This window comes from Tubulanus polymorphus, chromosome 4 (assembly GCF_964204645.1).
Source record: "Tubulanus polymorphus chromosome 4, tnTubPoly1.2, whole genome shotgun sequence".
NCBI classification, from domain to species: domain Eukaryota; kingdom Metazoa; phylum Nemertea; class Palaeonemertea; order Tubulaniformes; family Tubulanidae; genus Tubulanus; species Tubulanus polymorphus.
In genome coordinates, this window is record NC_134028.1 from 745,825 (window position 1) to 876,916 (window position 131,092).

A 131,092-nucleotide genomic window follows, 5' to 3' on the forward strand; every position below is an offset into this window, starting at 1 on the left:
CCAACAGTTTTCTCCTAATATGTTTATTAAATCACTGGGTTTTACATGATTTGACCTTTGTTTGATCCAGTGAAAGCCGTTGATACGCAGAAAAAATTGTTTGTTAGCTACAATTTCGTAATTGGTTTAAAACGATGCCGTTTTTATTTAGGCTTGATTTTTTCTTTCATTTTTTTTCTAATTTCAGACTGAAGACTTTTAAGTTCGCGTCGGGCGCCGTCGTCATCAAAGTCAAGTCTTAATCAGTGTAAATAAAATATCGTGTATGAAGAGTTGAAGTGAGTTGAACGCGTTTGGACTCGACAGAACATGATTTTAAAGGATTCATTTGATAAATTAATTGACGTCATCAGACACGATTATAGTTAAACTCGTTGGAAGTTAGAAGGGCTTCGTGTTTGTACGTCAGGTGAGCGGCATTGATAGAGTCTGCTCAGAAATATCGAGGGTCGATCGAGAGTTGAGTTTATGATGACGAGCGAAAGGCTGCAGGATGAATTGAGATTCAGACTCGTTCTGCTCGGAGCCGGAAACGTCGGTAAAAGTTCAATTCTACATCGGTTCCTGAGCGGTACGTTCTCCGAGAAATACAAACAAACCGTGGAGGATCTTTACTGTAGAGAATATGAATTTAACGGTTTGATGTTGAAAGTTGATTATTTGGATACAGCAGGAAATTTTGCGTTCCCTGCGATGCGTCGTCTGTCAATCTCGCAGGCGCATGCGTTCATACTAGTATTCTCGCTCGACGATCGAGCCTCGTTCTCAGAAGTCCAGCGTCTGCGAGAACAGATCAAAGAACTTAGAACAGACTATCAAGATATACCGCTGGTTGTTGTTGGCAACAAAAGTGACCTTGACCTACAACGTCTGGTCGGATTCGAGGAAGTCGCTGATTGGATAGAAGTTGAAGGACTTCAAACTTCGTACGTGGAAACATCGGCGAAACACGATGACGGGATAGCAGACGGTTTTCAGTTGTTATGGGACAGCGTCAGGTTGAATTTAGAATTAGAAATAGCCAAACATCCGCTGACCCCTACAACACGTAAACGTCGCATTAGCGCGTTCGCCGTTCTCAATCCGTCGTCGAAATCTCCAGTCAGAAATAACGAAAATAAATTGAACAGAAGTCGCAGTTTGATGCGTCGCAGTAGTAAAAATAAACTGAAAGCTGGTAATGGTGAAGCGAAGAAGATCGACTGTATAATCTCATGACATATTCCGTGTGTATCAAAGCTCGTATCAGTTTCTCAATTAATGGCTTTTCCTAAATGATAAATTTTCCAAAGCGAATTGAGCGCCGGTATTTCGAGTTATTCCGAACGATTAATGGCGGAAGTAGGTAGTTTTGACACTGATAACTGCGCGCGCACCCGAGATAATGTCCTCCTATCAATTTAGTTACTTGTATCCAATTCTGTTCACGTATCGCGTATTTGTAGGTTATCAGCTTGTTGGACTGGTGCCCGAATCAAAAGAAAGGAAATATCGATTCGGGACTGCAGATTTGGTGTTACTTGTAGCTGGAACCTGAACCTCTTCACCTCATGTTTAGTGTTATTATTTGGGTTACGTTTAAGAATGTCTTATATCTGGCATTTGTAGTTTATTTCCAATCAAAAATATCTCTGAGGAAGTTCAGAACACACGTGAAGTGTGGACCAACCAAAATTTGTAAGACAGGTATTGAATGTCTGAGATAGTGCAGGATCTTGATTCCAAACTGCAGCAGCTAGATACTGTATTGAATAACTGACGATATACAGATAGGAAATTGATAAACTGTCTAATGCCGAATGTCTGATGTCGAATTATTGTCAGTATTAAGGTGTGATTAACACCTTTGGTTAACGTAAAGGCGTTTAGTATTGCTAGTTGGCGGAGGTTAGATGCTATTACTGAGTAACTTGTGATTTAAACGTCAATCATACGTCATAAAGTTTCCAAGCGACGCCTAGTTTATATCCAGGCACCGAATTATCCCGACAGCTGCTGCTGCTGCTGCTGCTGCTCACACCTTCGCGACCCTGGATACAGTCAACATTTTACAAACAAATCGTCCATAATTTTGTGTCATCCTTAATGAATATAATTCACTACAACAGAATCAGTTAAATATCAGTTTTCATTGTTGCTAATGTTTAAATCCTACATTTCCGCTTCCGCCACCGATGATCTCAAACATTATCAATCATCGATAATGATACCCCGAGTTGACACTAAAACCCGGATAAGGACGTTATCGCGTGTAATCAGTAATCGCTTCCAGGGAGAGTCCTCGGTGATATAATGTTTCATCGATATGTGCGAGGACGGCCGGCAATATGGACGCACCTGGGAGGTGTTCCGCGTCACTGAGAACCGTCTCTTATGTAAATGGAACCGTTCTGATTCAGATGACTAAATTCTGATGTTCAGTATTTCTCGTCCGATTTATGTCGCGTTTAACGCGGCCACAAACTTTATACGTGCGGTACACATGACCCTCTTGAGGGGCGTCATATCATGTGCCATCTACGTACATTTCTGTCATAGATATCTGATCAAAATAATACATGTGGACAAGTAAAACACTGGATCTTATCCGTGGCGTCAACTGTAGATTGGAAATTCCACAATGGAATTTTGTAGACAATAATGTGTACCAGTCCGTACGGCTCTCCTGGGTCCACACCGTAGTGTGCGTGTACCATGCCTTGTATTATCGTGTGCCGTCTGATCTCCCGCGATTCTGACACGAATTGAAACATTTTATGGTAAAATATACGATGGACAATTTTTAATGCAAATTACTCTTTGTTTATTACCGTCGATGATGAAAGTTTGTTTATCGGTCGCGTCATCACCGCAACCAAATCTAATCTAATCTAATCTAATCTAATTCACTGGAGGAAGTGCGTACTGCACCGCACTGCACCGCACTGCACCGCGCAGCACCGCATCCGTGGCTGCGTACAGTCAAATAAAACGACTCCATTTTGAAAATAATTTGTTCTGATTATTTGTTGTTTCTGCGCACGTATTAAACTGAGACTCTACTGAATCAGTGTATAATATAACCAGTTATAAATACGTTCATACTTTATCAAATATCTTTCAAATTTGTGTTCAAATTCTAATAGGGGTCTGACAAGACACCTCTAATGGTCTCTCATTAGTGACCCCTAGTGGTGAGGTCACTCACTAGCGACCGTAGTTTTCCCAAGTGAGAATCATGGCGAATTATTCCTGTTTTTGTGGAAGGAAAAATGTCAAACGCGTTTTATGAAGTTATATATGATAAAAGAAACTATGGTTTCCTGTCTGACCTTTACTGATAGCTACTGATAGTCGTGAAATATCATGACCAACATTTTATAAACGGAAATTTGTATTATTTGTAACTGAAAATCGTCTTTGAAAACAAGTATTCAATAAAAAGGTTGTTATTTAAAAAACGTGTATCAGATATTTCATTCATTAACTGTGGGTTTACTGTGGGAAGTGCCTCTGATATCGAGTGTTGCTGATGAAAGACTGAATAATCATGAAATATTACTCCGAAACACATCTCTAAAAACAGATCTGTGTCGATATGTAGGAGTAGTTGTTATAAGAGATTTAGTGGGCGATTTATTATTCACGTAGGTATGGATGAGCGAGATTTTACACAATCGACCAAACTGCGTCATTGCGAAATAACATTTCACATGTTGCAGCATAGTATTTATGAGGAATCTGATATCATTGTCTCAGTATCTCAATGTTTTAGAATCTCGATATCTCAGTATCTCTAGCAGTATCTCAATATCTCGGTCAGTATCTCAGTATCTCAATGTTTTAGAATCTCGATATCTCAGTATCTCTAGCAGTATCTCAGCATATCGACAAGTATCTTTAGCAGTATCTCGGTATTTCGAGCAGTATCTCATTATCTCGAGCAGTATCTCAGCATATCGACTAGTATCTCTAGCAGTATCTCGGTATTTCGAGCAGTATCTCATTATCTCGAGCAGTATCTCAGTGTTATGCACAGAGCAGGTACTGTTTTACATTCTACGTGTATTTCAGCGATGAATTACTAACAAACCGCGACTACGAAACGAACGCTTTTCATATTCGTCATCAGTGATGGTGGTTGTTTTTTGTCAGTAGACGCCGAGCCCTCGAGAACCATTCATCATGCTACCTGTCTCGACAATTAATAGTTTGTTGCACACACGAATTCCTGTGTAAAACTAGGCATAAATAATTCAATTAGGGCCTAGATTTAAAATGAGGCCATTGAGACAAACTGTAAAACAACTCACAACTGATATCAATAAAACACTTCACAGTTTTTGCGCTAGTTTTTAATTTACTGAAGAAAATCCAAATTTATAATCCTACATCACATTGACATATGTGCACTATTAGGTCACTAGGGGGCGTTTATAGTTGTGAAATGAAATACAAGGGCCGTAGAACTGTGTGTGACAACAATGTTTAGGCAATCGGGTAAGGGCCCTTATGGTTGAATCAAATGTAGCCTCACATTGACCGTATGCCTTCTAGTTAGTGAATGTACTATCGGCGTCGGCTCCGAAATGGTAGGCTCCGTGATGGTTGGCTCCGGTAGACCGTATTAATCCTAAACCTTATATTTAATCCGTTCATGTTACTGACAACTTCAATGTGACGTACCCGCGTGGTATGTGTGGATTTCACGGTGTTTATTGCTGAGGCGGCGGCGCGGATTTCAGTCAATAAGCTTCATACAACTATAATACGTGACTGAACTGATAAAATACCAAATACTGCCCGAACAGCAGCGCAGTAGAGTACCGCGACTCCAGACAGATACTGCCCGAACAGCAGCGCAGTAGAGTACCGCGACTCCAGTCAAATACTGCCCGAACAGCAGCGCAGTAGAGTACCGCGACTCCAGTCAAATTCTGCCCGAACAGCAGCGCAGTAGAGTACCGCGACTCCAGTCAAATTCTGCCCGAATAGCAGCGCAGTAGAGTACCGCGACTCCAGTCAAATACTGCCCGGACAGCAGCGCAGTAGAGTACCGCGACTCCAGTCAAATACTGCCCGGACAGCAGCGCAGTAGAGTACCGCGACTCCAGTCAAATACTGCCCGGACAGCAGCGCAGTAGAGTACCGCGACTCCAGTCAAATACTGCCCGGACAGCGGCACAGTATCGAATATCATGAGTACCCCCCAGTAGCAGATAGTAATGAGATATAATCTAGTCCTCGAGTTGTACAGAAATATAAACTAAGAATCGCCATTTCTTTTTCATTCACAACAAGACCCGCGGTGTGGACAACATAAACATGTAACATTCTGCTGAATCGTGTGGTGACCTTGTGCAAGCACTTTACGATGTTCCACGAGATCGAATCAGAATCAGAATATCTGTCAATTTCTGCCGTTACAAACTGGTATCATCACTATATCATCACTGACTCTTACTCGGCCCCCGACACCAACATCACTGCCATCGCCTGAGTTATTATTCAAAATGTTGTTTGTCGTTTGGTAAAATATCGATAGCTCGAGTTCAACTGGGGGACACGAGTCGTAGTCCTGAGATCGATTATAATCGAGTAGAACTAGGAGTCGACCACCCGGAGGAGACCCGGTGCACTCAACCTCCGACAGTTCGTTATTAATCAAATTTTGTTTGCGTTTTATTTAACCTTGAAACTTTTAATTGAATCGATTTATCATAGGAATGAAAATAAGTTTATATAAATGAAGTGAATGCGGTGATAAAAGGGGTGCTCCATATCTAATCAGCGATGGGGCTCGAACCTGATTGGATTCTATAAAGCGCTCCGCAAGGTGGACGACGTTATCATGACAGAAAAAGGGTAGTAAGAGGTTTGCTCGGGGTTCACCAAGAACCTTAGTTTCTGATGTACCACAGACACTAGGATCGTAGAGTAACGTAGATCATTGTGGAGCCAACCACTGCCAGGGCTGGGTGAAGTTCGCGGAGGGGGCTATAGACGGTTCCACGTGTCCCGACTGGTTCACAATCCCTGTCTCTGATCACTGTTTCTATTGTCCATGTTATTTATGTTATTCTATTTTTCTGTAAGGAAATATTTAATAAACAGCGAAGCTATGAAATCAGCCATATCAACTACGCTAACGATGATCTATAAACTTCAAAAGGAAGAGTTTGTCCCTAATGGACGACTATAACGAGAAATCGTACCCTTCCGCCGGAAGTCACATCATATCCTGGATTCAGATTGTTGATACGCAGCGACCAGCAGCAGCAGCAGCAGCAGCAGCAGCAGCAGTAGTATAGACACAGTGGTCCCTGGGAAGTTTTCCGAGGGTCGGCATTCATTAGAGATGGACTCCGCAGCAATAAGCCGCATTCAAAACGAATCAGTTCAAGATTAAAGCGACGAAAATTCGAATTTTACCTTTTAGGTAATGGACATAAAAGGATGGAACGTTTTTTTATCTCTTGTTAAAGAGATGAATTCTTTTAAATATAACTAGAAATAATCACAGTTCAGAGTCAGAGTTCAGAACTGCGGAAGGTGGAGAGATAGATGAGGAGAATTTGAATATGTTATTAACATTAATTAAAGGAGAGTATTATCAGTTGAATCTAATATAATTGCGGTTGTTTCAGTCATCATTAGGTGCATACAAATCATTTATTTAACGGCAGCAAAATCACGGCAGTTTTTGCTTAAAGACAAGTCCTTAAGGTTTGGAAGTAGCGCGTGGTTATGGGATCGAAGAGATTTAAGCCGTGTCCATGTAAAGAGGGAAGGGTACCTGGTGTTCATGTATCTCTAGTGATTTAAAAATCGACGGTTTCGCTGAAAAAAGTTCAGTTCAGTTCAGTACCTGGAAATGAATTATTTGATGGCCTCTCTCATCATGTCACAGTAAATACTAGATTGGCCGCTTACAAACAGAGTCGGCTTACCTACTTCCCTCGCCGAGAAGATAATTTGTTCTTTGAGTCTTTTTTTCTTTTGTCTTTTAATCTGACTGGCTTCTGATATGTAAATAGGGATAATGATGTTTGTAACCTCAGTGACTATCCGTCTGTCGGTTTCCGGCGCTGATTATCCCATCCGCCATTTCCATTTACCGACAATACTCTCATCATTACATGTATTCATCAGTAGATACCTGTTCCTTTCATTAATCTCACAAATATTCATCTGCCCGAATACTCTCAAATCTCCTTATATCAAAAGAAACGACTGTACTATATCATCAAAAGACCAACGTTAAGTTAATCGAAATTATTCGTAATTTGAGATGGTTAGATTGTATTTTATCTGAGGCCACGGGAGAAGTGAAATTTATGCAGAAAGATCTTGATGAAATATTTGGATGGGTAATCAGAAAATGATAGCGGGCAAAGTAGGGATTGACCCTGTTATTCATTCAATGGATTTCGTATGATTTCATTTAATGGCTGTCCCTTACAAACCCATCAAACCTGCCGGGAATGAAACCGGAAACCGGGGGTTTTTAGTGCATAGTCATCACGCCGGACTGGTCTCAAGGTTCGAGTCCTGCCAGCGCTAGGGTCGATATACGGGGGGCATCTTTTGTTTTATGTTTCTATCATTGAATTTAACTATTTAAACACCACCAAGTTTAAATCTATTTTCATTATACGTGAATTAAAATGTTGTTTAGCAGTTTGGGTTTTGACCACAGCGTGAATCGACTAATGGACAATAATCTGGAGGATGTTTAATCAATCTACCTCAAACACTAGCCGTTCAGCATTTGATTGTTTGTTATGTAGTTACGGGGGTCGTGACAGTAAGTAAATGTTACTGCTAATTGAATGAATGGATTGAAGACCCTGCACACCTGATTTAGAACACTCCCAGTGTGGCGGCTACCACAATGATGCTTATCCATCAAGAAATCCTATGTGGAATTGTCTACTTATTTATCGTGTTGCGCACTGCGAACTGTGAGTTAGGGAGTCTGTACGTGAAGCGCACGGTTCTGAGTTCAGGATTCTCTAAACTCACCCTGCGGAATCCCAGATTGCTTACAGTGGCAAACTGTGCGCTCAGTTGCCTCAGCGGTCATCGTGGATTCACTTGTCTAGGATTTGATTTGAATAGCGATAAAGAAACATGTGATTTAATTGTTGATAATGATGAGGAACTTGTTCCGCTAGAAATTGGTGAGATAATCTTCTTGAGAAGCGATTTAGCAGGTAAGTGATATTTCATTTGAGTAGATCTATTGAAATAGATATATCAATGCATTTAGTGAAATCCGCCATGTTGAATATACATTGGTAGCTGCAACGCATTGAAAATGGCTGACTGGTGGCTATATTTGATTCTGAAAAAACTCTTTTTCCATCATACAGCGGCGTATTCATAGTTTCTAAAATAGCTGCGTCATATGCAGCAGATCAGCATCAACAACAAACTCACTGACGCATTATTAGCTGTAGAATCAAGTTTCGCGAATTGTTTTGTTTTTTGTAAATTACTAGATAATTTATGGACGACAACCTCGACCCAAATCGTCACAACCCGTGCTGCCACCCAGGGGCTGGAAACGACAACCACCCAGCGGGTTACAACGACGACAACGAGCGCACCAGCGCCACCAACAACGACCACACCAGCGCCACCAACAACGACCACACCAGCGCCACCAACAACGACCACACCAGCGCCACCAACAACAACTTCACCAATGAAACCCACAGAACTAGAATGTCAGTTAAACTATGTGAGGATATCAGACGATCCGATTTGTTATTTCGTACAGTTAGCTTCCGGTGCTGCTAATTTCGCTGATGCACAGACGACATGTCAGAGTCACGCTGCAAGGAATACGGGTACTGTTACTAGACTAGCAGAACCGCGTACACAAACACAGAACTCAATACTGAAATTCTACCTCAATACATATTTCAGTCAGATATCAGGTGCGTGCGGGCAGGTGCGTGTCACGTGAAATAAGCGGAAAGAACATGTTAAGAAGGAATATCGGTTTTCTATTTTCAGGTTCTATATATTTCGGAGGTTTGAATCCTGGTGGTAAAGTCGTCCACTGGGCTAGTGATCAACAGTCAATGCCTTATAGTGCGCCCTGGGAGTTCGGACAACCAGACAGCGCTACTGAGAAGTGTATAGCCTATACGAGTCCCAGACAGCAATGGCACGATGTTCGGTGCACTGACGTACTGCCGTATGTGTGCGAGGAGAGAATTGCAGAATAACCGAGCTATTCCTGTGAGATCAGGAAAACTCCGCCAGTGTCGCTCTACAGACTTGTGATTGGCGCCATAATGTTAGCCAAATACGTTCAGTGATTCACGTATTATCTTTTTTAACGAAACCCCTGCCCTAAGGTCCAGATGACGTCACCTCCTGTTTGACCGTAATACCCGAGCTTTGGTCTCGTCAAATTCGAGTCATCATCTACCTTTACCAACACCACAAAGATCATACCTAGGCCAGGTCACACCTAGGCCAGCCAGCTAACTTAGCTGGTGTAACAAGCTCAGAGAGTATTTGCCTATGTGCAAGTAGCCCTGGACCCAGGTTTCACATGAGAACAAGACAAACAATAATTCATTTATTTGAAACAGGATATTTTATTGATTGTACTCTGAGTGATTAGTTTTTTGCTTGAACCCAAAAATAAAGAGATAATTTATTTATTTATCACAGTTAGGCATCAGATATAATATACAGAAAATATACATTTTAACAAATAATGTTTAACAACTGAAAGTATTTTTCATCTATTCCTACTGATTAATCAATTATTGAGATACTTCTACTTTTGACGTCATTAATTCTACACTTTTAACCCTTAACTTAAACAAAGGGGCGACTCCCTCCCTCCCTCCCTCCTTCCTTCCCTCCCTCCCTCCCCAAACCCCCCGGAGTCTTAACATGTTATCATTAGTACCTTCATAATTACCATAGCTACAGAAATGGGCAACTTTTCGACACATTTTAATCGCCGTAATTGATACAAATACTGTTTTTATTTCCGTTGATATCAGAGAAACCGGTTTTGTGAAACAGTTGAAACCTTAAAACAATCTGTTGATCTGAGTCTAAATATATCAAAACGTTTTCAGATTCTGAGAAATAAACAACGTCAATGTGAAGGTCACTGTCACTTGTCTACGTGGAAATAGTATCTCTGCTGGCTGATCGAGCTCACTGTAGTTCTATGGCTGGGCGACAGGGGGCGGTGCTCTAGGACCCCCTTTTGACGCGTCACTGACGATGCTACGAAGAGATTTCTTTTTGGAAGTTTGTTTATCACCGAGTGAGTTCAGCCTCGCTACCATAAACTGTTTATCCTTGCCTTCCTACAATATCACAACAATACATCATGTATTACCGTAATTATCACAATGGAACAATGAGGAGTTTAAGAATGGTGACCTAGGTACAAAAGTAGTGAGGCCAGGAGGACTGTAAGTGGAGTGAGGCCAGGAGGACTGTAAGTGGAGTGAGGCCAGGAGGACTGTAAGTGGAGTGAGGCTAAAACTTACTAAAATCAGTTGCTCTTTGAGAATATCATTTCGGGCGCGGAAAGCTCTTCCTAATGTAGCATAGTAATAAATCATCAATCTAGAAATAATACAAATCATAATTCATTTCATTCTGGTGTCTAAGAAACCTCAATCAATCGCGGTTCATCCTCCTAAATCAGCTACATCTACTCACATTAACAACAGAATTAACGGTACAATGAATCCAGCAGATCCGAGGAAGTTTAGGATATCGTCGACGACTGCGGGCCAACTACTGATTAATGTCGTCACAGATTCATACATCGTGTTATAAACACGGAATGGTCCGCATCCTTTCGACGGCCCAATCCTACATGAGAAAGAGATAGAATTCTATAAAATACTGCTGTTCGTTCTAGCATGCTCATAAATCTCTGTTTAAATACCTCGCTATCACGAAACCAATCGGCAATGCGCACAGGAAGTACGCCAGAAGTAGTACGATCAAGAAGAATGTATTACTACGCGATGCTACAAATGGTTGCTCGGAAGGTTTCATATTCACTAACGCTGAACCCTGAAATATGATATATAAGATGTTCACATTGATTTCTCATACAACCCGGCCGGCTCGGTCGTTTCCACCGACAATCAGTTTACCTTTTTGAGGTAAAACACGATGAAGTATTTCACAACAGTCATTCCCGGTATCAGCGGACAAAAGAAAAAACCAATCCTGAAATATATATGATTTACATGTATATTTATATAACGATGGACCAGGAATAACCTACCTATCTAGGCCAGGTTCGAGCGGGATCTAAGGGTCTCATTACTTACCAGCAGAGTGTCTGACCATAAATAAGATCTAATACGTTTTTCGGAATGTCAAATTCTTGGTATCCAGCAATTTGTACGATCTTACACTGGCATTTGTCAACTATCAGTCTGTAAAAGAAATTTTGATAACTCGTTAAATGGTTTAAAGATGCGTGGACTTTATTTATCTTACTAGGATGGCGGCGGTGGACTATGACAATACTTTAGGGAACTTGACTCGGCCCTTGTACACTTACTTCCTCGGAAATTCTACGATTAATGTAACGCAGAATACAGTCAGAAAATCCATGATGACCAATTTATAGAAATTCTGTCCAACGTACGTTTCCCAGCACTGGAAATTCATAAGATAATCGAAATTCAATTTTGATATACGACGAAAGAATTAAAGAACCTTCATTCGAGCAGAAAAAAAGATTTCTGATGACTGGATGCATACCCTTAATGGAGTACATTCATTAATGCCAACACTACATGTAGCATCTTTAGTTGAACAGGTCACTTGGACGTAAAGAGTAGCTATTAGAAATCCCAAAGAGGCCAAACGCAACAAAACAGCCCTGAAAATAATATGAGCAAAACAATAGAAACAATGCGTGGTACTAGGGGAGAACTACAATACAGTGATCCAGAGAGATTCAATAACTTATTATATGCGGGATACGATTCGTTTAATATTTACAAACAGGTCCAGCGAAACACTGCATTTCATAATTATCATTAACCTATGTACATGTGTACTGGCCGGGGACTAATGCATTGATTTCAGTAAATTGTGTAGAATCTGCGACCAGCACCATCACACAGATGTGTCACAGAATGACAGGTGCTGCTGTGGACAGATTCAACAATATGTCACATAATAACAGATGCTACTGTGGACAGATTCAACAATTATAGCATCTTTCAGTGTGCGGTATTGGCGCTCTAGTGTCAGATGTTGACGACCGTTAAGTGCTGCCCCTATACATATCAATAGCGGTGAACAAGAGAACTAACTCGACTGAACGATATTCTTACTGCGGCAAGCGCGTACTTGATCAGTTCCCAAATTCGCCGATAAGTATATAGGGGCAGCACATGACGGTTGAGAATTCAAACACTTCATTTTATCGCTCGATATGAAACAAACTTTAGCGTAGGACAAAGAAAGACACGCAACAAATTACACAGAACAAATGCTAATACAGAATACGGACTTGGTCTGGTTAATTACTTACCGAACTATTGTCATCTGTACTGCGAACATAGGACGGTATTCCTCAGGTTTAACCATTATTTTGAATAAAGTCGGAAGCACAGCGTTTAATGCAGTGATTGTCAGCGACGGTAAAAACTCGATGAGCAATTTCAGAAAGTCGTGATAACCGCTGTAAGCTGCACTTTTAGTCAACTGAAAAAAACAACAGGACATTAACAGGACATTATTCCTAGGTCCATGAAAATAAAGTTCGAGATGGTTCCTTGAGCGACGTTTCGACTAATAGAATATAAGATGACTATGAGATAACTATTAGAATATAGCCGAAACGTTGAATACAGACTGCTAGCTCAAGGAAACATTTTCGGGCTCCTTATTTTTTCTGTGGATTTGTCTACATTACGAAGACATTAACAACGTCTAACACGTGAATCACGTTTAGCAATTTGGGATCGGGTGTCTCAGGGTTCCAGATTCTGAAATGGCTGACAGTGTTTCGTACCTCTAATGTTAGAGTAGTGACGACGTATATACAGTAACCTCCAGCAGCAAGTAAAGCTATTACTATCAGATTGATGACAAGTCGTATTGAATACAGGTTACATTTCTGCTGAGTGGTGCGAGCTATTCTCTTCAACTCCCTCCTTTCCTCGTCCAATTCAGCCTGAAATCATACAAATTAATTGATCAAATTTATATCGAGTGAAAAGAACTTTATGGCCGATAGTTCTATAGCCTGGTATTAACTGTTAACCCGTGGGCTAACTCGAATCATTGTCAATTGAGTTAACCCACGGGTTTAAGTTGATACCTGTCTAAAGAACCAGTTATACTGGGCCCAGTTACTGTGACAAGAATCCTGAGATCAGAAGACTGGTCACTTAGATTTCATCAGATCGGTTATTTTAACTAAATAAGGCTTTAACTGATCTCAAATCTAAGTCTGGTGACGGACTGTATCAACTTACAGAGAACTGTTGGTAAAGACTTTTAGCTTTGATAAGCGCGCTATCCTCTAAAGTCAGAGTATAATCCCAGCTGGAGAATATCATAGAACTGTATTTCATGTTAACCTGATCGGCGCTATCAACTATATTCCGTTTCAATGTATTTGTCATGCTAGAAAATAAAGACAGAATACATCACTGAATCTTGGCTCGTGTTGTTTAACAAGGTTCCATATACCAGTGGTACCAAGGTACGAGTAGAATATGTGTGTAGCGGTGACTCTTGGGAAAACCAAAAGTCACTGTTTGCGAAATGCTTCCTCAGTTTTTACAGGTTTTCCGAAGGCCGTCTCGGTCAGAATACGACTTACCTACAAACCATCAGAATCAGACTAAACAATAATGCAACACCGGCGACACAAAGATAGGCTAGTGGCATGTTGTATGAGAACGTCGACGATAAACTAAACTGTTGATTGTCGTAATATCCATAAAATAAAATGGTTCGTTCCATCCAACCCTATATCAAATACAAATCAAAATAAAATTAGTATTTAGACTTTCCAGAAATTTCTTTTGTTCACGGATTTAAAATTCAATCAATTCGTGTTACGTCCCTCACAGCTATGGTAGGGTAGGGTACACCCTCACAGCTATGGTAAGATAGGGTGCATCCCTCACAGCTTATTAGGATGAGGGGAGTGAAGGGAGTCACACGAAGGGCCACATGGGTTCTTGATGAACCAGAATTCTTACAGCTCTATGTAACTGGGTCTGCTGCAAAAAATCTACTCACCGTTCCTTGTAAGAAATCTTGAATGAGTTTATCAGCTTGTTGAGTTGTCGTATTGGTGACGTATTCATCATAGAGCGCCGAACATTGTATGGAAGTGTTCATAGCAATATCCCCGCTGACTAGAGAACTAGTCGACTGAGTGGGGAATGTAATCTGTGGAATCACAGCGAATAGAAATACAACCAGAAAGATGAATAGATTCAGGAAGAACAGCCATCTCAAAAATACAAAATACGACAATACACCCGAACCAAAATGACCTGAAAATAAAAGAGTTTTTATGAAGTCATCTAAACCGCCCTACTTGTGAAAACATCTTAAGTGCAAGAACTTCATAAAGCCTACCTTCAATTGATTTGAATGATCCACCCCAAACTGATATCGATGGCGCATTTCTGACTTTCTTCGTCGCTGTAAGGAAACGCTGTGAACGAACAGAAGAAATTCTACGTTTAAGCCCGTATTCGACCGAAGCGCTTGACGGTCTGAACCGAGACCGAAGCTCAATTCCATCTTGCACTGTCGGCATTCCACAATTTCCACTACCGTTTTGCTGACGTTTTGAAAATCTGTTCTTTCGATCAAGGAATGAAATCCATGAACGGAAGACCATTGTTGCAACATTTATTCAAATTAGTTTTAAAGATGACATTAGCCGAGATGAGTTATAGGAAAGTTATCAACAACACTATAAGGGTAAGCCTAAGCGTACCTTTTTACCGCGTCCAACCAAAGATGAATCTTCTGCACTGATTTTTTCCAGTAATTTATATCTGAAAGAAAATACACAATCGTCACTTAGGCCTATACTAATCATTAAAACGTGGACATTATGTTTTTGAAAGAAGGATTAAAAGTTTTGACATCAATAATAATGGTAACGCGCTCGGTTACCTAGCCGATGCCCAATTTGTTCTTTGTACATTGACACGTTTTTGTAGTTTCTTATATTTATGTTTCCCTTTCCACAATAAGAATGTTTTCTCTGATAATTTATCATCCCTCGCTTTCTTTTTGCCTTTCAGTCGCTCTTCGGGCGTCGCTCCATAAACCGGTATTTTCACTGCCTCCATTTAGAAATATATGTTCCAACGTAGTTCTTGGTAGAATCCTGGTATCTATGGGAAACTGTTATTCCAATGATTCAAAACTTTTACGTAATATATTCCAAAATATATATAATCCTGGATGTAGTGGTGAAGTTGAACTGGACATTCGGAGCTGTGGTCGTTTACTGTCAACTGAACTAGTATATACATAATATTCCATATAATGACGACTGCTTCAGGCCACCTGCTTCCAAAGGGTTTTTACGGTAAATTAATTCGACAGGCCTGTATAGCCATGATTTACACAAAGAATGTACTGTCCCGTAACTAAATCGACGTTCATAGAGCTGAAATTGCTGAGAAAGAACCTACTACTAGTTTTAATCGTTTTTATCTGAATTTCTCATCGTTTGTCGTAGTTTGACTTTCAATTTCACTGACCCCTATAGCTCTGCATGATCCAGTCAGAACTGCGAGGCGTCTAGTCAGAACTGCGAGGTGTCTAGTCAAAACTGCGAGGGGTCTAGTCAAAACTGCGAGGTGTCTAGTCGAAACTGCGAGGTGTCTCAGTCGGACTGTTAGGGGTCTTGTCAGTTATTGCGTGGTGAATGATGAACATCTGTATGGATGAAGTTGCGATGATTGTACCAGGCCTAATTCAGTGAATTTATAATTGTCAACTGATCCAGTACACGCCACAGCTGCAGCCCTGATGACAATAAGTCGATGTATGAGACAGTATTACTCAATAAATCAGTATCTTGCATCCTCTCGATTAAAGCAATGAGATTAAAATCGTTTTTATCAACGATTTGAAGTAGACTCTGATGGTGGATCATGCATTACTGAGGTCATGGTTTTAGAGTAGCTTATGCAGTAGCACGCGTGTAGTATGGGTAGATGGCGCCCACCCGTCGTAATTAGTGATCTAGTCACCGGATAGAAAATATCAAATATATATAAAGCTAAACTGAATAGATTTCTGGCAATGACAATCAGTATATCTGTAAAACTGAAGCAGATGGATCGTCTCAAATATCAACCCGCTTTTATAACGATTTTTAAAATACGGTCTTTATATATTGTAAGCCTATAATTACTGGTGGCCCCTGATGAAATGAGATTCGATATTTTTTCTCCGCGACGTCTTATTTCATCTCAAATATGTTGAGATGTTATTAGGGTGAGGGGCGGCGGTGCTTTTAGAATACGCCGCAATACGTATATACATATTGAATGTGTAGAATGTAGTATGATTGAATCAGCTTCACTCAAACTAAAGCCACTGATATTTTTCATCGCATACATGTATATCGTGTGTATGTTAAACGTGAAATGGAAAGAAAATAAAAATGATGATTCAATAAATTGTTAGCGAGAGTAAAAAGAAGTCAATTGTATTAAGTTAAAACAGCTGCCAGACCATAAAACCAGTCACGAGTTTGAATAATAATCTATAAATCGACAATAATTCGTTATGTCTCAAGTGGTCGGTGAGGTATAGCCGCAAGTATATCAGTAAATCACTAAAAAGCTTCGTGGTTTCTAGAATTCGTGGTTTAACGACTGTAAACCGAGAATCATTTATTGTTCATTTTTTACCAGATGTTTTTGTCGAATCGGTATCAATAATATTTACGAGAGGGCGCAGTGCAAATTAGATATCAAATTAAGTAGACAATTTAATGGTTTATAGATTAAAGTAGTAATATATGGTTTAAAATCCCATAAAACCGTCTACTCTATTGGCTAAAGAAATAGCTAAAAAATTGACCAGAAACCTGAAACTGTGGAACTGAGTCCTGCATCTCATTTCTGATGCAGTTTGAAACGAGTGTTGGGTCTCGATCGAGTAACACAGCTAGCAGTGATAATACAGTGGGAGGTGGGACCTGAGTTTAGTCGGGAAGGTCACGTGCCTCCCTCGTTTGGCTGCAAACTACTGGGAAGTTAATCGAACTCGTCATTAGCAAGCAACAATGCGCCATCTATCGGAATACGTCTACTTCAACGGAATCAATCATGAATCAATCGTTTACGATGAAACATTCGGAGAAAATGATTTTTAACAAGAGCTTTAGCCAATAATGTCAGGTTAACCGTTCTGTATATTGTACTGTGTATTGTGTCCGCCCTGATATTACCTGCTTAGTTCAAAAATCCTTTTCATCCTTCCGGTTCTCCGTTCTGATGCCAGTTCGTGATGAATTGAAAATAGAAGCATTTTACTATCGGCGGTAGGCCGTCGAAGCCTGGGTCGGATCCGCCGATCCTCGGGTCTCGGGAACGTTCCGTAGCCTTCATCCTGTGGAATTTCAGCGCCGTCTATTTGAATTTTATCCAGCGGAACATCGGTTATAGTTTGTACGGTACAATCACGCGCCGAGTTTGGGCAACTTTGAGGACGAATTATCGATTGTCGTTGTCTATGAGGTGATAGCTGGTATAGGCTTATATCGTCCAGTGAGTCTAACACCAAACCCGGCAGAGACGGTGCATCCTCCATAATCAATCTATAAATCACTGTCCTAGATGTGTCTGTGTAGGTTTATGTATGTACGGTACTGAATTCGGACCGCTGTAAGACCATGTGTTTATATTTACATGAAACGTACGCACAATCGATGTTGTCCTATCAATTGATTTCAATCAGATCCACGGTCAATCGATGCTTTCATAAAGAAGAGTCTAATTAGAATCGAGCTCCTACTGACCACCATCAGGTCAGTCCTGTTTGTATAGCTTGTATATCGCTACTGTAATTACGTCCTAGACGGAGACACTAAGTGTAAGAAACAATAGGCCTAGTATCGTGTGACAGGCAGTGATGCGATAAACATTACTCTACTAAAACAAGACTGATATATCTGAACACAGACTGCACGTGTATTAAATCTAAAACAAACACATCCTCTCTCCCCCGGAGACTCCGTTCTATTTACTTTGCTAAATTGATGTATATTTTAATCTCAATGTTTCATTCATTTTATCCTTTTATCCTATTAAGTTTTAGATAAAACTCGCGATGAGATTTTGTTGTGAACACGACAGAAAACAGTGTTTACCCTGAACTTAATATTCTGTAAAATTGTCGTCATCTTGATTAAAGATTGGATCTATTTCTGATACCCGTGGTCAGTGGTGGAGTTACCGGTTAATGGCTTATACTTCCGGGCAATGACTGGCGTGCTGCCGGTCAATACTGCCGACCACATATACTGTTTATTACACCTCAGTCCCATAAAGCTTAAAAGTACATTATTTGAATAATGTTTCGGAGAGATATATTTGTTGTTTGTCTTAGAAACGTAATGAATTCCTAGTACGTACATATAAGTAGTGTATTAAACTAGACTCTCTGCGTTGGAAGTAGTTCATAAATGACTTCGTTGAAACGTCACTACTCCTCTTATCTGTTATAAATGGCTCATAGAATTGAATCTAAACATCACTACAGTTTTTATTTTTTGAAAATGACTCGTAGAATTGAGCCGGAAATGTCACTATCCTAGTTGTTTAAATGTGCATTTTTCTTCAATTGATTTAATAGACTGTCGCTCGTCTTTAGAAACCAATCTGGATTGCGGGGTTTGCAATCAGTGACCATAGTAATTACCATAAATAACATACATTATTCAAACACATACATTACCCGCAAACAATGAACTGTGCAGTGTGTAGGTAAAGAGACAATGACTGACTGTCTGACTGCGGTTTCATTGATACATCCATCGTACGATAAAAATCTGTCTAGAATTAATTTGTATTTGTTTGCGATGACGCACACGAATTGTTTGTAAAAACTGTTTTATCCGTTGTATTTTTCAATAGATATTTATTTATTTGTCAATCGATATATGAAAATATGAAATGACTGATGGGAAGTCGAATAGCGGGTGCAAACAGCCAGTAATGATTGGTCAATATTGAATGGTAGATTTCTAAATGGATTTTGGATTGTGTAAAATGTCTGTAAACAAATCGACAATAGTCGCGAAAACTCAAATAAATACCAATTACCTTAGCAAGCGTTTGGCTTCTATTGGAATCGCTGCATCTCTGATTTTAGTTAAAGTCGCGATTAGTTTTTCTTTATTCCAAGTTTGCGTTAGGTTCATATCACGTGCTATCGTTTCCACGATGTAGATTCCATTTTTACTGAGATGCAGATCATCCAAATCGGATATATCGATCAACATGATCGTATCGTTAGATTCGGGACGCACCTAAAAAAAAAAAAGAATTCCAGATGAGAAAATATACACGTGAAGCTTATATGGAAAAAAACCCGACACAAAAACCATATTTCAAAATTTCCAAAAATTCAAGCACCTTCATAAACAACAATTGAAAAATCCATTCAATATTTCAATGATAAGATGTATCTCTGAGTTTGAAGATACAGTTTGTTAAATGAACTTAGAAGAGCCACAACCGGTTTCAACCAGAATACATGTTTATCAACCTATCATGAATATCAATATGACTGCATGTGTTTCCGTTTCGGTTCCACAGCTACGGAGATATAGTGTGTGGTTTGTCTTTAGTTTGATTCGTAGCAACCGCAATTAACGGTTACCTTTTAGTTATATACATTGATTACACGACGACAAGTTCAGTAAATATCCGATGATGCAACAACGGACTATGAATACTAACAGCAAGGGCAGCAGTGTCTATGAAATTAGTTGTAAATTGATACGAGGTATCAAAATTACGTACCGGACCTATTCCTCTGGAAATCGCTCTCCACTATTGTTCAAGGCTCTGGAAAATATCATCAGCACAGAAAGTCCGTGGATCTTACCAACCAACTGAATAAACTCATTGATTCCAGCCCTTGGACTAGATTTAGCAACACCGAAAACATAGTAAATTTGTCTTCAACCACGTTATCTTCTACTCAGTGTCAACTTCTCGGCTACGGTTTGAATTTTTCTCTTCCTCATCAAGATAAACATGTTTTAGACTTTGTCACCCAATTGGAATATCGCAAATCATCTCCGAACAGTTTGGACTATAACTTTATATTCATGAATCTACAGGCTATATGCGATCAACTCAACAGGAACCTTTTTGAATATCTACCTCGTCGATTTCGGCTCGCCCTCCAAGAACTACGGAAGTTAAAGACTATTAAAATATCTAAGGCTGATAAAGGTGGCAAGATTGTGATTTTAGATCTGGATAATTATAATGTTAAAATGCAATCTCTCTTGGATAATCCTGGTGTTTATAAGAAACTTAAATCGAATCCTCTTCCTCGTATGCAAGCTAATTTCAACAGAAGTCTTTCGGATATTATTAAACGTTTCCCCTCCGCTAAAGAAACTCTGAATAAGTTCCATTCACGTCTTCCCTCTTTACCATATATCTATGGTTTGCCTAAAATTCATAAAGATAATGTTCCACTGCGCCCTATAGTCTCCAATTGTAATTCTCCTACATACCGGTTATCTAAATTTCTCGCGAAACAGTTATCTCCGGTGCTCGGTTCGTTCTCTCCGTCGCACCTTCGCCATAATCAACACTTACTTGAACGTATTAAGAATATTATCCCTGGCAACGACAAATTTATATCATTTGATGTTACTTCCCTTTTTACCAATGTTCCTCTTGGACCTACTCTTGATTTCTTAAAACGCAGATTACCATCACTTAACATTAACTTCGGCATTCCTACGGATTGTATCATCGACCTTATCTCTATTTGTACGACGGACTCCTTTTTTGAATTCAACAATTGTTTTTACGAGCAGACATTCGGTATCGCTATGGGAAATCCTCTAAGTCCTATTCTAGCTAATTTATTCCTAGAACATGTTGAATCTGAAATATTGCCTCTTTACATTGATATTCACCCTAAAATCTGGCTCAGATATGTTGACGATGTTCTGGCTTTGGTTCCCTTTGACTTCAATGTAGATAACTTTCTTATATATTTAAACTCCCTTTACCCGTCTCTGGCTTTTACGTATGAATGGGAATCTAATAGTAAAATATATACTGAACTCTTTAGCGAAAGGTAAAAAGTTCACGTATATATTTGTAAATCTCAATGAAAACAACCCGCGAGCAGAATGTACGTACATTATAGCATGAAAGATGAGAGATAGCATTAATACGAGTATCTAATTAAATCGTATTAATGATTAACTAGTTTTTATTGCCTCTGTTATGTGAAGGCATGAAAGCCGACTGTATTAATTCATATCGTCCTATAGCCGTGTACTGACCAACGAGTACTAGGCATAATTAGAATTAGTTTTAAATTGCTGACAGTCGCCGAGGCATGCAGAGTCGAGTTCAACTCGTCAACAACAAACAAACATTCACGCGGGCCTCGCAACTATCATTTATCAGGGGAAAAAACCGTCGCCACTTTCAGACGAGTGAAATATATGTATTCAATGAGTCACTCCTCGAGTTAATAGTTCTTTTTGAAATTCGCGGTTTATAGGAAACCTACCAACGCTGAATCCTACCTCCATTACTTCTCTTTTACTTCTCCGGATATTAAACTCGGTTTAGCTCAAGGATTATTTCTTCGCGCTTTGAGAATTTGCGACCCCTCATTTCTACCCGATGAAATTCACCATATTAACCAATCTCTCAAAAAACTTGCCTACCCCGATTTCCTATTGAAAAAAGCTCTACTTAAAGCTCGTACTACGCATTTTAGAAATAACAACCTTAGAACTCCTACGTTGGCTACCGATAAACAGCCTATCATTGTACCGTATGTACCTTTCCTCGAGAATTCTAAAGTTTCTCTTCGGTCACTAAATAAACAACTCATCTTTAAATACAATAATAAACTTAGTAACATATTGATTAACAACAAACCGAAAACCGAATCCCTAAACTGTGGAATTTATAAAATACCTTGTAAAGTTTGCGACAAAGTATATATAGGAGAAACAGGTCGGAATCTTAATCAACGCATAAAAGAGCATAAATTAGATGTAAAAAACTTTAAACCTGAAAGCGGAGTTGCTAGTCATGTTTTTCAGACTTCACACAATTTTGATTTTGCTAATGCTGAATTAGTTTACCCTTGCAGCGATAAAACTAGAAGACATATTTTGGAATCTGCATTAATTATTGAAAATTCGAACAACGTTGTAAACCTTAACAATGGTTTTTCACCCCATAATAAACTTATATCAAAATTCCTCTGTAAACTGGTTAAACTCAACACTTGATTTCCCCTTTGATTATTTGTTATTTGTTCTCTCATCAATTTCGTCTCTGACTTAACTTGTATTCACCTTTGTTTTAAGTGCCCCCTAGTTTGTCTTTCTTTTTACTACTGACTTTAAGTTTCATTTATATTTATACTCACTATTGTTGTTTATAATCACCCCTTAGTTTGCTTCCCTTTAATCTATTTTAGCGTGTAACTGTTTCTACGTTAATTTTCCTTTAGTTTGTATCATCTCTGATTACTTGAATTAGTCTCTTTGTCCCTGGATTGTATATATATCTCATAATTTCTGTAGTATCTCATTATTCCTGAAGATGACTATTAGGATATAGTCGAAACGTTGAATAAACTACTATCTCGAAGTTTCATTTTCGGACTTTTTATTATCATTGTGGGATTCTCTCCTCATCGCGTCAACACGGATATTGTGTTTTACCTATCGTGATCTATTTAGGGTCATTCGAACGTTAAAAGCCTTCGGTTAATTTGAATTGGTTCGTTGTTAATAGATAATAAATCATTGAAATATCTAAACACTACTGTCGGTATGGTCGGTATGGTTATAAGCTTTTCGAAACATATCGAATTTAATATAATAAATAAAGTAACTTTGCTTCCTACATTTTGAATTCCTGAAATTATTGAATGAACTATTCAGTATGAACATAACGCATTTGTGAATTCAACTTACTTTAGACATTTTGTGGCTTTATTCCCTGTTACAGGTGTGAACCAATAGTCGACGGTCGATCCGTTTTTAATCGTACAATCCTAGAATAATAGGTTTCATCCGGTGACGTTTTAAAACAGCAAAAACAAACTATTAACTCGAGGAGTGACTCATTGAATACATATATTTCACTCGTCTGAAAGTGGCGACGGTTTTTTCCCCTGATAAATGATAGTTGCGAGGCCCGCGTGAATGTTTGTTTGTTGTTGACGAGTTGAACTCGACTCTGCATGCCTCGGCGACTGTCAGCAATTTAAAACTAATTCTAATTATGCCTAGTACTCGTTGGTCAGTACACGGCTATAGGACGATATGAATTAATACAGTCGGCTTTCATGCCTTCACATAACAGAGGCAATAAAAACTAGTTAATCATTAATACGATTTAATTAGATACTCGTATTAATGCTATCTCTCATCTTTCATGCTATAATGTACGTACATTCTGCTCGCGGGTTGTTTTCATTGAGATTTACAAATATATACGTGAACTTTTTACCTTTCGCTAAAGAGTTCAGTATATAATTCCACTATGAGAAATTTAAGAAAATAAGAAGTGAAACACCAAGGCAGTCCAATTCTTCAATGACTACGAAAACGATACGATCGAAAGAAAACAGAGTCGGAGAATTGTTCCCTTGAGTTAGTAATTTATTTCGGCTTTATCCTAATGCTGTAAACCTCACCTAACCCGGACTAACCGGGACCTGGGAAGTGTCTCGGACTAACTGGGACCTGCAAAGTTGGTCCGAGGTTTAAGCGAAATCCAGTTAAGGATAGAAAAACACGTTAGCAAGTCAGAAAAATCATTTTCTTTTTTGTCCAAATTAGTCGAAAGTCCGAGTCAGACGATGTTTACATTCAGGAATACTGAACACTGAACTTGTTTTCAAATGATTGATGATACATTTTCGTGAATATTCTTTTTTAGAATAATCAAACCAGTGATAACCCAAGAGTAGGTTATCAGTAAGAACTTACTTTAAATCTTTGATTTACGTGTGAAGAATTGTATTCTCATTCCTCGCGTGTGGAGTGTAGGATCCTAGAATCTCATTCCTCTTGTGTTGGATCCTAGACAAAATCCTGCACTTTAAGAATCAAACCTCGAAGCCAGGAATGAGGAACCTGTTTAAATTCATATGGACAGACAACATTGCGAGTTTGTGTATATTTATAATGACTATAGTTTAAACAAACAAATGATTTCTAATTCAATATGAATTCATTCGCCTCAGATTGAACTGCGCGTGAATGACGTCATGTCTCGGGGTTCTCCCAGTGAACAGTCCTAGTCTTTATTTAGCCAGCGACAACTCGACCACCGAAAATACGCGTCAGTAAGTTTTATTTTCGCTCTCTCAATATCAATATCTGATTAAAAGTAGAATAGCTCCCTGCCACTCAGACTGGCAGAATAGATTAAAACCGGCGAGTTGTTTACATCACGTGACCCACTCTAAACCAATCACAGAGGCTAGATAGAGTTAGCCATTGCAACGCTAGGAGTTTTTTGGCTGGTGTAGGAGATGTTTACTTTCCAGCGGCTCCTGCGGCTGAAGCACAAACACCGCCGCACATAATTAGAAACTGCCTTCGAATTTCTCGTCCGAAATAAATATACAGATAAAAATTCATCGAGTAATTCAGTGACTGTATGAGCGCGCTTAACTGATAGGGGAAAGCTAAAGTCTGATCTAAACCCGGTATTAGATAAATCAGGACCAGTATGACACATAGCGGGACTGAAGTCACGATAAAAAACACGCAAACCGATACCACCATTATCGTCGCTTGATTCGCGCTCGAGTTCGATTTACTGTTCTCAACTTTCTTCTTCATCTGATTCATATTATAGAAAATACAAGCCGTGATGAAAATAAGGCTTAAAGTCGGGTTGAAACCTTGTATAGAGACTGTGAATAGATAGGTTACTGTCATCAGGGTTTGATCGCTGAGGTAACAACCGTGTTTATCATCATAACTAACAGCCAGGAAAAACAGACTATATATACCAGCGCAGACGACGAATGTTAGAAACGCCGTTAATGATGTCTTAGTCGGTGTCCAAAAACTGGGACCCGAAAACGGAAAGCGAATGATACAAAGACGCTCGACTCCGACCAGAATCAGGAGACTGGGTCCGTAGCAAGCGGAGGTGTTGTTATAGAACTGTTGACTCGCGCAGAGGAACCAGGAATTCACGGGGATACAAACGGAACCGTTGATATGACAACATAACGTGTTCACTAACGTCCACATGTGAGTAGTTAGAAATGTAAAATCGGAAAAAGCGAGCGCAATGAAAAAACGACTGTAGGATAAACGGCGTAATTTAGGCGTAGACATTACTAACACTATCAACACGTTACCGACTGAGCCCAGAGATAAAACTATAAACTGATAGGTGTAATAAACCCATCTATAGATCGGGTATTGAGACACGATAGCCGGATGTAGAATCGTCTTCGTGTAACCAATAGGATTCGGATAAACAGACACATTCATTCCGCGACCGGGATTTTAGAGAAACCTGCTGCTGCTGCTGATGGCTGCGGCTGGATGAGAGAGAACTGTTCTCGATATTTAATGTGTCATTCAGTAAATTAATATCTAAAATTTGAGGTTCCAATTTTCTCAGCAGTTTCGTATCGGTAAACTCATTATAAGCTTAGATAATCGGCCAATTTGTGATCGATATTTATATCGATTTCCAATATAAACGGACTTCACGTTGAATTTGTATCGATAGGAATTTGACACTGACACAGTCATCAGATTGTACCTATTCACCTTATTGATACTTCGACTCATAATTGACTTAAATTCATAAGATAAAAACTCGGGGTTCGCACGACTCTGTGTCTTAGATTAAACTATGTTTTATTTTGTTTTTGAATGTTACAGAAAATACATTAATTAACGCGTCTAATGTAAGACATTTATATTTTTCATTCATTTGTGACAGAAAATATTGGAGTTGAAATTTCTATATATGAAATATATATCTTGAACATTAAAACTTCCACCTTGAATTTAGATGAATGTAACATAGATGCATAAATTAGCATATATTATAGTTTATGAATAATAAAATTACAAATTCAACTGTTTACAGTTCCATTCAAACCCTCGAGTTCAGTTGCAGTAGCGGGTGCTTCATCGTCGCTTCGGGTTTTAGTTTTCTTCGAACTTTTCCTAGTTGGTAAACTTTCCGGTAGAGGTCGCCCGGTAGTTTCCGGAAGTATGGTATAAAGTAAGATCGAACTAATCAGAGTGAAACCGGCATAGACTCCAAAAGGCGCAGCTTTATTGAACGTAGCCTGAAACAGGAGGAATCATTATAGCGAGGTTACAGTTAGTTTATCAGAATGTTTAGATCTGACTGACTGACCAGTAAGGCAATTTGAGGAGCCAATACTCCTGCCAGTCGAGCGGCCACGTTTCCGGCTCCGGTTGAAACATTCCTGTACAAAACATAAATCAAACTTGAATTTAATGACAGAATAGTAAATGATACAATAGTATGAACCATAATGATGAGAGAAAATGATTTAGTGAACACCTGACGATCTGGTCTATAGAGCCGGCACCTTAGAGAAACAGGGTTCCATTGTGATTCCATCTTCATTTCATATAATCAATGAACTACTTCTATATAAATCAACTTCTTTGACAAATTTGCTTAAAAACAAGTCCACCACATTTTACTGTGATTACCTCATTAGAGTTGGATACAGTTCAGTAGAAAACAGCAGCACTACAGACCAGGAACCAGTAATGATCATCTTGGACGTTAGAATTAAAGCTGTCTGTGGCAAGCGACTTTCGTTAGGTCGTACGATGTCCAATACAACAACTATAATCATCAGAATACAGACAATACCAGTAAACAGCGGGTATCCTTTCCTTCTTCCGATACTAGAAATTAGTATGCAAAATATCAAATATCAAGATACGATATGTTTATGATTAGATATCGATTCATATATCTCAAATATGTTTCTTACATGTTTATGAGAAAAACTAGAACCCAACGAACTGCGGCCATTAAACCGTATATGATTAACATATTCAGGTAAATATCACCCGTGAATCCGGAGAATTGTGATTCAATTCCATAAGAGACAGTCGAACATGTAAACCTTTAAATACGAGATTAATAGAACATGTAAACCTTTAAATATGAGATAGTATTTCAGGGAATTTTTCATCATATACATTTAACCAGGAAAGTGATCTCTGGTTACTTAGATACAGCTCAATTTAGTAAAGAATTATTATCGATATTATCATTAGATAGATATATCTATATAACATACCATCCGAACATGATAGTCAGACTCATGATTGTAATTTTCCTAGTTGAGAATAGATGCAGATAGCTATATTTCTGTCTTTGTTGTCGTAGTTTTTCATCATGGTCGGCAATAACCTTCAGCACACTTAGATCGGGCACCGGTTGGCGATTCACTCGGGCCATCAGTTTTAACCATCTCTCCGCTTCTTTAAATCGTTTTTTCTGCAGCAACCAACGGGAACTTTCCGGTAAAAACCTATAGAAACCTACACACATATTTATCAATTCATCTAATTTGGTATTTTAACCAAGGTATGAATGAAAATTGTTTGTAATTCCAGTATTACATTTTACATCCGTTTCATTTAGTTAATACTACTAGACGGTAAGCTTTCTGAGAACATGAGGAAATAATTCGTTGAGGTGAACTCGGGATGGCTGCAGCTTTCTATATAATTTGGAATATATTCATGATTAAAAGAATGATTTAGATTTTCTCGTCGGAAAATGCGAAGAAATAATCGCTAAATCTACTACGAGCTACATGTATATCACATAATAGAAAATACCTGAATAATAGAAAATACCTGAATTTCTTAGAATTCGTAAATCAGATGGTTCTGATGTTCCCAGGACGCTTTTTTGTACAATAAGATGAATTCGTTAATGTGGCAAATGTAAAAGGACATATTCACTTCACTTACGCAATAGCAAACGGGAAAATTGGTAACGACCACAGCCCGATAGCGAGACATTGTTTTCTATAGTCTCGGAGAGTGTATCCGGCTACAGTTAGAATGAGGGGTCCGAGGTTCCAACCTACGCGATATGACAGCAATGTTCTCCACTTAGGTGCTAGATACTCGGAGAGTAGAACAGTCGTTACCGAAACAATTCCACCTAAAATGATAAAATGACACTGCAATAAAGAATCGGAATTCAAACTCGTTGAACTTTCTCGTCGATATGAAGTGGATACTTAGAAATCTTTCCCTGATTAAAACCATTAATGGAACACTCCGAGATAATATAAAATACCAATCTAAGAATTGAGAATAAAGTTCAACATGTTTCATTGAGCTACGGGTTTATTCAACGCTATCTAATCGAATTATTCAGTTTCCCTAAAGATGACTTGCGGGACATAGTAAAAAATATTCCTATCAACAAAATTCGAAGAAAAGAAATGTTTTTACCTGCAGATAATCCGGTGATGAATCTCAAAGCCGTATAGACGGTCCACGAGGGAGCTAACATCGCTAACGTCTGAACTATAATACCCAGACCCCAGGATGACAGTAAGGCTGGTTTCCGTCCAAATAGATCACTGACTTGACTGGCAACTAATGCACCGATTAGTACACCGGCGAAAAATACACTACTCATCAATTTGGGGATGTAAGCTCGATCGCATATCAATTCCCACTGGATAATAATATACAGATACAAATCAAAAATGAAGCGATAAAACGAGGAAATTACATTAAACTGCAGTAGATTCAGACTCCTAACTCGGTACAGGGCTATATCAGAGTGAATTTCTATAATGAAATTAGTTTTTCGAAAATTTCTCTGATTGTCAACTCCGTTGAAACATTGACAGCAGTCCCAACGCCACCGAATAGGGAAAAGTTTGTAAAATTCAGGACCCGGTTCCACAGCCGGTTGCTTAGTTAGAGTCAACTCTGAGTTTAGATGAATTTGTTTTCAAAAACCAAATATAACCCGGAACTGTGAAACTGGTTCCGGTACACTGAACTAACTAACCTCTGTAACTGTACTGATGTATTTAGTGTTGAATGTAAAGTTGACGCACGGTTTTCCGTTAACGCAATATCCTTCAACAAACTCCTCACCGGACATATTACCGGTAATATTATACTCGAGATTCGGGCAATACCAACCAGGATTCGCCACATCGAGTACAAAAAACTTTATAAACGCAGCACCAGCAGCTTCCATAATCACGAAACTTGTGAAGAGACATGCTACAAAACAGCTTCCACCAATTATATCAAATAAGTCATCAAACTTTGGCGCTTCATGATCTTCACCGATATCGCCTTCTTCTTCCGCCATGATTATATCCAAACTTTTTGTTTTGTTTCGATTGATCTTTCTTTATGTTTGACAGTGATATTTACAGTGAGTTTATAAACTATAGATTGAAATTCCTGCTATCAATGAAGTATTGGTTTTGTCTTATCTGTTTGACCACTAAACCTTTGCTCTGCAGACTCGTATCAAAATCTAGTTTTGTGATAAGTATGTTTTACTGATAAAGTTTTTTTGTCAAAGGAGTTTAACTATATTTCAATGAAACTCTACGCGTAGTTAGACTGAATTCGAACAGTTTCGATGAGGTATTTGTTTTTTCATGATGTCAAGTTTGTTTACCGATGATAATTTTACAGATAAGATTACATTTTAACTTTTAATACTACAGGTGGTTATCTCAATAAGGTGTTCGACGAGTACTGAAAATAAGATAATTTGTTCACGTTTTAGAAAATTTCAAAATAATCCACAAAAGAAGTTTTTATACTGCGTATTGTATATAAAATCATGTTCATGTATCTATGAATGGCACAATGGTAAAAAATATTTGAAATTTGATTTAACTTAACGTATGTAAAAGCAAATGAATGGCGTCAATATGCATTTTATTGTGTTGAAACATGAAATATCAATACTCATAATTCTTCAGTTCATTTTGAGAGATTCCATGAGTATCAAAAGTATAATTGAAATATCAATATGAAGCGTGTCTGGTCATTGATTCTTATTGTTGAATCATGTGTCAGTTTTTCAATAGATTTAGTCGACAAAAACATTTATATTTTATTGTCAGAGTTTGGAACGGTGAACGCGATGCAGACCGCTGTTTGGAGAGCATGTTAGGCTAGGATCGTTCACACAATGTCTATCAGTAAAAACAACAGTACTGTAGTTATTAATGATCTGGCTTACTGGATCGCTGAAATTGAGAATGTTTTCACGCCTAAAGTTGAAGACATGAGACCTTCACGATACTGGTTAACATTACTCATTCTGCCGTGCATTATATTCACCGGTCTTATCGGAAACATAATGACATTACTGATTATGCAAATTAAGCTGCGCAGACGAACTTATTCCGTGTATTTTTCTGTTCTCGCTGTGACCGATTCGTTTGTGCTTGTTGGTCGACTTTTATTCTGGATGAATTTCGTGTTTAAATGTATGGGTTTGAATATAATTGTTAAATTTCGTTCGACCGCTGCTTGTTTATCGATAAACTATACGATGCACGTTTTCCAAAACATGTCTTCGTGGTTTATTGCAGTCGTGTCCATTGAACGTCTCGCTTGTGTTTCTTATCCATTTCTGACGAGACGTTTGAACAAAGTTAAAACAGCCAGAATTATAGCGTTATTAGCGACTGTAGGATGTATGCCATCAGGGTTTATACAGTTTTTTAGTGTGCGGTTTTCTCCGTCTCAGAATCGATGTGTTGTGATGAACTATCGTAATTTGAGTAGTATTTTAACACTTGTCTATTCATTCACAGTGTTTTACATCCCGGCAACTTTCATCCTAATAGTAAACGTGCTCTTAATGGTTGTCCTTCGCTATAGAACATTCACAGGACGCAGAAGTCAACAGGCCGAAGAGAAAGGCGCCAAAACCAATAGAGTCATCATTCTAATGACTTTAGTCGTGACATTCTCATTTTTGATTCTATGCGCGCCACATTGGATAATGCAAAGTACAGAAGTTTACAAATCAAATATACCGTATATAAAAGTACTCAGTGATTTGTTTGTGTTGGTTTATGTCGCTAATTACGGCGTCAATTTTTTTCTCTATGTTGCAACGGGAGCTGAAATCAGAAGCGCACTTCGCAAAGCTTTATGTTGCCTCTGTATTTGAACCCCAATACTGACCTTTGAGAAAAGTAAACTTAAATTTACAATCTGAATTATAGATATTCGTGCTGTCTATCCTATCAGAAAAGTTGTAGAGGGGCCGCATCACTAGTCTAGCATGAAATTACAAGAAATCGCTGTGTCAATGAAATGAAGCGTGAAATGAAACTGATAAAACATTAGAAGCGATAGCGTGTATTTTCTTACAGTGACCATCTACACACAGTACGTGTGGATACTCCTAATTCTTCCCTATCAATTTGACCCGTTTGTACCAGGATTTTACCACGACCAAACCATGGAAATACGAAGGACACTGAATTCACATAAATAATGGACCCAAGACAGCAGCTTTCAGACACTAGATAAAAACTACTGTATTTCCACATTCTCGTGATGAGAGCTTACAAAAATAACTGATTGATTTTACATGCATATATGACTTAATTCTAAATACAATTCATTCATGATAACAGAATCAGTGATATCATGGACGAAGGATTAACACGATCGAATAATCCACTTGTTAACGTCAAAACTTCAGCAGAATCAATTCCTTCAGCTCGGTTTGTTTGAGTTAAACTACACTTAACAGTTTATTTTATGGTACTGCAGGTTTGTCTGTTTCAGCATTATGTCGCGGAGAATGGATAATCCGGATTCGGACTGAGGCAGAGGACATCCTTGGCTCGCGTCCGTTATCTCTGGCTATTATCGACAGCATATATTCGTCTTTAGGTTCTTCAAGGTCGAGACGTGATCGAGTCGTTATGGCGCCCAGTTTAGAAACAGCGAATAAACGCGTAATTTTATCACCAGTATATAATAAACTATAAGTTATTTCGCTGTTAGGACCTCTATCTCGATCCGAAGCCTGAACTTGACCAACTGTAGTGTTGATCATAACATCAGATCTGATACTGAATTCATAGTGATTATTCATAAAAACGGGTGAATTATCATTGACATCGATTACAGCAATCCTGATCGTAGCTGTCGATGTGCGCCGAGGTTCACCAGAATCTGTAGCGAGAACTTTAAACCTATAGGTGGACTTCACTTCGCGATCTAGACGACTGTGAATAGATATAGCCTCGGTTCGAGCATTGATCGAAATCAATCCAGAATCGTCTAATATTCTGTAGCTCACACGACCGTTCGGACCCGAATCAGCGTCGACCGCTTGAACGTGAAGTAACGGGTAATTATACAATCGATTCTCGTAAATAGCTATTGGATATAAAGGTCTAGAGAATCTCGGCATATTGTCGTTTACATCCAACACGCGGATCTTAAGCGTTTCCTGTGACGTCAAATAGGGATCACCTCGATCCCTGCAAACCAATGTAACCAGATATACTGACCTCATTTCTCGATCTAGGCGCATGCGCGTGATCAGTGTATATGCGTTACGATTCATTCTGATTAAATCGAAGGATTCCGCATCCAAACTGCAATCGAATTGACCGTTCTTACCGCTATCAGCATCAGTCACCAGTAGCTGTGCAATAAACGTACCAACAGGTGCATTTTCCGCTACCTCGATCAGTCCATTCGGTGTTAGAGTGTTTGTAGTAATAACAGGCGCATTATCATTGACATCGTGAACATTTACCTCAACAAGAATTGTCTTCACTTTGTTGTCGTTAAGTCGCTGTATTTGAGTCGTTGAGTTCTCAGAACGAGTCGCATCGACTGGAATTGTATATGATTTCTGCCTCTCGTAATCAAGCGGTTTTATCAATACAACATCACCCGAATCAGAGTCCACAGAAAATGTCTGTTTTACTTGTTCCGATGCGTTGGAGTTGATCCTATACGAGAAATCGCCTCTCATTCGGCTTCGTAGAATAGTTGAACCTATCGGTAAATCCTCGTTTACAGATGTTGTATACTCTCTCGTAGAACGAACATCATCTTGATGTACAGACCGTGACGTGGCGCCCCCTGGTATGAAAATCATCACAGCAAGAAATAAGGCTGTGGAATATTTTAGTGCAAACTTCATCTTGTCGCTGTTGTGTAAAATACAGCAATGTAATCCCACTGCCTCACACACTGTATTCATTTTATATGCAATTGTCAATTACTAATTCTCTGTTGATTACTTGTGTAATTTTCGAAACGTTCACTGCAATTATCTGAGTCTGCTGGTTAATTGATCAATAACTGTAGTCTAACCTTGAGATATTTATGCGCTGTTTGTCAGGCTGGTTAATTGATCAATATGTTGTTAACAGTGGTAATCGTGTGTATCAATTGTATAATTTCCATTTGTGTAAATATTAATTTCTTTTTTGTTTCGTTTTTGTTCGTTGTTAACGTTGTGTGAATTGTATACACGAAATAAGTTCGATCTTGTGAATATCTGCCTTATACCCCTTCCTAGACCAGATAGATTTCAGAAAACTTGCTAATACCACCTTAGGTTCAATGCAATACAGAATATAATTGATAAAAAGAGGAAGGATTAACACTATAGAATCTATTGGTAACTTTAAAGTTCAGCAGAATCAATTCCTTCAGCTCGGTTTGTTTGAGTTGAACTACACTTAACAGTTTATTTTATGGTACGGCAGGTTTGTCTGTTTCAGCAGTATTTCGCGGAGAATGGATGATCTTTATTCGGACTGTAGTGTAGGTTCGTAGTTTTTGGTCTCCATCACCTGTCGCATATATAGTGAACTTGTATTCCTCTTTTGGTTCAAGGTCGAGTCGTGATCGAGTTGTAATAGCGCCCAGTTTAGGAGAAACAGCGAATAAGTGTCCAACTCTATTAGCGTATAGACTAGATATACTATACGTGAATTCACCGTTTATGCCTTCGTCCGGATCCGTAGCCCGGATATGACCGATTGTAGTGTTAATCGCAGCATCAGATCTGATACTGAATTCGTAGTCATCATTATCGAAACGAGGGGAATGATCGTCAATATCGACGACAGTAACGATCACAGTAGCTGTTGAAGTTCGTCGAGGTTCCCCGGAATCTGTAGCCGTAACTAGAAACTTCAACATAGGCGACTTATCGCGGTGAGCAACACCGATCGATATCGACCCTGTGCGGCTATTGATGCGGGTACGAACTTCCTCGGGGATAGATGCGTTAGCTATTATTCTATACGTGATCGCGTCCATATCTGCATCGAACGCTTCAACGCGAACCATTTCATCTCGATAAAACGCGTTCTCATACATATCCGCATAAAATATATCTTTCACAAATATCGGCGCGTTGTCATTTACATCCAACACGTGCACGACTATCAGTACCTGTGACGTCATAGGGGGATCGCTCCGATCACCGCAAACAATTTGAACTCGATATTGCAACCTTCCTTCTCGATCTAGTTTAGCGGCTGTGACCATTTTGTATTCGTTAATACTTGTTCTTATCAAATTAAAAGGTTGGAATCGATCCAAAAAGGTGCATCTAAATTGGCCGTTCTTATCGCTATCAGCATCAGTCACCAGTAGCTGTGCAATAAACGTACCAACAGCTGCATCTTCCGCTACCTCGATCAGTCCATTCGGTGTTAGAGTATTTGTAGTGATAACGGGTGCATTATCATTGATGTCCTTTACATAAAATCGTATCGTCACTAAATAGGTCGGTTCGGTTGATTTGTCATTAGAGGAGCTACTTGCATCTATTAGAATATAGTACACTTTGTGTGTCTCATAATCAAGCGGTTTTATCAATACAACATCACCCGAATCAGAGTCCACAGAAAATGTCTGTTTTACTTGTTCCGACGCGTTGGAGTTGATCCTATACGAGAAACCGCCTTCTAATCGCGCGAAAGTCGAACCTGTCGCCAGATCTTCATTTTCGTGTATGATTCCAATTTCATCGCTTACCGCTATACGTTGAATATATTCAGAATGCGACGTGGCGCCCCCTGGTGTGGTAATCATCACAACCAGAAATAAGACCATAGAATATCGTAGTAAACCCTTCATCTCTTCACTGTTGTGTAGAATACAGAAATGGCCCTCCCTCTCACTGTATTCACACTATATACTAGCAGATTAACTGTTCATAATCAAGGTTATGTTGTTTACTTTTGTAATTTTCGAAAACATTCACCGTTTGACTTTTTACCACGCAATTATCCGAGTCTGGTCGATTGAGACTCTGTTCAAATTGGTTAATTGGTATATAACATGGAGTATATGTTAATTCGTGAGCTGGGGAGGCTTTCAGCTCCCGTTGCTGCAACGTTCTTAGCTTTCGCTTCAATATTATCGACTCCGTCTGAATTCCAGTCAGACGGTTTTCTATCTAATTCCCACGTTATCCAAGATGTCCACCACACTGTATTTGCTGTCGGTTTGGATTCACCTTAATCTGAAAAAGATAATCAACGGGAACCTGCTTATAATGCCCTTAGGAGCACTAAGCGGTCGAGGGGAACCGTAAGTGGTGTTCTTTGGGCTGAGAGATAGATACACTTACATTCTATGCATCTTCAACATTAAGACATTTTTCTATTGTAAATATTTATTCTTATTTTCAAGACATATTTTACTCAAGTTCATCAACAACTGTGAATACATCAAAACAGTAACACACACAATTGACTATGATTAACTCACAAAAAACCTGTAGAATTGTGGAATTGTGGAACTAACCCCGGTCCCATCACACTCGTTGGTATCGATTCGCTTTACGTATTCCACTTCCGGCGAAACACGCAAAAATAATGGCGGTTACAATAATAAACAAATTAAATAATAAATTCGAAGAATATAAGACAATCATTAACAGAGCTTCCGGTTGAACGCCATCAGAAAGGAGATATACAGCTAGAAACACGATTAGATACAAAACTGTGAATCCGAACAAAGCGAGACTTAGTGAGATACTCAATAAACTGAATATCAATGCGCTGATATAGACATCTCGTGCGGCAGTAGAATTAGCTGAAATACCAATAGCAGCAGTAACTGTAAATATAACCCCGGTCCATAACGGCATGTAATATAGATTGTATTCAGTGATAGTGTGTCCGGCTAAACCGATATGAATACATCCGATCAGTATCATCAGAGTTGACGGAACCATCAAAGCTATTCCTGTTTTCTGTAAAGAGTTCAACTCGTTGTTACACGGTCGTTTTCGTTCCATTTTCAGTTTCAGTTGGAAATTCCTTCTCAAACGATCGATCAGATATTAATAATCTGTACAGTCCCTGTTTGTATTTGATAAAATGTTTCACGGAATCCCTCGTTGTAATTCACAATGTTGCAGGTTACGATTAAAGGTGTTTAATCTCGTGTTCAGTTCATCTGAATCCGTTCTCAATGTTTAAACTTTCAAACTGAATACCAGTCAGTGTATAATCTATTGATTAAAGTAATATTTTAGTTGATGCAGTTTTGAGAACACAACGACAATGTATTCCATAATAATGTACAAACCATCGAATGATAACCAGTTATATATTAGCTGGATGTATTTAGTTCTCTTATCAAACGCTGATTTCACACATAATGTTTAATTTGAAATGTGTGAGTAAATTTACAGATGTTTGAAATATTTACTCTTATGCATAGAAATACCGACATATGATATATTTGTAAACTGATCGTAGGGTGTAATGGTTTTTCTAACGGAGTGGAAATATTCGATTGCGAAAAGTAAAGTCGATCTTTCCACTGGAGAAAATCCGCTAGAACTTCGGTGCGATAGAGCCTCGCCTCCTCACTAGGCGGTATATGCGGGCGAGGGTTTGGTTCACACCAATGAAAGACGTCCGTATTTTCAATCTAAATGATAAGATATACCTCTCACTTGCCCCAGACAGGTGGTCAGCACACTTACCGGACAAACAGGCGAACTATATTAGGCACTATAGCTGGTGTAGGTTGGTGTTGTGGGGTTGCACGTCAGAGGTCCCTGGTTCGAAGCCGAGCTAAAGATTATTGATGACTGGGACATAACGTAATTCTTATTTACTGGAATCGCTGTATATGGGTCCTTTTTGTCGTTAATATTCTTTTTTTATGAAATGAACTCCCCGTGTAATGATGAGGGATTCATACATGACCACGTGACGTGCAAATTATCTAATTCATCTGAAGATAAAACGACGGGTTGCAACCACCCACGCCACACCGCGCATTACAAACACAGTTTGTAATTGTTCAGAACAGGCAGGAAATTATCATAATTAGGCTGCAGACACTGGTGCTGCTGCTGCTACTGGAAATCATGGTAGCAATAAAAACCAATTCAATAATGAATTGTTATAATGAGTTAGGAATAATCTTTGCGTTGAGTATTCACTTGTACAATGGACGCGCTAGGCTTTGCAACAGTTTTAGTTCTGTCAACATTATTACATTTATCTGCGTCAGAATTGACGAAAGAACAACAAGAAAATCTTTTAAATCAGGTACAAACTCAGTAACGGTCGTTCAGTTCCAGGTGAAACAGTGACATTTTTATTTCGGTGATGTCGATGATATGATTAATATTGCATGCACAGATTCGCCTAGATACGAATGAAGATGTGGTGAATGTCGATGGCTACAAAGCCGAAATAGCGAACTCGATGAGATACTGGCACAATGGCAGTGAAACATTCGTCGAGGTAATCACACATTACTTAAAGTTAACCATCAGATTTATCACACAGTTACAATGCAGCAACTGCAGCCCCTAGAAACATTTCATTCGTTTAGGAGATTCATCATTGAACTTTTAGCGATCGTTTATTATGTCCTTGTGTTGTTTTTGGGGTAATACAGTTCATTCTAGGTTATTAGGCACTCTTTCGACATAATGAATCCTTGCTACGGTTGGTATATAATTGTGTTTGATTATGTGACTACCACCAGGTCAACGAGCCAGGAAAATATTACATCGAACAAGTAGATCATGGTCGTAATGATATCATCGTCGATGCAGAGAATTCCACGAGTAAAATTGAGCAGTTAAATGAAGAAATATCGAAGCGTAAATTTACGGTAGAAAAAAACCGACTTTGGAAATCCGGCTACATTCGTTTTTGTTTCCGTCCAGGTATGAGAATACAATAGAAACCTTTTAGAATTATTCTTAAAGATATTAACACGGAGAAAAAAAACAGTTTTTTAATATCAAGAAGCCCTGGGGCCAACCAAAGTCCAAATCGATTCAAATCAAATATTATTTCGAATTCCTATGTTTTCTTAAGTTGAAAGTCTTTAAAAGTCGGTTTAGATTAATAAAGCAAAGATGAATTTTGAGATGAGAGTAAATCACAAATTCTTCTGTCATTATTCAGGACAATTCACAAACGATCAAAAGAACAAAGTAAGAAAAGCTACACGGACATTAATGCAACACACGTGTCTCCGCTTCCAGGAACACGGTAACTGTGATTCAAACTTCGACATGATTACATTCGTACGAGATAGCTCAGGGTAGGTTCTCTAAAGTACCACAAACGGCTCCGATGCATTGTGTTTGGGGGTAGAAGCTGAGTGGTTATGTCGAACGCTAGGTCGAATCAAACAGGCCAGAACAAACGAGGTCGAATCTGACCCCTGTTTAGGTTTTCTTTGAACATAACTCAATCTTTTATTTCAATAACTTCAATTCGTATCACGCTATGATCATTCCTCGTAAAGTATGTGCGATAAACATTGTCTATACTCACTCTGTATTCGTTTGTTAGATGTTTTTCCGGTATCGGAAATGCGTACAAAGGTGTGAAGACGAATTTAGGAAGGAGCGGAAACACTTGTCTCGATGTAAGTATGCAAATAATTCAGGGCTGCAGTTGCTCAGAAGTTGGTTAAACTTCACCAGCCCTAACTCTAATCCTAACCCTAACATTCGACCACCAGTTCACTTTGACCATATTTTCAGCCCCTGTTGTTTTATTTTAAAATTTTGAAGCCGTTTCGACGTACTGAACTACACCATTATCAATTTGAGACAGGTCGGAACAGCAATGCACGAGATCATCCACGCTACTGGGTCGTGGCACGAACAATCGAGAAGCGACAGATCTGCCTGGGTGATTGTATCTAAAGATGAATACATCGATCCGTCGCAATTCGACCTGGAAAAAACAGACGATTCTGTTCCATTCGATTATAGGTCAATCATGGCTTATGGCGGAGCGGTACAGTGCTCATCAGAATATGCTGCTTTATAGACCAGTAACTGTTATATTCGTATAATAAATTATCTTGAATTGAATTTAAAGGGATCCAGAGGACGACCAGCCATGTACTCCTTAGACCCGGAAATGAATTTCGCTACCGGAAATGGTCATACCGCGTTGACATTTTACGATCAAAAACAGATCAATCATAAATATCAATGCGCGGGTAAAAAAGAACCTGAAATTTCGTGAAATAATTAACATTTTACTTATTCTCTATTAACCACAATCATTAAGATATTAAAGTATCATGATATATTTCTATTTAAATATACCGGTATCTAAATACACAGCTAGATGTGGAGGGAATAACTGCCAAAATGAAGGTTTCTTCAACAAATATTGTAAATGTGTGTGTCCAGACTTTGTAGCGGGTTTACGTTGTGAACGAGTATCAACAGGTAAAAATGACTCGACCTGGCAAAGGAGAGTGAAATTCAAGTCAAACATGAATTATCATGCAGAAAATATGTACTAAAAGCCCCGAGCCATGTATGTATGGTTCTGGAGCCACTTGCACACCAGTCATACTAGGCGGAACTGGATCTAGTATAAACGATTAGTTTCACTTAAACCTTGATAAAGTTTATAAATGAGAATTAAAGATCTTTTTGTTGCTTATTACAGGATGTGGTCGTGTGATAACTATAAACAGCGGATATCAAGTTATCAAATCTCCAAATTACCCGAGCAATTATGGCAATGGTGTCACGTGTGCTTGGATCATTAAGGTAAACATGGATTTACACACGGTAAATACGTGAACCTTTTAAACACGAATGTCTTAATTTTGTTTCCGATCTCAAATTTCTACCGCAGACACCTAAGAACACCATCATGACAATTAGATTCTTGGATTTAGAAATCGATGGTGCACCGACAGGTTGTAAAGATAGTTTAGAAATTCGTTATCAAGGACTCGGAAATGTTGGACCAAGGTGGGTACATTCAACTTCCGTCATATACTTCTTGATCCAGTGGCATTGTTCATCAAATTTGCTAGTGATTCTAAAATGTTATCATGATGTCATGTGGAATGCGTACAGGAGCGGCGATCTTTTCTGAAAAGGAACACATGAAGTGTTAGCATACTTCACACAGCATGCTACTGACTATAAGGCATCATCCGAACACTGTTAGTTAAGATATATTTATTCGTGAAATATCTCTGTATGATTCAGATATTGCGGTAGTGGAATTAAAAAGACGCTCGAATCGACGTTCAATCGAGTAATGTTTGTTTTACGATCAGATCAACACAGAAGTCAACGAAGAGGATTTAAAATACAGGTCACCGTTAAAAAGGACTATTGTAAGGATAAATGTTTACCTTCTTTATGCTTCTCTTTAAAACCCTAATCAAATATAACTGTGTCCTGATGGCTAACGGCATTCTATCAATGATCAATGATCAATCGCAACCTGTTTTCAGCGTGTCACCCGAATCCGTGTTTGAATGGTGGTAAATGCAGTAAAACACCGTACGGACTGGCTATGTGCACCTGTCCCTACTTGAATATGGTTGGACGATGGTGCGATCATGGTAAGCAACACAATATCTGTTATACATGATTGTCAGAGTCAGTTCTACACCTGTGCTACTGTATCCAGATCCACCTTGCCTTCTCTTCTCACCATTCTGAGGATTGGTATCAGAAACTATCATCGTGGAATTTGGAAATTGTTTGGAAAAACATGCAAATCCCAAGATGCATAGAAAACTTGTTTGGGATCCTAGGAGCAATTTTCTTCACTTTTAACAGCTATTGGTGATTGGTCTTCTTGGGGAAGTTGGACATCGTGTTCAGGACGATGCGGAGTACAAACACGTCAAAGACAATGTAACAACCCGCTACCAAAAGGACGCGGTTTGAAATGTATTGGTAACAACATCGAAGCGAAGCCGTGCGGTTCATGGCCGTGTCAAGGTAAATGTAACAATAATCAGCATCTAGTTGCGCAGTCATGGTTTATATAAGAGACCATGGAGATCGAAGACCACTTTCAAACTAATGTCACGACTGTTTCCGATTTAGCCTGAGTCCTGACAACACTTATCAATAAACTGTTGTCCACTGGGATAATCCATGATGATCCGATATTTACTTTGTTATATTAGGATATTTTATTTGTGACTTTGACAAGTACAGTCTGGGATCTACGTATTGTCCTGTTCGCCAAGTACGAAACACGCAAGAAGACAAATTCGACGGAGTTGTAGCAGATTTCATCTCGGCTTTGAAAATATTAAATTATCAAGCGACAGCTCATTACCCGGATTCCGACGTCACAACTGGTAAAATGAAGGGCCGTTACCTGTGGAGTGGTCCTAATTATAAACACTACAAGAATAAATACCAAGCCTGGTTCATGTCTCCGACCATTACAACATCAGAACCGAGATGTCTTAGATTTTTTTACCAATCCAAATACACAGGTAAGAATATATATATAAATATATATATATATATATATATTCAAATTGTTATGTCAATCAAAATCATAGAGCCTTAAACTTCATTTTATATGATATACGACTGATAGGCTATTCACTGGATAGCGGTGTTGTGCTCGGTTATAAAGTCATCGACGCCTATACGAATAAACAACTGAAAGGATGGTTCATACATCGGAAGTTCGACTCATTCGATCCGTGGACAATGTGGCATAATGATATCATCACTGCCAAAGTGAAACCACCTTATAAGGTAATCCGGTTACCGTACAACACTGATTCCGTGATGTAAAGTTATTTCAAGATCCCAAGAATTCGAAATGTTTCCTTCAGCCTATAGTTCGACTTCATCATGATAGTTATCTTCATAGTAATACTGATCATCTTCCCAATGCTCCGGCACCAGTTACTTTCCTCTTTTCAATGTTAATGTTTGACACGTGTACAACATTATCTTTCTCCAGATTGTGGTCTATTTCTGGTGGTCAGCACCAACTGGTGGAGCAGCTATTGATGATCTTATGTTATTACCTGGTCCGTGTAAACAATATCAGCAAATCAGATTCCCTAAAGGTATGGCAAATATTATCATCCAATCACTTCAAATCTGGCACTAGATACTTTTTCTGACCATAGACTTTCCATGTTTTCTTACTATAGATAATTGTAAGGATACCGATGCAAATTGTAAAAAATGGTCTAAAAGTAATGAATGCAAAAAGAATCCGGGCTGGATGAAGAAGAATTGTCCAGTATCATGTAAAGAGTGTGTTCCTTGTGAGGATAAACATAGTAAATGCGCCTATTGGTCTGAACAGGGAGAGTGCGCAAAAAATAAACAATGGATGTTAACGAACTGTCCGCGTTCCTGTTTACTCTGTATCCATGGCTGTTTCGATCACGACACTAAATGTGCAGGTTGGGCGAAAGTTGGAGAATGCACTAAAAACTATGATTGGATGTCGACGTATTGTCCTCGATCGTGCAAAAGATGTACAACCGGTTCTTTACAACCTTTAGGTGATGATCGTATAGTTCATATTTTTAATGGGGTTTAATTCCATTGCGATATTTGATTTGAAGCTTGAGTGTAACTTCCAGCTGATAGCTGGGTTTAGTGTGAATGCATTGATGATATCAAAATCAGAGTTCTCATTCACTGATTGTTTTCGTTCATCTTTGATTACAGAATGTATTGATGGAGATGTTTTAAAGGAGGACAAAACTGTCGAATATTCGGCGTCTAGTACGTACAGCGGCTGTAGGGCTAACATGCTCGGAGTGAACTACGCATCGGGTACAGGTATCAGCTCCAATACATGTAACTGCTGGTGTTCGGGCTCAAACCAGGCGCGCGGTTCGTGGATTCAGATGAAATTCAAATCTGTCAAAAAGATATTCTATCTGAGAATAAAGCGTCCATATTACCAAAGTCGTTACACGATTGAAGCGACTTTCAAGTATAGTTTAGACGGTGAAGTTTGGCATGATGTGATAAATCGCAGAAATAGCAAGGTAAGTAAAATGGACCGCTTTTTCTGGATTTCAAAATTAGAAATCAACAGAACAGGGTTTAAAAATTCGTATGTCTACGTTTCAGATATTTCGAGAAGGTTCGGCATCGTATGCAGAGCCCTCGTTTAAGGCTGTTTATTTGAGAATGTACCCAATAAAGTGGACTCCACACGAGACAGCATGTACCCGGTTAGAGGTGTACGGTTGTAGCCAGATCGACAAAGAACTCGTTTAAGAATCTTGATTATATCTCATTTGATTGGTTATTCTTTGATCTACAAAGCATATAGGCATTAAATAAATTTTTGAAAATCAAGTCGTCACATTCTTTTTCTTATGCCAGAAATGTGGAATATGAAACAAAATCGCAGTGGAGAATCCGGAGTCGACTGAGGCACAAAGGCCTCACTGTAGATTCCTTCTAGACGGAACTGTGCTCGACATGATGGATGAAACTGAATGAAACTGGATGAAACTGAACCTTAAACTAAAATCGAAAATCGTAAAACGAATTGAGAATCATTTCTCATTTAAGAAATAAATGGCTTTAAATGTTTGAGAGATTCGCCCGCGACCTTAGTAAAAATAGCGATATTGACCGTCTAGTGCTGCCCCTATATATAACGATAGCGGCGAAAACGTAAACTAACATAATACTCGATTGCCAAAATCATTGAAAGGCCGTAAACATCCGTCCGAACTATAATGATCCGTCGAATGATTCGGAATCAAACGCTATTTAAGTTCAGGAGCGATACTGGACACCTGGCAAGTGAGGATACTCTAAATCAGTATCAGTAATCACTGGGTTCGAACCCGGGAAGCCCGCTTTCAATTCAATTCAATTCAAGGTCGTGTGGATACGCGGAAGTATTTAAATTGTCAGGATTTTTTTACTTTTAAGGACTGTCTGGTAGATATTTAAGAGGTATCCATTCAATATAACCCAGTTGTTTATACGATCTTTGTAGTGTTAGTTACGTTATCGTTAGACTTGATGATCGGATCTGGGTTTTGGGGACGGTAGGGTATTTGACAGGTTGACACCCCCTGCCCAGTAGTGGCATCTCCTCTCTCTCCTCCTTGACTTGAGTCTCAAGTCAATCAGCACTCCTCCTCTTCTCTCAAGTAGAGGGAAGTGGAGTGCTGATTGATTGTTGTTATTTAGATCTGATATTGGACACCTGCTGGCCATGCATCATGTATGATCTTTGTATTAACCTTTATCTGTTTCAGCTACACACCGGCAGAATCTGATCACTCCTCCGTGCCCTCCACGCTCGGTGGACAGACAGACAGTAAGATGGCTGCAGCTGCTGAGGCTGAGTTTGATGAAGTTATCAGTATCGTTAATGAATTAGAAGTTTTATTGAACGCTTGCACTGAACAGGATTCAATAAATACAATCATTGAATATAAAACTAAACTGAAGCAACTCAGAGAAAAACAGAATGAACAAATTAAAACTACTATCACTGGTAAGTGAGGATTTCTGGACTTTCAACTAGGTGGCGCTAGTGTTCTGAATAGTTAGGGTTAGAGGGGTTAAGAATGTCGTTTGGGAGTAAGGGTTAGAACAACCCGTAGTCAAACTCAAGTCTATAGTCTAAGTACCCCGATTTTGTTTTTAATAAATTTGTAGAAATTCTCGATGAGAAAAATCAGAATGAAGAGAAATGCGAAGAAAGGATTTCAGCAGAAATAGAACAGATTAAACAAAATATGGAATTGTTGGAGAAATGTAAGAAAGAAGTGACAGAACAGCAGGAAACGGTGTCTACAGATGTGAATAGATTCACGAAACAAATCAATAAAACTAGGATGGATTCGGAGCAATTAGAAAACCTGAAAACAACAGCTAAACACAAAACAGAAATAGAACTTCCAACTTTACGGTAAAAACCACTATCTCTAATCTAAACTTGCGCAGAATTTCACATGAATTCTACTGGCTTAGACTGAAGGAAATATATTTTCAGGAATTTGATAAAATTGTATCAATCAGTGACCGATATCAAATGGCAGTTTGAAACGGAACCAGATGAAATTAAAGGCAGTATCTTTTTATAGAACAACTTTCAGTATCCAGTTGCACAGTTAATGGGATGATATTTAACTACAGTTTCCAATGTCGTGAAACTGGATGCTGAACTGATAGAAGTTTATCTAATGCTGTTCATTCTATTTTTGCCTTGACTTTATTTACAGCTGTATTGAATTCTAAAGCTATAAAACCATTTAAGCTGAACAAGAACGAACGATCATCATTCTACATAGCTAATTATCTGTGGCAACAAATAGATGCGGATTGGAATTAAAACATTACTCATTCATTTCATGGTTTAAATATAACATTATTTATTAACATATACTTTCTACATAGAGGATTCTTAGAAAATATCTAAACGTTTCATATTTCAGTAAATAAATAAAATTGACACAGATTTCCTATAATGATGACTATTATCAGTTTAAGAGACTTTTAGAAGCTGTGAGTATTTGAATAGTTTAATATTGTACATCTATTTCACTAATAACAGTAAACCTCGCCTACATGGACAAAACTGGGACTGGAAAAATTGGTCAGAGAGAGCGAAGGACAATATATAAAGATGTGAGAAAAATGATTTTGTTTTTGTCCGAGTTAGTTGAAAGTCCGAGTTGTCTTGAGTTAGACGAGGTTTTACTGTTTTAGCTTTGATTATAAAATCATTCAGTTTGGAAGTAAATACAATAACATGTCGACATCAACCGTTGTATTTGGTTGACGGTTAATCAGATGCAGTTGCAGTTTCTACAGTTGGAGATTCTACAGCTGGTACATCAGGTGCCGTTTGAAGCATATCAAACAACTGTTGTTCAGTTTCTAGTGACGGTTGATAAACTAGTATATTTTTGACCATCGCTAATTTGTGTAATCGTTTACCAACATTCGTCAAAACATCCACAAACTCAACTCGCTGAAAATAATACATGTAAATACCAGTCATAGGGGGATTTAGGGCTTTACGTGAGAATTGAATGGGATTTATTGACCCCAGGTTTCCTGTTTTGTGCATAGTACGATATATTGTTGATGTGCGAAATAAAACTTATGTATTTAATATCAAATTAATTGTTTTCTTATGGCTGCCTGGTGGCTGTTTTAATCGGCCCAGTCACAATAGTGAAGCTGTGTAACTAGGAGACAGAGGATTTACTTACTTCATAGTTGAGTTTAGGAACGCCTTTAAAACCATAAAGAGCACCAAACCAAGCAGCAGCAATAACACCAGTACTATCACTATCACCACCGTGAAACATTCCTCTACAAAAACATAATAACCAGTTCAAACTCTACGGTAACCGGTAGTGAGGATCTCACTGGAGGTAGAGGGAGCAGGGTTGGGTCAAGCCAGGCAGGCAATAATCCGAGGTAAGTTACTACATAGAGGAAGACTGAAGTAATTTACCTATTGCACAGTTCTATCCATGAGTCTCCAGCACCGAGTAATGCATCATATCTGAATGAATGAAATAAGAGTTTTATATTACATGATTCACGCAGCAACCCCGACAACTAGATACTGAACTTACGCGATCATCACCGAATCATGACCACTTGCTCCTGCCCAACCAGAAAAACTCCATTTCTTATAACAAACATCTCTCTCAGCGACATTGTAACGTTTCGGGAAAACCGGCGCAGATTTACCATCACTGATCTTTCTCTCTAGTAAATACGCAGCCCACTTCTCCATGAAATAATCCCTAAAACAATCCAGTAAAATTATTAATATTCATTTATTTGTCATGTTTATTGGGTGAAATTGTTTCTAGTGAACACCGACACTGACCAGTGTTTCTCGTTCTCTTTCACATCTCTGCCGTCTGTTTTAACGTATTCTAATGCTTTCGGTAAAACAGTCATTAATGCAGCTCCCCATTCTATAACAGGTTTACCTGTCAACACGCATTACAAATAAAACATGGTAAAACAGTCATTAATGCAGCTCCCCATTCTATAACAGGTTTACCTGTCAACACACATTACAAATAAATCATATCAATATTAATAATAACATTAATACACACTATATTACAATCATACAGTAGACTCAGTAGTGGTCGGCAAACAACGTTATTTTCAATGCATCATTTAGTAAAAACTTTCCCCGAGTCTAGCTGGTACTTGAAGTTGGATAACTTTTAGTGAAATATAGACACACCGAGGAGATCAGACTGTTTGTATATATACCTTGTATAGCGTAAGAAGTGAATAACGCCGCACAAAGAGAACCTAAAAATCCAGTTGGATGATTGTGAGTCATTCGTCCACTTTCTATACTAACAGTGATTAAATCCAGTAAATTATCAGCTCTGAAAATCACAAACTTCACTTCATCAATACAGCGAGCATTAAAAATATCGACCTAATTGTGCGAGAGATAATCTACCTGGGGAATCTGAGACCGATACACATAGCTCTCATCGCAGCTCCACAACCACCACCCCTAGAAATAGAAATATCAATAGTTTATCAGCTGTTGTAGTTTATACAGTGAGAGTAGATGAATGTATAAATCACCTCGGATTGAAGGGAATGTGATGTCCATTTTTTAGATTAGGTTTCAACATGTGAGCTCCATTCATACATGTAGCACCTGAAATCAATAAAACAATTATCATATCCACTACTGAATGTTAGTTTCTGGTAAATGTTCCTCACCTGGGGCTCTTCCACTCATATTTTTCATACAGTCTTTATATTTTGAAGATAGTTGTTTGTAAAGTAACACGTAATCTATTTCATATCCGAGCGCTACAAGTGCTGAAAATCAGATCAGATCGTGTTATTATATATCATTACAATCAGGTCTATCACGTGTAAACAGTGGTTTTGTTGTTACCTTCTGCTGTAGCTATATGCATTACAGTATCATCACTAACCATCCATCGAGGTTCTGTAAACAATATCATCACTAATTCAGATACAACTTAAAAATACTCAATAATTCCCTATTCCAAAATTACTCAATAATTCCCCGAGTATTAACGAAGTTTAGTATTACATTAGGCTGTCTATCACATACACGATACACTGATAATTTCTAGGCTGTCTGTCGTATACTTACGCGATACAGTGATTTTTTCTAGGCCTCCTAGTTGATGAAGTTCTTCATGTATTGATTTACCGCTGTGATTGAATTCCCAGCTACCATTTTTATAACCGAGTGCGTCTCCTACACCACTCAACACCATCGCAGCTATATATCTCTCTTCCATCATCGTCTCTATCTGAACCTCCTGCGCAATTCGCAGTAGTAATCACTATCGGCAAGGATGAAAAAAACAAATCGAATCCTTAAATTAAATAAAATTAGATTTTTTAGTTTAAGCCAAAGCCTGTGTAACAAGCCAAGGCACCACAAAGCACCACATCACTTCTTCAAAAAAATCTACATTCAAATAGACGAAGAAGCTGAAGGGGTCTAACTTACACTTACAGAAACCGAGACTATTGATTGTGAAATGTCAAATTAGATTTCGTCGAACACTTGCGGTAAATAGTTCGTCGATTCCTGGATTATTCACCGTCAGGTGCTGCCATCTGTAATAATTCGGTTACAGTTATTGGCTAGGCCCATATTTTCTTGTCTTTGCGACCAGAGGAGTCGTTTGTTCAAGGTCGTAGCGCAGAACTCCCACACTTGCCACAGCTGGAATTAATTCAAATTTACTTTTTTTGCGTATTAAAGTAATTTCAATGGATAAGAATAACATTTGAAAATGACACCGAGTCCCTTAATTCAGATTTATAAATGAGGCCTTTGAATCTTACGGGTTTCTGTTATAGAGAGCGACATACACTGAATTCTGAAGGTCGTTGCGCCCAAGCTGTCACATTTAACAATGACACATTACACATGTCCATACTTGAATGTATTAGCGTTTGGCCTTCAATTTGCAGATTTAGTGAAACACCAGGGTAGTAATTATTGCAAGGATGATGTAATAACCAACCAGTCGTGTAGTTGTGAGTCATGAATCCCGGGAGTTCTGTTGTTAGTGCTGATTAACCCGCCCAGGTTCTTCCATTCCAGCAAACCTTCCTTCAATCGGCTTCAGTTCAATCCCCTTCCAAGGGCAAAAAGCTTAACGATAACATATTCAGGGTAGTAAGTACAAACTACTGGTACCAGGTGCTTGGCTTCCGATATTCCTCAAATAATATCAATGCCTGGTTTAGAACTAGCGCTCGGCTGTGTGTTCAGTCACTCACACAATCACACGACAGGGCGAGTGCGAGTGCCTTCTCAACTGTGACATCCATAATAACAAGACAGGTCACATAACTGACAGACAAAAAGGTGAGTCTAAACAGGTGCATATTTCTAGTAAGAGAAGCTTTATTGTTATTGTTATATTAGAAGAGATATCAGTAATTGTTTTATTTTCTCTCCCTCGACAGTTCCCTGTGAGTTCCAGGTGGCTAATTGTGGTAATGGATCTTTCAACATATTTCATAGATGAAGAATATGGTTTTTTACTTTCTAATCCGCTGGTAAGCCTCCCTTTCTAATCCACTGTGGTAAGCCTTTCTTTCTAATCCACTGTGGTAAGCCTTTCTTTCTAATCCACTGTGGTAAGCCTCCCTTTCTAATCCACTGTGATAAGCCTCATTCATTCAATGGATTCTCTCATTGTAGACAGTTCTTCCCAAACCGTATCAAATCTGGGTGGAATTCGCTAGAAATATTGTTCAACAACTTGAAAATCATGAATTACGACGTTCTATTAGACAGGTGAGAGTAATTGAATCAATAGATCACATGAAAAATCCCATAATAGTTGAAAGACTAAAAAGTTAATTTAAATATTAGAAATATTTGGGGTGGTCTCAGCCATCAAATGGTTCCTGCTATCAGGAGGTTCCTGCCATCGAGTGGTTCCTGCCATCAGGTGTTTCCTGCCATTGAGTGCTTCCTGCCATCTAGTGGTTCCTGCCATCAGGTGGTTCCTGCCAACGAATGGTTCCTGCCATCAGGTGGTTCCTGCCATCGAGTGGTTCCTGCCATCGAGTGGTTCCTGCCATCAGGTGGTTCCTGCCATCGAGTGGTTACGGCCATCGAGTGGTTCCTGCCATTGAGTGGTTCCTGCCATCAGGTGGTTCCTGCCATCGAGTGGTTCCTGCCATTGAGTGGTTCCTGCCATCAGGTGGTTCCTGCCATCAGGTGGTTCCTGCCATCAGGTGGTTCCTGCCATTGAGTGGTTCCTGCCATTGAGTGGTTCCTGCCATCAGGTGGTTCCTGCCATCGAGTGGTTCCTGCCATCGAGTGGTTCCTGCCATCGAGTGGTTCCTGCCATCAGGTGGTTCCATACTGTTTTAGACTGAGGAATGGTGGTAGCAACCACTCAAAATACTTCTAGTATTTTCAAAAAAACTTTTCAGTCATTAAAAACCATTTACATTTATTCTTAGTGTGAGTAGCGATGATGTCATTGGGGGTTTAATGGAGGCCGACATGTTGTTTATATAAAGTTCTCTCTATTTGAATAGTTACCTCTGATATCAGAAGATGCTGGGCTTCAATCTTATAAACAGCTAAGACTAGGTCGAATGTGTCTGATATTTATTGTATCAGCCTATATGTGGCAGGAAGGTGATGAACATGCTATAGAGGTTAGTGATCAATCACCGGGAATTAATTCATCCCGATTTATTTACAAACTGTCAGTTTGTGTAATTTGTATTTCAGGTAATTCCGATGAATTTAGCGATTCCTCTCTACAACATTTCTAAACGCCTCGGTTTAAAACCTATAATTTCTCACGCCGATTGCGTGTTGGCAAACTGGCAGAAAATTGATCCTACCGGGTAAATTTAATACCGAAACAAGTATATCTATCTTACTTAATGTTCTCTTTAATACTATACAACTGTTATTTGTTTCAGACCTTTTGAATTCAGGTCAGTTTCTTAACTATAGCATACTTCGTAATAATCATTTGTGAAAATACATTAGACTCCTCTTAACTGGAATAGTTTCAAGTTGAATAATCATCATTTAACTCAAACATAAATCTTAAATACACTGCACAACAGAATTCCAGTTTCTGTAACTCGAATTATCACTGAAATTAGGAGGAGTCTGTGCTTTGAGAAGGTTTAATAATTCATCAGTATTTTTGTAGTAATCTAAAGACAATTTTACAATTTCCCGGTGGAAGAAGTTTTGATAGTTTTGTCTTGTTGACCGCAGAAATAGAAATGGGTTTTTGTCCTGGTATTAAGGTTTGTATTTATCATTATAACACTTTAACAGTGGATTTACAGTCAATATGATTGTCTGGTATCTGATTGTTTGGTATCTGATTGTAGGCGATTGTGAAAGCTTTAGAAAATGTGGAAAATGAAAACATTGATGAATTGATCGGTAATCTGAATATAATGAGAGAAGTTATTCAGGTTACTGCAGATTGTATATTTAGATTACACGGTAAGAATTTGACCGCTGTAGAACTGATTAATCGGACCATGTAGCCCTTAAAAAATTCTCTTCAATTGTAGATGAATGCGACCCTCACGTATTCTACAATGAAATCAGACCATTTCTAGGAGGGTATGGTGGAGATAATTCGCCTTTTCCTGATGGTGTTGTATTTGAAGGTGTTTCTGATGAGAAGTTTAAGGTACCGGTATTTGTTATTCTCTCCTCTCCTTTCTTTCTCTCTCTGTGGAACTGGGTCTTGTATTTTATAGTTTGTAAAAAAAAATAAACTGAATTTGTGTCTGTCTGTTGAGTGTATTGTATGAATGTTTCAGTTATCTGGAGGTAGTGCAGCTCAAAGTAGTTCAATGCAGTGTTTTGATGAAGCTTTAGGGATTCATATTCAACCAGGTAAACACTTTACACGTCTGAACATCCATTTTATCCACTATAATATGATTGTATTTAACTCGTTCATTTTATTCATAGAGAAGAAGAATTTCCTTATAGAAATGCGTAACTACATGCCACCCGCGCATAAATCATTTATAGAAGCGTTAGCCAGAGCGCCATCTATTAGACAGTTTGGTAAGTAATCCTAGAGGCTGTTTGTAGAGTCTGTTCGGTAGTTTGAACTGGTTTTATATTTTGTTTCTCTTATTTTTCAAACAGTTGAAAGAGCTGAGAATGAAAGATTAATCAACGCTTACAACGGAACAGTAGCAGAACTGAAACAATTCAGAGATTCTCATATTAAACTCGTCGCTAGGTAATTCTTTAACAATCAACACTGTTTCATTTTAAAAGTGCTCGGATCAAGTTCCACAGTTGTGAGTTGATAACTCTTTGAGTTTTAAAATGAGTTTAACTTGATGAGTCAAATCTACAGTTCAGCGACTGTAGAACTGGATCATGGGAGAATTGACTGTGATATTCTATAGTGTGGATCTGTGTAACCTAAAAGCTGAACTTATATTATAGATATATATCTCCTATTTATTGCAGATATATAGTGTGTATGTCGAATAAAGCCAAACGTTCAGCTGGGGTTAGATATCAAGCGATTGAAAAAACAGGAACTGGTGGTCAAAGTAAGTCGTATGATTATATAGATCAATATTCATTCCACTATCATACAACTTTATTTCGTATTTGTTTGTGTATTTTGCAGGTCCGATGCAGTTTCTGAAAAGTATTCGGAATTCTACTTCATCTAGTCAATTATCAAACACCTGAAAACTACTACAGATCTAAACTATCGATATCAGTGTAAGAGAATGCCCTGTATCAGTGATAGACTCTGTTATAGACTCATGCTGTATTTATAAGCTGGTATGTGGTGTTCATCTACGGTTACCTCAATTTCAAGGTCGTCTAGTTCAACAAATATATTTTCCAGGCAACTGTTTACAACTGTCTGTTGTATTTAAACGCAGTGATCAGTGAATATTTCAATGTGCCAATTAAATAACCATATTCATGATCAAATGGAAATCAGTTTCACAGTCGAGTGAAGATTAATTCATTTTCAATGTTTTGACTGTGAAATCAAATTTTCACTCACAACTGTCGAACTGGGTCTTGTATTCTATAGTTTCTAAATAAGATAAACTGAATTTGGCTGAGACGAACTCGACTGGAGTTTTATATTATTATATGACAAAAATCCTCCAGCAGTTTATTTTGTGATCTCGTTATTTTCTGTTTGTTTGTATTTTAGAAATGTCAATTTACACATTGTCAAATTTTATAGGATTTAATAAATGTATAGCACACATATATATGTCTCTCTCGTTATTTATTGTCTGAGGCAGAATGATTGGAAATATATTCTAAAAGAGTAAAAATTGTTCTAAACAAAAATGGATCTTGGACAAAGAAATATTCAATCAAATACAACGTCAAGAGAATTGGATACACTGCTACCACGCAACCCTAACCCTAACCACCCTGTAACCCTAACCCTAGCTCCCGCATAACCCTAACCCTAGCCATGACGGGATTTGAACCTGGGTCTCTCACCTATCAGTCTGCTCTCCTAACCGCTAGACCACTGAGCTCTAGTGCCTACCAGTGTTTGTCAGTTTGTCTGTTCAATGTGGTGACTGGTAACCAGTCAGGTGTAATGACTACACACTAATGCCATCATTCTTATAAACTGTATGTAGCTGGGATGTTAATTCGGGTTTTTGTCAACTGTTCCAAATCCTTGAAGCAGAAAAGAAGAAAGAGCGTTGAAGATTCTTATTTATAAACAATCACGAGTTAAACATGTACATGCATCTAATAATTCTGTATAAAAACATTTATTTCAACAAATCCTTACTCAAAACAAAGACAATATATGAGTCAATATACAACATAGAAAGGTGTGTAAATATTCACTCTTTAACAGTTTTAAACCATGATCCTGATTGGCTGAAAACACTAGTCACATGCACCGGTTACGTGTCGGTACGGCGTGATACCCTTCCAGATATCTACGTATTACTGTAATATCCGCAGTAGATATTTACTGTAATACCATAACATGTAATAAGTGTAATACTAGTGGAATGTACATCCCATACAGTGGTGCAGAATTGCCAGAATTCATTCTATTTGTGACCTCATTATAATAAATGGTTTTATAGACTGTAATAAAGCTGCCATAGTTTAAACAAGAGAACTTCTAAAGAGAAAAGGTAGATCCAGTAGTTACATATATGTAGGGAATATAGTGAACCTTCAGTCAACTGAGCCCTGGGAAGTGAGGATGCTTACCATAAAAAATAACTTAATCCTTCTAAGCTCAAGCTATTGTGAATTTAGTGTCAGTTAATATTCCAGTAAAAGGATTAGTAAATTTACATAAATATTCATGTAAATACAATGAATATTTATGTAAATTTAATGAATATTTATGTACATTTACTGAATATTTATGTAAATTTACTGAATATTTATGTTAATTCACTGAGATTCAACTATTGAATAAAACAGATCTAATTGAATGCAATGAGTAATAATAGAGTCGTAGTTAAAAAAGAACAGCTGAATGTGATGTAGGAATGTAAATTCATGGAATATACAGTTTGTGATGAACTGATCAAATTACAAGTTAATTCTAATCTCTTCATATTCAAACATTGAGTATTCCTCAGTGATTGAACAGTAAGACCGGCTGCTGCTGACTGTCGCTGTTTAGAGCAGATATTCTCATCCATTTCAAATGAACCCGGTTTTTGAACGCTGAAAAAAAAAAGATTTAAAGAGGTTGAAATTGAAATAAACGATAGCGAATATTTCTCTTTAGATTAGATTAAAAAAAGAAATCGTTGAATGAAACTCAGATTGAAATGAAATCAAGTTTTAGTTTTTGAATTAGTTTGTAATTTTGAATTGCTTAGAAGGCAATTTCAAGTCCTCACCTATTCATGATTTGACAGTTAAAGTTGAAAAATGTTTCTTTCCGTTTATAATTCTCCAAAACGATTAAATATAGATTAGTATCGGGTATGGCAGTGATATGATAATCACTGGTACCGCACGGGTCTGCATCCAATACTCCCGATAATCTGCCCCCGATAACTTCTAAACGAGTTCTATTCACGGTGTAGTAGATAACCTTCTTCATACAGCTGCGTAGAGAACGATATCGAGGGATCGGTCCAATCTGTTCATCATCCTGTGAGTATTTAACTTCTTTATCAGCGAGTGTTACCTGAAACCAGCGGTAAAAAAACACTGAATTGTAATTACCACAACCAGTTACAGCAAGTCCTTGACTCAACAGTTCCACAGTTCTGCACTCAGTTCCACAGTTCTGCACTCAGTTCCACAGTTCTGCACTCAGTTTTGCAGCTTTGGACTCAACTATTCCACAGTCCTTGACTCAGCAGTTCCACAAATCATGATTTAATTCCACAGTCCTTGGTTAAAAACTTTAGAGTTGAAATATTTGAAAGGAACTAATCCAATTCTCAAGTCAAACTTTACCAATAACTGTGGAACTTGAAGTGAAAATCATCTAGAGTCAAATTAAACTCAAACAAGTGTGGATCCAGGTGCAATAACAAGGAAGCTGGTCCAGGAATGTGGAGTCAGGTCCAGTAACAAGGAACTGGGTCCAGGAATATGGAATCAGGTCCAGTAACAAGGAACTGGGTCCAGGAATATGGAATCAGGTCCAGTAACAAGGTACTGGGTCCAGGAATATGGAATCAGGTCCAGTAACAAGGAACCAGGTCCAGGAATGTGGAATCAGGTCCAGTAACAAGGAACTGGGTCCAGGAATATGGAATCAGGTTCAGGAATCGTTCAAACAATTATCTTTGAGTACTCAGTACATTGCAGAGAAGGAATCAGAAAATAAACCAATGAACTCACATCATCAGTGTCAGTATTGGTATGTATCTGTACCGGTCGCTGATTGTTGGCTATAGTTGAACATACAGCTTGATAATCAATAGTTTCATGTTGAATAATTAAACCAATAGACAGCAAGATCCTAAACAGACGGCCTTGTTTACCAGCCAATGAGAATCTCTCATATTTATCCGTCGATGTATCGGAAATTCCATCGAAATCAGGATCGATGACGAGATTCGTAACACCATCCATTATATAACACCTATTAATACAACAAACAAACATCTCTGAATTACTGGTATTTCTAGAATTCGAGAAATTCTATTGTACCTATTGAGAAAGCTAGGGCCATCAACATTCTTATATTCTATATTCTATAGTCAACCTCACGATTATTGAATCCCAAAACTACTAGGATTATTCAATAAAGACGACTATTAGAATAGAATGCCGATACGTTGAATAAAACTACTCTCAAGGTAACATTTCAGACCTTATCTTATCATTCTTTGAGCGAGATTTTTCTACATCGCCATAAAGATTATCATCAATTCATCTTTAGAGGAGGCTGGCACCATCAAAAGGAAACCTCAGAATAATTATGTTTGATAGATATTTCACTTACTTGGTTTGACAGTGATTAGCCGTGTTGCACTTATAAACCGCGTCACAGTAATGAGATTTGCTGATTGTTTTCGATAAATTGATAATTCTACGATAAAGATCTCGATAGTGAACGTCGAATGCAACTACAGCGCTGACTGGAGCAGAACAACGATTACTTGATCGGTCACAATTCTGGGATTCACATTGATCATCAGTATCACACTTACAGCCACTTACTAATAAACTATTACCTATAAACAATAGATAGAGATTACTGTTTCTAATAGTTATGATGGTGGATGATTGACATAGTGACATTCCAGTATCATTATAATGGTATCCAGACACAGTTCAGGATCCAGTTCTACAGTTCTGGATCCAGTTAAATAGTTCTGGACCCAGTTCTACAGTTCAGGATCCAGTTAAATAGTTCTGGATCCAGTTCTACAGTTCTGGATCCAATTCTACAGTTCAGGATCCAGTTCCACAGTTCTGGATCCAGTTCTACAGTTCAGGATCCAGTTCCACAGTTCTGGATCCAGTTCTACAGTTCAGGATCCAGTTCCACAATTCTGGATCCAGTTACATAATTCTGGATCCAGTTCTACAGTTCAGGATCCAGTTCCACAGTTCAGGATTCAGTTCCACAAAATCTGATAAGTTGATGATGTAATTGTTAGTTACGAGAATAAGATAATTTACCTGTACAGTGTTGTGGTTGAGGGTTGAACAGTGCCATTGATTTGTGAATACTTTTAGATAGTGTCACTATTTTACCGGAACCAGTTTCATCTCTGTAAACAGCAGTAACAGCGAGACGTCCGGGTGAAACTAAAGCCTGTCGATACCACGGCCGTCTAGAATACACATAAAACATAATATAAATATATACCATGGCTGTCACATACACAAACAATTAATCAGTGAACTAAATCGTTTTATTCTAAATGGGTTGTCTACCATTTCCAATACTGTTGAAACTTCAGAATTGAGCCGAGTCAACATCCCCTAATCTAGCAGTAACAAACCTGGTTGGATTGTAGTCACCCCTCCCACCCATACTCAAGCACAGTAACAAACCTGGTTGGATTGTAGTCACCCCCTCCCACCCCTAATTTAGCACAGTAACAAACCTGGTTGGATTGTAGTCACCCCCTCCCACCCCTAATTTAGCACAGTAACAAACCTGGTTGGATTGTAGTCACCCCCTCCCACCCCTAATTTAGCACAGTAACGGACCTGGTTGGATTGAAGTCATCTTTCAGTTTGACACCCGGATAAATCCTCATCATGCCGTTCTCTGTTCCGATATAAGTCCACAGTGTTCTATTCTGTATCACCGCTGGACGATTTATCCACCATGAATCGACAGTGGAAGTCAATTTAATATCGGCTCTGACTTCAGGGTGTAGTTTACTATGAGGACACTGCTTTATGTTCGATGTTGAAGGTTTATTTATATAAGCGTGAAGATCAGCGATATTATCAGTTCTATTCTCAGGTGTACAGAATGATTGATATGATAATTTCACTACTGATGATTTCATTGTGGTTTTTACTCCTGAAAACAGACGAAGAAATCAACATCAAATCTCAAATTACTTACTAAAAAACAAAGTTACAATTCTACATCTCAAATATCTCTCTGATTAATCCGACCCAAATGAAAAGATTATGACTGCTGAAATTCACCTACAGCTTCTCCACCAAACACTTGCTTAAAAGGAGAAAACCATGGGCTGCAGTTGCTCAAAATTTGGTTAGAGTTAACAAGCGGATAGCAGACAATTAAAACATCATTGCTTTTAACCTCCTCTGCACTTATATTAACATTTTGAACGTCAAACCACCCTCTCTCTCTTCTTCCAAGTATCTGAAACCCAGATTCAGTTTCTTTCAGCACTGATGAAACCTACCTGGAAATCCTGGCTGATTATACTGTATTTCTAATTTAGTGACGTTTTCTACGAGTTTAAACGGTTCTGTTAAACTCAGGTAACCGTCTAAATCATCGAGGTAAGAATGAGAGAATGATACCGGCTGTTTGGGCTGTATGTACGTTTTATCACTTTCAGTCAACACTAAAGCTATAGAATATCCACCAGAACCTACAATAAAACCAGAGACATTGAACGCCAGCTCGAGACAGAAATCATAATCAGCCTTATCCATATCAACAGGTCTTAGGAAAATAGTTTACATTTATGAAGTAGCCTAGACAATTCATACATGAAACAAAGAGCGGAAAAAAAGGGTTTAATAATAAGTAGAAATTCTGACAATAAATACAGAATAGAGATGGAATAATCATCATAAGATATATAGATTTATTGTGGGATTTTCTACTTATATCAGAGTGAAATATATTACCTGCAATAGGCTGATAGTAGTATTCAGTATATCGAACAGGTCTCCAGTAAAGCGACTGATGAACGAGGACAGGTTGATGAGCATCTTCAGTGATCTTATATGTACCAGATTTACCATTCGTTAATTGTTCTACGACGTATTGGAAATCATCGGGTTTTCCATCGACTGTTTCTAATGACATGATATTCACACGTACTGGATCATCCAATAGCTGTTAATATATAGAACTATATACATTAACCCTCCTAGAAACATGGCGACCTCCCTAAATCCCCCTATTACCTACCACTGATCTATACTACACTCTTTCAGAAAAGATGGCTGCCTCCATAGATCCCCCTATGACATCATCAAATCGTCTTCTAGTGATCTGATATCTATAGACATATCTAGAAAAGATGTCTGCCCACATAATCCCCGAATGACATCATTAAATTACCTCCTAGCGATTTCATCCACCCTTCTAAAAAAGCTGTCTGCCTCATTGATTTCACTAACCTGAGCTGATGATTTAACCAATGGATGTACAATAACCTCCGCATGTTCATCCACCATAAAAGCGTAAGCATTTCCCCAAACATAATTCAAAATGATTGTCTCCAATGTATTTAAAGTAGCATCCACTCCGACAACACCGAGGAGTCTAAAAACAATACCATAGAATACAGCATGAATATAGCATGAATATAGCATGAATACAGTATGGACACAGGATGGATTACAGCATGGATATAGCATGGATACAGTATGGATACAGGATGGATACAGCTTGGATACAGGATGGATACAGTATGGATTACAGCATGGATACAGCTTGGATACAGCTTGGATACAGGATGGATACAGCTTGGATACAGCATGGATACAGCTTGGATACAGCATGAATACAGCATAATACAGGATGGATACAGGATGGATTACAGCATGGATATAGCATGGATACAGTATGGATACAGTATGGATACAGGATGGATACAGTATGGATTACAGCATGAATAAAACTATGAATCTAGAAATATGAATCTAAAATCATCAGTAATTGTATGTCACTTACTGGCTTGAGTCAGAGTAGACAGCTTTAAACGCGGTTACAATAAGACCGAGACCTGATTTATCCAGATACGGCGAAGTCCACATCGTTTCATTCAGAATTCCTGAACTATCGACTAAATATTCAAAATAGTTTGACATCTGTTTAATGACGTCATTATCATGTTTAGTGACCGGTATAAATAAACCACCTCCGGAACAAGCCAGTTCACTGAGTAGAGCAATGTTTTGAGCATTAGTCAGGAAGGTGAATACTTTTATCTGAAACACATAATAAAGATGCATGATTAGATGAGTGCAATGTGTGAAACAGTAGCCGTATAGTTTATTAGATACTTACATCATCTTTAATCACTCGATGATTTTCATGAACAAGTTTTAGAAGTTGTTTATATCTATAACGACAAACTTCACCCGGGACGTATCTACGTCTGCTGTGACCGTCGTAACGATGGTAACCTAGACAATGACAACAATACCACAATAAAACGTACGGGTATGTCACTAAAGCAGTCAATAGCACTGGAATTTGTGACGGTGTATAGTTTTTAAGTAGCTCATTTAGAGAACTTGGTAGCCCAGCCCGGTAGTCTGACCCGGCAGCCCAGCCCGGTAGTCTGACCCGGCAGCCCAGCCCAGACTCCTGGCCCTAAGCGGTACCATACCTGGATCACATCTCTGTAAACCATCAGAATCATCACCATCTCCAACAAATAATATCAACATCAACTGTTGCTGCTGACAACCAGATTTCTGTTGTTTGTGTAACAGTTTATAAGCCATTTTAAACGCAGCCCTTGAGTAAAAATAAAGAAAAACATTCAATTAATTTCTGTACAACACGTACTCATGTCCCTACGGAAGTTAACTTAACCATCCGGACCCATAGTCCCACAGTTGTGAGTTAAGATTTGACTCAGAGTTAACTCTAACTCATCTATCAACTGGCTTACTTAAACCGACTTTATATCAACTGACCCCTGATGGAGTGTACACGGTACTCACAGATGATCAGATCCACCCTTAGCTTCAATTGAATTAATTCTTGAAAGTAAATCTCTCCGATGACTCGACGTCGCGGACAGCATTCGATGACCTTGACAACTGAGCACTTCCGGGTCATGGTCAACTTTTCCCCCACTCGTCTTGTAATAAAATGACCTTGACACGATGACGCTGACTAAATCTGACTTCGTTAAAGTTTCAATGAGCGCACTGGCAATTTTCTTCATACGAGAAAGTCTGAAATTAATCATATAACAATTCAACTCCGTGGTGGTAGACAGGGATCCACTGTGGTGGTTGATACTATATTCATTCACTATCAATTGTGACAAGTGATAGATCCAGTCCTGTGATACCGGTAGATAGACCCAGTCCAGTTGATTCAGTCTAGTCCAGTGTTAAGGGTAGCGGTAGTCTGATCAGACAACCTTTTATGGGCTATTATAACCCAATAATATCAGACAGGTTAACAGTTGTTGTTTTAGGGACAACAGCTTTAGTTCCTGGTGATCAAGTCCCCTTCTAATAGTGAGGGGATGATACCTAGTAAGATAAGGGATAATAATAGATGGTTTTAGATACTAGTTGCGCATTGCTTACCCATTGTTATATGACATAGAAAAACTTCCATCTAAAATGATGACTAAATTCTTTGGTCCCGAAGTGGCGGACACATACCACGGTCTTGTACGGGGGTCGAAATCTTCTTTAAAACCGATGAAATTATTCTGCCATTCTCTACCGGGGTATTGTCTACTAACACCAGTTACTGAACCAAAATACTGCCATCTAACAACAAGAATCAGAGATCAGCTGATAAGTTACAAAAGACAAGTTACAAAAGTTCAGTTGAAATACTATTTATTGGAATGGGGATATTTGTGTTCAGTGCTTGAATCATCAGTATCTGCTCTTCTGATTACATCATTTTATGGAAAAATTGAAAGCTTAATTATTTTTTCTGGAATCAAATTATGGTAATAAGGAGAGGTATGGAAGAGGCTGTAGTGGATGAGGTGATAAAGTGGATGCAGTGCAGACTGCTCACTTGACTGAGAATAAATCAATTCAATTACTTTATGAGCATAGAATGGATCAATACATTTACATAATCAATAACTACTGATGATTGAATCAATAAATAGATGTTTATACAGTGAGATATAGTATCTAACTGACTGATTGTGAGTGTGCAGTGTATCAATCAGCTTCATACACTATATAGGCCGAGCAGTTGCAGTGTGTGTGGAGGGAGGGGGGTATCTGTTAAAATCCTATAAGTGCCTACATTTCTGGTCGCCTAAGATGTGATTCATCATTAGGAAAAAAGGCAACAACAATCAGTTGATTTGGGTACTCAAAATCAATATTTTTCTATAAATCTATCGTTAGTGAAATACTATCTTATTGTTCTGAGTTTAAGTGTAAGTTTGTTTGATCATGTTATTGTCTTCACTATGATACAATATAAGGTTGATAGGGTATGATTTGACAGTCACCTCGCCCGACTGGTGACTAATTAGCTGTAGCCTATTGACTGAGTAACTGTAGTCACCACACCTGAGTGGTCACCAAGGCACACAGGTCAACCCTAAGCAGACAAACTTCCCGAGTCAGTCACCAGAGCTCAGTGGTCTAGGGGTTTGGACAGTGGACTGGCAAGTAAGGGACCCAGGTTCAAATCCCAGAGGGGCTGAAGGGTTAGCATTAGCGATGACCTAGGGTTAGGGTTAGCAATGACCTGGGGTTATTTTGACTGATCCTTTGGTCCAGATGACACCAGTTTGGCATAAAATTTTGAATTTTTTGATTTTGTAAATTCCTAGCAATGGACTGCTGATATTTGACCGAGATAGCACATGGACTCTTCAACTGGTTCAAAGTGTATTTATGATCTGATCCCAGTGATCGAGAGACGTCTGTCTGTATCCATCCAATCCAATAGCAGACCAGAAAATATAATCTCACAGGAAAAACAGAATATTGATATCTTACACAAACACGACGAGATTTATTCATTTATCTCAATACAACGTAGAATATCAGAGAGCCTAGTATAGTGTACATACATAGAAACACACTCTACACACTTAGAACTCGGATTTTCAATAAGTCTGTTTATGATTAATGGTAGCGTTTAAATGAGTTATAAATGAACTCTTAAATGTGCAGAGATAAAAACCATTTCATCAACACTCAGTCAAACAGAGTTATCAATATCAATTATAGTTCTTATATTAATTATAGTTATAATATTTAATGTATTTAATAAAAGATGATATTATTATAGTAAAAACATTAGCCGCAGTAAACTGTACCGACTACAGGTACCGGTATATCAGACTCACATGAGAGTAATGGACTATGTTATAGCAGGTACTGGTATATCAGACTCACATGAGAGTTATGGACTACTGGTATATCTAACACAAAACCCTCACAAAAACATTCTATGATTTATAATGAATTAAATGCAAAAAGCTAAAACTCCTCAAATGCTGTAACTCAAAATCTCCATCAGTCACTCATTCAACAGCTAAAAGCTTTCTATAGCTGTTTTTATAAGTAGGGGTCATTCATTTATTACGTACGCATTAGGGGAGGGGGAGGGGGTCAGTGCAATTGCGTACTGTAATGCTTAATGTATATGAAAAAATGTCCGATTTTGCGTACAGAGGGGGAGGGGAGTTGAAAAATTCAAATTTTATGCACACGTAACAAATGAATGATCCCGTAATCGATATAAATGCTGTAAGCCACAACAAAACAATCAGATGTTAGTTGAATGTAAGTTATGATCTGTGAATGAATTCAATGAGTTTTAAACTCACTGTAACAGTGTTAAGCCGATGGATTCAATGAGTTTTAAGCTCACCTGATGTCGTTGTTTATTTGTATATTTGATTGGAAAGTTTTATCTAATTTTGACGTCCAGTTGACAGTGTTTATCACATAAGGGTCCGAGCGACTAACATCATCAGGAATCTTAACAGAGCTTGAATTCCACATAACAGGCCAACGAAACTTACTGAAAATACAACATGTCAATGAAAAATAACTAATCATTTAATAAAGAGTTGTTCAAAATAAAGTTACAGTTTAACTTGTGTTGAATTATCATTTCAATAAGTTGTCACACTGACACTGAAGGTTATTTTGAGTCTCGATCTGTATTTCTAATTCAATTTACTTAATGTAAGTCATTTTGAGGTCCTCACCTCAATGACTGTCACAACTATACGACTTAAGCACTTGTTTGATTGTGGTACAAGCCCCCAGCCTGTAAGGAGTAATGTATTACTCATTACAGGCTGGGACTCAAAATGGGTACTCCAGACCAGCTGGGTTCTTAGAGGTCACTTACTCGTTTGATTGAAGCCATCCTCGAGGAAATGCTAAAGAATCATCGGCATCAATGAATACATGTTGAGGTAAATTTTTTAATGACGATTGTTGATGATCAGTAAGTTCTGTAGAATGTATACGTTTTACTGCTTCACTCAATTCATCTACAGCTTTTAACTGACCCTTAAAAAAATTCTCTGAAACAAACAACAAACAAACAGTGATTAGAATACAATCGATTAAACAAGTTTTATCGAATTCAATTTAGTCTTAAATTACATATAGATATATAGCATGGATAGAGTTAAAAGACTTAAAATCAAGTCTTGAAATAACTTCTTTAGAATAAGCTACAACTATCAGATATTCTAAGATACGAACCTAGTTTAGTTTGAATATCGTGAATGACTCGTGAAGCGTTTTTAAAACGACTGAAATATTTCGCCTCAGAATAAACCGACTGAATCTGATCGTCGAACATCGTCGATTCAGAGACAGACGTCAGGTCACGTGATATCTCTTTTGACCAATCAGAGACGTTTATACTCGACGCATGAACCGGTGAAAATAGAGACAGTAAAATGATCACAAAGAATACGAGCTCCGCGACACTTCCTCGTACGCCCCATCCTCGTCCACTGCTGCTTGATCGACCATTTTCATTATTGCGTTTCGTGAATTGTTTTAAAGTCATTGTTGGCGTTGTATCCACGGAGATGAGAGCGATACAGATTGATATAACGATGATTTCGATGGATAAGTTGTACCCGCTACGAGCCGAACCGTTATAAACATCCTCCATCTGATGATTAAAACATCTCTTATCATTACCGACCTCGAAACGTCGACTCTCGCAGAATTTACGTCCGTTGTCGTAGAGATCGCGGATTACCGAACCTTTCAAGATGGCCGACTTACAGACGTTATAGAACGCGTCGCAGAACGGTTCACAGACCGTCAGACGCTCGCGACGATAGAATTTATTCTGATCCGGAGCGCAGATATAACACATGAGATAGTTTAAATACCTCAGACACGCGGGAGACGCACCTTGTAGAGGTTTCACTTTCACAAACGTCGAGTCTATTTCACGTTGTAAACAGCAGCTATTCGCGCGGAACCACGTACAGTTTTTTAACTCCGGTTGAGGAGTCGGAGCTCGATTGTTAAAGAATGAACACCACTGGTCGGATTTAGATTTTTTGGCGGCTGAAGCCGGAATAACGGAATATTGAGTGATTTTGTCTCCTCTCATCGGAGTCAAACTGATGAGGATTGCTATGAGTAATACAGGACACCAGGATAACATCACTACAGACCCGGACCAACCCATCATCTCTCTCTCTCTCTTCTCTCTCTCTCTCTACGTCTCTCACTAATCTCTTCTTATCCGTAACTTAGAATATTCCTACTACCTGTAAAAACATAAAAAACTCTAGAGACTACAGTCCGCGCCTAAGTGTAAAAACCCTTTATTTCTTTATCTTGACCTGTTATAGTGTTTCTATTGCTTATCACTAGTTTTATTTTGGGATTGGCAATAACATTAGTCATAATCACATAAACAATGAACACTAAATACCGGGTTGGGCTAGGGTTGTTAATAAACAAGTGTGATGAGGCTCCCCAACCCACAGTCACCAATCAATAAATAATAATGCTGGATGGAATGGATGATAAGGTGTCAGGTGATGCTGGCTCTGGCTGCTGCTGCTGCTGGGGCCGGGGGTTTTATTTGGTCTCCTTACCTAAATTGTCTTGCGCTGAAAACCTGTCCATCATTTAGATATCAGTCTCAACCCGTGTAGAATATCGGATACATTCAAATAAATACTGGAGAATTCTCTGTATCATCAGCTGTCAAAATCACAATACACTGACCGACGACTTCATCACTTCCGGGTTTGCGTAATACGCATGCGCAATACGCGCCGGAAGTAAACAGACAGCGAGGGGAACCCGGAAGTAAAAATGACAGGTCGGTTAACAGTGTGATTATCAGCAGGGGTTTTATTGAAACGGAGTCGAGGAATGAGTTAGCGAACACAGTAGTGTGTACAGCTAGCTTTATCAGTCAGTGATACAGGGGGAGGAGAGGGGAGGGAGGGGGAGAGGGGGCTAGCAGTGTCAGTGACGACAAGTCAGTTTGACAATTCAATTCAATTATCAATCTAGCAAAAAGTAAAGGCTTGAAGGAGGCTATGGTGTAGGGATGTTGTCAGGTTTATACCCACCAATCAGCAGCCAGTTTACCCTCACACAGGCTCAGACTGTCCCACTGATGGGTGGCAAGTTTAAATCCACTGTCACGTTATCGGGTTATTTTGGGGGCCAACCGGCAGCATGAAATTGAAGGGTTAATATGAATTATAATTGCAGATACCGCGAGAACGACTCCGAGTCAGGAATATTCATATTACCCATTATCAACATCGGAGAATGATCCACATTCCGGTTCCACCGTTCCACGTGTGGATGACAGCAAATGGAAATGGATTTGGAGAGCTACTAATTTATTGATGTCGATATTTTTTGTACTGGCGGCTTACGTTCAGATCAACGATCCTGATCCATATATCTGGATTCCTGTCTATCTGATACCGGCTTTATTTACATTATCAATTACAATCACACCTAAAATAACAGGTACGGCTATAACAGAGAAACATTATCATTGTTGTGAGAATTCCATCAATAATTGAGGGAATTATTATCTCATGTGGGATTTCTCTTGTATATTCATGTTGACTGAAATTCATATTTAGCCTAACAGATAGTCTATTGACAGGAAACCAGGGTCCTCACAGATCAGGGAAAATTGGGAAATTCGGATTCTTTTCATCAAACTTGTTCTTACTGGTGACAGAAATAGCTCCCTCTCTGAGGATATCTCGTAATCTAATCAGGGAATTTCTGATCCCTGCTATACCATACATTCATACACCTTCAAGTACAGTAAAACAGGACATTATTTGATTATTTTGTAGATAATAAAGTTTGGAAGGTTGCTATAATAATTCATATAGCTATCAGTATTGCGGGAGCGATGTATTTATTAGCTGTAGTCATCGAAATGTTGAGTTTAAATCTATCGAATCCACTTCAACACGAAGAAGGAAGGTAAACTAATTATATTCAACATTTTTGCACAAATGATTTTAGATGATTTTAAATGTTTGATTATGATGCAGATTTTGAGCCTGGTTGGCTGTATGTTAGTTTCTTAACTATGCAGAGTTTTGAATTGTTTCTTCATCTTATTTCAGAGAATTATCAGGACTTGTGATTGTAATTATCTGGCTGACGCTCTGTCGATTTTCTCCACTTGGAAGGTAACTTTTCAGGCACTGTTTCATAAACATAGATAATAAGTAGCTCTGCCACTTTGAACCCAATTCTGAAGTTGTGAGTTAAGATTTGACTCATGTTTTAAACTCTATAATCAAACTTACTTCAAAGACATTTATGGGTCCTGATATACAATGTTTAATGAAGATACTTTGGTTAGATTTACCAGAGAGCCATGCATGGTTCTATGATTGTATTTGTTTTGTATTTCAGTAATGAACCAGGTCATGGTTCTATGATTGTATTTGTTTTGTATTTCAGTAATGAACCAGGTCATGGTTTTATGATTGTATTTGTTTTGTATTTCAGTAATGAACCAGGTCATGGTTCCATGATTGTATTTGTTTTGTATTTCAGTAATGAACCAGCTCGTGGTTCTATGATTGTATTTGTTTTGTATTTCAGTAATGAACCAGGTCGTGGTTCTATGATTGTATTTGTTTTGTATTTCAGTAATGAACCAGGTCATGGTTCCATGATTGTATTTGTTTTGTATTTCAGTAATGAACCAGGTCGTGGTTCTATGAATGCGTTGATTTTACTCACCGGCACGCTCGGTACTATCCCGCTGATTTTCTGGTCGCTATGTTTTATCAGTGATTGGCATAAGAGAATTGGACATTGTAAAGACATGTTTCCTGATTGGAAATGAAGGCTGTAATCATTGGTTGAACGTTTGCTGCGAATGTTTGAATGCTTTCTCAATTCAGATATTTGAACGTTAGGAACTCATTTAAAGAAATCCATGTCATCAACAGATTTAACTAATATTATCAATAGATATTCTTTAAAAAAACATTGATATTCATTTATTTTTTTATATCGATTGAAACGTGTTATTAATGATAGTATCTAGTAGTAAAACCGTAGTCAGTATTCGTGTATTTCCAAGTAAAATAGAATTCATTCAAATCATAAATATTTTTACCCAGTTGTCAAAATACTAGAAGATACCGCTTTAAAAGAGTCTATCACTGTACGTCTTAATACAGCTTTAAGTAGCGCTTCATTTAAAACCAAATCAAAATCTAACCCTCCTGATCTGTTAAAATCATATGAACGTTCAGAAAGCCAAAAAAAACTTTGCATTTAGTATAGATATTGGTGTGTGGAGGGAGCGAAGCACTTAAATATCACATGCATATTGATAGAATTGATGATAAGAAGAAACGTTTAGATTTATGTAGAAGTTACACCCGTGATCATGAATAGAACAAACTGATTTATGATTGTGAGTTTGATTCCTACGTAGATCAACCGTAGTCTAATACAATCTCGATAATATATATATATATATATTTATATTTGATTAAAGATCTAATTGTATTCCTCCTCTCTGGTTCCAACTAGGTCCATTTTTTTAGCTTCCCTTATACCGGTATATGATATGCATTAAATATGAATTAGAAATCTTAGAAAATCTTTATCGTTTTCCTGCAGCGAACTCTTCATATTAAACGGTTGTCTGGTTATTAGAAATTACTAACGTTTTAGATGTAACTCTGAAGTCAATTTCATGATTTTCTTTGTGGTGTTTTGCTAAAAATCAAAGCGTTCTAATTAACTTTCTTACTTCGAATCAATCAAATGTAAAGATTTTTGATCAAAAAGCTTCCATAAAATTCCTAAATTTGTACAACTATTACAGTAATTGTAGTCGGCCATTATCTGATGTTTTGTTATGTTTATATATAGGTTTATGTGATTATGTGCCATTTGTAAAGTTCTAACTCTGTATATTTATGTAATATAATAACTGTATGTACCAAAAATCTGCTCAACATGAATTGTGACATAATGCACTGGCGGCAAGTCCACATAGCCTCACATACCTGTGGTTGACGATGGACTAACCCCAGCTGTTAACCCTAACCCTAGGGTTAGTGTGAACTGACCCTAGGTACCTAACCCTAGGATTAGAATCAACTAACCCTAGCTGTCAACCCTAGAGGTAGAATGGAATAGCCCTAAGGTCAGCAGACCAAACACAAAAATGTTGGTCATATTAACAGTTTGAGTAATTATAAACCCAGAGGAGACACAAATGTTGAGCAGACTTTTTGGCATGATATGAACATGTCTATCGATTATTGAAGTCTTATTGAAAAACTTGCATCCAATATGTAGAAATACAGGACAAATCAGAGAAAACTGAAATAAATGTAATTATTATTCGGGTAATTCATTAAATATGCAAGATTTGTGAACAGTTGCAACGAAAACTAATTAATTGTGTGGGTATCCTGAGCTTTACCCAATATAATGAAGGTACATTGGAAATGTTGGAACTAATCACAATAGAAGCTGATGAGGGTTTGGTACTTATCCATTTCTGTGCCTTGTCTCTGTTGTAGTTGTATGAACTTGTATTATTTTGTATATAAATAAGTACTACATGAACCACACACGTGCATACAAACATACATTCTAGTCATCCTGTAGAAATTGTATAATGTAAAGACTTCCCTTCCGACAAAAACTGATGAGAAATTTAACCAAAATTGAAATAAGATAATGACCCGAGTGGGCGGAGTCTACTGTCTGTTAAAGGCGGAGTCTACTGCTGTCAGTTGCCATTCAGTCATTTAAATAAGTATATGCATTTTTTGTTTAAACAGTTTTAAATACAACTGTAACATTGATTGATTGATTGATTGATTGATTTTCTTGAATTATTGATGATTTTGTGGTGAGAAATTATTATTATAATCAGATAGTGTTTTATCCACTTGTGATTCTCTTTTTGATATTTCATATTGAAATAAATTATATTTTTTCCATAGAATTTGCCGCCTTTTAGTTTTATTTTGTGTTTTGAGTGGAAGCTGGGTCATAATGGCGGTGGCGTATGCGATATCACATGACACTTGATGTATGAAGTAGGCCTACATCCTCCGCATGGTCTGTTTAGTAGTAAGGCAGCATAGAAAGCACTGAGACATTGAAACTGCTGATTTGTCAAACATCACGATATATAAAGACTGACCCTGATTAAATACTTATATATCCAACCAAAATCGGATTAGTTGTGTTACACACAATTGCCCAGAAATGATAAATGCTTGGCTTTTGATTATTTGTTCAACACTGACTATCTACGATGAATGCTTTCAGATAAAAGATAAGTTTTTGTGAAAAATTATCACAATTTGAGGCCATAACAATTTTTTCCAAAAGTAGCACTTAGTGGACTTGCTACATACCATGATCTGACACCATGCGGGTCAATTAATCAATCTGGGTCAAGTTCCAAAAACCCAATCATTCAAAAAAGTAAGCAAAATTCAATATAGTTGTTTAATATTAAAGTACATGTACATAGCTTTCGGATTGATCAGTTTTTAAAACTGATTGCATAATAATCAATAATTCAAACTGTAACTGTTTTAATTGTTAAACGCATCGAAGCTGCTGAATATCATCCGAGACAAGAAGAGCTCGGACAACAACTGACCGTCCAATAGTTCACAAGTCACTGGTACAGACACTAAAGTTAAGCCTTATGCACAAACATATAATCAGTTGAAATTGCTTAGCTATTTTAATCAAGTGCACTGCGCACGTTAGGCTCTGACTCAAAATCTTAATTACAAACCTGAGAACAATTCACGCTTATCATACACAATCCCACACTTAGGAAGAAAACAGTTTGAGAGTCTTGAGCTGATGTTTATATCATATATATCCTGATAGCCATCTTCACGAATACAAGAGTTATAACGCAAAGTTATGAAATATTCATTTACAATCCAGAACAAAGGGACAAATTAAGTAATAAGATTATATCGATAAAAACAAGGGGGTGATATACAACCATTAAAACAATTACAAGTTATTATTTCTCTCAAAAAAAGGTGAATATATCAGCTCAAGGAAACATTTTGGAATTTTTCTTTTCCCAGTGTGGGATCATTACAACATGGACTGAGAGTGTTTCATCAATAGTTATTCATCCTTATACACTGTATACCATTAAAACATATAATCACAATGTGTGTACTGTTCACAGAAGAGACACTTTGGTCCCATTCATTATTTCAACTGGAAACTTTACAAGTTCAGTAACAATTTGTTCACATTTGTTGTAAAACCAATCGAACTCATTTACGCTACATTGTATGTGACGTCTGTAAATAAATATCTTTTTTAATAGCACCAAAAACACTTTCATTCAGGAAACAATAATGAACGCATTCAGTTTTAAATCTACCCGATATAAAAAGCTTAACAGTAATAATCAGTTTATTTTACTAGTTGAGCAAGAGACATGAACGCATTTATTACAAAGCTGTATATTGCAGTAAGAAGCTCATATCGATTACTAAATGCAAATAAACGTGAACATCGATTGAAGCAGTCTTTAAAACATTACATCTACAACATTTCAATCATGAACCAGGAAACACAGTCAGGGAGGGTTAGAGCTGCCTGAACCAAAGCGAAGAACCATAAAACCATAAACAAGGTTCTTACTTCTCTAAATATATATATGTATATCGGTACGAGTTTATAGGATATTGAAATTAAGTAGACATCAAAATGTTCATATACAATTAATCATTAAAATGTAAGTGATTTTAAGAGCTGCGAGTCAGAATCGTTTATTTATTTGTCTGCCATTTCTGCTGATATGAAGCATGATGTGAGTTGCGCTGAATGTGAGTCCGTAGAATGTTATTAGCACCAATGAGTAGAACTATCATAGCGACCCATCACTAAACTCTGCATAAACGGCTGAACCTAATAAAAATACAATCAATCACCAAATAGAGAAAGGATCAAGAGATCTTTATCAGCTCAATCTTTTAAAAAAGTTAAATTTACAAACCTCTGCTTTATCATTTAATGCTTCAGTAACCATTTTCTCGATGTTTCGCATCATGGCAACTTTTTGTTCGGGTTTTAACGGGTATTCCACTGTGGATACAGTACCAGCCTGATTGAATAAATAATACCAGGGATTAACAGATTAACACAGATTAACAGAGTTTAACGCGGAACTGACATTTTTTTAAACCGACCTTATACCAGAAGTTGATAGAAACGGTCGGTCCTGATTCAGTCAATGATTCAATATCGTGCCACCTATAAATAAATACATTAATGCTTTACGTTATATTTCAGTGAATATAAACAGAAGTTGATCGATTTAATACTGACCAATACATAGGAATATATAACACTTCACCAGGTTCTAAAATAGTCTCCTCTCCTTTTAACTGATTGAATTTAGGAAATGATTTCAGATCAACGTTGTCAAAATCCACCTAAAATACAAATCATTAACATTCTTAAAATCTATTGATTAGAATAACCGGGTGAAGTAAGAGGGTGAACGTACCTGACTCTGTCGATCGTGAGGATGAAACACAGGATACGGGTATAAACTATCAAACTGATTTGGCGCGAATAAAATACATCTTTTACGACCGTGAATTTGACAGAAAATGTTCTCCTGTTCGTCGTAATGAGCCGGAGTAATGTTTCCTGAAATATATCAATAAATAAACTGAGGGGTGGGGGATGCAGACAGGCAGCAGATTGATAATCTTGTTAATAATGATGTTAATAATCTTACGGTTTTTTCATCGGGGGAAGGATAGCAGATTGATAAGTGATTTACAATATAAATCCATTACCAGTATTTACCTTCCATTCCTACTAACAGTAGATTAGATGTTAGTGGACCCCAGTTATTGCGTTTTTGTTGCGAAGTCACCCAATTCCAGTTAAACGATAGGAAATCTTGAACAATAGCATCACCGACTCTATCGTTAAGAGGCTGCTGTAAATACATCCTGAAATTGATAAAAATTTGTACATGGACTCAAATTCGGAACCAGTTCCTAGTCTATTTATCCGTGATTTAGTGTTTACCTTTGGCCTCCGTTGTCGCGATTATATTTCATCTTTTTTACAAATTCATTGAATTTCATCGTTGTTTTACTGGTCGCCGGTGTGAAATTCTTCAACTCTCGAGCCTTCTGATTGTCCCAGTACATGAATTTATTATTATTAGACAGATAAACGCTGAAATCTCCGTCACCAAGAGAATCGTTCAAATATTCCAGATTCCATTTGGAAGCCGACGCCACGAGGTTCGAATCAGTGATCACAACCGGTTTCTAGAAAAAACACAATCAAATAACACAATAATGTTAGACTAATTAGCTCGGCTGCTCTAGTCTCTCTGTAACAGGGTTAGGTTTAGCAGCACCCACCAGGGGGCACCTAAACTATAGTCAAACTGAATGAATGAAAATGTATCAGTAGTAAGTAGGAAGGCATGTACATACCGCTTGTGAAATGAGTTGATCAGTTGAAGGGTGTTTGTAACTGAGTTTAGGGATTGGTTTTAACTGAAGTTGATGCCTGTATGAATTTAATTCTTCTTGCATATTTTCCGCCATATTGATCCGAGAATTCAAACATGCCGCGAAGCTCGGCTCCAGTATCCCGCTGTCTCTTTGTCACGTCGTGGATGACGTGATTTTTGACATGTTTCGATGTTTTGGGTTGAACTAGTACTAAAATCTTTCAAAGCAAATATGTTGACTCCGGCTGTAATAAATATCACACAAAAACAAAGGTCACGTAAACTTTTGTTGAAAATAATACTCATAGATATTGCCTTCAAACATTAGAAATGAATCTAAGAATTACCATTTGAATCTTTGAAAATGAATTAGGATAGATTAATTCAAATTTCATTATACTGTACGTTGAATATTGGTTCGAATCCCATTTTAATCGGATCCGCTATAAAGATACCGGACTAAATTAACGCAATCTTCTGCGCATAACTCATATAGAACTGTACAAAACTAGCATTAGAAATGCATAAAAAGCTATGTTTTATTAGATTTTGAACAGAAGGCGTGGTTTGAATAAAGAAGTGTTAAAGGTTAAACCGCAACACACGAAGGATATAGGGCATTCTAAAGAGTTTGGAATTTCTGTTACGTGGAGTCCCGTGCCATCACATGAACAGCTCAGCCCAGTCATTTCGAGCCTTAATAAAAACAAAATCTTTATCTTGACAATAGGAAACGTCCATCCTTTAAAATATTCTAATATTTCACTCTTACGCTAAGTGTCGATGCAATATTAGTTTGATAAATGCACATGATAATCAGCCTGGTTCATTTTGAATATTTCATCACTTAAAACCGTAAAAACTGCTCGATACCACCGACCTTAAACATTTCAAATCGTACATATCATTTGATGAAAGAAGTTGATTCATAACAAAAGACAAAAACAACAATCACACTCCTATTCTTTAGTTGTTTATTTCTTAATTTTACATATTTTCCAGTTATAATATCCGCCGGTTCGTTTATGTCAATCAGGTGTGATTAGTATTGTATGAGGTACCGTCCCGAGAAATGCTCGAGTGGCCCGTTTACGTACCGAAGACTTTACACTGATTGATCTGTCAAACTGATAAATAGATAAACGTGTGGCGGTGGTAGCAGTATCAGCGTTATTGAACCTCAGTCATATCGATGAGGGAGGAATTAAACTACTCTCAATAACAACAGAGATACGGATCAGGAGAAAATGAAGGTGTTTTATCGTAGCTCCTGCTCCTCCTCACGACGGACTATACTGTCTCCTCTTGTATTCATAGTGTTTTTATTGCTATGTTGTTGGACAGTCGAATCCTCCTCATCCACCGGCGATGATGGTAAGGATAAGGAGGAAAATAAAGAGAAGCAACAATCAGGCGCAATTTCATCTTACAAGGAAACGCCGTTAGAAGAAGGAATGGAGTATTATTACTTTTTAGTAAATGGATTTCTAGGGGTTGTTCAACCGAAAAATGAGATCATTAATTTTACAAAAAGTAAGTTCCTATCGATTTCATCTCCTTGCGTTGTTTTAAAGCATTTATTTTCGGGATTAAACAGGATTTATGTAGTCTCGTCGATTATAATATCACGTAGTGGGTGGCTCCGACAATAATAACAGAGCCGCAGGGTGGCTCCGAGCACAAACACTATAGTATGTACAACGGACTGCTAGGACTGGGTGATCACGCGAGCGATCGGTCAATTTCACCCATCTCTCCTGCATCGCCTGCCTCGGAACATTTTCTGTAATCCTTAGATCGCATGCGTCCTCTCCAGAATGGCCCAATGTAAATCCTATTCCTGGTTCAACCATGATAAAGATTGACACCCGTTATTGTCAGCGTAACGATATTGCAGCAAAAACCCTTTAAAAAAAATCAATTCTCAGTAAAATTCTATTGACTATTTATATTTGACATTTCAAATATCTAGTATTGAACACAGTGACCGTCTGTCAATGAATCGATACAATAGATATATAACAGCAATCAGGCTTAGAGAAACGTTGTGTTTTTCTGGTATATAACATATTTCCTGTTATTGCTGTTTATTGTTGTTTTTGCTGGAGGCTGTTTGTGTTTTGGCTCAGTTTCCTCCTCGTTTGTATCTGACAGAAAATAGATTAATTCTAGCGTTTGATTGAGGACGAGTTCAACATAATTCACTGGTTTATTTTAGTCGATTGAGTCAAACGTTTATAATAGGACTATATCCTCACAGTCGGTGAAAGAGAAAATATTCTTTTCTTTCAAAGCAAAGAATTTCTTAATATTGAGGAAATTCAACCCCCCCTCCTGGGCTACCCCCCCCCCCCCTAATACCCAGCCCATTACGAGGATTGCGATAATATTGGTTGATGGCGTGTGTTTATAATGATATTTATTGGATTCCAATAGAAATAACTTTCACAATTCTACAGAACTATCTACGTTCTGTGCGTCATAATGCTTTCAAAACGTGTCTGTCATTATGGATAGTACGAAACAGTATGAGACGTAGATATCTGTGCAACCCTGTAATTAACCTCAAATACACAACTGATATGATCTATCTATGTCCGCAGCTATAAAACAGTCAGCCAACAAAATTCAAGTTTCAAGGTTGTGATGTCATAGGGGATCATATAGGGAGGTGGTCTAGATCTGTTAATTTGGACTGTTTCAATGCTTTATTCATATGACAATGTATTAAAGCTAGTTGATGAATTGATCCTTATTTTAGTTATAACTGTAGATATATCCATTTTCGTAATATGTCTCAATTTCAAATCAGCGAAAATGCTGAAAATCGATGATTTATCTGTAGTTGTTATAGATTCGTGGCAATGCTTTCTGGTTGGTCTGATCTGAGTTCACTGATATTTAATACTGTAAGAGCCACCAGTATATATGTATATATATATATATATATATATAAACCGGTTCTATATAGTAGAGTGCCACACCCAAACCTACCCTTTACTTCATTAGATCATTATATTGACTCAAAATAGACATATTTAACTGACTACGCGAGGAGGTCATTTAAGACGTCAATATTCTCCTCATGACCATCCCCTCCCCTCCCCATGTTTCCTCTCTCGTCCCCCTTATTCAGGAAGGGAAAGTGGTGTCTCTCAGTTTTAGAATATAGGGCCTGATTGTCCATTAACGTCATTGCGATCATATCTATATGTATTATCAAAACGTTGTCATTTTATGAGTTTTATCTGTGATAGCTAACTACGCAGTTAGCACAAACCGGGAATCATTAGTGATTTGTGTCATTTTATAGGGTATTTTTAAAATTGAATCTATGAAAGTAAAAACACATGATACAAGGATGATTGAATGCAGTATCTGCTGGTGCAATAAATAAATAATTCATTCACAAGAGACTGGCGCTGTGCGTGACCCCCTCGAGACTAACTGACTAACACTGTTTCATGTCTCATATATTTAATTATTTATAATATCATAAACTATGAGTTGTGTCTGTTCATCTGAATCGGGGACAGCAGCAGTTTAAAATCATCTTCAGGATCCAGTTCCACAGTTGTGAGTTAGGGTTAACTCTGAGTTAAGAGTTAAAGTCAAATCTTAACTCAGAACTGTGGAACTGGGTCCTGATACGCAAACATTGTACTTCATACTCAGATATTTTAGAATAAATGATACCTCAACAGTGTCTATCAGTGTCTATCACTGGCTTAGACTCATACCACAGATTTACCAGACTTCTTTTTATCTGTGTACATTAATGATAGATAAATTGACTGATAGAGGTTTGTGTGAGATTGTGTGACAGATTGTGGATTGAAACAGCAGTCATGTCGACTCACTTCCTCTTGTATTATTCACATCTTCTCATAGTTGTGAATGATATTTCACGCGGTTATTATTTTCTTTCCCAGAACCAGAATTACCTCCAGTTCAGAATAATGATAATTATCCGGAGGGTCTGCTGATATTACACTCTACATTGACTCATTTTACTGGAAAAATCATTAGATATTTCAACACATAGTTAATTGACGGTTTCTAATGACTTAGTGGTCGTCAGTTGCTCAAGTTGTTTTGATAAAGTACTGGTGTACGCAAAATACTATCATCCAGCATACAAAACTGACTCCCCTGAGCTACCCCCCCCCCTGGCTGAAGAAATCAACCCTAAAGACTATTCTTGATGTTAAATCATTTATGATATTCTATTTTCAGTTTCTAATATACCAGTAACAAATATAACACTCAACACAGTGAAGGAGTTCAGTTTTTGGAAACCGGTAAAATTTATTTCTTATTGTAAATAGTAAACAACAGAGACTATTTCCAGTAGAGAAACACAAGATATCAATTCCACAAGTTTCCACAATATCAATTGCTCAATATCGATTCCACAATATCGATTCCACCCATCACCAGAGTTCATTGATATTGTATATTGGTTTATCTGAATTATATTTCTTTTTTATCTTGATCGGGTTTAAATCCTGGCGCCTGTTGTACAATGATGGCTTAGATTTAAAACCACACTAAGACTATCTTAATTCTAACGATCTAACGAGTTAAGTCCAGTCTTAAGAATTAAGATCACTTATGAACTGTGGCCAGTTGCGCAGTCATGGCTTAGACTTAAGACCAGTCTAAGACCAACTTAGTTCTATAGCCAATCTAACAACTTAAGACCGGTCTTAAGATTTAAGACTGCTTGTGGACTTAAGTCACAACTGTGCAACAGGCCCCTGTGTGCTGGAACTAAATGTATTAATGATGATGATTGTATTTTCAGTATTTGTTGCTGTATGTTGGTTATTTGGTCTGTTTTATATTCGGTATATTATTCGTCGTTCTGATGCCGATTATTGGATTTTGTTTCTGTTGCTGTCGTTGTTGTGGTAAATGCGGTGGAAGAACGGATTTACAAGATCCAAAAAATGCGAAATGTAAACGAGGATTTTTGGGCTTCTTTTTCTTCTTGTTCACGATGTTAATGCTGTAAGTGTGATTCCTATATAACATCGGGTGAGAGGGAGGAGAGAGGTGGGGAGAGGTGGGTAGGGGTGGGGAGAGGGAGGAGAGAGGTGGGGAGGGGTGGGGAGGGGGAGAGAGAGAGAGGGAGTGGAGGAGAGAGGTGGGGAGGGGAGAGGGAGAGAGAGAGAGGGAGTGGAGGAGAGAGGTGGGGAGGGGAGAGGGAGAGAGAGAGAGGGAGTGGAGGAGAGAGGTGGGGAGGGGAGAGGGAGAGAGAGAGAGGGAGTGGAGGAGAAGGTGGGGAGGGGAGAGGGAGAGAGAGAGAGGGAGTGGAGGAGAGAGGTGGGGAGGGGAGAGGGAGAGAGAGAGAGAGGGAGTGGAGGAGAGAGGTGGGGAGGGGCGGGGAGAATCAGTTACTGTCAACTATTGTTCGAATGTTAATATGGAAAACTGTTTTATTTTCCTGATTCTCTGTGCACCAGTTCAAACACTACCGTATATAGAGGTCTATTGGTCAGAGGGGTCCATCATCCTGGTATCATACAATATATATATCTATGGTTTTAGTGGAGCACCATGTATATCTATATATGATGAAAAAATGATTAAATTGTTTGAAATATTGATCATTGTCACATGAAATACCAGCAGCAGCAGCAGCAGCAGCAGCAGCAGCAGCAGCAGCAGCAGCAGCAGCAGCAGCAGCAGCAGCAGCAGCAGCAGCAGCAGCAGCAGCAGCAGCAGCGGTAGTTAAATAAACCACAGTAAAATAGTATAGATTACTGATACTTTATAGATATAACAGATACCTGGGTACCTGTTTCTGTAGTGACACTGTATATAAAACGTCATTCTGTGAAACATCACTTTATCATTAGAAACTTAATGAATATTGGGTAGTGGAGTTTGTTCTGTATCTGTGAAATCAGTCTCCTCTCCTCCCCTCCTCTCCTCTCCTCTCCTCTCCTCTCTCCTCTCCCCTCCTCCTCTCCTCTCCTCCTCTCCTCTCCTCTCCTCTCCTCTCCTATCCCCTCTCCCCTCCCTCTCCTCTCCCCTCCCCTCCTCCTCTCCCCTCCCCTCCTCTCCCTCCTCCCTCCTCTCCTCTCCTCTCCTCTCCTCTCTCCTCTCCCCTCCTCCTCCTCTCCTCCTCCTCCTCTCCTCCTCTCCTCTCCTCTCCTCTCCTATCCCCTCTCCCCTCCCCTCTCCTCTCCCCTCCCCTCCTCCTCTCCTCCCCTCCTCTCCTCTCCTCTCCTCTCCTATCCCCTCTCCCCTCCCCTCTCCTCTCTCTCCTCTCCCCTCCCTTTCCTCCCCTCTCCTCTCTCTCCTCTCCCCTCCCTTTCCTCCTCTCTCCTCTCCTCTCCTCTCCCCTCCTCTCCCCTCCCTCTCCTCTCCTCTCACCCCTCTCTCCTCTCTCTCCTCTCCTCTCCTCTCCCCTCCCTCTCCTCCCCTCTCCTCTCTCTCCTCTCCTCTCCCCTCCCTCTCCTCCCCTCTCCTCTCCTCTCTCTCCTCTCCCCTCCCTCTCCTCTCCTCTCCTCTCACCCCTCTCTCCTATCCTATCCTCTCCTCTCTCCTCAACTCTCACTCATTCATTGTGTACTGTATTTCAGGGCTGCTACAGTCTGCGCATTCCTCACTAATGACCTTCTACGACAACAAACATCAAAAGGCGATCAAAATTTCATTCATCATCTGAACACAAGTATTAATGGATTAGAGGATTATTTAGATCGTACCGGTTCCGTAAGTATCTATCCATACAATCAACAATACGTGTCAGTTACTATTCAAATTAGTCGCTATCACTTTTCGACTGTTGTCTGCTGTATTTGTAGGAAATAGAAACGATGATAGCCGGAGAATTTGACAAAAAAGCAACTCAACTGATTAACACTTTGGAAGGTAAATATTCATTCACAACGATCAGTTAAGACGTTCCATTTGTTTTAGAACCAGGATTTATGTTGTTTATCTCTGAATTCACTGATATATGATATTAATTGTAGATTTTGGGATGAACGTGCAAGATGAAATGGGTCGTAATATTAGCGTTACATCTGCCTTGGAACAAGCAACTTCACTAGCAAATAGTAAGGGTTATTTCAATCGTGCTACACTCTGGGTTACTTCGTGTCACTCTTATAGAAAGCTAGGACGAGAAGATACACAATATCCGTGTATGATGATAACGAGAGAAATCCAACAATAACGAAGCCAAGATTGAAAAATTCTATATCAGAATGATTGTATTTGAGGAGCGACGTTTCGGCTAACAACTGTTAGCCATCATCAGGCATACTGATACAGCGTATCAGTATTGTGGGATTTCTCTCATTATAGAAAGCTAGTTTAACTGTTTCGGGGAGGCAGTTTCATGAAACATTTAAAGCTTGAAACAAAAGATGTAGTTTGTTGAAAACATGAAGCAATTAAATTAAAAATTTGAGGTTGACTTTTCAATAAACTTAACCATGGACAGAGTTTCACAAAAAAATGATTGACTCTTGAATTAATTAGATGTTAAGAGTAAATTGTTTTCATGAGGGAGATGAATTATTGTGAATCTTATGGAGTGGAAATACATGATGATACACGCTATTTATTGAACCTTCATGCTGTTTTCCAGGTGTCGCCACTGTCACTACCAGTTTAACTACAATCAAAGACTCAAAAATAAAGGATGAAGTGAATACTTTAAAATCAAATCTCAGTACAATAAAAACAGATGTTGAGAATGCGGTGACAGGCTGTAGTACACCGAGTTGTGAAAGCGTTAAAACTGAGCTAACTAAATTAGATACAATAGGTATTGATACTACTCAGGTAAATATAAACACATCACTAAATAGCATACACCCATTACTAATAAAATGTTTGATTTACATTTGTATGTTTCGTTTTATTTTCAGTTCCCAAATGTTAATAGTTTTTACAACAAGATAAAATCCGTTAATGACGCAGATATTAAGCAGTATATTACAGAGGTAATCAAATATAATACAACTCATCCATGGATCTGGTGCTGCATTTACTGAAAAGAATGAATGAAAGAATGAATTTGTTTTTTCAAATATATGAACATGAGTATAAAACATTTTTGATTACTACACATTAATTGAAGATTTACATATTTGAGGAGGACACCCCCAAACTCTTACACAGCTGTACCTGAAGGGGATGTCCTCTAGTTGATTCCAGATAACTATATGATGAATAACGGTACTGTGACACCAATGAAGTTTGAATTGTCAACTATATATTGGTTAACTTTAACTTACTGGCCGTTGGTTCTGTAGATCCTTGTTTAATTACGGAGATTATATCCATTGTTTTCAGGCTCAAACAAGTTTCGATAGAATATCAAAGAAGATCAATCAAACCATTCAAGATCAAATAAACAGTAAGTAAAAACAAACAAGTTTAGACTGAAATCATGGATGGAAAACCGCTACTCGTAGTTGTGATGATTTGTTGTTTTTTGTCTGTTTTTGTAGCTGCGAAAACTAAAGTAGATGAAGCTAAACTGAAAATTTCTGATGAAATGGCGAAACTTAAGAAGCAGATTAGTGGTGTAAGTTAAACTCATCAGATACGTCACCCGAGTATTTCTTATTCTATTTACTAACTTTATTCTTATATCATTTGAATTACAGTACAAAACCCAAATGGAAGCTCCACGTCAAATGTTATCAGATGCTCAGGGAGATGTTGAGACATATGGAAACTATCGGTTAGTACTTTGAATAGCTCCCTACCACGCTCCATGGAATAATCCTCTGTAATTGTTTATTTGTTTATTTGTAGTACGTACGCGTGTATAGGTATAGCGTGTATATTAGGAGTGATTGTATTTTTCAATCTATTTGGATTATTATACGGAGCGTGTGGTGAAAGACCGTATGAAGACGCTGGATGCTGTAATAAAGGAATTGGTGCTAACATGCTCATGGCGTATGTATTCAAAAAACCCTCGCTCAAGCCCAACTGAGTCCAAGCAGAACATAAGTCCTAGGTCTAACAGGTCATTGGTCGAGTAGGCCCTCAGTTGATTCTGGGCTGGTTTTCAGTTTGTTCTGGGCTGGTCCTCAGTTGATCCTGGGTTGGTTCTGAGTTTGTTCTGGGTTGGTCCTTAGTTGATCCAGGGTTGGTCCTCAGTTGATTCTGGGCTAGTTCTCAGTTTGTTCTGGGCTAGTTCTCAGTTTGTTCTTGGCTGGTCCTCAGTTTGTTCTGGGCTAGTTCTCAGTTTGTTCTGGGTTGGTTCTCAGTTTTTTTCTGGGCTGGTTCTTGGCTGGTATAAAACGATGTTTTTGTGGTATTATTTCAGTGCTGTTGGTTTCACGTTTATATTTGGTTGGATTTTGATGTTATTCACGTCAATATTGTTTATTGTTGGAGGTATGATGCATACTGAAATATGCAGACATATGGCTCCTCCAGATTTTACTGGTATTCAGGTAAATACAGTTTTGATACTATCTCTCCTTCTCTCTCCATCTGTGTGTGTGAACGCTATAAACACTGAATAGAATGAAATGATGTTGTTTTTATCTGCAGCAACTTGAAGATCAATTCGGTTATTTACTGAAAGAAAATTTGAAGATTTCTTTTGATATCAGTCAAAGTATTCAGTAAGTATCGTTGCCGACTTCAACCGATGTTTTGTCGGTTACCACGGTGATTAATAACTGCGCGATTCATTGTTGATTTTACAGGAATTGTCGAGAGAATCAAGCGATTTACCGAGCGTTAGATTTAAAGCAGTTCGTAGACGTGAAACAAGTCATTGATTCAAACGTAAGTAAACTGTCAACTTAACGCGTTCAATGTCGAATTTGCGCGAATATAGAAATCATTTAAGACCAAGTGATCAACAATATTGGAGATTGACCGAGCAAGAGTCACGTTATGGATAGAATGCTTCTACCCATTATCATAGATTTATTTAGAAATTTCAAAATGTGAATGTTTCAAATGTACCTCTTCAAATGATCTTCCATAAGGTCGGCCTTTTAAGGGATTTTTTATAATTTTTTTAAATAATTTTTTTAAAATATGTTTAGTAAGTTTAGTTTGAACATGAAAATCTTATTTTTCAGATCCAAACAATTTATGCAGAAATTGATCGAGTTGTAAATGAAACTGAGAGTAATGTTGATGTATCCGGTATCGATGTAATCCCTGCACAGCTACAAACACAATTAGATGATCTGATAAATGCAGAGACTGAATACAACAGGATCAGTGGCAAGATTGATACTAGTTTAACAGAGGTATAAACACAGGAACTGATGAAATGAATATTTCTCTTTTACTAGTGAAATATGAATGTATTTAACTGATGAAATTTCTTATTTCAGTTCAATAAGAATTTACTCACAATTGATATCGCGTCATTTACAAACACATTAGAACAACTGAAAGCTGAAAATGTAAGTATTATGAAAATGAAATTTATTTATTAAATCGAAAAGACACTGCGTTTTGCACTCTCTAGAGACCATTGACAGGTGGGTTTTAATTGTATTGACTCTTGAGCATTGAAATCGGTTAATTTGCATTGTTTAGTCGAACGAACTGGATCTTGGTTCACTGAAATCTGAACTCGTGACTGGATCCCGGTCCTCAGTCTATTTCAGCTGAACACAAATTGAATGCTGTGTTTGATTACTTGTTTCTAATTTTAGCCCGCTGGTATAAGCATGGGAGACCTTGACAACGCTATAACTGGTCTCAAAGCAATCAATCTGACGCCAATTGAACAAGAAATTGTAAGTAGTTTCAAATAGAATTATCATAATGTTATTCGCTTTATAATTACAACAATATCTTATTGAACATATTTCAGGAACAATTAAAAACAGCTCTGCAGGACATAAAAGACAGTAATTTATGGGTATGACCCGTTCAGACTTTCAGTCAAAGTTTTGAATATTGTTTGTATTCTATATTTAGTGATTTCCCTGTTGTTTATTTCTGCACCTTTTAGACTCACGCCAATAATTTAAAGACAACTTTAACTGAAGCGAATGCTGAGATAAATACGAATTTCAAAAATATTCTCAAGGAGGTATGTGATGTTGTCTTAACCTGTGATGCTGTTGTGAATGTCAAGATTTCTAGTTTGAAAATTAAGATTTTAACTTCACTTTCAGGGCGCCAGTAAAGCTGGAACATCAACGAAGAATATAGTAACAAGTTACGTAAACAATGTACTAACATCGGTAAGAGCCAATCACTGACATGGTACCGGGTACATGTGCCTGTAATAGCGCAGCTGACATGTTACATGTGCCTGTAAAAGCGCAGCTGACATGTTTCATGTGCCTGTAATAGCTCAGCTGACATGTTTCATGTGCCTGTAATAGCGCAGCTGACATGTTACATGTGCCTGTAATGGTTTTACGCGTTGATATTTTGTAGATTAATGATACAATAGGTCGATGTTTACCATTGTATAATACATTGAAGGAGGTTAGTGAGGTCGTGTGTCAGAGAATATTACATCCACTAGTGAGTATTAGTTCTCATTCAGCTCGTTTCACTGTGGATTGTAGTTGTACTGATTGTATGTGTTTATTACAGAATGGATTCTGGTTTTCACTCGGTTGGTTTCTGTTTATATCGATATTCAGTGTGATTTGTGGAATTAAACTCGTCGGTCTTTATCGTAAAACAGAGAAATACATCGAGAAAGGGGAAGAATATCAAATTGAGTAAGTATTAGATACATATGAAAACTCCCCTTCCCCCTCCCCCCTTCACCCCTCCTGTATAATAGAGACTCATCAGGAGGTTGTGGTCTCTTACTGGTTCTAACTAGATTGTTTTACCCGAACTGGATTTGATATTTCCAATTCTGTTTTCTTTAGATTCTAACCAACAATTCTACAAATTCTACTTCCTGTTATTTTGTACGCTGTTTTCAAAGCCCCGTTTCATTCCCTGCTGGTGTCATAGGTTTTTACACAACACAATAAATAAGAGATAGTTCTATTTCACATGATGTTTTACTTGTTTTAGCTATGAGTAAAACATGCATGGAACGAGACAAACAGATGATAATTGAGGTAGTTCTGTGTAGTATTTCACTCTCAGACTTAAACAGAGCTACAGTTTATTTTAACTGTTGTTTGTTCTTCTGATAGAATAGATTAAACACATCTCATATCGTGTTTGTGTCATCAATTCTGTTGTAAAATAAGAATTCTGTCGGCCACAATCTGTACCGGGGATTTCGGCATAGACGTGGCATGGTTATTTCACTTGTGTACTGTGGTAATTAGCGATATCACTGGTCATGCTTTCTACGTGCATTGTTGTTTTTGTTTTTCAGCGATAATTATCAAGGAATTTATCCCGGAGATAACATACCGCTAGAAAAGTAAGTTATCAACGTTTAAATAACGCGTTTATTGCTGAAATATATGAAACTTGAGATTTGAATCTTTCTGCGGGCACCGGGCTGGGGTCGGCTGCACTTTTCTTAGCACGGTTTGCCTAACTGAATACAGGTATAGACCAGAGAGATTATTGATGTATGAAGTATGAAATAGACGGCGTAGTTCGAAAAGCCTCGGAAACAAGACTTTTATTATTTCATCTGTAATGAATTGTTTAAACACTTTGCAGTCGTGTTGTGAAGTTCTCCTACGCTCCCGATTTCAACAAACAAATTCGATTTTAACAAATATAGTTTTTAAAGCAGCGTATAGCAGTGAGTTTCAACTGCATGGTGCCTACACCACCCCTTCCCCCCCCCCCCATATTGCCCCACTCCCTCCTGCAAACTTCTCTATCTATCTCATTATCATGGCATGACTATAAGCATGACCTGAGCAGTGATTGAATTCATTAACTATAACTATGAGTGACATCATAGGTGGATTTATGGAGGCAGCCATATTTCCTGGAATGTGCTATATATCTATATGAAATTACCGTAATATGAAGCTGATAATTATTTTGATTTTAACGTGATTTACAATATACAATAGTCATCTATATACTCAAACCCATCATATCACATGCAGTACATGTGTTTACATTAGTTTTTAGGAAACCCGCAAATTGTATTATTATATCTACGACTGACATTCAAAACTTTCAGAGTAACATCAACTCGTGCTGGTTGTTACCATTTATACAATCGATAGATTATACTGATTATATGTGCGAGTTGAGTTGAGTTGAGTAGGTGAGTTTTCACTCCTCAATGGAGGAGGTTCAGATGTTGTCAGGCTATAACTGCTGCTACACTCCTCTCGCAGTGGAAAACCCCGATAATATCAGTGTTTACGATAAGAGTTTGGTGTTGAATGTGAAAGGGTTAAACCGATGTATTAGGAGTGTAGTCAGTTTCACATGCGTCAATATATCCGTGGAAAGCTTTTAAATGTAAATTGTATTATGCGATAGGGTTTAGATTTAGTTTCTTTCTAAAACGTGCATAGGTAAAGAAAACCTGCTTGAAATCATACCTTAATAGACTAAATGCCGTTGAGACTGCCTGCAATTATTAAAACACTGACAAAATACTGATTGTCCTTCTGACTCGGTGAATAAGGTGTTTGACTCACAGCTGAGAGGTGCTGGGGCCCGGTGTTTGACTCGCAGCTGAGAGGTGCTGGGGCCCGGTGTTTGACTCACAGCCGGGAGGTGCTGGGGCCCGATGTGCTCGAGCCAGTCTGTCGGGACGTATATCAACGTTTCCCAACTATGGGTTATTTATTACGCTGTTTGAAGTATTTCCAGAATAGAAATGAGGTCTAGAATGAGGTGAAAGAATGGAATTGAGGTGTATGAAATATAAGAAACACCTGACGACCCTTCGGTGTAAGGTTTATCATTACAATCAGTCATACACCCGCTGTTAACTGTACGTCAAACTTATCATTTGAAATATGATTTAAAGAATCGAATGTCAGTGGCTTCACGTTCGGTTCTAAATCAATATCGATAAGATATCAATTTGCGATAAATCAATGTTTTTCCCTCTTTGAAGACAATTGAAAACATGTGGTTGTTATTTAGCTAGAACGTTCTGAGATATTTCTATGACGACCAGAGGCTATTCACAGTCAACTGTCTCTCTCCAAGAATATTCATTTTCTCTTTTAAGTCATGTTTATTTTAGGGGTAACATTGATTACATGTATTTGATGTTGATCTTTAAGACAGTATCCAATTTCTCTTATCTCTCTCTGTCTCTCTCTCTCTCTCTCTCTCTGTCTCTCTCTCTCTGTCTCTCTCTCTGTCTCTCTCTCTGTCTCTCGCTCTCTCTCTCTCTCTCTCTGTCTCTCTCTCTGTCTCTCTCTCTCTGTCTCTCGCTCTCTCTCTCTGTCTCTCTCTCTGTCTCTCTCTCTGTCTCTCTCTCTCTGTGTCTCTCTCCCTCTCTCTCTCTGTCTCTGTCTCTGAAACCTAGAACTGTATCTGTGCGAATTCTAAATTGCAGTTTTTTTTCTGAAGTCACTGTGAGACCCAGTTGGTACGTACCGAACTAAACTGTTGTTGCATTTTGAGGTTTCAATTTTTTTTCGTTTGGTTTGTTTTGATTTTACAGTTTTCAGTAATAAGTAACCTCGGACCTGGCCGTGTAAGAAACCCATATACCGTAATGATATCGCGTATAAATCGGAACCAGATTAAAAGGGTTAAAACGTTAGGAATATCCTCGATATAAAACCAGTGATTGCTGAGAACACCTTGTCATCCATATATCAGCCCCCATTTTTAAAATGAGTGTTTAATTCCATGAATTAAGAACGATTTGATTTTGATTTTGTAACGAACACCGGGCACAACCATTGTCTCTATTATTACACAACACAATAGACTCACGGGGTCAAATATAAGAACCACGACTTTTGGGCATTGCAGGCTGCCCCTAGTGGTATATAGAAGATGATTAAACTGTTTGAGCTGCTGATTTCAATGAATCATCAGGTAAAAAAAACTCATCAGTGAAGGGTAGATTATCTGTCTGCAGTTTCTTATTCACTTCTTTTGTTTTGGTTTTAGCTCCAGCCCCAGTCACGAGGGAGTTTTAGGCAAGACCCCCCCCCCCCCCTATTTCAACACTGACCATTCCAGTTAAATTCAGGGTTTCAGTTTGGTCTGGTTGACAAATACATATAATAAGTAACATACGAAAGCGAACTGGCAGCCTTTGAGCAGTCCTTCCCGAGCAGTCCTTCCTTTCTCCTCACCCTATTCAATCCTGAATCCCTGTTTTAGGTTTTGTCAACGCTTCTTTTAAACTGCAGACAACTGATATAAGACTATATAAAACAATATCATTAATTATATACACGATTTGCACTAAGCTTTTATTAGTTGTTTGGACATTGAGTATTTCTAGAGACTTCATCTCTGTATAAAACAATCATCAGTTTAATCTCTGAAATAATAATGTCTCAATTCACGTCGAAGTATCTTTTTGTTATAGGTAAACATGCAACACCTTCGTAATAGATCAGTTATAGACCAGTTACACAACGGTGCTCATCTCATCAATAGAGAAGTCTTATACAGACAGGTTCTCAGTCCCTAAATGGAAAATTGAATTTTGAAATGGCATGAACATTATACAAAAAACTTTCCTGATAGTCACATGACATCCCTGACAATAACGATTTGCGCGATTGTTATAGAATAGTCCTATGAAACGGACTGATGGTCGTGATTATCAGGGAATATTGATATCTGTGAAGCTACGTAGATATCTCTTAATTTATGAGCACTGTTTGGTGTATCTGGTATATCGTGCAATATTATGCTGTATGTGCGATATTTAATGTTACTGCATGTGTCATTTTTTTGTATATAAATATAGCATTCCTGGCAAGCAAAACAATCATTATAGAAATGGACAAGGTCTTCAGAATACAGGTTACGATCAGGGTTATAACCGTGATCATTCCGGTTCATCTCGTCCACCACCTCAATATTCTCCGCCCAATTCACATCATCAGAAGTAAGTATTACAAGTAGAATTAGAGACAGTTCCTGCATTATTTAATCCTGTCCAGTCCACGGACATTATCAGCCTAATCACTATCGGTCTTATCGTGGTGTGGCCACAGTTAGCGCTGTTAGATGATGAAAGAGTCTTTGGACTGGAAATGGTTAAACAGTAGATATTGTAGTTCTCTCCCACTCTCCAGTCTCCCTCCTTCTAGTGACTTATACAAACTGTTGTCAACCCTGAACAGTTGTTTATTTACTGTCAAATTTATTTTTGTTATGACAACTGTTAGTTGTAGTCTGACTGGGACTAGTAGTAGTCTGACCGGGACTAGTAGTAGTCTGACCAGGACTAGCAGTAGTCTGACCAGGACTAGCAGTAATTTGACCGGTACTAGTAGTAGTCTGACCCTGACTAGTAGATATTTCAATAAACCTGCTGAATTTATAAAGGTGAATAGAATCTCAACCTTACTAATATTTTCATACTAACAGCTTAACATACTCGACATGGAGTGACCCAGTTTTACTGTTCTGCGGTTCAACAGTTAGATATTTTGTATTGAACTACCTCAGACCCTGTTGACTTAACTCACAACTTTGAAACTGGGTCGTTGTTAAATTTTCATCTAATCTATTTTCAATTTTTTCCGTAAACTTATTTTTTATTGGTTAATGTTTTATGTATTTCATTTTAAATCATGTATATATTATTGGTTTCTAGTGTTACACCTCGACGTGGTGGAGGCTCGAAATATGTTCAACTTCCAGATGTCAGTGTTTAACTGTCTCTGAGTTTATGTTGAGGGGGTTGGCATGACTTAAAACTAACTACTTTTTACTACCAGAAACCATAGTATGACTAACTGACATCCGTGGTACCTGTCCTTCTGACCAATTTGACTTCCCCTTTGTTTATCTTCAAATTCTAAATCTGCCCTGATAACTTTCAAATTTATGAAACATATTATTCGACGGTCCACCACTATGGGTGTTAGACCCGTCAAAGGTGAGAGTAAAATAGAGTTTTATTATTTCAAATTGAATTCTAGAATCATAAGAAAATTACTTGTAATTCATTTGATTATTTCAAGTAATTTAGAATTTCTAATTTTGTGAATGATTCTTATGTAATCAATGAATCGAATGTTTTACTATAATTTGATTTTTTTAGTTTTCAGTTTGTTTTGTTCAAACCTACAACGATATGAATCAGCAATACTTGAATATAAATTTGAATTTAATTTGTTTTTTTAATTTTGAGTAATTGTCATTGTTTCATCAATGGGTGTAATTGCTGCTGCTGCTCAAAGCATCTTGAATTCTAATCTGCTTCATTTGCTTGTATTTATGTAATGTATTTATGCTTTTCTAATCGTGATATATTTGCATTATTTCATCTATATAGGTATCATTAAAATTATCATTAGATATTTTTTGTGTAAGTATTTCTAGTCCAGTACGTGTGTACTCTAACTCCCCCTGGTGGTGAACGGCTTCAAATGTACTGAGAATTTCACAATTAACACAACCACAATTTCCTTATAATTAATCGAACAATGTTTTGTCGTGTTAAATAATGGTTCTTGGTCAAGTTTCACGAAAAAGTTAAACACAATGTTTTGGTTTAATATCAATTGTTTACTTCATATGTTACACCACTGAAGGCAACAATAATATTAACCATTTTAAGAACTTTTTCATGAAACTGCACATAAATCACCACGGTGTAATGATTATATCATCACTAATGACTTTCGGGTGAATTACCGTTTTTTTCAGCCTTGAAAACTTTTCACCAAAATCATTTATTATCATAGAATAAAATAAATCGATCAATAATACAATTATAGAATTTCACAATCAGATTCATCATCGCTAATTCAAATATTCAATTTGAAATTGTTTCGAGCTCAGACAGATGAAAAGGAGTTTACTTTATTCAATATATACATCTATATCCTTAAAAAGCTTATTCAAAGTATATAATTAAGGTTAAAAGTGTGTCATTGATTTTGAAATTAGATGAATTAATTACATGTAACAATTATTTGTTGGTAAAATCATCATTTATTTTATGGATATTTAATTTGTTTTTTATCTCGTTTTACAGCAATCGGATGCGATCACCTCATCCTTACTATTACTAGTGGCTCCACCTGTTGGTTGACTGCTCAAACTACACTGCTTCACCTCGCTGAGTGCCTTCAGTACAATAGTATCATCACATCATGTCATGTTTGTGTGCGTCGTAGCTAAACGTAGATGGAAACTGTGACGAATACCGGAAAATATTCAAACTCAGATTGTGATCACTCAAATATGGTCACAGATTGTGAGCTGTGGAACACCCCCTCACTGGGATCTTCCTCACTGGGTTACCCCCCTCACTGGGATCTTCCTCACTGGGTTACCCCCTCACTGGAATACTCCATCAGATTTCAGTATATTTCATGAGCCGAGTTGTTTAGGATTGGTGTTGCTGATGGTGCTATATTTCTAACAGGGTGGCGATTGCTCACACCTAGCGTTGAGCGGTGCTCTTGCATGGCGCTAGTGTGGCTCATATGGTGTTTTTGCGTCCATTGTTTTCATCGTCAATAGTGATAACCGATGTTTTGAATATTTATTTATTTTTGTCGTTTGTTTTTCAACGGATACTATAGAGCGTTCATAAACTAATTTTCAAGCATCATTGATGAAATATTTTATTCCTATTAAAACTATAGTGTGTTCATTCAGTTTTATCTTTGCAATCTACGCATTCATGACATACTCGCTGACATTCATTGCACTCCATACATGGCTCAGTTTCACAATTAACCCTTTTATTGCAAACTCCTACTACGAGAGGATGTAATTCAGTAATTAATGCTCGTTAAACTGGGCTTTGTTTATAGAGTTCAATGTTGTTTAGTTCTCTACGCATTTCATCAATTTTTGTTTTGCTTTGCCAGGAGTGATTTCTGAATGTACGAAATCGAAATTTGTAAATAGCTCAATCTATGATAATGAAAATAACATTTACATTTATACGTTCCCTTTACATTTATACGGCTCCTTTACATTAATTCTACTCATTTCTAACGAACTATTAGGTTTATTATTGAAGTCAGATTTTGTGTAGAATACTTCGCATTCAGAAGTTTATCTGATCATCTGTGATTTTATAGAGTGATTTTAACGTTATTATCTTTTATTAGACATTGCCTCTTTCATTGCCGCGAGGAATTATAATCATTGCACAAAATGTAGGACTGGAACCTAATTATACCCTTAAATAATATTTTGCAAATCCTCTCCATGAGTGCAAAATATGTTTTCTTTTTACTCCCGCTAGAACTGGAGTGGAGCCTCCTCATGATTTAGTGCAATTTTGATAATCATCATCAATTTTCTTAGATGTACAAATTATGCATATTTTAATTTGTGTAGTTATGAATATATTGTTAAACTCTGACACTATTTTATTTCCTTACATCACAAACACACGTTTTACTGGTATACACTCAGTTTCTATGCAATGTGAATTTAATCAAATCATTCCTAAACAATTGTATTCATTATAAAGCTGTATTAATGAAAATTTGCTTATTTGCGTTCATTACTATAAATATAAAGGTAAAACATTGGGTGAAAATGACATTGTATTTATTAACATACGTTGCCTCTTAATTTTATATCAATATCGATATCACTTAATTACTGTACAAATTGTCTTTCATGTCAGAGAGTAGAGAATATTGTTCAACTGGAACTGTACTTGACATCAATACTGACAAAATACCTGTACACCTCATGAGGTAGAGCTGTACTGGTACATTCTACCCTGCCTTGCGGTGAAATAGTCGATGAAACTAGAACTTCATTTCAGTAAAAATTATGTTGAAGACTTATGTATTACTGGTATTACAAAAGTATATTACAAAAGGTATTACCGCTATAAGTAAACAACTTGATGTATATTTGTCTGCAGCAGAGTTGAACCCATTAATGAATGAAGCCTGTTTATAATAATGAATACAGAACATTTGACAATATTTACCGGTACGATACATCTGTGTGTAATTTTGATTATGTTTAAATCATATAATTTATACATCTCACGTGCAGCTTGGCACATGATTAGATTTTGTACATTATGTTGGTTATGTCATTATGTATGTATGTACATAGTCATTATAGAGGGATTGTGGCGTAATAACTACCAAATATGGGAGTATTTCATTATATTTAGTCCAGTGAGTTATGTATATATATTGCCGTGGTCGCTGTGTGACTTGCAAATGTTGTTACTTGACCTCACATTTTGAAGGTCATCACTTGACCTTCATAATTAAATTTCAGCCCATGCTTCAAAATCTATTTCATATTTTTGCCAAAATATGCACAAAATACAATGAATTTTGCCCATGCATCATTTCACTCAATTAGAGGCTGTGTTTTGCTGGCAGTAGCTCCCATAGGACATTCGGTACAGTAGTTATTTAGTGCAATTCCTCAACGATTTATACACAGACTAATCAAAAACAAAACAACGAATTTTACAATTATTAATATTTATTTCAATCAGACATTTTGGAAAAACTTTTTGATGTCGGGTTTTTATGTCTTGTGCAGAATGTAATCATGATTTCTATTGTTGAACAATTTCGAGAAAAGTTCCAAATAAAATCCATCTTTTAATCTGGATTTGCTGCTGCTGCTCTTGCTGAAATCTATTGAATTTTCAGTATTAGAATCAAACAGCTCAAAGTTTATAGGTCCAAAGTATATTTACATCTATTGAATACTGACATGATTCATACTATACTAAATATTGTCTTGATTTTTTGTGCTCACAGTAATTTACGAAAATTTCTAAATCTAGATTTTATAATCGAGCGTCGAAAATTTGATCTCGTGATATTTTGTAATTCATACTTATGAAATTTTCTATCGTGTAATTTGTGCACCGTGTCTGAAGACAACGTCGAGAACGTTGTGTATTTTTTGTACTGTTTTGAAGATAGAAAATTCACTGCTGTCAATAAGAAGTGTTTGTAATACGTTCAGGTTGTGAATTACGTCCTATTTCATCGCGTTCATATTTCACAATATTTGCAATGAACAGTATTAGAAAAATAGATTGGTAAATGGATATAGCTACTGTGTAAGCTTCATTCTGTAAACTGGTTAAAACAGAGGTTTTAACTATGTATAGCACCGCCTTATTAGAGTTATCTACGTATCCCATGACACAAGGGTTCATTCACAATAGATATACATATAATATTTGATGTTGAAATGATGACTTATGCTATGAATTTTGTACTGATCGATGTAACTCTGTATCAATGGAACCATGTACGCAAATATTCTCCTATTTATTGCTTCACATGATGAAGTATATATACAGGTCCGTGCCGAGGGGGGTCCAGGGATAGCGAACAAACCCCCTTTTATTTTCATGTTCAAGTAATCCATTATCAAATGATTTATTCAGGTACTGAGGAGGATCCTATTTAAGATCTGTCTTTTTTCAAAAGGAAAGTGCCCCTTTTCACGGGAAAAGGTGCCCTTGTTCTTGAAATAGAACAGCCCCTCAAAAAAGCCTGGCACAGGCCTGGTATATATCACACTATTATATAGTTTGTATGTCCGTCAGAATAGAGCTTGATTTTATGACCAACGCGCGTCACTAGATTCCATCGTCGTTCGTAGCTTATTTCCTTCCCAATATCCAGTGAATTATTAGAGACAACATTTTAATGATTTCTGAATGAAATCTGTGGATTTCTTGTCCAAGACCAGGTCCCAGCTGCACAGTCGCGACTTTAAGTCCAAAAGTGGTCTTAACTCGTAAGGTCTTAAGTTGTTAGAATTGGCTATAAAACTAAGTTGGTCTTAGACTAGTCTTAAATGTAAGCCATGACTGCAACTAGCAACTGATTATTTTCATTAGATATATTTGAACCATTCCGACCCAATTTTAATACCAAAATATCTGAGGTAATTAATGAAACGTTATTTACTGTATGTGTATAGTGAGGTTGTATATTTATTTATTATACTCTATGTAGCTCCGTCCCCTGAGAGTGGAATAGACTGTATGTGACTCTACTAGGAAGAGATGGCCGACTCTATAAATCTCCTTATGACATCACCACTGACTTGAACAACAACTAAATTACGTAGGTTTTTCTGATGTATCAGGTTGCAGGTTTTATGGAGGTTGACATCTTTTCTCGAAGAGAATGTATTGATTGAAGGAGGGGCAGAAATAATACATTAAATATAATTATTTTAATATTTATTATAATCTGCGTTGTAATGAACCACACGTAACTACTATTATATGAAATAAAAACAATTGTTAAAGTCACAATTTATTTGAATAAAGTAAGAAATGGATCAAATTTCGCTAGGATGTTAATTTTTTTGTCTGGACGTTTAAAGAAATTCGAAAAGAACTTCCTCGCGAAACTGCAGCCTGGAACCACTCTCGTGGAAATAGTGCTGGAAAATAAAATGGCGGCTTTTTGAATGGTAGAAAGGTTCCACAGAGCCTACCACCTCATGTAAATTGGTTTTCACTAATTTGAAAACTTCTTTTATTAAGTTTAGATTGGATAAGTTCTGTTGATGTATCTTAAACGTGGTTGTCAAGAAGCCCCGTCCTCGGTTAAACATCATCATCTCTATTTGACCTAACTCTGTCCTAGATCAGACATCCTCACATGGAATACGAGTGTAGCCTCGTCCCGGGTCAAACTTCCTCATTTGTCCATAATTCAAGGAATAAAATCATCATTTATTACAATACGTTATATTCTTTATACGTTAAACGTATTCTAATACAATCTTATAATATATAGTTATTGTATAAATTAATGGAAAGCATTGAATAGAAAGAAACAATTAATAATAAACATATATATATATAAACATAATAGACATTTCATCAGAAAAGTACAAAAGAACATTACTGTTTAAAAAGCATAGTTAATTATAATAATGGTAACTACTGAATCAAATACATGTACAATAATAATACCTGTTTATACAGGGGTAACTGGAGCACGGCCCTGATTAATACATTACCAAGCAAGAGGCACAGTAAAAGAATTCTATGGCTTAACTACAAAATAAGTATTCAGTTTTAAATGTTTTGATTAATCGGCCATTTTAACCGATTTCGCATTTTCCACGTCGAACATCGGATCCCGTTTGAGATATTTGCGTCCGGTGAGAAAATAAAACACGTTGAGAATCTCTTCACCGCTGGTTAAACCGCTGACTGGAGCATGCGAGAAAAACGCCCACGTCTCTCCTTTAGAGATCGTGTTTAACTGCCATTTTAATACGTATAAACTCATAGCGAGAGTAATAACCGTCAGATAAACACAACCCATAATCCAACCTTCGAGAGAGAAAACTGACATCAGTAGATTATCGGGATGTTTAATAGTAGCGAACGCGTAAACCGAACCGAGAAATAAAAACCCAGCGATTATCGTAACAATCGTGTAATAGAGGAACGCGCAGTGGTTCCTGTCACCGATACAACGCATAAAAAACAAACAATGATGATCGAGATTGTTCACACATTTACGACAAAGACGACAATGTTTCGTTAGAACTGGTTGAATTATCTGAAACAAAACATTCATCGAAGTAAAACTGATGAGAAGATTTTGACGTTTTGACAATGCTATGAACAAAGTCAACTTGTCCAGGGAACAGGGAAATATATCTGCGTTGAAAATACCTCAGTCAAAACTTCTAAATCGTCTATTAATCAGGGTTATTGATATCTGCAGATATCAGTTGAATCAGACAGTAATTTATACCATACAGGTTTGTGTCGTTATACGTACCTCGCATTCAGAACAGAATCTTTCTGAAGGAACGAGTCCAATAGCGATATCTCTAACTGTAAACTCACCACTAACGTGATCTTTTACCGCAGATCGAGTCTCAAAACCTTCAAATACAAACACATCATTATCAGGCTTTCTCTTTAGTTATACAAGCAATTCCGCTTCTAATGGATTCCTTCCACTGATATTTAAACCTTTATACCGTTAACTGTTTTACATTTTGTCCCAATTTCAAGTAGGAACAAATAGTGATTGCATAATGATGAAACGAATTAATACCAGTGACTGAATTCAGTCTGCAGCTTCTCTAGGATCAGTCTCACAGTTGTTGATTTAGACTATTTTAAGTTAACTACCAGTAGTTCATTCCCAATGTTTTAACTTCAAGAGTCAAATCCTGAATTCTATACCGGTAACTGTTATTTTACCTGGATCTTGAGTAGCGATTTTCAAACACAAATATAGATAGATGGGAGCAGTGATTATTACAGGGATCACTATCGGATATAGAAACTGTTTATAAATTACTGAATCATTCGTTAAGGTCATCATTCATTTATACCGCGACAAATCATCGTAATAGTTTCTAGTTTGAAAGGATACTCGGCAAAATATGAATCAGAAAACAGAGCAGTAACTGAAGCTGTCCTCCAAAATATCCGCCCAGCTGTGAGGGACACGCCCATCTGAAATAATACAATAATATCTGTAAACAATTCCAGAAAATGTCTGATTGAGAAGAAGAAAGTATAGAAATAACGTACTGAGACATATGAGTCATTCGATGACCGTCCGTCCAAATCCGATAAATCAAACTTATCACAACTAATAACATGACTAAACCTTGACTTTCAGAGAGAACGTACTGTAAACCAGTAACAACGCATCCAAATATAACAAACGACATCAGTAGCTTCCAGTAGTATAGAAATACAGGTCCTCTCGGGTACGAGTTCCTGTCTGATTTCAGTAACGGTTCAATCTTCTGTATCAGTGCTGTATTACTGAAATACATAATATAACATAAACAGTTCATCACTCAATCGAACTGACTTTCTCAACTGATTCCTTAACAACGGATTCTGATGCAGATTATTTGCAGGCGATGTTAGATTTTACCTTGGAGTGTTATTAGCTCGAGTATAATCTATCGGAGTCATTCCTTCGTTGTTTTTAATATGAATCGCTTTATTTCCGGCGACTTCCAACAATCTCCATACGTTCATTGAATTACCGTTTTTACAAGCGTAATGCATCGCGGTATTACCGAATTCATCTTGATTCATCGGGTCACAACGCTGCTGCCATCAAAATACAGTATATTAACAACTTTCACTTTCTCAAAATAACACATTTTAAACTGTCTGAACTGACCTGATTTTTCAGTATATATTTCACAGCCTCTAGATGTCCGTGTGAACACAGTACGTGGAGAGGAGTCATCCCGTTTATATCTGCCACTTTTAAACTCAAATTACAAACTGTCGATAGAAAATGTAGCGTCAACCTGAAATAGAAATTAATCAAATAAGTTTCTAATCATATTCCTTACTCATATTCCTTACTCCCCTATCCACCCGAGCAGCCGGGGATCTCCCCCCAGCTGCCGGGGGATCTCCCTCCAAGCAGCCGGGGATTTCTCCCCAGCGGTCAGGGATCTCCCCCAGCAGCCGGGGATGTCTACTCCAGCAGCCAGGGATCTCTCCCCCAGCAGCCGGGGATCTCCCCCCAGCAGCCGGGGATCTCTCCCCCAGCAGCCGGGGATCTCTCCCCAGCGGTCAGGGATCTCCCCCAGCAGCCGGGGATGTCTACTCCAGCAGCCAGGGATCTCTCCCCCAGCAGCCAGGGATCTCCCCCCAGCAGCCGGGGATCTCTCCCCCAGCAGCCGGGGATCTCTCCCCAGCGGTTGAGGGATGAGTTCTGATACTTACACACTACCCCCGACACACGCATGCAGCACAGCTCCACGGTTGACTTTATCCACTGAGTTTAGATCAGCTCCACGCTCCAGTAACATGTGAATAAAACCTATATTTCCATTTCTACAAGCGAACATTAACGGAGTCTCGAGGAAATCATTCACACAGTTTACATCGGCGTTCAGGTGCAGCAGCATCTGCAGAATCTTAGCATCTGTTCGTAGAGTCGCTTTATGTAGAGCAGTTAAACCATGCCAACCTACAATATAAACCCATACTACTGCTTACTAGATGAGTAGGGGAGGTATACCACCACACAGGGGCGGGGGGTGGGGGGACAGAGGGAGTTAAAACTGTACCTTTATCATTTATGGCTCCTCTATTTTGCATAATCATAAACATCACCTCTTGCGCGTTACCCCCGGAAACAGCATCAATTAAACTGGGGAACTGTCTGATATCAGCAGCAGGCGCCTGCAGCATCCCTCCTGCTGCAGCAGCAGGGAGGATGTGATTACCCAGTTGTATCTGATGATGATTACAGCACTCCTCATCTCCTCCTCCTGCTCCGTGCTGATGATGATGAGATTGATGAAACATGTTTAACCGATACTGAATATCATCAGATACAAAAAAACTTTGACATATACACTCAATAAATTCCAATTCAATTCATTTCCTCATGCTCCACACACATCGCGCGAGTTACATTCATTGTAACCGCACGGCAACACTCACGTGCCAGGGCTAGCCTTGCTTGCGTAGACTGGTTACCGGTCTCTATCCAGGCCAACACTTAGGGTTACTGCGTTTATTAAAGAGGCCAACACTAGGGTTTCTGCGTTTATTAACAAGGCCAACACTAGGGTTACTGCGTTTATTGACCAGGCCAACACTAGGGTTACTACGTTTATTGACCAGGCCAACACTAGGGTTACTACGTTTATTGACCAGGCCAACACAAGGATTTCTCCGTTTATTGTCCAGGCCAACACTAGGGTTACTACGTTTATTGACAGGCCAACACTAGGGTTACTGCGTTTATTAAACAGGCCAACACTAGGGTTACTACGTTTATTGACAGGCCAACACTAGGGTAACTGCGTTTATTAAACAGGCCAACACTAGGGTTACTACGTTTATTGACCAGGCCAACAATAGGGTTTCCGCGCTTATCAAACAGGCCAATACTAGGGTTACTGCGTTTATTCATCAGGCCAACACTAGGGTAACTGCTATTAAGTTGCTTCCTTCCTTTTTGAGATTGACAATCGGTGACAAATCAAAATGTTTTTTTACAACGACATTTATTCATTTAAACATGATATGATACGTCATTGATTGCTGTTAGCTCAGACCGAAGAATGCGCGGGTTAATGATAAAAATAATAGTAATAATTTCTGTTCTTTTCTTTTATAGTGCATTACCATAATATAATCACTGTGCTTTACAATCTTTACAATATAATTAAGACAACAGAACAGAAATATTGAAACAATGCTTTAAAAAAAGCACAATTAATAATAAGGTCATGGAAAATAGGTGCGTTTTTAAAAAGATATGTTTTGAAATTTAATCAAAAATATTCAAGTGTAAGATTTAACTTGAGCAGGAATCGCATTCCAAAGTCTTGGACCAGCAAGCTTTTGCCAAAGTTGAGGTCTGATGTTGGCTTGACAAATTGCTTTGAGCGACTAGAGCGAAGGGATCGTGTATGTACACAATAAACACGAAGAAGTGACTTGAGGAGCAGCGGCTAAAGAGATGGGTGAGAGGGGATGAGGGCACAGATAGGGAACAGGGGAGCCGATTAGGGGATGGGGCACAGGTAGGGCACGGGGGAACCGATTAGGGGATGGGGCACAGATAGGGAACAGGGGAGCCGATTAGGGGATGGGGCACAGGTAGGGAACAGGGGAGCCGATTAGGGGATGGGGGCACAGGTAGGGCACAGGGGAACCGATTAGGGGATGGGGCACAGATAGAGAACAGGGGAGCCGATTAGGGGATGGGGCACAGATAGAGAACAGGGGAGCCGATTAGGGGATGGGGCACAGATAGGGAACAGGGGAGCCGATTAGGGGATGGGGCACAGATAGGGAACAGGGGAGCCGATTAGGGGATGGGGCACAGATAGAGAACAGGGGAGCCGATTAGGGGATGGGGCACAGATAGAGAACAGGGGAGCCGATTAGGGGATGGGGCACAGATAGGGAACAGGGGAGCCGATTAGGGGATGGGGCACAGATAGAGAACAGGGGAGCCGATTAGGGGATGGGGCACAGATAGGGAACAGGGGAGCCGATTAGGGGATGGGGCACAGATAGGGTACGGGGGAACCGATTAGGGGATGGGGCACAGATAGGGCACGGGGGAACCGATTAGGGGATGGGGCACAGATAGGGAACAGGGGAGCCGATTAGGGGATGGGGGCACAGGTAGGGCACGGGGGAACCGATTAGGGGATGGGGCACAGATAGGGCACGGGGGAACCGATTAGGGGATGGGGGCACAGGTAGGGCACAGGGGAGCCGATTAGGGGATGGGGGCACAGGTAGGGCACAGGGGAACCGATTAAAGGAAACATAGACGTAGATAAAATTAAAGCAAACAAGATGCCCACATTGATTGTGGTCGTCTTCATTCTCCCGATGCAACATTTGTTTAGTGTCTGTTTTGATTCTGAACATTTCGAGCGGCGGCGGCGGCGGCGGCGGCGGCGGCGGCGGCGGCGGCGGCGGCGGCGGCGGCGGTGCGATGAGTATTAGCGGTTGGATTGTTGTCTCTTGCTTTCAAATCGATAGATGAGAACGTGTAGAGAATGGGGTTAATAGCCGAGTTGATGGGTAAGATAACTACAGCTACTACAGCTGCCCAGGTCGGGGCTATGAATATCCCACAAACAGCCAATATACCCAGCACTATCACCGGTACCCAACATACTATTTGCGTCAGAAATATGGGCATCAACCTACGCGCCAGAAATAGTTCGGTCTCGTTGCATCTTCCCGATGTCTGACGGGACTTCTTCACCGTGTTGTAAATGATGAGATAAGCGATGATGATTCCGACAGTGCAAACAGAGTTAAATACTACATATATACCGAAGGAGTAACCCCAAGCCTTTACATCAATCGAGCGCAGGTTCACTGGTAAACACACTCCTGCCTGGCCGTAGAAATTAGTGAAATATCTCACCGGTAGGAGGGGTAATATGGCTATCATGAAACATAACGTCCAAACACCGGTTGATAACGCCAGCGACAACCGAATCGGAAACCACTCGCCAACTTTTAAGAAACAGAGTTTAATCGCTCGTTCAAGCGAAATCAATAACATGAATATTAATGAGCCTTCCGACGCGACCGTTATGAAAAAACCTGCTAATTTGCATAACGCCCCCTGGCGCCATTCTTCGGAATAGATCATATAGACGCCTTTATAGAAGAGATCGGCTGCAGCGATCAATATCAGATAAACACCCATCAATAAATCACCGATAGCTAAATTTATGGTGAAAATTATCGAAGCGCTTTTCTTTTTGTCGACAAGTCGCCAGACGATTACAAACGTGTTACCGACGAACGCAATAATGCCGACAATCCAAACCATGACTCTGAGGAATCCACTGGCGATCAGGTCGTCACATGACGAAAATTCATCAGCTTCCGGTAAACAAGATTTAGTCTGAGGAGCTAGACAACAGAATTTGAACGAATCGCTGACCAATTCAATCAGAGATTCGATTTTATTCAAACTATCGATTTCAACGTCAACGATCCAGTTTTGGCGGAGGTCGAGACTCTCAAGATGAGGGAGACCAATAAACGTCAGTGCACTTAATGATTCCAGTTTATTTCTGCTGATATTTATAGAGGTGAGTTTGACCAGACCGCTGAATGCTTCATCGCCTATTGTACTGATTTCCAACTGTTCCAGATGTAGATTTTCAATCGAGACCAAACCTCGGAACGCGTTAGATGAAATAACAGCGAGTGGATTCCCGTCTAGGGAGAGATGTCGTAGATTAGTGAGTCCGTAGAACGTGCCTTCATACAGAGCATCGATCGCGTTAAAACTCACGTCCAGATAGAATAGATTATGTAGAGCTGAAAACACCGATTTGAATAAGTTTTGGACGCGATTGAATGAAATATCTAACTTCCCTAAAAATCGATACTCGCTGAATAGATCTGTATTATTTGTAACATTGAGACTGATGTTTGAGAAGGAAAGGGTGCGAATTTCCGGATACAAATAACTAACGGTTTTACACGTGACGCTCAAACCAACACACTCGCAGCTGATTGGACATTCGCCCATATCGCAGAATATTTCATCGTCTCTCATTGGACAGTTCACCGTGACGTCACAAACCCGCGTATCAGTAACGCAGGAGTCCGAGCCTCTACATCTCAAACGACCTTGACACTTGTGCCGCTTACCGCAGTCGCGTTCGTCGTAGCCTGCGACGCAATCCCAAACACCGTTACAGACCTTATAGTAGGGAATACAATACGACGCGGGACATTTAAACATCGCCGGAGGACATTCGAAATCATCGCAATGCAGTAGATTCTCCATTCTATTACATACAGATTTATTCAAAGCTCGCATTTCAAAAATGCAGCTCATTTCACGCGGGAAACATTGAGGCGAGGTGGACGAGCATCTTATATCAGTGGTCGCATTCAGACAGGTGCCGGAGTTATTGATAGAATTAGATTCATCTTCACCAGTCACACCGGGACAATCTACGATACTGTCATTCACCAGATCTGAGTGGATACAATCACCGTTAAAACACTGGAAACCTTTACAACGGTTGAACAGCCCGCATCCGCGCTCATCAGAACCATCAAAACAATCGACTAAACCATCACAGAACTTAGTCTCACTGATACACTGCTCGTTCGTACACCGGAACTCGTCCGGGTCGCAGTCCGGATACTTACAACTGTATTCGTCACTTCCGTCAGCGCAGTCGGTCACGTGATCACAGTAGGATGAGATAGAGATGCATTGCGTACCGGAATCACAGTTAAACTGATTCCAACCACAAGTGCAGTTTAATTCATCCTCACCGGACGGACAATCAGCCACCGAATCACAAACTCGTATATTCAAAACACAAGAACCGTCGTCACATTCGAACTGATTTTGGGAATCGCATTTTAGTATCAGGGAGTCCACGTGGTCTTCGCAAAGGACGCCGGTTATTTTGGGCATGGATTCATCGCCGCAAGCGCCGCGATAAACAATTCCCGTAGCGGCTCCTTGTGATAGTACAATACATCCACCGTTAGAATCATTGCTGAAAGCTACAACATTGCCATCAACTTTCAACGTTAAGAATAGATTGACCAGTTGTGAAATATCGCTGATGATGGATATATTCGCCACGGAGCCACCGAGACCTCGACAGACATTAGAGAAATTACGATCAGGATTCGTGATAGAGAAAACATTGAGACAACGAGAAACACTGAAAATCCAGCCGGGTTTACAAGCGAATATATCAGTCGAGAGGGAGGAGTTATCAGTGATAGTTTGATTGACGTCGGTATTTGGAACGACATCGAGTTTACAAAATAAAGCAGTTTTGATTTTATATTCGCACGGAAACATGGCCCAGTTGGCTTTACCGTACGGGGTAGACAACTGCATAATCGAACAAACAGTGGAATCATCACGAACTGGTTGATACCTCTTCACAGGCACGAAACTCGTCAGTCCTGGGTGAAGGGTCTCGTTAAATGTTGGCTGATACCATTCAGTGTAAGACAGTGGACTTCCATCAGACCAGATAAAACGCTTCAACTATAAATATACAAACACATTGAACTATACAATGGTTTCTTTATGATCAGGAGGCGGGCGGCTCCGGGGTAGCCTATACCATTTAAATCAATGAAAATGAACAGAATTTAACTGAGAGTTGTTGATAAATCTTACTGGAAACTGGGTTGTTTGGGGCAACTCCGTGAAATGGTCTAAAGTTTCTAACACGTATCATGTCTTGTATCACTTTGTTTCACGCGTATTCTATGAAGAGACACCTCAGCTGATACTGACCTGTTTCTCATATCTAAGACCGATGTATATAAGTGGTATATGTAGCCGGTATAGTTGGTTGATCCAGTGTCGGGTGAGTAGATATTTGAATCGTTCAGATTGAGAACGGGATGTTATACTCATTAGTTCACCGCGACTGTCGTTATTACGACAAAGTTCCATCGCTGAAGTCCACGAAATGTTGCCAGTTGTTTCTATGAATGCGATGCATTCGTTTCGCTCAAACCGCTGATAACCGTCTGGGCAAATGTCACTTTTTACATCTTCGTTATCTTTCTTGCGATGTTTTTCGTAATTGATAATGACGTCTTGTTCGCGGTGAAAATTATTCAATCTGATTTCGAGGGTTGAATGAGCGAACGGTATCGTGTGCAACACAGCGCCCTCTTTCGCCTTTCCGCAAAACCTTCGGCGATGAATGACGTCATCAACTACGTATTCACTGAGTTGCACGAACGAGTCCTCACACTTTCCCAATACGAATTTAACGATGTTGAATTTGTAGTAGAATTCCGAGTAGGAATCCCAGATTTCCATAAACGACATCGAGAAAATGTAGTAGCATGTTTCGGGTGACTGGCCATACGTTCTGGATATGATGCCACAGTTTTCAGTATCTATGATGAAGCCTGCCCAACCACCCGGACTACTCCCGCATTTCTACAATAGAAATTTAAGAATTTTCAAAATGTCAGATTAAAGAGTTGCAAGATGGCGCACGATCGATACATACTGGTTTTATTCGTAGTGAATATATTTCGATGAAATTTGAACTGGTATTTTATAGGCTCCCAAATCAAAATATCATAAAACAAGTCATTGAACAGACAAACGAATTGACTTTCTCACTCCCAGTGTATGGTATAGATTTAACTGTTAATTTGTATTGAAAAAATTTTATTAGGATTCAACTGACATATTGAAGAAATTGAGCGCTACCACTAGCGCACCTGGTGGATCCACACTCGCCACAGTAGCATCTTTTACTTACCATTTCAAGTGAGCATTTATTACGTAGTTCAAATTCCCATTGGCCATATTTGGTAAGACAGGATTTCTGATCGAGAGTCGCGTAGGATAATTCAGTAAGGTTGCCACCAGGGGTCGCTGGGCTGCTGCATCGTGTACTATTATGCGGCCACAGTTCGGAACAATCCAAGCGTCTTAACGTCCCGTGGGAACTATACTGGCATTCACCTAAACTATTGCATAAACAAGCTGTAAAACTCGTGTAGGATGAGCCGCAATGGAGAGAACTTCGAACCGCTGTTAGTTCTAACCCTGATTTATTGTCGAACGCCAGTTTAATTAGAGATTGATTTCTGGGTGGTGGATGGGTAGTGAGGTGTATGTTCTGTATTCTATAACAGCTTTGTCCCGCCTCCATATTTACAATGACGTCTTGTTCAGTTTCCGATGTAGTTAGGAATATACCTTTACAAGGAACTGTTTTGTGTTTTATTTCAAAACTACTTTTGTATCGGTAAGAATAGATAAAAATGATCACGGAGTTATAAGATGACGTCATTTTCAGTTGAGGCAAACCTTCGTGCGCATTAGCGGCACAAAATGGACCTAAAGCTGTCGCGCTGGAGTTCACGTCTGCACCGTCGATGACGTAGGCGCCGATCTGTTCGCATGGTTTACTAAGGGTCGATTCCGGTTGAAAACTCAAAGCTACATCTACAAAATAACTGGGATGTTTTGCGTGTATTGCGATAGCGCAGAGGGTAAAGTCGTTCTTCTCACAATTACCGATAGACCCGAGTCCATCATAGAATCCACATGAACACGAAAAGGGCTTCTGATTTGTGACAGAAAATGATCCGTGTTGTTTCCTCCAACCTATCGACACAATTATTCCGGTATCGGACACGTTTCCGATCCGATTCAGCGGGACTCTGAACGCGACCAAAACCCGAAATCCTTCAGTTTTAGATGTACCATTCAGTGATTGGAGAAGCATATTTTTTGTAGCAAACAAAGACGGCGAAATTTCAACATCAAACTCGCTGAAGTGTAAACTAGTCTGGGTCGGGTCTACTTCAATAGATGTGCGCCATGATAGTTCGAAATTCTCTCTCACATCTGCGTGCAGGATGAATCCATACATGGCATGGGCGTCAGTTATTATATCCGGCATCAGATTCGCTGTGAAATCAAAATGATCAGAGACATGCGTGTCTACAGAACGGATTGTCTGACGAACTGTCGTAAACATCCACTTGTTACTGGGGATATCAGTTATCAGTATAGAGATATCAACACCGTGTTCACTACACAGCGGAAAAAAGGTAAATTCTAACGAAATATAATCTGCCACGACACTCCACGGCTTTCTGATACCAGTAAACTGTCCGATTTCTGTACCATTAGCCGCAGTTAGTACTAGTACATTCATATTGACAGACATTTCTCTGGGTATTGGACACAGTAGAAAACGTAGAAATGTGATATTCAACGAGTTCAACGATTCGAAAGGGCGTAGCTCAGCTTTATAGACGAGCACGTCTTTTGTTATGAGATGATGGATATCGATATAATGCGGTCCAACTTCGATATCTCTGTGAATTTCTTCGTGAAATATCTGAAATGTGTTTCGCACGAACTCGACGAGTATAATAAATCTTGATTTCGAGGACGAGCGAAATATGACGTCATAACGCGTCATGAAAGCCACGCTCGACGTCACTTCCGTTTCTGTGTCGTTACCGATTATCTTACGCAGGGAGTTTGAACGATCGTTTTTAGCGCCGCCGTAATCATCATTAATGTTAATTTTTACTCTCAATCCATGTGTCGTATTTGAGTTGATTTTCCAAACGCATTCGACATCGTCGCGTTCAGCAGTTTCGGGTTTAGACTGCAGTAACACCGCCGGTTGAATCAGCCTACTAACCATTAACACTTTACCGTCGCATAAATCGATTTCTGTTTTGTTATTGACTGATAGTGCAGGATCGGCAGATGGACCACACGTCTGTTCTACTTTACCTTCATTATTACACGATACCAGCAGCAGCAGCAACAGCAGCAGCAGCAGCAGCAGCAGCAGTAGCGACAACAGCCGCATCGGTAGTTTCATCACCTGGAATAAAATCATTCATTCTAACGCCTTTATTTAATCTGGTTCTATAACATATATGGATGAAAAAATCATTCAAACAGAAAACATAAAATCTATCAGAAAATGTACCATTCAATGATCGGAAAAGAGAAGCATATGTCAGAAAAGAAATCTAATCGATTTGTGTTTCGTATTTCAATTTTCATGGTTTCAATTCGATTATTTCATTTGATTCAGTTAAATGATTGTGAAAATTCATGTTAATATCACGGAAGAGCATCATAGACATAGATGATTTCTTTTCAAAGCGGATATTTCGATTGTAACAAAGATCAGGTCCGACTTAATCGGAGCAAAATTGTTGACGATATAAACATGATTGGAAAACAAAATGTTTCAATACTTCATTTGCTTTATTTCTAAATTGTAACTGCGCAAATATTGTATTGTACGCTTATTGTATTTTGTTTAAGAGTTGTAAGGACTTAGAATTCGAAATGAAATACATCATTAATTATCAATCGTCAAATCTCGAATAAACCTCGAAAATTAATTGCAGGCATCTGCTGCAATAGTTCGAGGTAACATGAGTCCAGCGCTCGCAGTTGGTTCACTGGTTTAACTATATAAAACTATATAGTTTCACGTCCCGCTAAGACAATACTTTTTTTCTGAAATACTTGTTTGCTTGATACTTCATAAAATTCTTTTACCCAGCACATCCAGCACCCCCAGCACATCCAGCCACTCCACTGGTTCCGACCCCGGATTGTCATCACGACATACAATATCTCTTATTTTACTTACCCTCGATTCTGTGATTTTATCGATGACCTCGATGAAGCATCTCTGACAGATCTGAGCAAAACTCTTTGAAGTCGAGCGAATTTAAAGCGTGAAAGCGAAATCTTATAATTACCAATTATCCAACAACAGCACGAGCGCGTGCGAAACCTTAACTTATAACAGCATCATTAGCATCAGTTTCATGACGAAATTAGAAACATGAAAACCGCTAAAAACAGGTTCTGTATCTTTAAGTGGAAGCAAAACCGCAAACTGATTATGATTATTAACTCGAAGAAACAAAACTCAATAATGATGAATCATTGTCTTTATTCGGAAACTAGAGACAATAATTGCGCGAATTTACCAACCGTAAACGTGGTGTTTAGATCTAATTATATACAAGCATAAATATACACGTTAATTTATTTAGTTAAATTTTCACAGCAATAAAAAACCATATCTTATTAAATAACTTGGTTTTAACTTTAGTAGGCTATTCCTGTAGATGAAAATTACGATAAATTCGAAAGGTCGAGTAAAAAATCAGCTCAAGGAAGTATTTCTAACTCATTCCTATCTCTTATTGTGGGATTTTATAACAGGTCGACTCAGGGTAAACAACTCCTAGAGGCCAAAATATTCAAAACATATTTGATGAAATTGAAACAGTATTCGGCATGTTTATGTGAATTGCTTATTCGTGCCGTTCCTCTATTTCAGTGGTGCAAGGATTTACTTAATAATTTGAAAGAGTTCGTGTCACAGGTTGAAACAGTAGAAATTCTAACATTGTATTCTGTATTTGCACGTACTCGGTCAGTGTGTTCAGTCTGACCGGTCATAACTGCACATAGAGTTCATAACTCGAGTTTTTACACCACCCGCAGTTCTAGACATTTTTACCCGGTTAATAGTTTTTTAATGTCCGCGGATTGACGCGCTTCTGACCAGTGACAGTAGCCTGTGTAAATATGTAAATAAGAATTCGAATATTGTTTTGTTTTCGATGCGTGGATTGCGGTGCACAGGTTGTACGTGTATACGGGGCACTTTGCGAGAATATTCACCAGCATTTCAAACATCTGTTCCGCGACCATTATTTATTCAATTCAAGTCTAGTGATGATACACACAACATACCGAATCATAAAACTATAACATACATGGATATTTCAGACTAATAACCGACAGGATTTCAAAAGCAAATAGTTATAGAATTTGTTGTTGTTTTTCTAAGAAAATCGAATAGTGAATTTAACTATAAACAGGATGCCTGTTGACCAAGTGTTTATGGGAGTTGGTCAAACTCCAGGGCTGGAAATCTGGCGCATTGAGGTAAAATATGTTCTCTTCCAGCGGTTTTATAATTAAACGGTTACGGCTATTCTTGTACATATAACACTTGGGTCCAGTGCCTTGCTATTTGAAAGTACAGTCCTCAAGGCCCGCAGTAGATCTCACATTTAACGTATATCTATCATTTATTCAGAATTGTGAAAATAGCTTTAAAAATAGATTAATATTATCGAGATATTTCAGACAGATGACAGATAATTTCCGATGTAATGAAACTCACAGGGATCTATTCCCTTTATTGTCCATTCAATAAAATTGATGATGATATCTATAACCGTTCTTCTTTCGGTTACATCTGTGTTTTATAGATAAATCAATACATTAATGGGCAGGTATGATATTACATATGAGACTGACGGACGAGTTGTGTAGCAGGTGGTCGGGTATTTGAAATATCAAATATATATCAGTGTTTACTGTATAAAATAGAGAATTGCACCTCAAATGTGTTCATAAAATCATTGTTACCCCTGAATTGCCAGAAATACATCAATGGCGTATATATTTTATATATTTTTAAAAAACATGGCCTCTCTCTAAACTATCCTTGAATACGGGATCTACTGCATGCTAAACCAAAAACACAGCTCTTCCGAACCAAAAATACGTAAGACTAGCCCGTCGTCAGGTAACCCTCACCCACAGCCAACCCACAGCCCACATAACCCTAACCCTAGATTCGAACCCGGGTCGCTTGTGTGCCAGCCGAGCATGCTTACCACTAAACCACAGAGCTGTGGTGATTGAACGGGTTTGTAAATTTGTCTGATCAGTGTGGTGACCATTTGGCTGTGGTGACCAGTCAGGTGTGGTCTAACAATACCAACTGTCATTCTCTGATTATTTGAAGGGTTTATCAATCATTTTCAAGCACCCTCCTGCGCCACAATATAAAGACTATTTCAGTCGGAAGATAAAACCAATTAGAATTCATTTTCTTATTTTCAGAAACTGAAAGTCGTTCCAGTCGATCAGAATCAGTACGGCGAATTCTACAGCGGTGATTCCTATATAGTTTTAAGTGTAAGTGCAGTGTATATCACATATTTCTGATGATCAATCCACGTTTTGTAAAAGTTTCAAAAACATTCTATCGACAGCATGCTTGTGTGTGCGTCAGTTTCAATTACAAACTCTATATAAAAACCTGGTGCCAGTTTTAATAGATCAGTTAGACAATATTAACCCCATCAGTTAACTGTGATAGATCAGTTAGACAATTAACCCCATCAGTTAACTCTGATAGATCAGTTACACAATTAACTCTAGTAGACGAATTAACCGCAGGGTGAAAGATAAAACCGGTTTACTATAGATGTGGTGCATATTACGGAAAATAAACGTTGTGTTGATCTATTATTGAAGATATATTTGATAACGGTTATGATTTCTATTGACATCAAATCAGGGAAAGTATTTAAAATCGGTGTCGAATTTCATGGCGATCGATCGACTGGAGTGTCATAGTGAAGTCAAATAACCTGATTAAACCTTCCTTCCTTCAACCTATGACCTATCGATGACCTTGAGACGGGTGTTACGCGGGTCAAGGAAATTCCGGGTCATATAGACTTTAAACTCCATACAAGGCTTAGTCCTAACTTTTATGATTTTTATTGTTTTTTCTTCCAGACGGTTAAACCACCGAAATCGTCCGCGCTCAAGTGGGATCTTCATTTTTGGTTGGGTAAAGAAACGTCTCAGGTCAGTAGATTTTTAGTTCAGTTAGACATTGAATTAGATCTTGTTTTATGTGAAGTCGACTGTTTGAATACAAATAGTTGCTTTTGGTTGTTACTTCATGCATTCAGCGACGATTACGATTCAGATTTCAATGTTTTGAGCTTAAACTTTTTCATAAAACTGCACCCTGTATAGACACAATCCTTAATATTGTTTTAATTACAATCAATGCTTTAGGATTCGATGATAATTTTCAGGATGAAGCTGGAGTTGCAGCTTATAAAACTGTTGAACTCGATGATAGTCTCGGTGGAGGACCAGTTCAACATCGTGAGGTAGGTGTAGGCTACGTTCACCGTATAAGAGCCCAATAATATTCACTGTGTTCTACACATATTGTGAATGATAATCCTCGAATAAAACCAGTGACAGTTCTGTTCAAGTGATAAATCAATTGTAGTATTCAATAAGCTCAGTTGTTCACAGTTATTAGTATGAAAGCACAGATACATACAGTTAAACTGGGATATAATCACTCTATGTTCCAATGTATATTAACATCAAAATGTAAACTCGTATTTCTTCTAATGCTCGAAATTAGAATTTTTATACGTGAATGAAATTATTATATTTTTCTTCTTATTAACTGTAGGTTCAAGACCACGAATCCAGTTTGTTTCTTTCATATTTCAAGAAAGGAATTAGGTACGTTTTAATAATAGATATCTACAGAAATAAGGAAGACGTCGTGTTGATTGAGTCAAAAATGTTGTAGAGTTTCACATTGACATTTTACGATGAATAATGTGTATTTGATACTGTGGCAGATATTTGGAGGGTGGAATTGAATCCGGATTCAGAAAAGTGGAAAGAGGAAAATACGAAAAACGTCTGCTTCACGTGAAAGGAAAACGTAACGTGCGAGTCACGCAGGTATGTGTGCGTGTCACGCACACCGATAAAATAAATCCGATATGAAAATCATAAGACCGATACCTGCGAAAAACATCCCACAATAACAAAAAAACAAGTTAAAATGTAGCAGAAAATTTTGCAATTCTAAAATAGATACTATTCATTAGAATTTTTGTTACATTTTACAACAAACAAATTTGGTATTTTGTAATACGTAGAATGTGATAAATACATTTCGTAGTAAATTCTTTTTGGAAACAGTGCGCAGCATTAATCGAACCTTTTAAAAAATCAATATCTCGCTGTTTTCTACATAAGGTTGAACTACACGTGAATTCTCTAAACGACGGAGATGTTTTTGTTTTGGACGACGGCGAGAAAATATTCGTCTGGACCGGAAACGAGAGCAGCATCAAAGAGAGAATGAAGGTGAAGGTCACGGATAAATATTTTTGCCTCGAATTGAATTAATTTTAACTGGTTGAATATTTTTGTGTGTAGGGTATGGAAGTAGCTAGACAGATCAGGGATGAGGAAAGAGGTGGTAAAGCCCAAGTTATTGTAGTCGGTAAGTTTTAAAGAACTTAAATCGTATGTCTGAAGAGTTCAAGTAGATTTAAGACATAAGTCATACAGTTTGGAACTTAGCCTGTATAATTGGTAATCGAAGGGTCCTACTTAAACCGTGAAGTTAAAACTGTGTCTAGTAAAACCCATGTTAAAAAAGTTGAAACTGGTGTATGAAACCAGTTTCAACAAGTTGTCGTTTAATTTTCAACTCTGTCAGTTGAGATTAGTTTATTTTCGATGTTTTAGCGAAGTCAAACGACGTAACTGAATCCAGGTGTTTCAATGTAAAGCTAATCTCAATATCGACGTATACATTTTTTTGTATATTTTTTCTAGAACCGAAACAATCGACGTATCACGCGGGTTTCTTCAGAGCTCTGGGTTCGGAGGGTCCGATAAAATCAGCAGCAGAAGGAGGCGACGATTCCGAGTTCGAATCCAATCTGTCTAGAGATATTAGATTATACAGGTCGGTATAGGGCAGTAGACACTGTTCCTTTCAAAAAAATATCATGTAAACAAAGTTTGAAACAAGTCTAAAATACCTAATGTAAAATCGATGGCAATAATCACTTTGATGAACAACGATTATGATTATTCTATATGTTCATGGACTCCGACTCAAGTCTGTCATTCAGTCTATGAATCAATTGATATATTCACTAATTCTAGAGTCAGTGACGCTAGCGGTGAATTAGAAATCAATCTGGTCGGTGAAAAGGTCATAAAACAAGAAATGTTAGATACCTACGTGAGTTGGACAGCATTGCCGGATGACGGTTACTGTTAGCCTGTAAAACATTAATCTTATAACAGATTTTAAGATGAATGTTTGTTTTAATTGTTAGGATTGTTTTATATTGGAAGCTGGACGAGCCGGTCTGTTTGTATGGGTGGGAAAAGGCTGTACAGATTATGAAAAGAAAAGTGCCTGGTCGAGGGCGTTGGTAAGTATTTTGCTATCGCTCGCTTGTCACAGCGGCGACGGCGAATCTTACTTGTAGTGATTCAGTTTCGTCTCGGAGAAAATTAGATTAATTTTGCCATTTTGTCCTCTGTAAGGCACTCCTTGAATCGGTACGTAAACAAAAAAAAATATTTCTTAAACTAACAAACTTTTGACATTTATGTATATTTTTTGTAAAGATTTGTCTTTAATTTGTGACGCGTGAACATCTTAACGTCTGTTTCAGATTAGTTTTTCTAACAATGAAAATTCTATTATTCAAAACATCTTATATATTATATCACACATTGTAGATTTTCAATCTAACCAAAAGCAACGTTAAATACAATATAGTCCACTCTGTGACATTGTAACTTTGTAACACTGTAACTATAACATTGGAACCAAATTAAAACGTAATGCGGTAACATTATTGGTGTCATGATTTTAATTGCCCTTTTCATTTGGTCAAAGATCGTTAAAACCTCCAAATCTAACCTTCGTCCTTCCGAAAATTGCATATTTTGGATGTTTAAAAAAACATCAAGTAACAAGGGTGGGGGCCCAGTAGCCTATGAAACGGTCTGAAAAATACCTTTTATTTTTTTCGGGACCCCGGTCTCCCAAATTTCCTAGATCCGCCCCTGTATTGGTTTCCACATTGGAATCTTTACCAAAAATAATCTATGATGTTATATTTATTATCTACCAATTTTACATGTATCAGGTTCTCGATTATTTCAATAGGGATTTCTAGAAGAGAAAGGCTATCCTAATTGGACTAAAGTAACTCGTGTTGTCGAAGAAGGTGAAACTCCTTTGTTTAAACAATGTTTTACGGGTTGGAGAGATAAGAACGTAGTTAACGGTTTCGGTAGCGCTCAGAAGAGTAATATCGCCAGTACGTATTTCATTTATCAAATCATTCTTAACCGAGATTTAAAAGCGTCTTATAAAAGCGTATTATATTTCAATTGATAGAGGTGAAAAGAGAGAAGTTTAACGCCACTAAGATGCACACCGTTAGTGTGGAAGAAAAACAAAGACTTCCCGATGACGGGACCGGTCGTTTACAGGTATATCTAGTTTCATTTCAAATATATTTTAAATATCAAAAAGAAGACAGAATTCTGCAGTATTATGCCCCGGTCAAACAAGCTGGCTACGGGAGATATACCACGTTAGATACATTACCTATAACTTGTCGTGAACCCCGTAGAGTTAGTTGGACAGGTTTTACAGCTTAAATACAACATTTCAGCGCCGATATTCATTTAAGGGTTAGTTATGATATTATTTACAGATCTGGCGCGTGGAAAACTTTAATTTAGTTGCAGTACCGGAGGAAATGTATGGTATATTTTTCGGCGGAGATAGTTACGTGGTGCTGTACACGTACACTCGGTCAGGAAAGGAAGAAAATATCATATATTTCTGGCAGGTATGACCTATAAATGTACTTTGATCGAAAGTATGGTCAAGAGCCCAGTTGCATCCCGAAGTCAAAAAATGTCTTGAACAACAAACTCTACATTTTTTTAAATTCATTTTGTTTCTTCATTTTTTATTCGCAGGGATTAAAAAGTTCGACCGATGAAACGGCATCGTCAGCGATGTTGGCTTCAAACATGAATGATAAATATTTTGACGGTAACTCACAAATGGTTAGTAAAATCCACCTCTAACCGTGTCGTTTAAAGAGGGTTAGGGTTAGAATCCCTGAGAAAACGATTGCCAAAATAGTCCTAGTCATCGTTAGGAATAAGAAATAGCCCAAGGAAACACATCTGACTCTTAGTAGTCTTAGTCTAAGATTTCATATCGTAATTGTGGCGGCCTGTTTGTTTACGTTACCGGCAATTATCTATTAGTTAATTTGTTTTGATGTGTTACCTTCCAATAATTGTTAATCAAAGGCTCCAATATAAGGCGTATGCTATCTATGAACAGGTTCGTGTTGTACAGAATAAAGAAAATGAACACTTTTTACTGATGTTTCACGGAGAGATGGTGGTTTATATGGTGAGTGTATTTCATAATCTCTAAACATTGAGTCTCTCGTGGAATGTGCGCAATAATTGTAACCTCTTTATAACAAACAAACAAAATGACTTCCTGGGAGAGAGTAACTTGGTTACCTGGCTCAACACCACTTACACATTCTTGTTTGTACGACTTGCCATTGTAAACCTGGGAAAGTATGATTCAAACAAGATAAGAATAGTCGCACGATCCATACTTGTGTCCAACCGCCACCCTGGCTCATCTTGTATCCTCTTATTTCTCTATTATTGTCTATAGGGTGGAACTGCCAGTGGATTCCGTAATCGCCAGGAAGTGGAGAGAGTACGAAGTGACGATAAAGAATCGATGTTATTCCAGGTGCGCGGTACGACCCCGTCGAATACTCGGGCAGCAGAAGTACCCTGTAAATCCTCATCACTCAATTCAAACGATGTATTTATACTATCTATAGCTAGAGCTAAACTGAACTTAGTTTGGTATGGTTTGGTAAGTGTGTCCATCAGCTACTCTACCCTCGGTATCCTAGCAAAAACAGTTACTTTAGGCATACTAGGATATTGGGTCGGGGAGATTTGGGATCATATATACTCTAAATGCATATATTATAAGTATTTTCAAAAGTATTTTAATTTGTAGGGTTCGAGCGCCGAGGAACGAGAAACTGCTATTAAAGTTTGTCATTGTATCTCACCAGCAAGGTCTGTGTCACTTCAGTCATTTACAATCTATTTCAAACCTTAACACGTGTAGTTTGTTATGTTATTACAATTGGCAGTGAAATGGCTATAGTTCAAGAAAAAGAAGAACCCGCTGAGTTTTGGCAATATTTGGGAGGGAAAGGTGAATACGCATCTGGTTCAAGCACGACGGTAAGATTGGAATCCAGGACCTAGTTACACAGTTCTCAGATCCGTCTATATCTGAATTACATGTACTTCATGTGTGCTTTATAGTTAGCTCTCAAATCAGTGGAACTTGGTTCATTAAGGGCACTTCTGTATATACTTTTTGTGATCATAAAGTATATGTTTGTCTATCAAATTCAGTATAATTTGTTTGTATTTTACAGGACAGCTCGAACCCATTTTCTGTGATGCCGAGATTGTTCCAATGTTCGAACGCATCTGGAAATATTGACGTCGAAGAAATCGTCGACTTCCAGCAGGACGTAGGGAAAATTCTGATTAAATCTAACAAAAATCATTTTATCATCGGCCACAATTCTTCAAACCAGACTTGAATTCATATATTTCTGTTTGTAGGATCTGTGTTCAGACGATGTAATGATATTAGATTCCTATGATGAAGTTTATGTTTGGATCGGAACCGGGGCAAATGCAGAAGAAAAGAAAGAAGCGCTTACAATAGCAATGGTAAAATAACCTAACCTAACCTCATATATAACAAGAAGTCAATGGCTGGGCGAATTGTAAATTTGCCTGTACTGTATCTAAGTTGTAGAAATTTGAAGTGTCAAAATCCGTTCACGCGATTCTGCGATTTTTCTACATTTCGATACTTTGTGTAATTCATCGCATTCTATTCAATTTTACAGCAATACATTAAAACAGATCCGTCTGGTCGAACTGTAGATACTACGAATATATTCCAAATCAAACAAGGACATGAACCGATTAATTTCACATGTCATTTTCTGGCCTGGGACGAAGAAAAGTGGAAGGTGAGAACAATACGTACATCTCGAGATCTAGCAGTAGTTAGGTATTCAAATAATGAAGTAGTTCATGAAGTGGTTGTATCTGTACGAGACGCAGCTGTACAATCCCGATGTAACCATGGTGAATCATGAAAATAACTATTAGGATATGGCCGAAACGCTGTTGAATCAACTATTAGTTCATGGAAAAATTTCGGATTTTATATCAACTTATACGTTTTTATTATATGGGATCGAGTTGATATATAGTATTGCACCTTCATGATACCTGCAACATATACACAATATCATTGATATGACTTTCAAATCTTGATATATTTCTTTATAGAATGAAAAATCCTACGAGGATATGTTAGAAGAACTAGAAGCTGATAATGCCAAAGTGACATTAGTTTCAGAGGTACTCTCACACGTCATTTCGAGAAGTCAGGTTTTCGATGTCTCTTTTGTAAACTTATATTTCTGTTGCAGGAATTAGCAAAATACGATCAAACATATCCACTAGACGTGCTAAAACAGAAGTTTGTTCCAGACACTATTGACCCAACTTCTAAAGAGGTAGATATATCTTATCATCACTAGATACTGAATTCCAGGTTCCATTGGATGCGTCTAATTCCATGAATTGTTCTCATTACAGATGTATCTTTCCGACGAAGATTTCCAAAGTGTGTTTCAAATGTCGAAAGATGATTTCGGTAAATTGAAGGAATGGAAGAAAGTTCAATTGAAAAAACAGAAAGGCTTATTTTAGATACATCCGTAAATATTGTATATCTGCAATTTGTCAAAACTATTTTTTACACGCTTTTTGATGTTTTGATTTTTGATGTTTTGCTTTTTGATGTTTTAAGTGAATATGCTTTAATCAAAGGGTATTATTACATACACGCAATCAGTCATCAGTCATAAGTCATTAGACATGATAATATATTTATTATTATTGGTAGATTTTGTGGGTAATTTATTTATTTCTGGGACTGTGAAAGATATTATATTTTTAAAGAATTATTTGCACGGTTATAAATGAAGATTAACATTATTAGTATTATTAGTAATGACCAGAACAACGAACTGTTATATATTATACAGACATATAATAAACTTGATTTATATAATTATATGTTTTAATGTTGATATGCAAATTTCTCTCGGATGCTCTTGTTTCATTGGTCCAATCAGACATTTCATTTAATAACCAAAATGGTCGACAAAAGTAACAATCGAAATCGAAATGATTTCGAAGGTGTTTTGTATAACTAAAAAGCTGATGGTTTTTCAAGTCAAGCTGCTACGAACATGGGATATCTTTATCAAAGTGACATGTACGTATAATGAGTGAGTGCATCATTACGGAATAACATTATATATTATGGTACAGAATTCCGGCTTAGGCACTAACATTTTATACCAGGCCTTGGACGAAAAAGAATTGACAAAATTTATCAATTATATACAATCTACGTAAAAGATGTTTAATTCAGTATAAAGAAACTATCATTGATCCAAAAATCAACATCGAAATTACGATTTATTGATGATTCATGCAACTCTGAGAGTTTCCTTAAAACTCGGACACGAAAAAAATGTATATTCTAAATTGAAGAAAAAACCATTCATTAGATCAAATACAAGTATACACGAGTAGTTGACGTTTTAATTCTATTTCTGTGGCAACTGGTTTAACTGATAAGCAAGAAAGACGTTAAGAATTTGTTCTTGAAATGGATGGAAACATTTCAGATGATGTTTTCATACACATGTTGTCAGCTCGAGTCAGGGTGGCTTTACTATCAGGCGCTGTTGTATATACGGGCTGCTTTATTGTATTGGGTTTAATCGGTAATACCTTAACGCTGGTTGTAATACCTCGAATTCGTAAACACGTCGGAACGAGGACGGTTAATTATCTATTACCATTAGCCGTCTGCGATTCCGTTTGTGTTTGTTCGGTTGGAATCGTCGCCTGCGAAAATATAGCTTTCTTCACCGGTATTCAGCTACCAGTCCGTATCGCTACTTCTTCTACGATCGCTTGTAAAGTATCGATGACTTTATACAGTACTAGCATCGGAATATCGGCTTGGTTAATTCTACTTTTTTCGTTTGAAAGAGGCGTCGCCATTTTGTTCCCGATAAATCGAACACTTCACCTTTCACCGCATCAACGACGTGTTCAAATCACTTCCGTTACGATCGCTTTGTTTTTATTTCTGTCGACAGTTTTTGCGACTGGTTCTAATCTCCGCTATAAAGGACCGAGTTTAGCAATGTGCACGTACGACCCTCATCGCGTTGTCGCACGTGGTTTTATTCTGGCTTCCCTATCCCTGCTGTTGATGTATGTGGTCCCGTTTTTAGGCTGCACTATCAGTATTTGCATGGTATTCCTAGGAATCATCCGCAACCGAACTACAAGCCGCAAAGTCGTTCAGACCTCTACATCGGTATCGTCCAGTGAAAATAAATGTATTCTGAATCTCATTTGCATAATTGTAGTCTATTTCATATTTATCTTACCGTTTGTAGGGACCACGTTCATTTCATTGGTTGTAATACCCCTTCGCCTAATTGTTAACGTCGGCCCACAATTAATCCATATTTTGAATATCACCGGTCTATTTTCTGTTCTGTTTTCTATCGGAAATAATGCGGTGAATGTGATCATATTCACGTTTACGCTGAAATCGTTTCGCGCCGAAATTCATTCGTTTTTATTGAGAAAATAATTTTAAGAGTGCATCCCTCGTTTTCAAACACTGACTGAATCATACCGGAGTGGCCTGAGAGGCGAATTTAGCTTCTGCAGATAACGACACGCCCTGAGAGGCGAATTTAGCTTCTGCAGATATCAACCTGCCCTGAGGCGAATTTAATCTTCTGCAGATATCGACCTAAAATTATTGAAATGCCATTGCAAAACAAGAACATAAAAACACTGAAACTGAACATTATTCAATTAATGGTAAAAAGCTTTCCTAAAAAGATGTTTTGAGGTATGCGTTTAAAAGTATCGACGTATTCCCGAATACAATAAAACATTCCATCTCAGCGGGGCGTTATACTTCATTTAGAAAGTAGGCCAGCCTCTTCAGGGGCCTGTTGCATAGTCACGGCTTAGATTTAAGACTGGTCTAAGACCAACTAAGTTCTATACTCGATCTTAAGATTTAAGACCACTTTTGGACTTAAGTCACGACTGTGCAACTGGGCCCAGTAGTCTACCAACTGCGTTCACCATTGAAGGAAATTCACGTTCATTTTATATAATTAAGTTGGTTGATGTTTTGTTTTGTATTTCATTACGTAGTATAACCGTCGGTAAATGGTAAACAAACTTCGTTGCAACCAAGGCTCTGAAAACGACCAGTTTATTTTCATGGCGGCATCATCGCAGCATAGGAGCAGCGGGGATTTAAATTTTTTGCTATTTAGCTTTCGATCAAGTTTATTCCATATGCCGGGTGTATAAAGGTGACGCTGACTCAGGAACAGCAGTGCAATGTTTGGATTGTTAATCTTAAGCATTTTAGTCAGAGTGAATTCGTGGTTTTATCTGTCAGATTGAAGGTTTTATGTTGAACCGTCGTTTTGTTTCCAATATCGACAACAAATTCGGCTTTCGTATCTCGTCGACTAACCGAATGCGCTTAACTTCCGAACTATCCTCCGGAATATGGTTCCGATTTACTGAAAATTCGGTTTCGCATAGTTGAACTTAGTTGGAGTCGACTAACTTCAGTAGATAACCGAAGTTGGCCTTTACTGTGGCATGTGAGTATAAAAATTAGTTCACAGAAATACCGCTGATGATAAACATAGCGGCAGCACTTGACGGTCAAGATCTGACACTGTTCGCCGTTCCTTCTGTGGCATGCGAGATTCCGTACCTCCATAAAGAATGTTATATTTCATGGCACTAACTCCATATTATCTACTTAGATGCAAAATTGGTGTTTTTTCAATAAGAAAATAATTGAGAATCAAATTCCTATATGATTTATGTAACCACAATCGACGTTTCATGAAGAGATTTTAACGGTGGCCGCTACTAAATTGATAACTCATATTTACTTCCGCGTTTGTGAAATATTCGCATCTAGGGCAATCTTAAGACCTGCTGCATATGGCGTCACAAGCCCCGAGGCTTGTCACGCCATATTGGGGCCTGACACGCCATGTGGTAAACGTAAAATGAAAATCAAATCCTATGCAGGAGATGAAACGTCGACTAAGTCTCGCGGGTTTTTCTTCCGAAGTTGAAATATTCGGTTGGATATTAATTTAACTTAGATGATTTACAACGTATTATATATACATAATAAGAACTACATATTACATCGCATTTACACTAAAATGAGTTTTACAGAATAGAAATTGATCGTTGTTTGTTAATCTAATGCAGTGTACACACATTTTGAAACACAATTTAAACAATCATATATTTCGCCAGCATATGAAAAATACAAAAACATTACATATATATCTACTGAATGAGTTTTACAGAATAAAGATTTTAATTAACTATCTTACATTTCAATGAATCATTCATCTATTTCACATGATTTGTTGATCAATTAGTCTAAGAAGAACATGGATAATGTTAGAAAAACATATATGGTGAGCCAGGCTCCAATCTAGTGTGATCTGCAGTCATATGGCTCCTAAAATCGCTAAGCCTTCTACATGGCGTGTCAGGCCCCAAATGTTCTGCAGCCAATATGGCGTGTCAAGCCCCAAATTGTCTACAGAATAGCTTCAATAATTGAAACATGGTTTGTCGAACGGTTTTCTATGGAAGCAATTAAATTATATGTTTAGTTTCAATTAGTTATATATTGTTCATGATTTGATAATCACAAAACAAATACTGCTAGAAAAACCGCGATTTGTCTTCTATATGGCGTGTCAAGCCCCGAATATTCTGCAGCCAATATGGCGTATCAGGCCCCAAATGGTCTGCAGAATAGCTTCAATTGAAACATGGCGTGAGAGGATCCGATCAGTTTTCCTATAATTGTCACTAATTATCATAAATATTCAAAGATTTATCATTCTACATGGTTTGTCAATCATTTAGACTTAGAAAGAAAGCAAATATTGTTTCAAAAATAGCTCCTCAAATCACGCTGTCTTTCACATGGCGTGTCAGGCCCCAAATGTTCTGCAGTCAATATGGCGTGTCAGGCCCCAAACGGTCTGCAGAATAGCTTCAATTGAGACATGGCGTGAGAAGACCCGAACGATTTTCCGTACAAACAAATGAATAATTGTCATTGATTATCATAAATATTCAAAGATTTATCATTCTACGTGGATTGTCAATCATTTAGACTCAGAACAAAAGGCAAATATTGTTTCAAAAAGCTCCTAAAATCACGCTGTCTTCTACATGGCGTGTCAAGCCCCAAACGGTCTGCAGAATAACTTCAATTGAGACATGGCGTGAGAGGACCCGATCGATTTTCCGTACAAACAAATGAATAATTGTCATTAATTATCGTAAATATTCAAAGATTTATCATTCTCCGTGGATTGTCAGTCATTTAGACTCAGAAAGAAGGCAAATATTGTTTCAAAAATAGCTCCTCAAATCACGCTGTCTTTCACATGGCGTGTCAGGCCCCAAATGTTCTGCAGCCAATATGGCGTGTCAGGCCCCAAACGGTCTGCAGAATAGCTTCAATTGAGACATGGCGTGAGAAGACCCGAACGATTTTCCGTACAAATAAATGAATAATTGTCATTGATTATCATAAATATTCAAAGATTTATCATTCTACGTGGATTGTCAATTATTTAGACTCAGAACAAAAGGCAAATATTGTTTCAAAAAGCTCCTAAAATCACGCTGTCTTCTACATGGCGTGTCAGGCCCCAAACGGTCTGCAGTCAATATGGCGTGTCAGGCCCCAAACGATTTTCCGTACAAACAAATGAATAATTGTCATTAATTATCATAAATATTCAAAGATTTATCAGTTTGTCAATCATTTAGACTTAGAAAAAAGGCAAATATTGTTTCAAAAAGCTCCTCGAATCACGCTGTCTTCTACATGGCGTGTCAGGCCCCAAATGTTCTGCAGTCAATATGGCGTGTCAGGCCCCAAACGGTCTGCAGAATAGCTTCAATTGAGACATGGCGTGAGAAGACCCGAATGATTTTCCGTACAAACTAATGAATAATTGTCACTAATTATCATAAATATTCAAAGATTTATCATTATACATGGTTTGTCAATCATTTAGACTTAGAAAAAAAGGCAAATATTGTTTCAAAAAGCTCCTCAAATCACGCTGTCTTTCACATGGCGTGTCAGGCCCCAAATGTTCTGCAGTCAATATGGCGTGTCAGGCCCCAAACGGTCTGCAGAATAGCTTCAATTGAGACATGGCGTGAGAAGACCCGAACGATTTTCCGTACAAACAAATGAATAATTGTCATTGATTATCATAAATATTCAAAGATTTATCATTCTACGTGGATTGTCAATCATTTAGACTCAGAACAAAAGGCAAATATTGTTTCAAAAAGCTCCTAAAATCACGCTGTCTTCTACATGGCGTGTCAGGCCCCAAACGGTCTGCAGAATAGCTTCAATTGAGACATGGCGTGAGAAGACCCGAACGATTTTTCCGTACAAACAAATGAATAATTGTCACTAATTGTCTTAAATGTTCAAAGATTAATCCTTCTATATGATTTGTCAATTATTTAGTCTTAGAAAAAAAGCAAATACTGTTACAAAAAGCTCCTAAAACCACGCTGTCTTCTACATGGCGTGTCAGGCCCCAAAGTGTTCTGCCGCCAATATGGCGTGAGAGTACGCGATCAGTTTTCTATGGAAGCAATTAATTGTCACTAATCATATCTTTAGTTTCAATTAGTTATATATTGTTCATAATCATAAAGTCTAAGAAAAAAAACAAATACTGCTAGAAAAATCGCGATTTGTCTTCTATATGGCGTGTCAGGCCCCAAACGGTCTACAGAATATAGCTTCAATTTACATGGCGTGAGAGGACCCGATCAGTTTTCCGTAGAAATAAATGAAAAATTGTTGACTGATTATCTTAAATTAGTACAATAATCATTAAGTCTTAGAAATAGGTTTATAAATCGTTGTTTCTATTTTGTTCATATGTAAAAATATACAAAATCGCTTATGTAAATGTAGCTGATGATCTCCTGATCGTCTCGCACCATAACGGAAACCTGTAAAAAACATATTCGAAGAATTTTACATAAAAATCTTTCGATATATATGCATCTGAATATAGTTATGAAGTAAAAACGGGATATAATTTTCTTTCAAAGTGGTTGCACTGAACGGAATACTACAATATAACGTATAAGTACATATTATATTTAGACAATATTTAGTAAGTATATATTTAGACAATAAGTTAAGAAAAAATAGAAATTCATTACACATTGACATACCGGTACTTGAAATTATCTCATTCAGGTTTTACACGTCGTATCGGACTTAAAAACGTGGTCCGTTCGACGCGAACATATATCTTCGTTCCGCGTGAATTATATATAGTCTGCATTTTACTCGGGGCTTGTGACGCCATGTCAGATATGGCGTGACAAGCCCCGGGGCTTGTGACGCCATGTTCTGCTGATTCTTAAGATTGACTTCACTCAATATTCGAGTCATATCAAACTGCAGAGTGCGCACGGGGCCGTGCGCAGGAGGCCGCGCGCAGGGGGCCGCTTTAATAAAGTGAAAACCACACGATATTATTTACGAAACGGCAATACATATACATAGTAGTATGCGATATGAAACTACTCCTACTTCTACCAATTAATCAAATGCATAACCACCATCAACCAGTTTATGATTTTACCATCGAGATGCGCATAAAATGGTACACTAAGAACAGTATACAGAGTATATATTATTTATCAAAATACTCCGCCGAATCTACGAATTTTTATCTATCTGCTGCTGCTGCTGGAGAGGCGCGCAGGGGGCCGCGTGAATTTTTATCTATCTGCTGCTGCTGCTGCTGCTGCTGCTGCTGCTGCTGCTGCTGCTGCTGCTACATGGAGCATAAAATATAAAACTGCGTTATTGACTCCAAGGGTTTGTCAAAAAGCTTGTTTCTAATAGATTACTTTGCATTTCTGTTAAACCTACTTGATACGGTACATAATTTACTTTTTGATCTACTGTTTCATTGTTAGGTTGTTGATTAATTGCCCCGCTATATTTCTATTTGATTCTTAACTATTGTATAATTACGCCCTAGTTTGCTCTCATCATTAAGATTTGTTAAGTTTGTAACTGTCTTCATGCTGTATATTAGTGTGCATCACATCTTAATCACAGCTTAATTAATCTCTTTGTTTTATACTGTGTAACAGTGTATTAACCCTAGTTTGTACCCCTAATTCCATGTGACGTTAGTTTCTTAGATAAAGAATTGCGAAGTTTCAGTACGATGATAGAAAATGACATGGTTTAATAGTTTTACTAAGTTTTACTTGTCTTCTGCTGGATAGGTGCGCAGGGGGCCGCGGTTTAATAGTTTTACTAAGTTTTACTTGTCTTCTGCTGGATAGGTGCGCAGGGGGCCGCGGTTTAATAGTTTTACTAAGTTTTACTCGTCTTCTGCTGGATAGGTGCGCAGGGGGCCGCGGTTTAATAGTTTTACTAAGTTTTACTCGTCTTCTGCTGGATATGTGCGCAGGGGGCCGCGGTTTAATAGTTTTACTAAGTTTTACTTGTCTTCTGCTGGATAGGTGCGCAGGGGGCCGCGGTTTAATAGTGTAAATAGTTTTACTTGTCTACTGCTGGATAGGTGCGCAGGGGGCCGCGTTTTAAAAGTTTTAATAGTTTTACTTGTCTTCTGCTGGATTGGTGCGCAGGGGGCCGCGGTTTAATAGTGTAAATAGTTTTACTTGTCTACTGCTGGATAGGTGCGCAGGGGGCCGCGGTTTAATAGTTTTACTAAGTTTTACTCGTCTTCTGCTGGATAGGTGCGCAGGGGGCCGCGGTTTAATAGTGTAAATAGTTTTACTTGTCTTCTGCTGGATGGGTGCGCAGGGGGCCGCGTTTTAAAAGTTTTAATAGTTTTACTTGTCTTCTGCTGGATAGGTGCGCAGGGGGCCGCGGTTTAATAGTTTTAATAGTTTTACTTGTCTTCTGCTGGGTGGGTGCGCAGGGGGCCGCGTTTTAAAAGTTTTAATAGTTTTACTTGTCTTCTGCTGGATAGGTGCGCAGGGGGCCGCGTTTTAAAAGTTTTAATAGTTTTACTTGTCTTCTGCTGGATAGGTGCGCAGGGGGCCGCGGTTTAATAGTTTTAATAGTTTTACTTGTCTTCTGCTGGATTGGTGCGCAGGGGGCCGCGTTTTAAAAGTTTTAATAGTTTTACTTGTCTTCTGCTGGATAGGTGCGCAGGGGGCCGCGGTTTAATAGTTTTACTAAGTTTTACTTGTCTACTGCTGGATATGTGCGCAAGGGGCCGCGGTTTAAAAGTTTTAATAGTTTTACTTGTCTTCTGCTGGATAGGTGCGCAGGGGGCCGCGTTTTAAAAGTTTTAATAGTTTTACTTGTCTTCTGCTGGATTGGTGCGCAGGGGGCCGCGTTTTAAAAGTTTTAATAGTTTTACTTGTCTTCTGCTGGATAGGTGCGCAGGGGGCCGCGGTTTAATAGTTTTAATAGTTTTACTTGTCTTCTGCTGGGTGGGTGCGCAGGGGGCCGCGTTTTAAAAGTTTTAATAGTTTTACTTGTCTTCTGCTGGATAGGTGCGCAGGGGGCCGCGGTTTAATAGTTTTACTAAGTTTTACTTGTCTACTGCTGGATATGTGCGCAAGGGGCCGCGGTTTAATAGTTTTACTAAGTTTTACTTGTCTACTGCTGGATATGTGCGCAAGGGGCCGCGGTTTAATAGTTTTACTAAGTTTTACTTGTCTTCTGCTGGATAAGTGCGCAGGGGGCCGCGTTTTAAAAGTTTTAATAGTTTTACTTGTCTTCTGCTGGATAGGTGCGCAGGGGGCCGCGTTTTAAAAGTTTTAATAGTTTTACTTGTCTTCTGCTGGATAGGTGCGCAGGGGGCCGCGGTTTAATAGTTTTAATAGTTTTACTTGTCTTCTGCTGGGTGGGTGCGCAGGGGGCCGCGTTTTAAAAGTTTTAATAGTTTTACTTGTCTTCTGCTGGATAGGTGCGCAGGGGGCCGCGTTTTAAAAGTTTTAATAGTTTTACTTGTCTTCTGCTGGATAGGTGCGCAGGGGGCCGCGGTTTAATAGTTTTAATAGTTTTACTTGTCTTCTGCTGGGTGGGTGCGCAGGGGGCCGCGTTTTAAAAGTTTTAATAGTTTTACTTGTCTTCTGCTGGATAGGTGCGCAGGGGGCCGCGTTTTAAAAGTTTCAATAGTTTTACTTGTCTTCTGCTGGATAGGTGCGCAGGGGGCCGCGTTTTAAAAGTTTTAATAGTTTTACTTGTCTTCTGCTGGATTGGTGCGCAGGGGGCCGCGTTTTAAAAGTTTTAATAGTTTTACTTGTCTTCTGCTAGATAGGTGCGCAGGGGGCCGCGGTTTAATAGTGTAAATAGTTTTACTTGTCTTCTGCTGGATGGGTGCGCAGGGGGCCGCGTTTTAAAAGTTTTAATAGTTTTACTTGTCTTCTGCTGGATAGGTGCGCAGGGGGCCGCGGTTTAATAGTTTTACTTGTCTTCTGCTGGGTGGGTGCGCAGGGGGCCGCGTTTTAAAAGTTTTAATAGTTTTACTTGTCTTCTGCTGGATAGGTGCGCAGGGGGCCGCGTTTTAAAAGTTTCAATAGTTTTACTTGTCTTCTGCTGGATAGGTGCGCAGGGGGCCGCGTTTTAAAAGTTTTAATAGTTTTACTTGTCTTCTGCTGGATTGGTGCGCAGGGGGCCGCGTTTTAAAAGTTTTAATAGTTTTACTTGTCTTCTGCTGGATAGGTGCGCAGGGGGCCGCGGTTTAATAGTTTTAATAGTTTTACTTGTCTTCTGCTGGATTGGTGCGCAGGGGGCCGCGTTTTAAAAGTTTTAATAGTTTTACTTGTCTTCTGCTGGATAGGTGCGCAGGGGGCCGCGGTTTAATAGTTTTACTAAGTTTTACTTGTCTACTGCTGGATATGTGCGCAAGGGGCCGCGGTTTAATAGTTTTACTAAGTTTTACTTGTCTACTGCTGGATATGTGCGCAAGGGGCCGCGGTTTAATAGTTTTACTAAGTTTTACTTGTCTTCTGCTGGATAGGTGCGCAGGGGGCCGCGTTTTAATAGTGTAAATAGTTTTACTTGTCTGCTGCTGGATAAGTGCGCAGGGGGCCGCGTTTTAATAGTGTAAATAGTTTTACTTGTCTTCTGCTGGATGGGTGCGCAGGGGGCCGCGTTCTAAAAGTTTTAATAGTTTTACTTGTCTTCTGCTGGATAGGTGCGCAGGGGGCCGCGGTTTAATAGTTTTAATAGTTTTACTTGTCTTCTGCTGGGTGGGTGCGCAGGGGGCCGCGTTTTAAAAGTTTTAATAGTTTTACTTGTCTTCTGCTGGATAGGTGCGCAGGGGGCCGCGTTTTAAAAGTTTTACTAAGTTTTACTTGTCTACTGCTGGATATGTGCGCAAGGGGCCGCGGTTTAATAGTTTTACTAAGTTTTACTTGTCTACTGCTGGATATGTGCGCAAGGGGCCGCGGTTTAATAGTTTTACTAAGTTTTACTTGTCTTCTGCTGGATAAGTGCGCAGGGGGCCGCGTTTTAAAAGTTTCAATAGTTTTACTTGTCTTCTGCTGGATAGGTGCGCAGGGGGCCGCGGTTTAATAGTGTAAATAGTTTTACTTGTCT

At 38.3% G+C, this 131,092-nt stretch overlaps 16 protein-coding genes across 25 annotated transcripts; 8 read left to right on the forward strand and 8 right to left on the reverse strand.

Annotated features, from left to right (window-relative positions):
* Positions 1-471: 471 nt before the first annotated feature.
* LOC141903314 (ras-related protein Rap-1b-like) lies at positions 472-1,218 on the forward strand. The gene has a single exon (XM_074791417.1). It carries the CDS (start codon positions 472-474, stop codon positions 1,216-1,218), a length of 747 nt encoding a protein of 248 aa, XP_074647518.1.
* An 8,672-nt stretch (positions 1,219-9,890) lies between these two features.
* Positions 9,891-23,345, reverse strand: LOC141903757 (transmembrane channel-like protein 7). The gene is made up of 17 exons (XM_074792035.1): positions 23,207-23,345; positions 19,329-19,534; positions 14,972-15,032; positions 14,605-14,683; positions 14,260-14,519; positions 13,835-13,983; positions 13,485-13,635; positions 13,019-13,180; positions 12,536-12,708; positions 11,755-11,875; positions 11,552-11,649; positions 11,316-11,423; positions 11,136-11,211; positions 10,922-11,052; positions 10,690-10,845; positions 10,515-10,593; positions 9,891-10,328 (listed from the first exon to the last, which is right to left on the reverse strand). The coding sequence occupies exons 1-17, from the start codon at positions 23,213-23,215 to the stop codon at positions 10,185-10,187; spliced, it is 2,163 nt and encodes a 720-aa protein (XP_074648136.1). The 5' UTR covers positions 23,216-23,345; the 3' UTR covers positions 9,891-10,184.
* Positions 23,346-26,205: 2,860 nt separating this feature from the next.
* LOC141904112 (solute carrier family 22 member 15-like) lies at positions 26,206-29,682 on the reverse strand. The gene is made up of 8 exons (XM_074792622.1): positions 29,313-29,682; positions 28,742-28,970; positions 28,250-28,445; positions 27,568-27,801; positions 27,256-27,390; positions 26,966-27,166; positions 26,640-26,712; positions 26,206-26,568 (listed from the first exon to the last, which is right to left on the reverse strand). Exons 1-8 carry the CDS (start codon positions 29,622-29,624, stop codon positions 26,350-26,352), a joined length of 1,599 nt encoding a protein of 532 aa, XP_074648723.1. The 5' UTR covers positions 29,625-29,682; the 3' UTR covers positions 26,206-26,349.
* Positions 29,683-32,054: 2,372 nt separating this feature from the next.
* Positions 32,055-33,416, reverse strand: LOC141903315 (protocadherin beta-14-like). The gene has a single exon (XM_074791418.1). The coding sequence runs from the start codon at positions 33,414-33,416 to the stop codon at positions 32,055-32,057; it is 1,362 nt and encodes a 453-aa protein (XP_074647519.1).
* Positions 33,417-33,947: 531 nt separating this feature from the next.
* On the reverse strand, positions 33,948-35,371 carry LOC141903317 (protocadherin-11 X-linked-like). Its single transcript, XM_074791419.1, has one exon. The coding sequence runs from the start codon at positions 35,369-35,371 to the stop codon at positions 34,019-34,021; it is 1,353 nt and encodes a 450-aa protein (XP_074647520.1). The 3' UTR covers positions 33,948-34,018.
* A 2,381-nt stretch (positions 35,372-37,752) lies between these two features.
* Positions 37,753-41,920, forward strand: LOC141903318 (protein SpAN-like). The gene is made up of 13 exons (XM_074791420.1): positions 37,753-37,854; positions 37,948-38,052; positions 38,300-38,483; positions 38,728-38,866; positions 39,345-39,573; positions 39,658-39,781; positions 40,243-40,346; positions 40,435-40,553; positions 40,797-40,927; positions 41,048-41,158; positions 41,379-41,543; positions 41,735-41,832; positions 41,876-41,920. The coding sequence occupies exons 1-13, from the start codon at positions 37,753-37,755 to the stop codon at positions 41,918-41,920; spliced, it is 1,656 nt and encodes a 551-aa protein (XP_074647521.1).
* A 355-nt stretch (positions 41,921-42,275) lies between these two features.
* LOC141903319 (uncharacterized) lies at positions 42,276-43,872 on the forward strand. Its single transcript, XM_074791421.1, has 5 exons — positions 42,276-42,323; positions 42,535-42,643; positions 42,731-43,090; positions 43,260-43,585; positions 43,671-43,872. Exons 1-5 carry the CDS (start codon positions 42,276-42,278, stop codon positions 43,818-43,820), a joined length of 993 nt encoding a protein of 330 aa, XP_074647522.1. The 3' UTR covers positions 43,821-43,872.
* A 581-nt stretch (positions 43,873-44,453) lies between these two features.
* Positions 44,454-45,903, forward strand: LOC141903704 (kinetochore protein spc24-like). The gene is made up of 5 exons (XM_074791943.1): positions 44,454-44,513; positions 44,822-45,063; positions 45,228-45,480; positions 45,565-45,641; positions 45,794-45,903. Exons 2-5 carry the CDS (start codon positions 44,889-44,891, stop codon positions 45,901-45,903), a joined length of 615 nt encoding a protein of 204 aa, XP_074648044.1. The 5' UTR covers positions 44,454-44,513; positions 44,822-44,888.
* A 74-nt stretch (positions 45,904-45,977) lies between these two features.
* Positions 45,978-49,142, reverse strand: LOC141903703 (ADP-ribosylhydrolase ARH1-like). Of its 3 annotated transcripts, none has more exons than XM_074791942.1 (12): positions 49,066-49,142; positions 48,700-48,895; positions 48,475-48,528; positions 48,294-48,395; positions 48,153-48,228; positions 48,022-48,078; positions 47,823-47,944; positions 47,422-47,527; positions 47,162-47,335; positions 47,038-47,088; positions 46,790-46,892; positions 45,978-46,545 (listed from the first exon to the last, which is right to left on the reverse strand). In XM_074791942.1, the coding sequence occupies exons 2-12, from the start codon at positions 48,851-48,853 to the stop codon at positions 46,357-46,359; spliced, it is 1,188 nt and encodes a 395-aa protein (XP_074648043.1). In that variant the 5' UTR covers positions 48,854-48,895; positions 49,066-49,142; the 3' UTR covers positions 45,978-46,356. The 3 variants fall into 3 exon arrangements, with proteins under 3 accessions (XP_074648043.1, XP_074648041.1, XP_074648042.1); XM_074791940.1 differs by having other exon boundaries at positions 49,072-49,138; XM_074791941.1 differs by having other exon boundaries at positions 48,700-48,928; positions 49,072-49,115.
* A 330-nt stretch (positions 49,143-49,472) lies between these two features.
* LOC141903869 (indoleamine 2,3-dioxygenase 2-like) lies at positions 49,473-53,689 on the forward strand. Its single transcript, XM_074792225.1, has 14 exons — positions 49,473-49,935; positions 50,037-50,129; positions 50,275-50,370; positions 51,126-51,248; positions 51,325-51,443; positions 51,522-51,536; positions 51,761-51,860; positions 51,948-52,065; positions 52,137-52,258; positions 52,392-52,467; positions 52,546-52,644; positions 52,729-52,825; positions 53,062-53,147; positions 53,228-53,689. Exons 2-14 carry the CDS (start codon positions 50,070-50,072, stop codon positions 53,290-53,292), a joined length of 1,176 nt encoding a protein of 391 aa, XP_074648326.1. The 5' UTR covers positions 49,473-49,935; positions 50,037-50,069; the 3' UTR covers positions 53,293-53,689.
* Positions 53,690-54,342: 653 nt separating this feature from the next.
* On the reverse strand, positions 54,343-66,658 carry LOC141904238 (uncharacterized). The gene is made up of 18 exons (XM_074792803.1): positions 66,531-66,658; positions 65,164-66,197; positions 64,802-64,979; positions 64,313-64,465; positions 62,038-62,226; positions 61,438-61,674; positions 61,098-61,228; positions 60,773-60,891; positions 60,437-60,693; positions 59,881-60,025; positions 59,383-59,593; positions 58,929-59,120; positions 58,252-58,573; positions 57,715-57,869; positions 57,032-57,263; positions 56,425-56,668; positions 55,467-55,759; positions 54,343-55,287 (listed from the first exon to the last, which is right to left on the reverse strand). The coding sequence occupies exons 2-18, from the start codon at positions 66,116-66,118 to the stop codon at positions 55,041-55,043; spliced, it is 4,260 nt and encodes a 1,419-aa protein (XP_074648904.1). The 5' UTR covers positions 66,119-66,197; positions 66,531-66,658; the 3' UTR covers positions 54,343-55,040.
* Positions 66,659-66,742: 84 nt separating this feature from the next.
* Positions 66,743-70,857, forward strand: LOC141903708 (transmembrane protein 220-like). Of its 2 annotated transcripts, none has more exons than XM_074791950.1 (5): positions 66,743-66,760; positions 67,162-67,428; positions 67,770-67,902; positions 68,049-68,114; positions 68,632-70,857. In XM_074791950.1, exons 1-5 carry the CDS (start codon positions 66,754-66,756, stop codon positions 68,780-68,782), a joined length of 624 nt encoding a protein of 207 aa, XP_074648051.1. In that variant the 5' UTR covers positions 66,743-66,753; the 3' UTR covers positions 68,783-70,857. The 2 variants fall into 2 exon arrangements, with proteins under 2 accessions (XP_074648051.1, XP_074648050.1); XM_074791949.1 differs by lacking the exon at positions 66,743-66,760 and adding an exon at positions 66,905-67,070.
* A 574-nt stretch (positions 70,858-71,431) lies between these two features.
* Positions 71,432-74,641, reverse strand: LOC141903368 (hypoxia-inducible factor 1-alpha inhibitor-like). Its single transcript, XM_074791479.1, has 8 exons — positions 74,427-74,641; positions 74,008-74,255; positions 73,780-73,928; positions 73,472-73,617; positions 73,291-73,397; positions 73,152-73,215; positions 72,959-73,066; positions 71,432-72,870 (listed from the first exon to the last, which is right to left on the reverse strand). Exons 1-8 carry the CDS (start codon positions 74,538-74,540, stop codon positions 72,808-72,810), a joined length of 999 nt encoding a protein of 332 aa, XP_074647580.1. The 5' UTR covers positions 74,541-74,641; the 3' UTR covers positions 71,432-72,807.
* Positions 74,642-75,585: 944 nt separating this feature from the next.
* LOC141904773 (prominin-1-A-like) lies at positions 75,586-96,806 on the forward strand. Of its 6 annotated transcripts, none has more exons than XR_012619203.1 (27): positions 75,586-75,979; positions 78,683-78,747; positions 79,254-79,459; positions 81,040-81,172; positions 81,265-81,331; positions 81,436-81,519; positions 82,056-82,252; positions 82,339-82,413; positions 82,766-82,829; positions 82,924-83,000; positions 83,083-83,159; positions 83,234-83,380; positions 83,754-83,883; positions 83,984-84,057; positions 84,142-84,223; positions 84,526-84,699; positions 84,787-84,858; positions 85,114-85,197; positions 85,275-85,322; positions 85,416-85,496; positions 85,582-85,650; positions 85,850-85,939; positions 86,012-86,142; positions 86,763-86,810; positions 90,261-90,401; positions 91,116-91,400; positions 92,505-96,806. XR_012619203.1 is itself a non-coding variant. In XM_074793424.1 (26 exons), the coding sequence occupies exons 1-25, from the start codon at positions 75,694-75,696 to the stop codon at positions 87,580-87,582; spliced, it is 2,607 nt and encodes an 868-aa protein (XP_074649525.1). In that variant the 5' UTR covers positions 75,586-75,693; the 3' UTR covers positions 87,583-87,623; positions 92,505-96,806. The 6 variants fall into 6 exon arrangements, 4 of the variants coding, with proteins under 4 accessions (XP_074649525.1, XP_074649524.1, XP_074649526.1 ...); XR_012619204.1 differs by lacking the exon at positions 92,505-96,806 and adding an exon at positions 91,573-91,608; XM_074793424.1 differs by lacking the exons at positions 90,261-90,401; positions 91,116-91,400 and adding an exon at positions 87,537-87,623.
* A 470-nt stretch (positions 96,807-97,276) lies between these two features.
* Positions 97,277-100,848, reverse strand: LOC141903872 (uncharacterized). 2 transcript variants are annotated; one of them, XM_074792229.1, is made up of 9 exons: positions 100,532-100,848; positions 100,185-100,431; positions 99,628-99,760; positions 99,373-99,551; positions 99,018-99,257; positions 98,857-98,939; positions 98,682-98,780; positions 98,251-98,357; positions 97,277-98,025 (listed from the first exon to the last, which is right to left on the reverse strand). In XM_074792229.1, exons 1-9 carry the CDS (start codon positions 100,770-100,772, stop codon positions 97,546-97,548), a joined length of 1,809 nt encoding a protein of 602 aa, XP_074648330.1. In that variant the 5' UTR covers positions 100,773-100,848; the 3' UTR covers positions 97,277-97,545. The 2 variants fall into 2 exon arrangements, with proteins under 2 accessions (XP_074648330.1, XP_074648329.1); XM_074792228.1 differs by having other exon boundaries at positions 99,373-99,554.
* Positions 100,849-111,279: 10,431 nt separating this feature from the next.
* On the forward strand, positions 111,280-120,163 carry LOC141903996 (advillin-like). Its single transcript, XM_074792425.1, has 25 exons — positions 111,280-111,438; positions 112,408-112,482; positions 113,092-113,163; positions 113,400-113,477; positions 113,795-113,847; positions 113,970-114,075; positions 114,376-114,486; positions 114,559-114,625; positions 114,964-115,096; positions 115,300-115,378; positions 115,476-115,574; positions 116,321-116,474; positions 116,555-116,649; positions 116,877-117,014; positions 117,148-117,237; positions 117,524-117,595; positions 117,875-118,084; positions 118,235-118,296; positions 118,374-118,467; positions 118,668-118,766; positions 118,861-118,971; positions 119,154-119,279; positions 119,605-119,676; positions 119,748-119,834; positions 119,917-120,163. The coding sequence occupies exons 1-25, from the start codon at positions 111,373-111,375 to the stop codon at positions 120,028-120,030; spliced, it is 2,463 nt and encodes an 820-aa protein (XP_074648526.1). The 5' UTR covers positions 111,280-111,372; the 3' UTR covers positions 120,031-120,163.
* Positions 120,164-131,092: the final 10,929 nt, after the last annotated feature.

Coding starts and splice junctions, on each gene's coding strand:
- LOC141903314 (XM_074791417.1), top strand. CDS start 472: ATGACGAGCGAAAGGCTGCAGGATGAATTGAGATTCAGACTCGTTCTG.
- LOC141903757 (XM_074792035.1), bottom strand. Junction 11,212..11,315: donor TATGGTCAGACACTCTGCTG/GTAAGTAATGAG, acceptor TATATATTTCAG/GATTGGTTTTTTCTTTTGTC. Junction 10,846..10,921: donor ATTGGTTTCGTGATAGCGAG/GTATTTAAACAG, acceptor TTTCTCATGTAG/GATTGGGCCGTCGAAAGGAT.
- LOC141904112 (XM_074792622.1), bottom strand. CDS start 29,624: ATGGCGGAAGAAGAAGGCGATATCGGTGAAGATCATGAAGCGCCAAAG. Junction 28,971..29,312: donor ACATCAGTACAGTTACAGAG/GTTAGTTAGTTC, acceptor ATTATTATCCAG/TGGGAATTGATATGCGATCG. Junction 26,569..26,639: donor CTCCTCAAATTGCCTTACTG/GTCAGTCAGTCA, acceptor CTCCTGTTTCAG/GCTACGTTCAATAAAGCTGC.
- LOC141903315 (XM_074791418.1), bottom strand. CDS start 33,416: ATGATTTTCATACCAGGGGGCGCCACGTCACGGTCTGTACATCAAGAT.
- LOC141903317 (XM_074791419.1), bottom strand. CDS start 35,371: ATGATTACCACACCAGGGGGCGCCACGTCGCATTCTGAATATATTCAA.
- LOC141903318 (XM_074791420.1), top strand. CDS start 37,753: ATGGACGCGCTAGGCTTTGCAACAGTTTTAGTTCTGTCAACATTATTA. Junction 38,867..39,344: donor TTCGTACGAGATAGCTCAGG/GTAGGTTCTCTA, acceptor AAAATTTTGAAG/CCGTTTCGACGTACTGAACT. Junction 40,928..41,047: donor CACCGTTAAAAAGGACTATT/GTAAGGATAAAT, acceptor ACCTGTTTTCAG/CGTGTCACCCGAATCCGTGT.
- LOC141903319 (XM_074791421.1), top strand. CDS start 42,276: ATGTGGCATAATGATATCATCACTGCCAAAGTGAAACCACCTTATAAG. Junction 42,324..42,534: donor AAGTGAAACCACCTTATAAG/GTAATCCGGTTA, acceptor ATCTTTCTCCAG/ATTGTGGTCTATTTCTGGTG. Junction 43,091..43,259: donor CGGTTCTTTACAACCTTTAG/GTGATGATCGTA, acceptor CTTTGATTACAG/AATGTATTGATGGAGATGTT.
- LOC141903704 (XM_074791943.1), top strand. CDS start 44,889: ATGGCTGCAGCTGCTGAGGCTGAGTTTGATGAAGTTATCAGTATCGTT. Junction 45,064..45,227: donor AATTAAAACTACTATCACTG/GTAAGTGAGGAT, acceptor ATAAATTTGTAG/AAATTCTCGATGAGAAAAAT. Junction 45,642..45,793: donor ACCAGATGAAATTAAAGGCA/GTATCTTTTTAT, acceptor CTTTATTTACAG/CTGTATTGAATTCTAAAGCT.
- LOC141903703 (XM_074791942.1), bottom strand. CDS start 48,853: ATGATGGAAGAGAGATATATAGCTGCGATGGTGTTGAGTGGTGTAGGA. Junction 48,529..48,699: donor AGAAAAAATCACTGTATCGC/GTAAGTATACGA, acceptor TATTGTTTACAG/AACCTCGATGGATGGTTAGT. Junction 47,336..47,421: donor AAAGAGAACGAGAAACACTG/GTCAGTGTCGGT, acceptor GGATTGTTTTAG/GGATTATTTCATGGAGAAGT.
- LOC141903869 (XM_074792225.1), top strand. CDS start 50,070: ATGGATCTTTCAACATATTTCATAGATGAAGAATATGGTTTTTTACTT. Junction 52,259..52,391: donor TTTCTGATGAGAAGTTTAAG/GTACCGGTATTT, acceptor TGAATGTTTCAG/TTATCTGGAGGTAGTGCAGC. Junction 52,826..53,061: donor CATATTAAACTCGTCGCTAG/GTAATTCTTTAA, acceptor TATTTATTGCAG/ATATATAGTGTGTATGTCGA.
- LOC141904238 (XM_074792803.1), bottom strand. CDS start 66,118: ATGATGGGTTGGTCCGGGTCTGTAGTGATGTTATCCTGGTGTCCTGTA. Junction 60,694..60,772: donor ATCGAGTGATTAAAGATGAT/GTAAGTATCTAA, acceptor TATGTGTTTCAG/ATAAAAGTATTCACCTTCCT. Junction 59,594..59,880: donor TGGTTAAATCATCAGCTCAG/GTTAGTGAAATC, acceptor ATATATTAACAG/CTATTGGATGATCCAGTACG.
- LOC141903708 (XM_074791949.1), top strand. CDS start 66,995: ATGTTGTCAGGTTTATACCCACCAATCAGCAGCCAGTTTACCCTCACA. Junction 67,071..67,161: donor GACTGTCCCACTGATGGGTG/GCAAGTTTAAAT, acceptor TTATAATTGCAG/ATACCGCGAGAACGACTCCG. Junction 67,429..67,769: donor AATCACACCTAAAATAACAG/GTACGGCTATAA, acceptor ATTATTTTGTAG/ATAATAAAGTTTGGAAGGTT.
- LOC141903368 (XM_074791479.1), bottom strand. CDS start 74,540: ATGGCGGAAAATATGCAAGAAGAATTAAATTCATACAGGCATCAACTT. Junction 73,216..73,290: donor TTATATATTCCTATGTATTG/GTCAGTATTAAA, acceptor ATTTATTTATAG/GTGGCACGATATTGAATCAT. Junction 73,067..73,151: donor CTATCAACTTCTGGTATAAG/GTCGGTTTAAAA, acceptor TTATTCAATCAG/GCTGGTACTGTATCCACAGT.
- LOC141904773 (XM_074793423.1), top strand. CDS start 75,694: ATGAAGGTGTTTTATCGTAGCTCCTGCTCCTCCTCACGACGGACTATA. Junction 83,884..83,983: donor CAGATTTTACTGGTATTCAG/GTAAATACAGTT, acceptor TTTTATCTGCAG/CAACTTGAAGATCAATTCGG. Junction 85,497..85,581: donor TCAAAAATATTCTCAAGGAG/GTATGTGATGTT, acceptor CTTCACTTTCAG/GGCGCCAGTAAAGCTGGAAC.
- LOC141903872 (XM_074792228.1), bottom strand. CDS start 100,772: ATGTTTCATCAATCTCATCATCATCAGCACGGAGCAGGAGGAGGAGAT. Junction 99,761..100,184: donor GCGTGTGTCGGGGGTAGTGT/GTAAGTATCAGA, acceptor TTTCTATTTCAG/GTTGACGCTACATTTTCTAT. Junction 98,781..98,856: donor TCTGATTCATATTTTGCCGA/GTATCCTTTCAA, acceptor CGAATGATTCAG/TAATTTATAAACAGTTTCTA.
- LOC141903996 (XM_074792425.1), top strand. CDS start 111,373: ATGCCTGTTGACCAAGTGTTTATGGGAGTTGGTCAAACTCCAGGGCTG. Junction 114,076..114,375: donor GTAACGTGCGAGTCACGCAG/GTATGTGTGCGT, acceptor TTTCTACATAAG/GTTGAACTACACGTGAATTC. Junction 119,835..119,916: donor TTGACCCAACTTCTAAAGAG/GTAGATATATCT, acceptor TTCTCATTACAG/ATGTATCTTTCCGACGAAGA.